The 144,179-nt window shown below is 31.9% G+C and overlaps 2 long non-coding RNA genes across 2 annotated transcripts; one reads left to right on the forward strand and one right to left on the reverse strand.

The window, feature by feature from the left end:
* Nucleotides 1–13,409: 13,409 nt before the first annotated feature.
* On the reverse strand, nt 13,410–70,361 carry LOC148276062 (uncharacterized). Its single transcript, XR_015823872.1, has 3 exons — nt 70,237–70,361; nt 63,513–63,844; nt 13,410–13,485 (listed from the first exon to the last, which is right to left on the reverse strand). It is a non-coding gene; the product is annotated as an uncharacterized LOC148276062 (long non-coding RNA).
* On the forward strand, nt 24,462–28,862 carry LOC148276063 (uncharacterized). Its single transcript, XR_015823873.1, has 2 exons — nt 24,462–25,693; nt 26,900–28,862. It is a non-coding gene; the product is annotated as an uncharacterized LOC148276063 (long non-coding RNA).
* Nucleotides 70,362–144,179: the final 73,818 nt, after the last annotated feature.

Genomic DNA, 144,179 nt, shown 5'->3' on the forward strand with positions numbered 1-144,179 from the left:
ATACAACAAGGGGTAAAAAAAGATAAGATTACCAATGAGGAAAAAAACAGAATCTCAAAACTCATTGTACAATGGATTAAAGCTGTACAATGAATTACCTGAAGAAATAAAGGAAATAGAAAAACTTGAAATATTTAAAATTAATTTGAAAAAATATGTTGTGAAATTTTTATATAAAAATTGTAATATAATTAAAAGTTTATATTTCCTTAGATGTTATGAACTAACTTAATAAAGCAAAAATAAATAAATAAATATAATATATAGGAAGTATTAACACTGAAAATATAAGTTTGTATTCCGCGTTATAGAAATTAACTTGCCAAATAAAAATGAATCGCATTTAAAACGTCATGTTAGTTGCAATAGAATTATCTGTATAACCAATTTCAAGAAAAATGCAAATACAATTTAATTTTATCATTTTTTGCTCTGTGGTGCAACTTGCTCTTACTGAAGTTTCTAAATACACTAAAAATAAATGTCAGTACATCCACGTCCCCGCACCGTTTGAAAAACAAAACGGTTCCCATTTTCTGCTTATTCATTCATTCATTACATTGGCATATTAATCGTTGTGCGACAGAATAAGGCATTCCAGAAAATGAAATACCAGGAGAATATAAATTATAAAAAGTCATAAAGGCACCATGTTATTTATATATATATATATATGTGTGTGTAAGTATACCTAACGGACAAATGGTTTAGAAAATTTATACGCGGATTCGTGTACAAATGAAATATGGCGTAACACATTAGGACCCCTACGTAAGAATGCACGGCATTTCAATTTGATGGGGTTTCAAAATACTTTAGACTTTTGATATTCCCGAATAAACTTCATCAAAAGAAATCAATGTGCCTAAAATAACTCCGGTATTTATTGACATTAAAAGGCGGGAAGATTGAAAACACGCAGGCAGAAATAATATCCAATGCGTTGCGTTTGCGTGTTTAAATATTCATATACCATATTAATTTATGTTTGATGAAAAGGAATTCATCAGATTTTCTTTTCAAAATAGTTATTTCCATGATGCTACAAAAAACTCTTTAAACCTGTGTATTTCAAACCTTTCAATAACCACATACATTTTCAAATTTCTCAAATTATAAAATTATATCGCTAGTAAAATCAATGACTTCGTGGCGTTCATAGTCCATATTCGATGACATACACGTGCTAAAAAATTTCACCTGAAAGAATGCAATGAGCGAAGAAGCAATGTCATCGTTTTCTATAGAATCCAATACAAAAAATGATGCATTATATGTATAAATACTCTAACAGTATTGCACAGAAAGACGAGAGCGTCGTTCTGTAATACATAAACACCGTTCCTACCATCGAGATATGAACAATAAAGAAACGTGGCCCATAAAGAGACCACAAGGCTCAGTTCAGTCGACCAGTCAACGTGTCAGTCCAGCCAGCTTGAAGACTCTGCTCAACGCAGTCACTCAGCTCTATCATGTAGTTCAAGTGCAGTTACTTCAACTCCTTGTCTCTATTACTTTTGCGCTCCACAACACGGTATCATATATTTATTCGGAATGTCATGAATAAACGTCAAACAACAACCTTGTGTCTCCTGTTAATCTTTTATTAGGGTTGGAGCTCCACCATCCCTTAAAAACCGCAAAATCTTTCAACCCAGTTAAGATATTTGTACCTTTATTTTATTGCAAACCTAAAAATATTTTTTTATTTATTTCAACAATATTTTGAATATGTCCAAATGCTTGTAGACTGGCTGGATTTCATCCTAGGGTTCATATTATAGTTTATTGCAACAGAGAGGGAAAACATTTTTCAGAATTTAAATTTTCAATTTTATTTAAAGCAATTAAAAAGTATTACGAAATGGAAAAAAATATTTATGAAGAAAAAAACATTTCAAAATTTAAAATAATGGTCAAGACATATGTGATAAACAATTTATAAATTAAATATATTTGCAATGTTATTATTAGAACACACATAACAATATGTATGATATGTGTGCCCTACTTTAAGATTTAAATGAAAAAAAATATAAAAAAAATAAAGAAGGGAATGTGGGAGTCTAGGCATTTACAGGGATTATGACCTGTCATTGGCTGGTTTAAGTGACCACTTTACACAATGTGCAACATTCACCATTGTGTCTATGTTTGCACATCCACATTTCCTCAACTCTTCCATCTGTTGATTTTTGTGAAGTAAAAGAGCTCTGTTGTCATAAATTTAAATATGAACAACTCCTTAGGGAGAAAATCCAGCCAGTCTACAAGCCTTTGGACATACTCAAAACATTGTTGAATTAACTACCTGGTAAAAGAAGAAGTATAAAAATTGGAAAATTGTATTCAAGCGTTGCCTAGTAGGTAAATTGGTTCAGCCTGATGAATCTCACCCACATGATAAAGGTTTCAGCTCTTTTACTTCACAAAAGTCAACAGATAGAAAAATTGAGGAAATTTGGAAGTTCAAACATAAACAGAATGGTTAATGTTACGTAGTGCGTAAAGTGGCCACTTAAACCAGCCAATGACAGGTCATAAGCCCTGTAAATGCCTAGACTCCCACATTCCCTTCTCAAAAATAGTTTCCCTCTGTGTTGCAATAAATTCAAATTTAATTTAATGATTATTTTACAATCAAATTTAGCTAATAGTCATGTTGTGTATTAAATGTTACACAAAAATTGTACGTAAATTAATTTAAAACGTGGATTTTTATATGGGTTTATTTTCAATATCTGGTCCAAGAAGACATATAAAAATTGAAAAATATTTTCAGGCGTTGCCTAGTATGTAGGTGAAATAATTCGGTCAGAATGTCATTCGCATCAATAAAGGTTTCATCTCTTTAACTTAATAAAGATCAACAGGTGGAAGAATTATGGGAATATAGATGAACAAACATAGACGGAATCGTGAATGTTACGCAGTGTGTAAAGTGGCCACTTAAACCATTCAATAAAAGGTCATTAGTCCTGTAAATGCTTAAATTTTTGTATTCCCTTCAACAACATTTTCTTCATATCTGTTCTAATATAATGGTAGGTTTATTATCATTTAATATTTGAAATGATTAATTCAAAAATTTAGATCAATAAAATTAACATTTTCAATAATTATACTATTATATAATTTTCGTTTTTCATACCCACTTCATAGGGTTAGTGAAAACATGATTTAAAATGGATTCAATGGGCATTTTCAAAAGCAAATATTTATTTCTTATTTAAGAACAAGTTTTTTTAATTATGCTGTGCTTATCAGCTTTCAGTGTTTTTAAATTATTTGGAAAATTTTCGTTCAACCTTGAGAAATATTGTTGTTGAGTTTATATAATTAAAATGAATATTTTTTACAAACTTACATCAAGAGCTCTCAGTTTCAATCCGTTTGATGATTTATTTCGTTTACTTAATTCTGAGTCACAATAACATCATAGCGTGAATGATACAGAACACTACGAAATTATCAACAGCCATATTCCCACGTTTATGGGATCACTTTAAAAACTGAATCCAGTTATAATTAAGATAATTCAAGACGTAAAATTAAAACGGACATTCGCCTTTGCAAGCGATTAATCTAAATGTTGTATTATTTTTTATCACCTAATGATGTAAGAAAAGTTTCCTATGAATCTTTTCGTGTCCGGGTGGAAGCGAGAACACAATTTTGCGTGCGAAACAGAACGAGAACCCTGGACAAGTATTTTTAACTCGACTGCTACTCTGATGTAGAATTGAGTAGAGCTTAATCCACCTTGTCATTAGTTAAAACTTTTGCTCACAATGCCTAAGGTTAATTTATTTATTTAACACTTTATTTACATATACAATACATATACATATAAGGGCGGGCATATAGCCTTAAGGCAATTTTTTCCTACCTACCCAAACCGTTCAGTTTGAAAAAATTACAAATACACGGACATATTGAATCTTACAATTTTATACAAAAATTAAAAACAAAGATTAACAAAATAAAAATATAAATAAAAATAACACTATACTATGAAGAGAAAAGAGGGGATGAAAAGGAAAGAAGAAGGATAAAGGAACTATTTAAATATTAAGATGACATTTTAACCTTGACTTCAATTTAAATAAAGAAGGGGCGTCTCTAACATTAGTGGGTAGATTATTCCACAATCGAGCGACTACTACTGTGAAAGAGAAGGCAAGAAAAAAAAGCGGTGAAAAGGTTCTCTCATTACTAGAACAAAGAGATAGTCCATGTTGTGAAAGAGGTTGGAAGAGCTCTCTCAGATAAACAGGCAAAGTGGGATTATTTAAGATATTGTGAAAAAGTGATAAAATGTGAATGTTTCTTTTATGCCTGATACTGAGCCAGTATAGTTACGTGCGATACTCGATTATGTGATCAAATTTGCGAAAATCAAAGATATAACGTATACAAACGATCGAGCGGCTACTACTGTGGAAGAGAAGGCAAAAAAATTAGAGCGATGAAAGGGTATTAAAAGGGTTCTCTCGTTACTAGAACGAAGAGATAGTCCGTGTTGTGAAAGAGGTTGGAAGAAATCTCTCAGATAAACAGGCGAAGTGGGATTATTTAAGATATTGTGAAGAAGTGATAGAATGTGAATGTTTCTTCTGATACTGCCTGATACTGAGCCAATGTAGTTGCGTGCGATACTCGATTATGTGGTCAAATTTGCAAAGATCAAAGATACAACGTATACAAATATTCTGCAATCGTTCTTACTTATCAAGTAATTCAGAGTTAGCATCTGGATAACATACATATGCATGGTCAAGGAGTGGAAGAAGTAAGCTCTGGACTAATGTTTGCTTAATATTAATTGGCAAGAAATTCTGTAATCTTTTAAGTGAGTGCAAACTGCTATAAAGTTTACGACTAACTTCGTTAACCAGATTGTGCCACCCTAAATGCTTATTAATGATTATACCTAAGTTTTTGACTGAAATCATGAATGGAATTTCTGTACCATCTATTTTGAAAAGAGGAAGTGTGTAAAAATTCAGTTTTGAAAACATTTGTTTACTACCAACAAGTACAATTCAATGTTTTTTTGTCCATGAAGAGATATACTCGAGTGCAAGTGATATTACTCTATGTGTTTCAACAATATCAACGGGTTCGAAATGAATATACAATTGCAAATTATCGGCATATAAATGGTGCTAGGTTTCAGATTCGATTATCGGCAAGGTCAAAATAAAACATATAGTTGAAACATTGATTTTTGTATAAATAATCTCATCTCTTTATTTTTTTATTTTATAACAACATAATACATACATTTATTGAGAAACAACCGAGAACAACCCATGCCTGTTAACTTGCAGTAACTTGCCAGAAAATCTGTGTAAGCATTTAAACGATTAGGTACGTTTTTTTCTTCTTGCAATTAAATGTATAATATTGAGGTTTGTAAAGAAGTAGACATTTTACACAGTCAAACGGATGACAGCTCTTCATTGAATTAATCCCCAGCAGTGATTTTTTGGAACTAATTACATCAAAATTGCCACAACTATCAAAAAAAGGTCTACTCATATACCGACAGCGATAAGTTAAATCAAATGTATTTTCATTTAGAAAATATTTGATTTATTATACACCTGGACAAATTCGAACCGTCGGCGTCGATAGCGTTAGGAAGCAAAGGGTTAAGTCGGTGCCATCCGCAAACGCACGTTTACGCAAATATACCATTTTTTTAAACTTTTGGTGACCATCTTTAAATTTTGAAAAAAAATGGACACAACTAATGTTAGCACCCAATAGTTTGTTCAAATATGGTACAAAAATGAGAGCTCCATTTAATGTACTATACATCAGTGTTCACTTTAAATATAGAAACAAAATGTGTAGTTTCATGCACTCTGAGTTCCGAGTTAAAAACACGCCAGAAATGTTGTGAAATGGCCAACATCCGAATGGAAACACATTTAGTGGCAGGAATATTAATAGAGCGCTTGACCAATAAGAAGAAATAACATTTCGCGTGGGAACTGCGAGGAACGAATGTAACAGTGTTTACTTCACACCGACTGACTGCGTTTTCACTGTGAACAGACTTCAATTTTGAACCACGCAAGATTTTTGTTAAGAGACTAAAAGCTTCATCTAAATTTTTGTGTTTTTTTTTTGTATTTATTTTTATTTAAGAAGGTAAACACAAACAGAAAAATATAAAAGGAAAAATAATGGAACACACTAAACCGCGAAACCGGCTTGTCAGCATATTTCTTATTTTTCCTTTACAAAGAAAAACGTTAGAGAAATTATATTAATTTAAAAAGTAGTATAAATATTATTAAGAACTAAAAGCATACGTAATTTATACACAAAATTTATTTACAAAAATTTAAATACATGACTGTTAACATAAAATAATAATCAATTTAAATCAATAACATAAAATTCCCAAAAACAATTTAAACACAACATTCTTTGCATAGATAGATTTATTACAATATTTTAAGTTTGTCCAAATGTAGACAAAATACTAGATTTCACCCCCTAAGCAGTCGTTTAGATTACCAAATTATTTGTTTATTTATTTATTTACGGTTCTATGAACCTTTTATATTAATTATAACAATAAAAGCAGTGAAAAAAAAATACAAAAAAAATAGCATGATATTAAAAAAAGAACAAAAACATCGAGAAAAGTATACAATGGTAAACAGTATTGAAATCTAAATAAATAAATATTACATGTGTAACAAGTAAATATATTTACCTTTTTAAAAGAACGGCAAATAAAAGAAAATAGCAGTTTTTAAAAAAGAGGAAGAGAAGAAAAAAAAGAAAGTGCTTTAAAAGGAAAGTTAAAAGTTTACTTAATGGTTTATATTAATATTAAACAATGATAAATTTAAAAAATAATTATGCACACAAGAGTAAAGAGTAAAAACAAAAGTGTTAGAATTAACAATTAATTTTTTTTAATTGTTAATTCTTTTTCAAAACACTGGACTTGATCATCAGCGGCGTGGTATAAAATAATTCTAAATCATCACTGTATTGATTTGCAAGTCGTTGCATGTGAATGCGTTGGTGAATTCAATGAATTTATTAGTACCACGATGATGACTGTAAAACAAAAAATAATGATTATAACAAATACAGAAGCTAGTCCTAGGACTATGAAGTATTCTGTTATAAAACACCTTCATAAATAAATATTTCATGTTTATCATTTTAGGAATTTAACCCGGGACCTTTTGCACGGTAGGCAAACCACGAGGTGGACAACGAATCACTGTACACTGTGTAATGTTTACTTTTTTGAATTGACAGACTATCAAACTTAACCAAAAATTTGTAATTTTTAAATTACTGTGTCCGAGACGTCGCAAGTTCTCATCGGAGAGTTCTGCTGACTGATGAGTTGGTTTTCCGAAAACCGAAAATCTATCACAATACTCTTATCATTAGTTTATTTGGAAAAACTTGTAACGTTGTTGAAAGAAGTCCATTTTTAATTTCTTTTTATACATTTTCGAGAAACTTTGCAATCCTATATATTATTGCTCTATAAATGATTGATTGCGTTTGTCATGTACGGGGCGGTTTTACACGTATTGCGCCAATCCACTCGGTCGGGTAAAGTCAGGGTAAGTGGATACTTTTTTTTGTTGTTTTTTTTTTTTTTTTTTCTATTCGTAGGTTAAATAAATGTAAAAATAAATGGAGGAGAGATTAGTCAGCCTCATGTTTTAATAATTCGTGCCTTTACTTGCCGATTGATAAAAAAATATTCAAAAATATATTTTTTAATCACAGTTTGTAAAGTGGCGACTTAAACTAGTCAATGACAGGTCATAAGCTCTGTTAATCCCTAGACTTATACATCTCTTTCTATAAAATGTTATTTGTCTCTCTTGATTTATATTTATTTATTTTAACATATTACAACAGAGATGAAGAACATTTTAGATGAGGTAGCATCTACAGGGCTTATGACTTGTCATTGGCTGGTTTGAGTGGCCACTTTACACACTGTGTAACATTTACTATTCTGCCTATATTTGAACACCTTTATTCCTTCAATCCTTTTATCTGTTATTGTTGGTGAAGTTAAAGTGCTAAAACCTTTATTTATGCGGGTGAGATTCATCTAGACTTCTATATTACCTTCTCTAAAATGTTTTTCATATTTGTTGTAATATGTTAATATAAACAACTCCCCAAAGAGTTGAATACACTCCTTAGCTACAAAAATTTGGAAAAACACAAAATATTGTTGTTTAATTCACCTGGTCTATAAGGAAGTATAGATTTTAAAAAAAGAAATATTTTCAGGTTTTGCCTAGTATGTAGGTAAAATAATTCAATTAGATGAATCTCACCCGCATGAATAAAGTTTTCAGCTCTTTTACTTCACAAACATCAATAGATAAAAGGATTGAAGGAATATAGATGTTCAAATATGGGCAGAATGGTAAATGTTCCACAGCATGTAAAGTGGCCACTTAAACCAGCCAATGACATGTCATAAGCCCTGTAGGTGCCTAGACGTCTAAATTACTATCTCTTAAATGTCCTTCATCTCTGTTGTAATATGTAAATATAAACAACACCTCAGGGAGTTGAATCCAGTCCTTGTCTACAAAAATTTGGACAAACTCAAAATATTTATTTATATTTACATATATTAATTAATCCCAAAGGCGTAACACATAGTTTGTGTCAACAAAGATTAGAACAAACTCAAAATTGTTTTATTTTTATTTCGTTTTATAGACAATAGAAGATAACTCTTTTAACTTCTCATTGTAATCGGGGCCCTGGGCCGCGATTACAAACGCTATCCTCATCGGTACATATCAGGACGGAAAAAGTAAAATCGATATTTATGTATGAAAATTTATATATCTCTTTGAAAATTGAAAGAAGATTCGTCGGTTACCTGTAGCTTAACATATTTAGAAAAAAAAATGTAAACATATATTTTTTTTTACAAAAAACTTTAAATTTGTAGATAAAAGTTAACTTCCCTTTGGAATACGGGCTCAGGTATATTTTTGAATTTAATTATGGCAGAAAAATAAAATTACCGCCATAATTTCAGCCACAAAATCATGCGTGAACACTGTTCGGTTAAAAAAATCAAATAAATTTAAAATAAAAACGTCATTGTTTGTATATAGATTTGCGTTTACTTTAGACCTTCGGAATAATTTAGTATCCACACGTGTGCACGGGTGGCTGATATGTAAACCACGTATTTTGTAGCTTTTCTACTTCTGTGGAGCGGTTTGCGGTAATTCGCCCTAGGACCGGTTTCGTTGCCGGAATTTTAATAGCACGCAACACCGCTTTACTGATTTATTTATACGTTTATTTTGTGAAAAATTTAAAAGTTCATAAATAAACTCCTATCTTAGAAACTACATTGACTCGATAAATTTATTAACAAGATATTTAATTTGTTTCACAGTCCGCTTAAAATGCCTTTAACGTTTGCGTTAGCAAAATCGATTTTATTTATTTTCTTAGGATGGTTTAAAAGCAAAAAAAAACATTTAAAAAAAAAAAAAACTCTTGAAATTGGTTTTTTAGTAATTTCGTAATGTTTATCGTAAAATTCAAAAAAGATGTGCTTTGTTGGTTTGGACATTTAAAACAAACGGATAGCAAAGAACGCCCACAAAGGTTTACGATGCAAATGTTGACAGATGCAGAAAACGATGAAGACCAAGAAAGGCACGATTTGACTTATTTCAACAAATTCTTGAAGATGGACATGTCAAAATTATCAAAATCAGCGGGTGCGCATGAAGTGAGGTATATACCAGGGCCAAACCGTGTATAGAAGTGATTATGCGCAGCTTACCATTATATTTGACTAACCATAATAGTGTTTTACTATTACTTTATTTATAGAAAAACAAATTAATAATAAACATTTATTTTAATTCATTTCCACCGTTGGTATTTTTATCCTAATATAAATATAAATATTAATAAAACGCGCCCAGCGCCAGCGGTGAGCCAAGAAACAAGTTGATTATTCCAGCTATTTTTTTCATACAAATAAGTATACTATATTTTGAACGTCTTAACCCCAGAGCGGGTTTTTTCTCCTAGATTAAACTTGAAGATCACACAAATTATTTGAAGATTCTTGATTTGGAAAACAGTATTTCAAACATTGTTTCTTAATGGTTATTTTTCTTTGAGATGGTACTTTTGACATAAGACCAGAATTACTTTTATGCGTCATATTGCAAGATATATGGGGCTCGACGCGGCCGTTTTTAGCACTATTAATTTCTAGAACAGTTCGGCCAGTTAACATTTCAATTAAATACCTTAGATATATATATAGACTGAGTTCAAACTGCTATTTTTCATTTATTTTTTAATGAGTTACGTATAAAAGTAATGGATAATACATATTTATAATATAATATATCACGAAGTTACGTCGTTTGAGTTGATTTCATGGATGAGAGTTGTTGTATTACCCAGAAACACAGAAAAAAATCAGTTTATAAAATATGTATGTTTTTTAGATGTATACCGCCAGACACAATATTTCAATATCAATTATGTATAAATCTGTAAATAAATTATCTGTTGGGCTCTACTTTGGTACAAATTAATTTGTCAGTATTCGTCGCACTTCGAGTATAAACTCAAGTTGGTACATGATTACAACACCAGGTTTACTAGTATGGAAGGGCTAGCTGTTCCTAGATATTGCAATAAATATGGCAAAAGGACACTGCAATACAGTATACCTAAATTATTAAATATGTTACCAGACAATATTAAAATTACTGAGTTAAATACAGGAGTGAGACGTTTGCTCAAATTATGGTTATTAGAAAAAAGTTTTTTATATGAGTGATAGTTTTTAATTTTTCATAATGTAATCTGTTATTGTTTTTCAAGTAAAATTATTGTTAATGTAGGTTAAGTGTAAATAATCGATGTAATTTATTAGAACCTGCTGACGAGTTGTATGTATGCAACTCAGCAGGACTTTAATTTAAGGATATTTTGTAAATATTTTTGAAAAATAAATGCAAAATATTACTTACATTTTATTATGTACCTTCTTTATAGGTACAAATATATTATATTTTTTATAGCTTACCTGTAAATAAAATCACTATTCGCCACTGGTATGTATGCACTATAACACGCTCACCAGCTGTAAATGCTACCATCTGGAATTTGGACAAGGCATAAAATATTTGGACATTTTTACTGACGCTCACCTTAACTGAAGAAAACATTTAAATTATTTAGTAGGTAGAGTGAAGGAACTTATTTTTATCTTTATAACACTGTGTAATATATTATATATTCATTGTAGATACTTAAGTACGAGTATATACCATGATTTGTGCAACTCTGTTATGGCCTACGGTTTTATTTGTTGGGGAGGAGCTGCCAAGACTATTCTTGATCCCTCGGATATGATCAAGGATAATATTGCGGCAACCGTACAATCATCTGAGTGAATGCCATTTCAAATTCCTAGAAGTCCTTGACTTAAGACAAATCTACATTTAAAAAAAATCATACTCGCTATTCACAAAAAAAGAAGCACTCGGGTGATTGTGAGTCATGCGCATTCCACCAAGAGTACAGTAAGAAACGATTTGGTGATTCCAATAGCACGTTCAGCGTTATTTCTAAAATCATTTACACACAACGAACCTAAACTATTATTACCTGATTCCATGTGTTTGGAAATCTGATAAACAATCAGTATTGAAAAACAGAATTACGATTTGGTTGACAGGCATTGGAAGTAAGGAATCAGAAAATTTGTCAAGGATAGCAACTTAAATATAACGCAATTCCATTTAATCATTTTCAAATCCATTAAGCTTTTTTTTATTCACTAACATAAACTTAACTTTTTTTTCTCTTTTCGGCTATAACTGTTTTTGAATTTCTTTAATATTATTTTTATTTATGGAAATTCCATAACCATATTTGCCGCAACAAATCGGTCTCTTAGAAAAAGCATTTGCCTATATAGGAATTCATTACAACATTAGTCATACTAATATTTCTGGCTTGCCGACCCCTGCTTACCCCCACGTGGAAAAGGTGTGATGGTTTGTTTGTTTGTTTTAAATTTAACTAATAGAATAATTTTTTAACTATTAACTCAAAGCATTCATTACGTTACTCCATATTTCTGTAAGACTTCCATCTGTTGATTTATAAGGTTAACAAGGAGAAAACTTAATTGATGCGGGTGAAATTTATGTGTCTGTATTATTTTACCTACATACTAGGCAACCATAGAATTAAGAGTAATCCAGAAGGAGCGTAGAATTATATTTGAATACATCGGACTGTGTTTGAAAATTCCTCCACTATGCCCCACTTTCTCCACGCGCATTCGTGATGTCACAGCGTAATGTTGCTCGATGGGAAAAAATATAATCATAACACAAATATAAGGTAAAAAGAAAAAAGCAATCTATAAATTTCTCTAAAATTTTATTGTGTACGCGGAAATATTGATTGACACAACAGAGTAGATAAGTAAAGGGTCATTTAATAAGAGTAATTGAATTAATGAACTTTAAACTTAAAATATATGACAAATTTTATTTACATAAAACGGATATTTTTATAAAATGTTAAATAATATTTGAAATTTTAAAGATTTGTTGGTCAAATGTCCACCACGGAGTAGTTTTATCCGAGGTCCAATTTTCATTAGTTCTCTCATTAGATGAGCAAATTAGGTTTAAAAAAATTACTGGTTTCTGAATTTTTCTTAATTCTATGTAGGCATTGCTTAAAAATATATTTTTTTAATGTACTTCTTTTTGGACATATTGGTTAAATTATTACTATTTTTAATTTGTCAAAACTTTTGTAAAAAAAGACTGAATTTCAAACCCTGGGAAGTAATTATGATATATGTATCAAAGCAGAGATAGAAAACACTTTAAGGAGAGTAATATGTTAGTAAAGGCATTTACAGAGCTCAAGACCTGTCGAATAGTAAAAGTATCATTAAACATAAATATATCATTTTTACTGAGTCTTCTCAGTAGAACTTACTGCATTTTACGTAAACGCGCAGATCACTAAACCATGTAATGGGCATCACTTGACAATTAAACTATTGTAATTTCAGATTTATTATATTGTTGGGGTTTGAACGCTGCAAAACGCCCAGTTGCATAACACAGACAACACTACGCTGGTGATTCCAACTCGTTAGCGTCCTGTCGCGAACCCTGGGCAAAGGGATCACACTTAAAACTGTGTGATCACAGCAAATAACGAGAGGATTAAAGGCGCCTCTCAACCAGAACCAACCAGCTGAAGAAGGTTACCCCGATGGAAAAAATTACCAAACTAATCTGGTCATCTTTTCTCAGGAATTACTATGGCGAGTACGTACAAGAAGGAGAGTTGTGGACCTGTTTCGAGTAGCGCAGGGCAGGGATGCTTTTGCTGCTGTGATTGCCAACGTCAGGGGGGCCTGACAAGACACTTGAAAAAGAAGAAAAATTCTGTAAATAAATACACCTGTTACAATTCAAAATTCAGTTTAAATCCCCTTGGTGTATTTTGCAGATCCAAACCAGCACAAACACGCGACACGGTTCTGGATTCATAAGAAAAGGAATTTCCAGGATTTGAAATACGTCCGGCCCATTCGTTTCTCTCGGCATCTCGTAAAGATCGCTAAACTTGAAACATGTGCACTTAATCGGCGATATTTTAGTCCCAAGTCGGACAGAACGGTCCGGAACACGACATAGAACATTTCATATTTGTGTAAGTTAAGCAAAACTTAATCAGAATATATATTTTTTAATGTATATTTTAAAGGCACTCCTAAACGCTATTAAACATTGAATTGTTTGAAAATACCTTCATAAAAATAACACGCGACCCCTTTAAGAGCACTACTGTTTTGTTGTTTACAAATTATCTATTTTCAAGGGTTAAATAGTTTTTGTACGCCTAAGTGCTTAGCCATAGTGGCGAGCGTTTGCTACGCGGCGCGGGCCAGGTGTCAGCGCGTTGGCGCCGGGCGCGATTTCCCACGCGGTTTGAGGGGAAGTAAAACCTGTTAGTATTTGCATATTGCTGTAGTAAGTGTCCTGATGAAGAGACGCGTACATTTCGAAACCGGTAGGCATAAAAATTCGGTAAGTAATTTAATACTTATATTTATCAACCTTAGTTCAAATGCTTATGTTTGTTTGTTATTTTTACATTTATATGCCATTCGTTATTTTTAATTGATGTTCTAGCTTTGTTTTGTTGTTTTATTATTACTGTCACGCTGTATTGTTTATTGATAAGAACATACATTATTCGTCCTAACTTTATATAAGACTTTAGTTTCACGGAGTTAAGACTCGTGTCATAATAAATTTTGATAAAATATTGTGAATATACGAGTAAAAATAAATAAATCAATTAAAAAATCACGCCGTTTCTTCGTGTAAGTAGGCAGTGAAGATAGAACACCATCTTGTTTGAATGCAGACCTCAAAGAAAATAGCCATACAAAAAAATACTGCCCCGAAGTATTAAATACACAGATTTAAAAAAGATAATCCATTATTCATCTACCAGTTCTATGGCTCAGTGTACTGAAGATTCATTTTTAATTTTAGGGGCATTTGTGCAGTGACTATTAGGACACTGGAAAACCACATTTTAAGACGAATTTATGCCAGACTACTCATCATAAATGGTAGTATTTTTTTTGTTACAAAGCATGTAATATTAAACACTTATGTTTTGGTAAAATAGACATCTTCGAACGGTTGAAGAAAAAAATAATTAAAAAAAAACAAAATTGAAACTGTTGGGACAGAGCTTTGTTAATAGCGGGATATGTTTGAAAAGCTTCTAAAGACAAAGGTTTATTTATTTATTTATTTAAAAAATATTATTTATTTATTTTATAGTTCGATTTCTGGCATGGTTAATATAAAATATTTATTTGAAAGGGTGTTTTCAAACCAGAATATTACATTGTCCCCGGACTGGTACCTGAAGCGTAAGACTGGTCATCTTACCTTCATGTAACAGAAATGATAAAAATACGCTGCGATTGTTGTAGCAACGCAGTGCTCTATCCACCATTAGGTGCGGAATGGGAATAGTGATGATGATAGATTAATTAAAAACAGGTTTGGCCATGTTATTATTCCATTAAAGGTAATAAATGGAAATATAAAATTTCCCACTTTACATGGAATGCCCTTTTACGCCATTTGAGAAATAAATAAATTTTAATCATGATGCAATTTTTACATTTTGGATTACTGCGTTAGTAATATTTGAGGTAACGAAATGAAAAATGTTAATATTTGTTTAATTGTGTTCTTGATTTTATTTTGCTTAAAAAAACATCAAATGTCGTGTAAACTCGTTGAACGCGTTTTATGGGTTGACCGGCTATTGCAAATTACCGGCCATATCCGCTGTTCATAAGGACCGCATTACACGAACATTTTGGTTTTACATTGAAAGTACAAAATCGTCCAGGTTTCCGATATGAGATTCTGAAATCCGCCAGAAATTTACTGTGCCCTGTGTAAACCTGACTAAAAAGTCTGACCTCGATTCTACGACTATTTTATTTTATTTTTCTAGCAAAAAATCTTCATTTAAAAAAAACGCACATATCCTAAATAATTAATTGTAAGTAGTAAATAAATAAATTTATAACGACTCAAATATAGGCAGGATGGTTAACGATAGACAATGTGTTAAGGGATCACTTATTAAGAAAACCAATCAAAAAGAAAACTGTATTTTTCTCTCAAATATTGATGGTACCAAAGCGAAATTTTCAAAAGCTCAATAATTTTTTTCTGAATGGTTGCAGAAATTATCACACCCTCTCACGTATGTTCAAATTGTACTTTAAAGCATTTTACTATACCTTCGTAAACAATTTCATCGCTTAAGTTCAAGGTTTAACTTTTTATTCTCATGTTCAAAACACCCTTTTAATTCCTACCCATACCTATTCCTCCTTTTTTTTCTTACTCTTTCTAACACTATTTCTAACTTTTTTCTAAATTTTCTATTCAGCTCTAATATGGAATCATCTTCCATCCACTTTCAAATATGTCTCCACAGTAGCTTTGTTTGAATCATATCAGGAGCGTAATTATGATGGGAAGCTAAGGACGTCATACCTTTACCATGATGGTATAGTCGAAGATAAATTATAAGCTAGCTCTCGAGCTATAACAACGATACACTACCGACCCCTCACCATCAAGTCTTGATGTGAGTACATCGGTTTGTATCGATGGGTTTAAAATTTGGTTGCACCGAGTAATTTTTTCTTTAATTACGATTGATTTCAATTTTCAATCGTTCTGAGGTTGGCACTTATTTTTAAAATGTACTAAAAATACAGAAGAGAAAAATAAGTTGGTTTTGAAGTCGATATAAATTCTGAAATAACTGTTGGTTTTGAATTCGTACGGCTAGATGGAGTGGCGAGACTGGCTAGATGCTGCCCTATTAACATATAAGAGTCTTAAAAACATTGCCACTATAAAAAATTAATTTGGTTATTATATTTTTTCTACTTTCATCCTGAGTGTACGTATCGAGACGTTAAAGAAGCTGACTAAGTAATCGCTCGGTAGATAAATACAGACAAGCTGTCTTGGTAATCGTCAAAAGTCATAAAAAAAATATTTTGCAAGCGAGCATTTTTTGCTTGAATTGGGATTTATAAGAGTTTATAATTACTTTGAGGGGGGCACTTTTTATTACAGAAGCCCATTTAAAATAAAAATGAGAACTATTTTTAATTTTGATGAAGAAAGGAACGCGGAATAAATTTTCGGGGTCATTTATTGGTTGGATTCAATTATATGCCATCAAGATGACAAGTTGGTAAAACATACCAAGGTAGATAGAGATAGTAAAGAAGTTAAGTGTACCGTCTCGATATGTAAAGAAGAAGAAAGCGTTCATAATCGCGACACTGAAGAAACGTATCCTTTACCTCCCAAAATCTCATGTCTTATATTCGCTTTTTTTTTTAAAGATGAGTATTGTTATTAATTTATTTATATACGCATACTGCTTATTATTTTTTTGAAATAAATTGAACTTTTTATTTCATTTGTTGGTTGGAAAAAAAAGCAAATTAGTAATAAGCTCCTCAATGTAATGTGGATTTGTGGAGGTTCCAAAACGCAACTCAGTACTCGCTGCGAAGTTGGCGACTCAGGAAGCGCTCAACGGTCAGGTCAACCAATCTGAGAGTCTGAACCTAAGTTCTCAGCTTCATAACGCGAGCACTTTGACAGCTCGGAGCATTTTTTACAATTCGACTCCTTCGGCTATATTGTCCGACTATATTGAGTAAAATTCGGATTCAGGAGATTATTTTTTATAAGAATAAGCAGGAATGGAGCCAGGACTTATTTTCGTGCAGACCAGTGTTATTTTGTGGTGCGTTAAGTGTATCTTCTCTTTTGAAATATGAACCCGTCACCCACATAGCAAATTTAGGTATGTAAATAAAAAAGTGTTAAAACAAAAAATAGTTTTTGTATTCAGAAGTACAATGAATAGATCTAGAGGTCCACCAGTCTCTTTCAAATTCATTGTGTATTAAATTTCCAGTGTTCCTCCGCGAAAATCGGATTTTTATTTTCATTTTTTAAACTTTTTTTTTTAAATACAATTTTTTACCAGGCAGATTTTGTTAACAATATTTTACCTCGTAAATAAAAATGTTATCATAATTACCTATAGTTTGGTATATATATTCAGAAAAACAGAATAAATATATAGGTACATAAGAATCCTGGGGTCTTAAAGCGTTCCAAAATGTCAACTTCAACGCAGAATAAATTCCATTTGAAATTCTGATACAAATATCTTTGTCAGTTGTTTTTATAGATATGAAAATCTCGTTAAGACTTTAGATTGATAATGTCGGCCAAAGCTTTGAAAGGAATAAAATCCGCGAAACTTTCGTATTAAGACCATGAAAAAAATCTATTTAAATTAATGTAATACAAAATCTCTCTCTGAGTTTTTCAGGGCAAATCAGATGAAGGTTTGAGAAAAATCCAAATCTAATACTGGACAGGTAAAAGGGACATGGATTATGTAAATCTCTTAGTAATTGAATTTGCAAAGTTTTTAACTAGATTAAACGGATATGAAATTTAATTGAATCAAAATTAAAGCACGGGCGTAAGAAGCTCTTGGCCACAGTGAATTGAAGATTTTTAAATGATTATACCTATCTTAAAAATATAAAAAGAATGACATTCACGCAACTCTTCCGTAAAAAAAAAACAAAATTGTTGATATGTACATATTTCAAATTGAGTTAATTCGTTCAAAGTCTGTTTTAAAAAAAAATATTTTAATTGGTGACATCATTAAAAAAGCATTTTTTTTATATAAACTTTTAAAAAAAAAGCTTATTATTTAAATTGTCTATAGATGCGATAGTTTTTAAGGGCATTAAAAAAAAATTCCCCTAATCAAAAGCCAAATATTTAAAAAATTTAATGTAAAATGTAAATATATGAGACTCACCCTATTTTCAACTTCATACAAAAGAAAATTATGTTCCTTTTAGAATACATTATTCCATTTTAAGGAACGTGTTTACAAAATAAGAACTCTCTCCCTAAATGCGAGTTTTTATTATATTTGGAAAGTAGTAACGTTATTATTAATTATGTATATACACATATATGTATATAAACTATACTGTGTTGTTTTAGTTTAATTTCGTAAAGTAATTTTAATTAGTAAAAAAAGATTTTTTTAAATAACATTCCAAAGTAGCAAAACATATTTAAAACACAATTAAATCAAAATCGGTTTTAGTGAGACCAATTTTTCAACCGATATAAAAAAGTTATCGGAAAAAGTAGATATAAGGGCATGTCCAGGGATATGACTTGTCTCAGGCTGGTTCGAGTTATAAATTTACGGACTTTTTAACATTTACCATCCTGTCTGTTTGTGATTTTCATATCACTAATATTTTTTGAAGTTATTATTATTATTATTATTTGACACTTTATATACATATACAATAAATATACATATAAGGGCGGGCATATTGCCTTAAGGCAATTTCTTCCTACCTACCCAAACCGTTCAGTTTGAGAAAATTATAAATACATGGACATATTGAATCTTACAATTTCATACAAAAATTAAAAGCAAAAATTAACAAAAAAAAATATATATATAAAAAAAATTAACACTATACTATGAAGAGAGGAGAGGGGATGGAAAGGAAAGAAGAAGGATAAAGGAACAATTTAAATATTTAGATAGTGACATTTCAATCTTGACTTAAATGTAAATAAAGAAGGGGAGTCTCTAACATTAGTAGGTAGATTATTCCACAATCGAGCGGCTACTACTGTGAAAGAGGAGGCAAAAAAATTAGAGCGATGACAGGGTATTAAAAGGGTTCTCTCGTTACTAGAACGAAGAGATAGTCCGTGTTGTGAAAGACGTTGGATGAGCTCTCTCAGATAAACAGGCGATATAATCATATAGATATATAGGCAGTTGTGTATAATCATATCAAATCAAAGCAGGCGTGCTTTCACATAATTTTAAACTTTCTCATTGACAACATGTGTTGATTTTTCAGAGGAAATTTTATAGCAATATACTTTATTTATGCGATGGACCATTCTTTCGAAGTTAATAGTCTATCGTGTCTATCGCCAGAAAACCTACGCACGATTTTTTTTTTAAGTACGCCTGCTTTGACTGGATATACTCGTATACGAGTATAACTTTTGAAAATCGTGGTGAGATGAAAAACTACAAACAGGCAGAATGGAGAATGTTACACAGTTTGAAAAAATATCACTCAAATCAGCCAATGACGATTCGTAAGCCCTGTTAATGTCAAAATTTTAGTTTTTTCCAATATGATTTCTCAATGTCTTCAGATTGAGATATTTATCAAACATATTTCCTTCATTTGTTAAAATATTGGTTTAATTTTTCAAAAACTCTTAAACGATTTACTTAACTGTTTGTATTGTCTAACGTTTGTCATGTATTTATATTACACTAGTTTGATCAGTACGAATACATTACGTAAAAAAATATTAAATATGTTGTTTTCATGACAATCTCGGGTATTTTTTCATTGTGTTAAACAATGCTCGTATCATTTAATAATACAAATAGAATATTTAATTTTATTTGGGAAATCAACAGTTCTACATACATATTTATAGTCGACAAACAGATATAGTGTATAAACTCAGAACTAATAACATATTTTCACATAGTTTACACAGTTAGTAAAGAAAATATATTACATATCAAATAAATACATATAATTTATACATATGAAAATTTTATTTTCATGTACTCAATAATCAAAGATTTTTTAAATATTTATTTTAAGAACATTAAGTTATTGTAAATTGGGCGGGGTTAGGACAAGAATGCTTGAAAAGAGGATAGGAGGGGAAAGGAGATGTACATATTTATTATTTTAATGTCTACTAAGTTACATAATGCATTTTTAGTGTAAATTTTAAATCTAAATTTTATATCATCAATGTACACAATTTTTTTGCTGTATTCATGGGTGTTTTACCCTCATAATTTATTATTTTCCGTATATTTGCGCAGCTGTTTCTTTGACTTATAAAATAAAAATAATACGCTTTTTTATATTTCAAGCTAGCCGCCGCACTTATTCCTGACAATTAAACAAAAATGAAAGAAACACTACAATGTTACTTTTTTAAATATTTTTTTACCGAAAATTCACTGTTACAACACGTTTATAAAAAAACATATCAAAATTTCGCAATGTGCCCAATGAAAACGAAACAGCTGTCACGCGAATAAGTCAAGCGGAATATAAAAGGGTCATATTTCCTCTATTTCTTCCCAGTCGTCCTGTTTTTATTATATTTTGATGCTGTTTTGATATCAGTTTGTTTCGAAGTTATTTTGATACCCCTTTTTTTCTCTTCATCATAAAGAAGGTCGAGTTAGTAACTACCATTATATAGCTTCTGGATATTTAAGTACATAAACGCTGATAAGAGTTGATGAATCAAGAGAATGAGGTTCTTTTAGTTTAGTTTCATCAAATCTCTAAAAATACATAAATTTACATTTTTTTTATAAAAAAATGTTTTTATAATGTAACGAAACTAATATATACTTGCTCAGTTGGCCAATAAACACTTTTAATATAAGGAATCTTCAGATGAATGCTGACTGTAGTTCATTGATACGCCTCATAATTATGGATAGTTAGAAACGAGAAATCAAAAATTAAAAATTCGGCAGCATCAAATCCTACATTGGTGACTCCCTAGACTACCAACCTTCTTATTTATAATTTAAAGAAATAAGTATGGCATTTTGAAAAAACTTAAATATTGAATGAATAACGATCATTTGTTTTCTCAAACGAAATTAAAAAATGGTACAATTTTTACTTTTCTCCGCAATAGATTAGAAGGTTTTATTATTTTTAAGGAATGGTGCTGTTTTAAAAATCAGATAAGATACCCAACAAGTTTATGAATATTTGAATTTTTATTCACTTGAATTGGATAAAGTTGAAATATTTTGTAAAATATTCAAGGGTCAAGTTTTCACGAACCAGACTCCGGCACTTTGCTCTGTATATTTTATTTTTAACTGCAATTTAAATTTTCACCTTCAAATAGTCGGCAGCTATTCATTTTTATCATAGTTTCTTTCCTAACTTAACCGCGTATAATTTGTGTCGGCACACTGATTTCAATGTTCTCTTACGAGGAAACGCTGTTCTGACATTTATTTATTATTTGCTTATTATTTATTATTATTTATTATTTATTATTCGTTATTCGTTATTCATTATTCATTATTCGTTATTCGTTATTCGTTATTCGTTATTCGTTATTCGTTATTCGTTATTCGTTATTCGTTATTCGTTATTCGTTATTCGTTATTCGTTATTCGTTATTCGTTATTCGTTATTCGTTATTCGTTATTCGTTATTCGTTATTCGTTATGTTATTCGTTATTCGTTATTCGTTATTCGTTATTCGTTATTCTTTATTCGTTATCCGTTATCCGTTATTCGTTATTCGTTATTCGTTATTCGTTACTCGTTACTCGTTACTCGTTACTCGTTACTCGTTACTCGTTACTCGTTACTCGTTACTCGTTACTCGTTACTCGTTACTCGTTACTCGTTACTCGTTACTCGTTACTCGTTACTCGTTACTCGTTACTCGTTACTCGTTACTCGTTACTCGTTACTAGTTACTCGTTACTCGTTACTCGTTACTCGTTACTCGTTACTCGTTACTCGTTACTCGTTACTCGTTATTCGTTATTCGTTATTCGTTATTCGTTATTCGTTATTCGTTATTCGTTATTCGTTATTCGTTATTCGTTATTCGTTATTCGTTATTCGTTATTTGTTATTTGTTATTTATTATTTATTATTTAATTGGAGAACGGAAATTGGAAATACGAGACTTCGATTTTGGTGGTTTTCATGATCATTCCCTTTCCGCACCTAATAGTGCATAGGGCACTGCATAGGTACACCAATCACAGTGTATCTTGATCATTGTTAGCCTTACATAATGCAGAGATCCGTGCATTATGTAAGGCTTAGACAAGCATTATCAATGAAATAAAAAAAAGAGTACAGCGCTGGTGTAGAACGAATGGATAGTGAAAGAACGGCACAGATTTACGGCAAGTTTTGATGAATGCAGAATGGCTATAAAAGTTGTGATTGCCATAAAGACATGATTATTTGGTAGTTAATAATAGGGTGATACATGTTTTTTGACCCAAATTTGTCTGAAGAATTATCGTATACGAAACACGGGCTCATGAGTTTTGTTTTAATCTTTTTTAACCTTACCCATTCTAAAATATGTTGAATTTGTCCAAATGTTTGTAGACAAAAGACTACTTCACCCCCTAGAGAGTGTTTTTGATTAACAAATAACAACAGCGATGGAGACCTTTTTTCAGATCTTTCACTTCACTAAAATTAACAGATGAAACAATATAATAAATATATTATTTATTTATTATTTAACACTTTGTTTACATTTACAATATATATACATAAAAGGGCGGGCATATTTTCTTAAGACGATTTCTTCCTACCTACCTAAACCGTTCAGTTTGAGAAAATCACAAATACATAGACATATCGAATCTTACAATTTTATACAAAAATTAAAAGCAAAGATTAACAAAAATAAATATATATATAAAAAAATTAACACTATACTATGAAGAGAGGAGAGGGGATGGAGAGGAAAGAAGAAGGATAAAGGAACAATTTAAATATTTAGATAGTGACATTTCAATCTTGACTTAAATGTAAATAAAGAAGGGGAGTCTCTAACATTAGTAGGTAGATTATTCCACAATCAAGCGGCTACTACTGCGAAAGAGGAGGCAAAAAAGTTAGGGCGATGACAGGGTATCTCGTTACTAGAACGAAGAGATAGTCCGTGTTGTGAAAAAGGTTGGAAGAGCTTTCTCAGGTAAATATAAATGTTCAAACTTAGTCAAAATGGTGATTGCTACAAAGTGTGTAAAGTGGCCACATAAACCACTCAATGACCACAAGCCTTATAAATGAATAGACTTTCATATTTCCTTTTCTCAAATGTTCTTTCTCAATATTGTTATTTGATAATCTAACTCACTATTTTTATTCTGATAAAAATCCAACAATTAATTAAATAAAACCTTTTTACAATCTAACTTTTTTGGTGCAATTGGCCCTAACTTGCATTATGTGGGACAAATTTGCCTCCCAATATTTTAATTATCTTCTCAGCACTATAAAATTCTATTCTAGTTCTAATTACTTTTCGCCATTGTTCTTGAAAGTTTTAGAATTCGCGTCTCTTTCATACACTCGGAGCCCAAGACGAAAAGTATTTAGAGAAAGAGGGATAGACTGAAAGGAATTCTCTAGAATTTTGTTCTCGCAGAATGCCGCCTGCAAGATTCTCGGTATAATTTAATATTTATAGTCGTTTAAAACATTTCCCAAATATCAAATTTTTCCACAAAATAAAAACACTACATAAACCAACGACGTTAAATTAAATAGACACTTTACTTGCGCAAAGAAAATGGGATTTCGATTCGTGGGTTCAAGCATTCATTTTCTTCATTATTGTTATGGTAGAATTACATTGCTGTATCGTTTTTGAGAATGGTATGGTGTGTTGAGTAGAAATGGACGTTTCAATTATTTATAAGAAGTAGCAGTAATAACTACCACTTTCACTTCAGTAGACCGGAGTGTTTAGGTGGCTAAGTTTGGATGAAAACCCAGTGGATTACTCCTCTATTTTGCGTTGACCTTTTCTTATATCTCAGCTGATTACTATTTTTTTATATAGTTGGACCGCTGTATTTAGTAGCCTTACGTATCATGTACAAGGCTAAGGTACTCGAAAAAATCATTTTTCTTTGTCTTGGAAATGGGATGTTCGATTACTGATTTTGGTTTAAAACCTTTATGAGTCAAATCACCATTGTTGCAAAATTCAATAACAATGGCGCGTGATAACTACTTTTAACTACAGTGTGGATATCTGTTAAGGATATTCCATCTTTCCTGCATTCTGCTTCAAGATTATGGCGTTGTTAACTGAAAAATGGGCACTGAAATAACAGATGTTCGATACTCTGTGAAGAAATGTCATCGCATGGACAATAGTCAACATTCCTTAATTTAAACCTTTATAGATAACTTCTCATAGCTCCGTGTTCGGTAAAAAATTGGGTCGTTTTGAAAGTACTTTGGTGATGATGACGGAAGTTTGCTGCATCAGCCGGCGTTGGGAAAAACATTTTAGTGATTTTACCTCTAAAAAAAGCGCGGTAATGATCCGCCCAACGCTGCTGCGTATTTTTTTTTATACAACGTTTAGCAAAGCTAAGAGAAATTCTGAGGAGAAAGGTCGTGTTTTTTTACAAGTTGCGGCTCTTGCTCGTTCATCCGCTCTCTCATTTCCTACGATACCAGCATGTCCTCTTATCCAGCATATTTGAATGATCATCTCTCTTATTTTTAGATGCTTATTACTCGCTAATTACTTATCTCCACCAATCTAGAAGCTCAGACGTCCTGATTCCTTCTGTTTTCGCAAAAATATTTTATCTTCCTTATTCTTTTGAGGGCACACGCATTTTGTGTGCGACATCAAATAAGTTATCCAAATCCATTTGGAATTTTTCCGCCCGCTATTTGTGAATTTCTTGGGATTTCGTACTATTTTTTTGAAGTTCCCGCCAAATATGATAAAGATCAACACATTTCTTAACATAATTTGAAAGTGATTTTGCAGGTATTATTGCTTTATCCTTTAAAAAAATGCACTCATAAATGACTTGACAAGCGCTTTCACTGTCAGTCAATTTAATTTCACGAATATTGAAAAATAATACCCCAAGAACTTGTCGATTTGATGGTAATTTTTCACCTGTTATTTGGTGATTTGCCTCCCGGACTAAGAGCTTTTTTTAGCACTTCGTAATTCAACGGACATTCAATTCCAATTTAATAAAATAAACCGTGACGATATCGCAAATAATTGGATTTGAATGATGACAAAGTAATTGCGTGCCGCCCGCGCGCTTGTACTCCAGCGTAACTTATATGAACATTAGGGTGGGCCTAAAAATTCTTTTTGTATTTTTTTTTTTTTTTTTTTTTTTTATTATATTGAAAACATATTATACATAATTATATACAATATTCCCAAGGAGTTTTTTTAAAAAAAACTCATTTAGGGACATACAGATAATATTTTTTTTAGAGACGTTTTTAAATTTTAAACTATAATATTATTTAACAAAAGCAGAAAAATTAAAATTATGATATACTACAAATTAAAAAGGGTATGAAAAATACTTGAAAATAACAGAATAAACAGAATACTAGGCATGGAAATAAATTCAAAATAATGTTTACATTATGCAATCTGGGAAAGAAAATTGAAAAAGTTTAAAAATTACATGGATGTATATATACATACTGAACTAGTACAAAATAAAATCATTTTTTTTAATTAACAAAAATATGCGCACACCCAATACAGGTTAATTTTTTTTATCAAAAACGTTGAAAAAATTGAAATTATGTATACAAGCCAAAAAAAGTATATAAAAAGAAAAAAACACAAATAACATTTAAATAGTATTAAAAATTACATATACAAGCAAAAACGGTGAAATATTAAAAGGTATATGTTCAAGAATGCGCATTCTCTATAAACTAACATTATTTATTCAAAGTACTTCTGGAATAAATAATTCTTCAATTCGCACGTCCTGTTTCTATATTTTGAAATAGGTACTTTAAATTTTTGTGGCAATTTATTAAATTCCTTGAAACCTATGTATTGTAAAGATCTAGTACCAAACTTCGTAGACTTCACAGATCCAATATATATATTGTTTTTTGATCGAGTACTGTACCGATGGATGTCTCCAATGAAAGCTGGCTTTATGTTACTGTGCATTGAGTCGAGAGTAGTATTAATGATAGTGTCAGTTATCTCGAAATAGGAAAGCATGCTAAAAGGCATGATTTTTGTTTCAAAATAAATGTCCCTTACATGAGTATCATACGGTAGGTGAAACACATTTCTGATCGCTCTATTCTGAATAATCTGCACCTCAGAAATTTTGCTCTTAGTTGCAAAACCCCAAACACAGCATAGGTATGATAAATGCGAATGGACCATAGAAAAATAGATTGCTCGAAGCAGCGAAACTGGAAGCATTCTCATAAATCTGTACAGTATTCCAGCTACAGGGACAATCTTTCCTTTCACGCGCTCAACATGTTCATTCCAAGTAAGCTGCGAGTCCACTAACAGTCCCAAGTACTTAGTGCTATTTTGAAATAAAAGAAGTTTTAAAAGTTGCCTTTTGGATAACTCGGAATGCAAAAAATATTTGATACTACTTTTGGCCCTCAACCAGAGCTTGAAGTTCTCGAAAAAGTTGATTTATTCCGCTAAACCGACTGTCATTTCGTATTTAAGTAAGAAAATCAGTCCAATAAAATTTTATAATGTGCATTAAGCCTTATTCAATTAGCATCTAAGGGCGTGTTTTGCACATTGTTTTGTTATTAATAGGTAGCAATTGTTAATGAGCTATTGTTTTTGTCAATATTTGCCAGGCGCTCAACGGAATCAGTTCCGCGGAGTGTAAACTTTTTGCATTTCGGTAGTTTTAAAACGTGTTCAAATTTATAATGTGATTAAGTTAGATTTTTACTAAAACAAAACAATTTTATCCATTTAGACAATTAACAAAATATTTAAACAGTTTTAAACTTCAAACCTCGGCTGAGGACTAAAAGCAGTATTGAATTTTTTTTTAAAATAATTTTTACGTTCAATGTGATCCAAAATGCAACATTTCAAATCTTTTTCACTTTGATGTCTAAAATTTTTTTTTAAATGTATACATCATCGGCCCGCTCTAATGAGCATGTTCCGATACAAGTCGGCAAGGGTAATTGTGTTCCAAATGAACTGAAACTTACTGTGCAAGTGTTTTATAGTAATACAAATGAAATGAGCTCTTTGAATTAAAAAAATATCATGTTGAAAAATAAGGAACACCCTAATATCCAGTTTTGCGGGGTGTGACGCGATCCCTTGCCCAGGGCTACGGGCGAAGACCTCAACGGCTGTGATGTCGAAGATGAAATGCATCAGTACGGTGGAAGTGGCAGAAGGGGCACAGATCTTCTCCCAGGCCACCCAGACTTACTTTGGGCTATGGGCTGTTGGGAGACAGCAACGTTAGGCAAAATGTTGTGTTGAGGTTGGCAGCGGAGGAACAAGAGTCAACGGTGGCATCCTAAGCCCCGGTTAGCAAGAGGGGTTGCTGTCTTGGCGTCAATTGACAACCTGGCAAATCTCTTAGTCCGACATGTAAATTGAAGACTAGAAGAGCTGATCCCAAATAAATGGGACATACAGTTAGGAGAAAAAGAGCAGTAACAGTTGCCGTTTTACAAATCAAAATGTTTCTAAACAACAGTTAAATGAAGCGTTAGCAAAAAAACTAGTTTTTTAACAATTTCTCAAAGATTTATTAGAATTCTCATTTCTAACGAGCTACGCAGCTCTCCACTATTATTAAAGAAACAGTTTCAGATTTTTTACATACAAACCTCGGTACTGACAAGCCTTCTTTTTGTGCTAGCCTTGTACTATGTATATACCTTTTCTGGTAGTCTCTATCAAATTGATATCAATTGATAAATACATCGGCGACTACTTTAATGTTACCACGAAAATTCTTTGTAATTTTAAAAATAGCCTCAACACATAAGAAATAAAATACATCACACATTAAAATATACAAAATAATTTAAAATTAATTTTGGATTTTGGATTGTCCATCAGGATCTCTAAAAATGTCAAAATGTCAAGTACCCTAAAACAAATATATAAAACATTCAATTAGATGTTGATAAGATCACTAAGCAAGACACGCGTGTAACTTTGAAAATATGAAAAGAGACAGTGATTATCAGGCAATCATTTCTTAACCTCAGGGTCAGTATTTTAATGGGAAGTTAAAATTTACCCTTAATTTTATCAATAATGTAAAATGAAGTTTTCTGTATGAAAAATATGCATTTTTTTATTTTTTTATTTGTCAACATGTTTAATTACCGATTAATGAAGAAAATTTTTTAAATTTCAAAAGTATCGATGTTACTTTATCCCGTGTCGATGTGTACCGGTGAAGATAGCTTTCATAATTGCCGAGCTGGTATCACACAGTAACTATCAGGATTTTTATCATACAGTATGTTAAAGCACAAACAAATTACTTTACAGTAATTAATTGTTTTTTTTTATAGTTATGAGAAAACAAAAAGCTAAGATACCAGTAAAACATAAAACGTAAGATAAAAAATAATTTCAGAGACAGAACTTTCCGGTGTTTGTCGAATCATCGCGCGATAATTGAATGAATATATCATGAGAACGGGATGGATATATTGTATAAGAGGTAATGCTCAGTGTCGCTGACAGAAGCTAAAGTCTGTCACTCATAGTGACATTCTGTCACTTTAGTTCTTACTAGCTACCTAGATGGCGTTATTAGTTGGCGGGAATTACACTTAATTAAATACTCATTTCATGTACGAGAGAAATCCTTGAATTCCATTTTCAAAGGTCTCCCAGAAGCAAATTCAAATATTTTTAAAGTTTTATAAAAAAAATATATTTTTTAAATATTTTTTTATTTGTTTATTTGTTTATTTGTCCATACATTAATTAATTACATAGAAATATAATAACAAAAATACACTTCAGAGAAATACATTTTAAAATTCTATACCATGAATTGGAAAAAATGCTCACAAAGACTTCAGCGTCTGGGCGTAGGCTTTTCCTTTTTAAATTATTAAAAAGTTTATAGCATATAAATATGGCAAGACATAATCATGAAAAGAAAAGTAAAGAAAAAGAAAAGAATCACTGAATAAACATATGCTGATATTACGAAAACATGTTTTTTTTTTAAAGAATGTGTCTCTCTGTTTCTTCCATGCTTATCCAAGACCTCAAACTTACTTTAAACTCATCCAGTGATTTAATGTTTTGTAGTTCCTTAATAAGATTGAATGATCTTGGGCCAACATGTAAGGAGTGCCTCTGTGCAAAGCGATTTTAAACATTACTATTTTTTACACCTAATGTTGTGAATTAGGTGTAAAAAATAGTTTAATTATTAATAATATAATTAATTGATTAAATTATTTCACTTCCATAATAGTATTTAGGTGAAATAATTCAATCAGATAAATCTCACCCGTATCAATAATGGTTTAAGCCCTTTAACTTCACAAACATCAAAAATAGGCCGAATGGTGAATGTTACTTAGTGCGTCATGTGGTCACATAAAAATAAAAAAATAGTATTTCTACGCCACAAAACGTAAGTTTGACTTAGAACAATTGGTAACATCTTAATTCTAAAATTAAAAACAACCTCAGCACAACGTCATTTTCAAATTTATTTCAACAGAGAGGGAAAACATTTTTGATAAAATAATATGTAAGTCTAGGCATTTACAGGGCTTACGACCTGCCATTAGCTGGTTCAAGTGGCCACTTTACACACTGTGTAATATTCACCATTCTGCCCATGTTTGGACATCTGAATATCCTCATCTCTTCCATCTGTTGACTTTTGTGAAGTAAAAGAACTGAAACCTTTATCACGTGGGTGAGATTCATCCGGCCGAACCAAATCCCCTACTAGGCAACGCTTGAAAGCAATTTTCCAATTTTTATTCTTCTTCTTTTACCAGGTAGTTTATTTAACAATGTTCTATATTTCCTTCTCAAAAATATTTTCCCTCTCTATTAAAATAAATTTTAATTTGAATAACTCCCTAGGGAGAAAATCCAGCCAGTCTGCAAGCATTTTGACATACTCAAACATTGTTCAACATCATTTTACTTACAGAAGATTATTTTCTTTAATGAAATTAACAAAGGAAATAAAAGGTGGTCAGGAGTAGAACATATTTAGGAAAGAAGTCAAAAATTATATTTATAAATCTTTTTTGTGTCGCACTGAAAATGCCTAATGTTATTTTAGATTTATATTTTATACTGAAAATATAAAACGTCGATCCCCATTTTTTACAAAAGAATTGTTTCTTTTTTACGAAATAGGAAACGTTAGTATAAATATGTGTATTAAATTTATTGTAAACGTGTATTTAATTAGAATATAACATTCTTTTTTCTGAATGAACTAAATTCTTTTTTAAAAAATTTTATTTATTTATTTATTTATTTATTCACACTCAGATACAGATAGCGCAGAATTTTTTCTGCACTCTCTCCACCATCAAAGAGTATCGAGTCTCATGTGGCGACCAAATAATGGAACTAAACTCCAAATGACTTCTTACCAAGGAATTATACAATGTCCTCATAATCTGAGTGTTAGAAAAGGTTTTGGCATTTCTAAGAACAAAACCAAGCATTTTAAGGGAGTCATCACATAGATCAACCATATGAAGATTAAAAGATAACTGAGCATCAAACAACACCCCGTGATCTCTGGACGTTGAAGCCCTTTCAAGCCTCACTCCGTCCATGAGATAACGATAGTATATTGTTTTCATTTTGTTTTATTTATTTTTGCATCACAACAGGCCAGGAGGCCCAATTACAGTGGTGAATCATGCTTTAGTGTATGCTATAACAAAACTTTTGGAAACATTGAAGAATAATTTGTTTTGTTTGCTCCATTGAATTATATTTTGAATGTCACATTGAAGTTTAATACAATCTGGAGAAGTCAGTATTTCACAAAAAAATTAAGTCGTCAGCGAATAAGAGAAAATTACAAAATTTTATGATTTTACCAATATCATTCATAAAGATTATAAATAACATTGGTCCCAAATTAGATCCTTGGGGAACTCCTGAAGAGGTATTAAATGTTTCAGATTGATACAGTCCATATGACACATATTGCTTACGATCTGTAAGATAATTTGTGAATAGCTTCAAAAGAATGTCACTAAAGCCAATCCTCTGAAGTTTCAGAAGCAAAAGTTGGTGATCTACCTTATCAAACGCTTTGGAAAAATCGTTGTTCGAACAGTCTACTTGAGATTCTTTGTCAAGTGACTTAGTGACAAAATTCGTAAACACCATAAAATTTTTATTGGTTGAACGCCCAAACCAAAATCCATGTTGCTCGTTTAATATGAATGGTTCTAATTTGGGATTGACAAAATGATATATCAACCATTCAAATGCCTTTGCAGGAGCAGATAAAATTGCCACCGGTCTAAAGTTTTCGATACATGTTTTATTCCCCTTTTTAAACACTGGAAAAATTTTGGAGATCTTCCATAACTCCGGGAAGACACCTGTTTTTAAGGACAGATTGAAAATAACAGTTAGTGGTTTTTTTTTAATGTGTATACAACCCTTCAGCACAGCGGTTGGAACGAAATCGGGACCAAGTGAACAAGTGTTCTTTAAAGAACTAATAGATTTGAAGACATCAATTTCGCTGAAATAATCTATTGAAATATTTTGCGAGCCTTGCGACGTGCTTTGTTTACTAAGATGCACCTCTTTATTCGGAGTAGAACAGTAAACAGATTTAAAATTATCAGCAAAAGCATTCACAATATCCACATTGCGAACGTCTTGACATTTCCAGGTCACGAAGTCCATGATTCCTCCATCCCAGCACTTAGAGCCAATATGTCTCCAAAAGTCACTGGGATTTCGCAAGATATTTGACTCGATATCGACAATGACGACGACGACTCGATAATGACAAGTCTTAAGTCTTGTAGATGCCTAGACTTCTATATTCCCTTCTATGAAATGTTCTTCATCTCTGTTGTAATATATTAATATTTACCGCTCCTTAGGGGATTGAATCCAGTCCATGTTTACAAAAATTTTGTTATACTCAAAACAAAGTTTATTTTCTTAGCAAAATTAAATCATTAATATTTTAAGTGTGTCCAAATGTTTGTAGTCAAAGACTGGATTCACCCCCTATAAAGAAAAAAGAAAAATTTGCGTTCTTATAATTTACGCGCATTTTCAACGAGTTGTAAATAACTCACTATTAGAAAATGGGAACCAAGTTGGGGTAGAGTGGGATTCGAACCACGGACCTATGATCCGTGAGTCTGAGACACTAGCCGCGGGACCACGACCCGATTATAATTAAAATATTATAAGCGTAATGAGCAAAAGGATATGGGAATCTAGGCATTTACATGGCTTATGACCTGTCATTGGCTGGTTTAAGAAGCCATTTAACACAGTGTGTAACATTCACCATTCGGTCAATGTTTGGACAGCCATATTTCTTCGGATATTTTACCTGTTGATTTTTGGGAAGTCAAAGAGCTGAAACTTTTGTTGATGTGACAAGTGGAAACATTTTTTTTCTTTTTTTTTACTTGAATGTAGTACAGTGTGTAAAGTGGACAATTAAATTAGCCAGTTAAAGGTCATAAGCCCAGTAAGTACCTAGACTTCCATATTTTTTCTATAATTTGTCCTTTATCTATTTTGTTATATTTTAATCAAATGCAAAGAATTTATTGCATCTTTTTCCACAATGGAATTTCATCAAAATGTATTTTTCTATTCGATTTCAAAAAGACGATAATGTCAATAATACACATTACTTTACAAAGTTAAAGAAAAAGAGTTTAAATTAGTAATCCCAGCATGTATCTGAACTATATTTCTACATATTTTATCAAAATCTTCTTAGTAAAAATATAACTTAGCTTTATCAACAATCATCCAATAAAATTGATACCAAATTTCTTAAAATTCGAATATAATATATGTACAAGTTTTTCCTCGTTTAAAGTAAGTATTTAAAATTTAATTTATTTAGAACTATTTCTCTAGTACTTGATTCTGAGTTTGCCTCCATTGAGTCATATTTCTTTCTAAAAGTTATACAACCCTTTGAGGAATTTTAATCGTTCTCACTCACCATTTCTAGTATCTAATGTAAATCGCGACAGACACCCTCGCATTTTAGTTATTTCTTAATAAATAGACATACCCTCAACGGCTCCTTCTCTCCTGGTAAGACCGAGGTGGCGGGTAGCAATATAAATTCAAATTCAATCTCACACCGAGCGGATAACTGAATCATATAAAAATTTATGGCGATAATGCGGAGGCCTTCGTTGAAATCACTTTTCATACCCACGCCGATTTCTGACGTCCCGATACTTTTTGAATGCGTTTGACTTTTTATCAAACTTTTCGTCGAATTTTTTAAAACTTAAAAAAAAATCATTAATTGTTTCAATTATATAATTGAATAAGAAAAAACTACCTTACCGCAAAAAAGCAGTGTTTCATACCGTTTGTTGAGGAAGTTCAGTGCTACTGCTAAGAAATTAAATATAAAAAATGTTTTCTTGCACGTGGTAAAAATTTTACCATTTAATTATATGGTGAAGTTTGACTGACATGTATGAAAAAAAAAAGGGATTTAATAAAAATGAACTACGTCACAAGCTCTCTCCAATCAACCAATGATGGAGGGATGTGATAGATATCCGATTTCCAAGAAACCAACTCACCAATCAGCAGAGGTATTCGACGAGAACTTGTGACGTCACGAGCGATGTAAATACATTTTTTTTTAATTTTTGCCCCAGTTTGATAGTATATTATGATATGATTATAGATAAAAATAAACAAATGTAAAAAAACCACTGGACTTCATCATGGCGAGGGTTAAGTAGATATGCGATGGCAGAGCATTTTTATAAATATGTGTTTGGAAATAGTTTTTCTGTCTCACTCTCGCATGTGCCTCCCCGATACTACGCGAAAAACACAACTGCACGTCTAACTGATTACGACTAACGAAAATGGACAAAATTGAGGTTTTGTATTTCAGATTTCCCCAAAACTGACCCGATTTTTTTTTTACAAAAGAGTGTTAGAAATATTTAATTAATCGGTACCCTTTGCGATTATTGAAAATATTCATTATATGTGAATAATGAATATCCGAAGACAGCAAATTTTTTTATGGTCCTAGCTCTCATAAGATAAAACACAATTTATCCTAAAAAAAAGTAAAAAAGACCCACCAATAGTGAATCTCTATAGTGTGTAAAAAAATATTGCTCTTGTTCCATAATCGTCAAAATAAAGGTCAGACCTTATTTTTTCTTAAAAGCGAAAACCGCCACTGTCTGTGATCACTATTTTTAGGAAATCCAATAGTGAAATGAATATTTATTCATTCAAAATTACATTTGTTTTATATATTCATGAATATATATTTTTTTTATTTATTTTATTTTCTTTTATTCAGGAAACATACAGTACAGTTACAAAGTTTAATATTTTACACAATTAGACTTAATTCTAATGGACCAGTGAAGTTCCCATATTAAAAAGCAATTATATGTAAGGTTAATCATGAAAGTATAAAAAAGAGAAGGAAAAAGAAAACATAAATGAAAGTTGTTTAAAAATGAAAATTTAAGTGAAAAAAAATATATTTTAAGGTTTGTAGTTTGTAGTGAGCATTTACAAATGGAATTAATATTAAAAATGAAGAAAATTTGTAAGAGTAATTAAAAATTAAGAATGGAAATAAAGAATGAAAAACATGCTCAGATGTAAAAATAAAATAAAATAGTAAGAACATTTTTTTTAAAAAAAGGGAAAACATAAACACATATTTATTTTAAGGGATTCAAAGAAACGATGAGAAAAATCTTTAAGTGAAATATAAGACGGTAAATTTAAATTTAGGTAAATTTAAAAAAACATCTACAAAATACATATAACATATAAAGGTTTTTAAGGCTCTGTCCGTTTCAAGTCATAATAATTAGCAATCAAAACACATAGTAAAATTCATTACATTATAATTATATGTGATGCAAAACAATAACAATCCAAAAAAAGTGTAAATAAGAAAATTCCAAAAAAGAACACATTAAAAAACTATCAGATATAAATATTAAAATATCTAGAAATTATACAAAGTAACTTACATTCATAATCAAAAATACAAAATAATTTTAAATAATGCAAAAACATAATTGAAATGACAACTGAGATAAAGTTTCTACACACTCACTCTATTATATACTAAGAAATACTAGTAATAAATAATGTCAACAATATTTTGAGTTTGTCCAAATTTTTGTAGACAAGGACTGGATTCAACTCCCTGGGGATCTGTTTATATTAATATATTACAACAGAGATAAATAACATTAAAGAGAAGGTAATATGGAGTCTTTAACTTCACAAACATCAACAGATGAAAGAATTGAAGGAATATGGATGTTCAAATATAGGCAGAGTGGTGAATGTTACACAGTGTGTAAATTGGCCACTTAAACCAGCCATTTACAGGTCATAAGCCCTGTAGATGCCTAGACTTCCATATTACCTTCTTTTAAATGTTCTTTATCTCTGTTGTAATATATTAATACATAATGTGCCTAATAACAGTGAGTACTTAATTGAAGAATACTGTATTGTATTTATTTGATATGTAATATATTTTCTTTACTAACTTTGTAAACTATGTGGAAATCTGTTATTAGTCACAACTAACTCAGAGAGTTTATACACTTTATCTGTTTGTTTACTAAAAATATGTATGTAGAACTGTTGAATTCCCAAATAAAATAAAATTAAAATAAAATACAAAAATAAATTATTAAAAGCCATGACCAAATAAAAGTCTGGAAGGAAAGCACATTAATTAATTTTTACTTGTCTTGAATATTTAAAATATTGAGAACCTCGTTCCTACTGATGTCCAGCAGCCAATTCCAAACATTTTTCTTAAATAAATTGGCTTTTGTCGAAATTTTTATGCCTGCCCGAAGATGATTAAAAAATAAGAGACAGGAAGGTAATGTTTCTGTAGCTAGCTTTGAGTGAGTGGTCGGACCAAAAAAAATTACATATTTACGTTTTTATTATTTTTATTTATATTTTATCCTGCAGATTGCATCTTTATATTTTGCTGTGTCCTGACTTTATCTACAACTATTCATTTTATGTTCAATATGTTATTGCCATCTCAACAAGTCAAATTTGAAATGCGTAAAAAAAATAATCCATTACTTATCGAAAATTAATTTGTGCAGGGGTGATTTCATATTTAACTTTCTACCATAATAAAAAAAAACAAAATCTTTTTTTTTATTTGTAGAAGGAAATACGCCCACCAGGAAAAAAAATACATCTATACTTACACTTTGTGATGTAAGTGAACGTAATCAAATTATGAAACTTTACAATATTTAAAGAGGAAAAAAACTTATTCTTAAAGGTAGTGTCAGTGCCATACAAGCTCCTGACATCACTGGGACCTGTAAAAATCTATGAGGAATCTTGTAAAGCATCTTGGTATAGTTAATTTAAATAAACCTAATTAAAAACTTATCAAATCACTCATCGCCAATCGGTTACATTTATATTTTTAACTATGCATTTGTATTGACATTTTTGAAACTGGAGTTATCTATTAAAATATTGAAATATATTTTTTTTACATTTAGAAAATGAATCCTTCAAGATCAATACAATAATTTCATTAAAAGCCAGTTGAAAAAAAAATGCGAAATATTGGAAAAAGGAAACGTTCGTCAGAATGGTAAACGTTAAAGAGCTTAAAATGATCACTTAATATAACCATCAAAGGTCATAAGTCCTAAAAATGCCTAAATTTCCACATTTTACAATATCTTGTTCGTTTCTTTTGAGATGTCAGTAAGTATTTATTTCAACGAAGAGAAAATAATAACCAGACTATACCGATATTACGAAAATGCACTAGATAAATCAATTCGTTCGAAGCTTTTCGAGAGTTTTACAAAAATATAAAGAATTTGAACTTCTATCTTTTTTCTATTTCAGTATGCAGTAGAGAAGACAGAAGACAGAAATGAATTAAATTTGTATGCAAATTTCACAGGAAACGCCTTTCCTCCATCTTTACTTCAGAAAACTTAAGAAAAATCATCGCCCAAGGGGTTTTCTTAACACCTTTGATCCCAATAATTTTAATACCGGAAATTCTAGGTATTCTTTTTTAATCATGTCAAAATGATTTTTGACAAGCTGGATTGGGCATAATTGTTGTATTTACAGCGCTGTTGAGTTGATTTTTTTAACAAAACCACAACAAACCCCCTTTTTTTAATTTTATGAAATTTTCATTGATTGTAATAGAGATAGAATGAGAAGGAAATCTGGAAGTCTTGATATTCACAACTATAAATAGGATTCAAACCTTGAACCTCTCATCAGTGAGTCCGTGACATTAGCCACTGGACTAAAACCAGAACAATGTATAGGAATGTTTTTTTTTTTTTTTTAACACTGGCTAGTGTTGCAATTCACTGATTAGAGATCCGAGGTTTGATTCCTATTCTACCCAAACCTGGGAATCGATGGTCTATTCACAGTTGTAAATGCCTAAACTTCCATATTTTCTTCTCGAAATCGTTTTTTCGACGAAAAAGTTATTTGTTTACTTATTTCAATATTTTCCCTATCTGCTGCAACAAATTTAAATATAAATAACTTCCTAGGGAGGAACTCCAGCCTGTTTACAATCATTTGGACATACTCAAAACATTGTTGATTAAACTAACTAGTATAAGAAGACGTATAAAAACGGGAAAAATGTTGTCTGGCTTTGCTAAGTAGGTGAATTGGTTCAACAGGATGAATCTCACCCACACGATAAATAGAAGAATTGGACTAATGTTTCAAAATCGGGTTGTGGTCCTGTGGCTAGTGTCCCGGACTCACGGACCAAAGGTCCGTGGTTCGAATCCCACTCTACTTCAACTCGATTCCATTTTCTAATAGTGAGTTATTGAGTAAATTATTGGGTAAATCATAAGAACGCAAATATTTATTTTTATAAAAATAAAAAAAATCATAGGTGGAATAAAAAATGTTATACATTTTGTAAAGTGGTCACATAAACTAGTCAGTAGTTCACAAGCCCTGTAAATGCCTAGACTTCCATATTCCCTTCTCCAAAATATTTTTTCTCTCCGTTGCAACAAATTTATTTCAATGTGTTTTTAAACTCCTATGAAGATGCCTTACGATCCAAAGTTTTAAAAATATATTTTAAAGGCCTATACAATGTTTGGCTTGTGGTCCAGTGGCTAGTGTCGTGGACTCACAGATCAAAGATCTGATAGTAGGACCCCACTATACCCCAACTTTTTTTTGACAACCTACAATTCATTTAAAATGGCCTTAAAAATCAAATGTTTTGGTAAATCATAAAAACGCAGATATACTTTTTTTTAAATTAATTAATACACCTTTAAAAGGTATTAAATAAAAAAATATACATTACAACACAATACCACCCCGTCCTGTCTTCCTTACTAGTCACTCTCTTTTCTTCTTCGTACCGTAACCCACTATTTTTTTTACTTTTTTTTAACACTTTATATTCAAATTGGTATTCTGATAATCAAGTGTAAATATTATAATTATTAAGTATTTAATACCGGATCTGATTATTGTAATATAAATGTTTTCCATAAATTCAGATCTGAAAGAAGACAGACTCAGACTTTGTTCATTGCCAGTATAAGCGAAATTTTTACTCAACTTAGCTATTCTTTTATCCGCTTTGCAACTACGAAGAATAATCACATTTCTGAATTCAATTGGATTTCAATGAATGTCGTTTGGATTCAAATCTCAAAATATTTTAATGCCCTTTTTCAAATTTCTTAATAAAATGCACTTTATTGTAAATAACCAAAGATAATTTAATTTTAAATAATCACAACAGTAGTTCCCACATGATTTATCAGCATTATCATCCTTCTTTTGCACGCAGTGGTGCATAGAGCACCTCATTGGTATACTTAATGCCATGCAGAGAAACCACCGCAATTAACATTTTGTCGTATGTGTGGTATTTATTGTTACGTAATAAGCATTTGCTCGGCATTAAGTGCATTCAACTCTTTTTTTGCAACGGCAACTGGAAATTTGTAAATCAAATACCTACCCACGTAGTAACATCAAGTTTTTCTCACATCAACCAGTGATTTTCAACCTTTATGATGACTATTGTCCATGCGATGATATTTCTTCACAGAGTATAGAACATCTGTTATTTCAGTGCCCATTTTTCAGTTTGCAACGCCATAATCTTTAAGCAGAATGCAGGAAAGATGGAATATCCTAAACAGATATCCACACTGTAGTAAAAAGTAGTTATCATGCGCCATTGTTCTTGAACTTTGCAACAATGGTGATTGGACTCATAAAGGTAATAAACCAAAATCAGTGATTGAACATCCCATTTCCAAGACAAACAAAAACTTTTTTTTTCCGAGTACCTTAGCATGACTAACATGACTCGTAAGGCTACTAAATACAGGGGTCCAAACATATTTTTAAAAAAATAAAAAAATAAAAAAAAACCTTTATGCTACAGCGCCTCAATAAAAAAAAATCCGCGCCTGTCTATCTTTTATTCTTGGAATAGTTATAATAATAAAGACACGTTTTATATAATAATAACTTTATTATAACAAAAAACTTTAAATTACAATCAACATTATAATAACAAGGTTACCTTTCAACAAATACTTGAATTTTTATTGTTTTATTCTATTCTTTATTTGGATAACCAACAGCTATATTTGACTTAAATATAAAAAAAATAAATTACAAATAAGCCAATTACAGGTTTTCACAAGTAATATCGCAGTGAGATAAAAAATATTCTCGAACGTAAAATGAACAGTAATCTAATGTAAATCAAAAAGAAGAGAAAAAACACTGCAAATTATTTCGAGAGCAAACGCCGCACGTCATTATGATTATTCGCAAATAAATCTATGTTTGATGATTTTGATAAAACATTAAAATTATTGAAAATTCGCCAAAGCAAGCGCAAAGAGGAAAAGCATTCATCAATGCCGTTAACAAAAAATATGTAGAGCAAAGGTCCCAGAAGAGACCCTTGAGGCACCCCGCTGGGAACCCGTACCCAACTAGAAATAAAATTATTAACCACTACCGCTTGTGATCTGTTGTCTATGTAAGATGAAAACCATCTGAAGAGGTCACCTCTAATACCAATTTTAGTTATTTTTTTTAAAAGTAATTTATGATCGATTCGGTCGAAGCATTTACTGTGATCGGTGTAAATAACGCCTACCTGATTATTTATTTTAAAGGATTGCACATAATCAAAAAAATGAATGCGAGGGATGTTGTCGTTTATTGGCACAAAGTTCATCAAATATTGTCAACAATGTGTAGAGTGACACTTATTTCTCCTTTTCGACCACTAACCTGGATCGATATTTGGTTATCATTGCAGCTGCTGAAACCGCTAACATAAATGATTCAAATACTTTATTTAATATTTAAAGCAATAATTTTGTAGAACATTGTATTCCAATATATAGCAATGAAATAACTTTGTTTTTTGTATGTACCATTTTATTTTTTAAATTTCATAATAAACTAGTTTCGGTAAAATACTAAATAAAAAACATGATGTAAAAATTCCAAAATGAGGGTAAAGTAGGTAAGGCAAAGGGTAGAAACTAGGGGTAAATGTGTGGATTCAGGGAAAGAAAACATATTCAAAATGGAATAATTACATAAATTTATTTGATTATCAATAATACTTCAATAATTTTTTACAGCCTTCCATATTAAATATAACTATTAGTTATTGAGTGTACTTCTTTTTTAGTTTATGTGTAAAATTAAAATTTCATCTTCAAAGTTAAGTGAGAAAAATGATGGTTTTTAAGACCGATAAAATGTCCACTAAAAACAAAAGGGAAGTACTCTCAATAACTTGGAAATATTAGAAATTAGGGAGGCTGTAAATAAAAATTTTAATCTTATTAATAATCAAATTAATTTAGGTAGTTGTCCTATTTCAAAAATGTTATCTCCCATGGAACCTCCCATGCATAAGTCAAGCGTCTTACCTATTACACTTCGGAATCCGCCAGTTACGCTACGATTAATGTTCCAATGCAGTACCCTATGTTCCATTAGGTGCATAAATAAAATGATGATCATGATAATATTTATATTGTAAAAGCAATGCATAATATTTTTGAGAAGTAAATACGGAACTTTATGCATTTACAAGCTTCATGGCTTCTCATTGGCTTGTTTGAGAAATCACTTTTAGACATTGTTTTTCTGCGTTTGTTTAAATATCCATATTTGTTAAATTCGTTTATCCATTGACACTTGTGGACTAAAAATTGTGCTCTATTGTAATATTCTCGTTAGAATTTTCTTTATTTTCGTTGAATTTTCAATGTATTCTTTTAGTCAAAGTAAATATTTGCGTCTTATATTTACTCAAATATTTTGGACACCATTTTCAACAAGTCATTACTCGTATAAACATGCTGGGGAAGAGTGAGGTTTGAACCCACGACCTCTCGTCTGTGAGTACGTGATTCTACTACTAATACTTCTACTTACTACCATCACGCCATTGCCCCGTAGGGGTAGGCAGAGAGAACGGACCACCACACACGTCTATCCTGGCATACATTCCTAGCTTCTTCCACATTCATACATCTTGCCATACATGCCCTTCAGTTCTGTCTGCTTTTGACATGACCAGACTTAAGATTTTGGTTTGTTTGATCATGCCACATCTTCCTTGGTCGTCCTCGTCTCACGTTGCCGTTCATTTTCGCCATATATACTTGTTTTCCCATTCTTCCGTCGTCCATTCGTTCCATGTGACCAAACCATCTCAGAGACCCTTTCTTAATCTTATCAATCATACTTGACTCAGATTTACACTCTCGCCTGGTTTCATCATTCATCTACTCTACCTACTAGTAATACCCTATTCAATATTTTTTATATCATTGTAGGTGTTCATTGTTTCATCAATCTCTTACGTTTTGTTGGAGTAATTTTTGATGATAATTTTCATCAATGCACTTTGTTAAGCAATCAATTTCCTTCAGGACCAATATTCCCTGGCAGAATTATCCAAGCCAAAATAATCTCTTAGTGTAGTTAATTAATCTTATCCCCGCACGCCGCAAGTGCACTGGGATTAGAGTGCCCGGGAAGCAAGTCCACTATATTTGTCACTTCATAATCCAGTGAAGATATTTCCGATACATTTGGCAAGTAAATCAGCTGTCGGGAGGCGACCGGCTACTGTAAACACTGTTGTGTCCCTGGTATGATATATTTCAGCACTTAGTGGAAAAATTGAGAAAATTGGGAGAAAAAATAAATAACTGGGTCAAAAATACCTAGGTCGTGATCCGATTTTGTAATTTGTGTTTGACCTTAAAAAATATATAATAAAATAACATCTTACGAACAGACCATCACGTAAATTTCCCGTACTGGTAGACAAAGAGGATAGAATATCATATTACTCTATTTTTGACACTTGCGTGGCTGTGATGCCACACTAGTCAACATAGGATACAAGACTTGACATATTTCTCTTATTTTTTTAAATGATGAACTCATATTTTTTGTTATCTTCAAATGGACTTTTTTACACCAGATTTGGATAGTAAATTTTGTATTACTATGCTGGACGTTAATACAAATAATATTTATTCTTGCTACGCGAAGAATAAATGTCCGCTAATTAAGCAACCTATCTGTTTAAGAAAACACGAAGGTAGAACTCATAACAAGAAAGACAGAGACGCTGTTCTGTGGTGGGTGTTGTGTAAAACAGATTTTTCAGTTGATGACAGTGATGGAGGACACACGCGTGAATATGAGCGGCGTATTTATGATTTAAAATTTATTTTGCTATAACAGGGCTAAATTATACGTAAATTTGCATAAGTTATGGAAAAGAAATTATTAAATAGTGTGTCTCTGTGTGTTTTTTTTTTTAATGTCTGAACTTTAGAATATTCCGTCTTTTACTAGTGGTAACACGACGTTAGATCAACATAGCCCCAATTCAAATAAGCCTTATTTGATTCAACTTTTTACTAAACATGTTTTTCCTAGGCATTTTTTTACCTAGAGCTGGCACTCGTATCTCAAACGTTAAACTGAACACCTTTTCTTCATAATAAATAGTATGTCTGTAAATTGTTGAAGCTTTTGTTGCATTCAGTGCTCGAAAATATCAAAAAGATCAATTCTCAATTTTTAAAACAGTATAGATAATTTGCACGTTACAAAAATATGTGCCTGTAAGGACACACTTCGAACAATTATTTACGTAAATAATAATTTATTACGTTAAAAAAAGATAAAATAATACCAAAGAGACTCTTGTTTTCTTTGTTTTAATTCAAGCAACCGGCAAGATTACATTTTTCATATCTTTCTATGAAAAATAAAACAATTAACTTACTTTTGAACCACATTATATTTTCAAGATTCCAAAATAATACATTGAGGTCACTATTTATTTGATTGCCTTTCTTCAATTTCTTAAAAAGAAAAAAGACGTATAAAAATTCAAATTGTATCTATTTGTCCCAAAATAAAGATTTAAACTAACTGTGACTGGAAACAGTAAAACATTTACGTTGAAACATACAACGACATTTACATCCAAGGACAATTGTATTCGTGTTTCCATATGTATATATATATTCGGTGTATAGATAGTTAAAAATGTGGAACAAACACTTGGCACCGTTGGCAAAGTAACAGGAAAGCAGGAAAGTGAAGGTTCGGTTCCGAGATGAATCCAATGACATGTATTTTTTGGGACTTGTTTCACTTAGAATACTGAAAAAACTTTCATTTAACTTAACGTTAAAAGACTGCAATGCTTTTCATAAGCGTCATTATATATTTTTCTTAAAAAAAAATTGTTTTATTAATTATATCATCTTCATCATCATACTTTTATTCACACCCAGTAGTGCATAGAGCACTGCATTGTTAAATCAAATTTATCTAATCTCGATCATCTGTTACAGGAAGGTAAGATGATCAGTATTTTGCTTTAAATGCCAGTCTAGAGACAATAAAATAGTTCACATAAAACTACCTTATTTTAAAATATTTCATGTCAGCTCTGTCAGGAATGGACGCCAAGATTATAAACATGGAATACATCAACCACGACACTATGAAGCGGACTTACCTAAACTTGATATTCCATCTCAATTGTTTTACCTCATAGTAGCCATCGAGTCAAAATCACTCGTCCTAAGTTCTGGTTCTTTTTCAGACATAACTGTATTTATCATTTACTCTTTTAGATCACCTGGTAAGTAATAAGTGCATAATATTCCATGTCAAATAAGCAAAACATGTTAAAATAATGAGTTATATTACTTCTTAAGTTTTCGTAGGAAAAACGAAATATTTTATTTTTTTTAAATATAGAAAAACTTACTTTCTAAATAAAAGCATAAAATCACATGTTAATAAACTTAGATTTTTAAAATTACGCATGTATTTATGTCTTTTTTTGTTCAATGGTATGAATCATAGCCTTGAGCGCCTGTTAAATATAATCGAACCGTGTAGGTAACTTAAATTTCGATTATGCATTTATCTCTATGCAAAAATTATTTAGTTTTATGCCATTATTGAGTCGCAGTTTCATTAAAATTAGAAAAGTTTAGTGGTCTCGTTGATTTTTTGTATTTCTGTTTTTTTTAAATAAAAAACAGTTAAATAATATTTCGGATTTTTTAATAAACAAGTATGAATTATTATGAAAATAAAACTTTGTTATCAGTGTTACACAATTAAAAAAAATAAAAATAAAAAAAAATAAAAATAACAAGTATGAAGTTTATGATCTGATATATTTCTAAAGGGGGAAAAAATTAAACCAAAGCACAAATGTGTTAACATAAATGTGTATATAATGAGTACATAAAAGTATAAATAGACGAGTATTCACAATAGTTAAAATATGTTCTTTTTTCAGGCCTTTGACTTAAGTGTGTTTATTTACGGCTGCAATGGGACATCGTAGCCTGTTGTGTAAAAAAAAAATATTTTACCAAAACTTAAAATGGCAAGTCCTTTTGTTCGACAAACTTCAGTCCATATTTCTCGGGGGTAGCGTGGTACCGTAGAGGGGTAACAAGTATTTGTTTTGTCCTAGGAACTATTGACAAGAGTGTCGGTCGCCGTTGCTTTCCAAGGAAAATAATTGACAGCTTGATTTGAGAACAAACAATTCTTTACTCAACGTTTCCTTTGTTTAATAATATAATAATTTATTTTAAAGTACCGCAGAATTTATACTCCAGCGCTTTCTTTTCATTTATTTTGAAATGATTTGTGTATAAATTTTAACATTTTTGAGCACCATTTTTTCCCAATTTTTGTACAAATATGTGGTTTTTGTTTTGAAGTTTTTTGCTTCCAAATTTATTTATTTACTGACGGCAATTCTACCATTCACATAACATATTATTGAAAAAATGTTTTTAAATAATAAAATATTATTAGATATCATAAATTTACATACATAAACAAAAACCTAGATATTTTATACTTAGTGGTTTTAGACAAAATGATCGCCAACAAAATAAAACAAATAACCAACTACGAGTACATTAAACAATTCGTAACTATTCTAACCCGACCTATTAAAGTTGATTTATTCTTTTTGCCAATAATATATTTGTAACTTTATTTTTTTAGTTAAGCAATGATAAATTTAAAACATCTAAATAGAGGCATATTCAATGCCAGTGTTTTGTATTTTTTCAATAAGTGTATTATATTGATCTACCGTTTGAGAATGTGGCATAAAGAAAAAATATTCAACACATACGTATATGTTGTCAATGAAGTAAGTCTTAGTTAAAAACATTTAAATTTTAAAATGCACTTAAATGTCATTTTATGAATGAATCCTACAACAAAATTTATTAGAACACTAAGTTCATCTTCCTTTCATTGTTTAACTTCCCTTACTAAACGTAGAAACATTTATAATCTGTCTTTTCTCTTCAAAATTTTGAAAAATTTTATCTACCGTCCTTATCTTTTAGAGCGTATTAAAAAAAAATGTCCCGTTAAGCCAACACGAAAGATTCAATTCTTTCATAATCGATTGCCCAAAAAAATATTTTCAAAACTCATTTATATATTATAGCTAATCTTAATTTTACTTACTTTGTCCCTATTTAGATATTTTTGATACGAAATTATTTGACATAAAAAACTTTTTGAAAAACTGAAACATTTGTCAGTGTGTGATTTATTTATGTACCTTTCAATATGTTTATGTTACTACCGTAAGTAAGCTTAGAATTAGTCAACTATATTATAAAAATTTCTCTCGTCCACTCTTCCACTGTTTTTTTCTAATCTCCAACCTTCTTACAGTGATTTTCTTTCTTATTTAATATTTTATGTTTTCTCTTTTATTGTGTAATTTGGATGTTCGATTACTATTGATCTATTTATTTTTTCATTAATAATTTATTTATTATTCATACAACCTTAGCCAATAACAATAGTTACATGAAGTCACATTAATACAAGAAACTGAAAAATATTTTAAATATTTGTGAAGAACTTTACCTGGATGTTTATATTTATTTTTACATTTTATTATTTTGTATTCAATTAGTTGTTTTTCAAAATAAAAATAAAAAACACGAGCATTGACATAAGGTTTTTCTTGAAAAATACTGCTTCTACTTAAATTACTATTTTTATTTATTTTAATTTATTACCTCCATGGAAAACGCAAATGTCAACAATTATCTTTTTTTCACTTAAAATTCTTATTTATTTTTTATTTTTTGTCACATTTAATGTTTATATCTTTTTAATTTATGAAAACTTAATTGGTCTTTTTATGTTAAAAAATTGTTGTTTTTAATACTGATTTTGTATGACTGTATGTTTTCTAAATAAAATAAAATAAAATAAAATAAAATAAAATAAGAGTTCGAATATATTATGTTTTTTAGTCAAAAAAAGTAAGAAAATTTTATAAATAATTGGTGATTCTCCGTTGCTTTCACAAAAAAAATCTGTAAAATCATTGTAAACAAAATATTTCCAATGAACGAATAATTTAATAATAAATTGATATCTCCGTTGCGTACTTGGTTAGAAGGCCAACGCAGCACTAGCATTACGGGTTCGGAATAAAATCTAAGAACAATTTTTTTCTCAAGGTGTGGTATGTTTTTCATATTTCAATTTGAACATATAAAATAGGAACTTCGCGGTTATTCCTAAAAAATCAATTCGTTTAGGACGTAACTAATTATAGTCACATGCAGCTAAGCTATATCAGTATCAGCTGGAGAAGGAGTCACATACCTGAGAATTACGCGAAATGCAAGACCGTCTATCAGAGGGTGCTGTAAAGTGATAATAAATGATAAAAATACACAAAAGATAGCTCCCTTTTTCCAACCCTATAGCTCCCGAACAAAAACGTGCCATTTAATCTCTAAAGCTGTTGATTAAAATAGATTCCAAATACCATTGTAATCTCAGTGAAAAGTAAATTTTATGTTAGTAATCTTTAACGCGTAGTATTTGGTAACCATGACCTGCAACCGCAATAAAATAATATCAAATAAATTAACCAATCGTATCCCAACAACGACAATATTCGCTTGTCATTATAATTTAATTGAAATATTTTTTTTAGAACAAGAATCAACAAACAAACGAACTCAGGAATTTAATATGCGTCTCAAAAAACAAACACAGGTTTGGTTTGCAGATGTTTGGGAAGAAATATTTACTGATTCAATTTGAATTTTAAATGGCAGCTTAAGCAAAACTGAAGTAGACCAGTAAATGTCATAGAAAATGATGGAGTTTTCTGTAAAAAAAAGGTCTGCATACAGATTAAAATTTAAAATATACTGCCACAACTCGCCGTGAAATAAGAGAGCGTCGTTCCATTTCGATTTTCCGACTGCATTGCGACTTGTGGAAAAGTCACAACAAATCTATAGCGCATGGGAGTTTAATTTCGATTTTTGTCAACGACGATGTGAGCAATGCCTGGCGACGGTTTCCAGAATTATAAATGTCTTCCATAGTGTTAACACTGGGAAAATGCGAACTTGGCGTGCTTAGGAGGAAACGCCGAGTCGTAAATCAAAATTATACTTTTTTAATGCTCCGTACGTGAGACCCGCTCGTATTTATGTGTCGCTACACTTAAAGTGTACCGCGAAATCTAAAGTGATATCTGGTGGTTTCGCATTCATGGCAAAACTTATTAAAATAATTTGCGTAACATATTGTGAGCGAAAATTCTTCAGGGAATGTGGAGAAATCATTTTCGCGACAGTTTTTACATGCTGAAAGCGGAAGTTAAGGACCGAGATGTTTTTTTAAGCCGTCTTTCGTCTAAAGCACATTTATTACTATTGTTAAATAACATTTGACGTCATGATTTATTTATTTATTAATTTAATTATTTTCCCACTATAAACAAATGTTAACAATAAACATAATATGACCTTATTCGTGCCGAGACCATGGCCACAAAATAAATGATCTAGCAAGTAATGTAGTACTTATAACTGTAACCTCATAAAATGTAAGTAAGTCATACGATTTAGCCATTTTAAAACGCTGATTTTTTCAAATCGCGCAACGAAAAATAAATAATAAATTCGCATTAAAAAGTAACAATTTTTTTTTAAATTAAAATTTATTTACTTTTCGACTAGCAGATAACACATCGTAAAATTAAGACCAAATTTAGTACATTTGTACATTGATTCTGATACAATGACTTGGTAGTTAAGTGAAATTTGTTTAATTGATTTAAAAATAATATTGAACAACGGAACTGTCTTGGCAAAATATAATATTTTAATTTCTAAAAAAAGGACAAACATTTTAAATTACTTAAATTTTGTAGTATTTTTCTTCAATTCTCGGTAAAATTACGTGTGTTTATTACCTTCAATGATTGTTTTGAAAAAATAAAACCGTTCAAATATTATGGTTTGTAGTTTTTACCGTTTTTATGAAAATATATACTTTTTTTTTAAGACGAAAATTTCGGTTGTAAGATTTTAATTCTTAAGGTACATTTTTAGCAAAATATAAATGCTTATGTCGGTCGTCGAATGGCGTTCAATTTTTTCTGCAAACATTTATATTATCCCCACTTTTGCATTTTTTTATAGTAATATTTTATATGTTTTTATATGACAACGACTGGTTACTTGAACCCGGAACACATTGTTATCCACATGTGTATTCTCTCTGATTCGTAAGGACATAGCTGTATTTGACTGTTCCTGAACTGGCATTTGGACATTATAATGATCATCTTTTTTTCATGTAACAGATGATCTAATCCAGTGTTTTAAACACCACTGGGTGGATATGGAGGTGTGATGATGATTAAAATTCACAGTCAGTAATTGCGTCAAGTATTGTTGGTTTCAAATGAAAAAAAATCTTTAATAATTAACTGTCAAACAAATTAACACTGTGCTTTAGTTGCGCATTTTGGCCTGTCATGGTGCAAAAAAACAATATTCATAAGTAGTCAAACATGCTCTTTAACCTTGTTTATCGGTGGTCTCGAAATTTAAATATTTATTATAAGAACCCAAATATTTATCATTTTCATTATTTAAAGATAAAAAGATTATTAGCTTTTGCAATTATTAAAATTGGGGTTCAAACTGTCAGTAGGGTCGCAGTGAGTCACATCTTGCTGAAGGATGCAATTCTATAAAATGCTGCAAACGCCCAGTTGCATTCTATCGGCCGCACTACTGACTAGTCCAACTCGTAAGCGTCCACGTTGCAAACCCTGGGCAATGGGATTACACTCATAGCGGTGTGATCACAGCAGATAACTTGAGGATGAAAGGCGAGTTTTTGGCGCCTCAAAACTAAAACCAACCAGTTAAGGGAAAGTAACCCCGACAAAAAATACATCAGAGAATGCAACGGGAAACCGCTCTGGTCATCTTTTCAAGGAATCACTATGGCGAGTACATCAATTAGCAGTCGTCCTGGATGCGAAACGTAAAATTAGCGCAAGGCACTAGAAAAAGAAGAATTTATTAAAATTAATTCATTTTCATAACGAAAACGCTTTTAATAAATCAATATTGGGTGCTATTCTGAACCGCTCGCGCGGCACAAGAAAACAGTTATTCTCGTGTAATTTTTTAACGTAAATACGAGAGATAATCCGGTGGCGAGAGCATTTGGAGTACTACCTCCAAGCTAAGCTACAATTTAAATCTTAATACTGAAATTTGTCAAATTCGTTTCCGAAGCAGAAGCTAAGTTAAATACAAACATTTCAAAGAATCAAGATAGGATATTGTGAAACTTTCGAAATTTTTTTTTTAAGCATATACCACCTTTGTACATTAAAGGTGTAATAATTTTTTTAAAAGTCAAGTACTTATGAAAAACGAACCACGGGGAGTTTTACGAACACTTTTTCGATGCACAAAATTTAATTCTTATTTGGTCCGGTTTTCAGTTTGCCAAAAGAGTTTTTCAGGTAAACTATTACACGAAAAACTGAAACGAAACATATTCGCTGGGGACGATATGCAAAATTTTTCAAATACTTTTGTTCATAGCTGAAAACGACGTCAAAGGTGAATTTTGCTTGCAAGCTTCTATAAGTTTATGGATTCCTAGTTGATAAATAAGTCCCACCTACATAATTTTTATCAGTATCATTTACTTATATTCTGCTTTTTTTAAATTGAGAACTTATTTTTAATTATAAAATAATAACGGATGAAAAAATATAGACGAAATCGTGAATATCTCGTAGTTTGAAAAGTTATCAATATAAAGTATATTATGTGCCTGGAATTTCAAATCTTTTTCTCAAAGATAATGTTTTTTATGAAATTTCTTAGAATATTATGGATGTTCATATTTATTTTATCTTACGATATACCTACTTATAGTTTTTTTTTAATTAAAAAAATTACTGCATAATATGACGTTGTAATATTTTGTGCTGTAAGCGCATGTACGTTTAGAAACCACGGAAATGGGTGAAAATGTGATGAAACTTTGTAAACATTATTATATTTTATATCTTCAAGGCGCGAGAGTGCATGATGCAAATTTCTTTTCAACTACAAAACATTGTTACAATAATAATTACAAGTATGTTCACATAATCAAATGCATAAGATAAATATTTTTCATACATCATTTATAAATAATATTAACCTACAGGCATCCCCGATTTATGGGAGCCGAAGTATGGACTTGAAAAAATAGGGATGAAAGTAGGCTGAATGCTGTCAAAATGCGATCTCTCAGGCAAATGTGTGGTAAAACTACGTACAACAGATGCACAAATGTAGAGATAAATACATTATGTTAGGCTGAGATGAGCATTATCGACAAAATCGAGAAAGGAGCTCTGCGCTGGTTTGGACATGTACAGCAAATGGACTGGCATGGGATATTTACAGTGCGGATGTTAATGGGTGCAGAAATAGAGGAAGACCGAGAAAAAAATGGCATGACCTAATCCAACAAATACTTGAAGATGGACATGTCAATAGTCAGAATAATCGGCGCGAGCATGAGAAGATGCCTGAATGTAGAGGAAGCGAGATCTGTATGCAAAGATTTATTTATTTATTTATTAATTTACACGCCCTACGGGCTTTTACATATATTAGAAATTACATTCAAGTGCAGCAGTGAAACATAAGTATGTAAATTTAGTTAAAATTAAAGATAACATAAGAAAAGCTAAAAGATACAATAATAAGTAAAAATCAGGAAATGTACCAACTTAGGTATAGGGTACATAGAAAAAGATTTAATAAATTTACATATGAAAACATACACACATACATATACACACATATAAGTTTATACATTACTAAAGAAATACATGAGAAAAAAAATAGTAAATAAAGAACAATTTTAAGAAATTTTAAACAAATTAATTTATAACCTTTTGAATACTTTACCTATATTTATATAAAGACAGACGAAATATATCAACTTCACCATACTCGTTACCTATCCGGTGTAGTCTAGGTATTGGTGAATTGTAATAATAATTGTGACTGCCAGGATATTAAAAAAATAACGTTAGCTGCCGAGTATTTCGAACTGGTACTTTTAAGCTGATAACACTAGATGATTCCGGGACGTCCAATACGCCATTTGCTATTTTAAATAAATTTAATAAATCATTTATAATTCTTATTTTACAGAGAGTTGACATATTTAGTGTACAAAATAAATTAGATGGAGTGATGTGGCGTTATATTCTCTCCGCCTACCCTTAGGGGGAAACAGCGTGATGGATTGTTTGTTTTTACAGGCTAATCACATAGTTTCAGATTCAAAATCTGTGCTGCCAAAATGGGCGTTTCTTTTAATTGAGAACCTACAACTTTACTCTTACAATAGGGAAAAAAAGCAGTTGGATAAAAAAGGTACATAATATAAATGTCAAGTATGGTTGCTAACTATTTCACTAAATATTACCTGTTGTGAGATTAATATAGCTAGCCATTATTCTTTGGAATTTTTTATACATGCATATTATTGATATTCTTTATAAATATATAATGTGTCTGCGTGTGCATATCACTGAACTCCTAAACGTTAGGACCGATATATATTTTTTTAAATGGGTGTGTTTGAGTGAGTCTCTGGATAGTTGAAGTTCATGATTAGACCTGAAAGGTGGCTGGTGATTTAGTATTCTTTTTTTTATATTGCTTTGGGCAAGAACACATCACACAGTGGCGAAATGAAAAGATTTAAATGTCAAACTCAATGTCAAATGTCACTTAGTATATAGTTTTTTTAAAATTCGAGTATGATGAAAACGTTTTCTGAACCAGCTAACAGCAGGCAAGTTAATGTTTTGGCAGGATAATGTCCGTCGGGTCCACTAGTATTTTAATAAAAGCGCAGAAAAAAAACAGAAAAAAACAATTGCAAAATAAAGTTTATTTCTCAAGAAACAGCCGACGCAATGTGTTCGAAAATGTCAGCAACAAAATATAAATAATACACAGAATAGTAACTTATAAAAGCTTAATCAACTTGCTTCTATACCTTAGAAAATATGTTCGTCGTAATAGTGAAAACTGGAGCACAATATTATAATTTTGAGAAGAATAAATTTCAAATTGACTAACTATTAAACGAAAATAATGTTAAAGTTGACTGACTAGTTAACAAAAATAAAATCAAAATTGACTGATTAGTTACACAAATCATTTAAAAGTTGAGTGACTAGTTAACAAAATAAATTTTATGTTGACTGACAAGTTAACAAAAATTAATTTAAAATTTACTAGTTAACAACAAATACATCTTTCCGAGATACTTATTCATCTTGATCAATGAAACCTTTGAGAAATGTATTACCAAATGCAACTCACTCATTTTAATTCAGTCAAAAATACCCGTCCAGGGTCCTTTTTACATTTCACTATGTTTCAATATGTAAATCAACACAAATAGCATCAACCCTGACGCTGACATTCCACCCAAAATGTCGGAATAGAGTGCCAACGATACACGGCATAATAGCCCGAAAAAACTCATTGTGGATCAGAACGGCCCTGAAAAATGAATAATATGACATTTTTATATTATATTTATTAAAAAATACATTTTCCAGTGTTTGGTCATATATATTTCTTTGCATACTGTTTACTTATTTTCTCTTTACCGTATTCGTTTATGTTCTCCTGTTCAGAATAATATTTTAATACACTCTGATATCCTTATGTCATAAGTACGTATCCTTGTAAAAGCTTACATAGAAACCACAACACTGTTTTGTACTTAGCACATTGTGATTCATATCACAATTTCACATATTGCTATATTATATTATATTTTGAACGATACCACTTTTATAGTGATCTAAGTCGCACAAAATATAACTTTTAAAATATTTGATTTTCGAGATTGCCATCGTCATTCCCTTTCCACACCTAATAGTGCATAGGGCATTGCATTAGTATGCCAATTGTAGCGAACCTCGATCATTTTTGCTACATGAAAGTTTAAAAAATATTTTATTTTTTTATTTTGAAAATTCGCTGGTCTGTAATCGCCAGACTGATCAACTTACATTCTAAGTAACAAACATATTTCGCAATACTTATATATAGGTATGTACAGGGCTTGCGACCTGTGATGGCTGAATCGAGTGCTCAATTAACATTGAAAACCGTCCTACCCACTTACACGGATTCGTTTTAAAGGGCTTGTGGCCTCTTTTCAGATCCGCACATTGCAAAAACAACATTTTTTTCCAAAGTATTTTGTTTACAAAGATTCGCATCTTTTGGTCAATTCACATAACTCAACAAAAAAATTGGTTTCCTTTAAAAAAGCGTATCATTTTCATGGGTGCAAAAACCTTTTCTTTTCTCCCATTTGTGCTGCAGTTTAGACCCAAAAAAACGCCGTTCGACTCCCTCGGTTTTAATTTCCAATTTCCCTGCTTTTGAATCATTCCGAACGCTTTTAAACGTTTGTGAAATGTTGTGTGATCAAATCGTTATCATTTTGTTAGTACGTTTTGCGTCTGAAATGGGTCTTAATCGAGTGATGTTTACAATTCTTTGTCTTTTCACACTTTTTCGGTGCGCCACGGCGTTCATTATCTTTAACTTCAAAGCAATATTTTTTAAGCGTCAAAACTATTTACTCAGTGGTCAAAACCAATCTCTGCATGTTGTTTCCGACAGGGTATGGTCGCCATAAGTCCATACAAGATTTTTTTATGCTTTAGTTGTAGATTGAAAAAACAAGTCATGAACTAAAATCCCCGAAAATACATTTTTTTTGCATGAAATTCGACATGTTTAACACAGTGGAAAAATATGATCTTTACACTTCGGCGGAATAACATAATATACGATTACGTCATTTCAAGCCTAACTGCGGAGCTTCACGATATAGTTGGCAATTGTATTGCCCGATGTAAAAAAGGTTAAACAACTCCATGTTTTGGAAAAACGCAATAACTTACTCATATAAATGTTTTAATGCTGCATTATAAAAAAATCGATACGAGCATCAATCTAACTCTGATTTCTCGTCAGCACGGAAAAAGTATTTTAATTAAAGTTAAAAGAATGATTCGTAACATAGATCACTATGGAATTTAACTATCCGAATGCTTCTCTTTGCACTTCGTATAATAAGTCAAAGGATTGTGCTAAGCAAAACACAACTAACCCACAGCGGTTAAAATACATTATAGTGGGATAGAGGGGATATAGAAGAAGTAATGAAAAATTCACCGCAGCACCCAACCAATTAAAAATTTATGTTCGTATTTTTTTAAATAAAGTACCAGTGTCTAGGAGTTTATGAGGCTTTTGACCTGTCAATAAATAAAATTTACTGTTTGTCCCAATAAAATCAACACCATTATCCTCTTATCTACACCTATTGGTGCATAAGGCACTGTATTTGTACACTTATCACAGCGTGACTTGATCTATTTTTTTTTTGTTTTTTTTATTAAATTTATGTTTTCTTTAACTTTTTTATTTGTAAAGGAATAATAAGAAACCAGCTGACAAGCTGGTTTTGTGGTTAAGTGGGTTTCATTTTTTTTCTATTTATATTTTCTGTTCTGTTCATGTTTCTTCTGAAATAATAATAAGTTCAAAATAAATTAATATTTATAGCATGTAAAAACATGGCTCAAGTGCCATTATAAAAGAGAAAATTATAAAAATGGATATTGGAGCTGGGTACAAATAAAATGGACTGTCTCATTCGCCCAAACCAATATTAAATAAACTGCTCCACAAAAGTATGGAATATGCTTTGTTTTTTGTTATTTAATTGTACTTTATATTATATAAATAGTATAGATGTACATAAATGAAATATAAACTAAAATGCGTGGTGTTTTAAAACTTTCTGAACGATTTGTTAAGTATCGCTGTATATTAAATCTTCTTTGTTTATTCTCACCTGTAAAAATCTTTGAAAAACGTATATTGTTAAGTGTCCTCGGCACGAGTAACACCCCAGTGTGGTCAGATTATTTTAATATTAATTTTTGTTGATAATGGAAAAATTTTAATAAAAAATCAATAATTCAGAAAGAAAAAAAGGGTTTATCTGAAAAAATCAGATCACGTTTCTTCTTAATAATCCGCCTTTGCATGGTAGGCGAATGCTTTTACAATTAAACATTCGACAGATAAAATTAAAAAACTTGTTATTTTCATTTAAATTATTTATTGACAATTCTTGATGGAATTCCATTGTAATGATGTAATAACTTATATTTACACATAAGTTATTAATTTAAAAAATCCTTGGTACACTTCCACTGATTTATTTTGACCAATAAGCGCTTTCACCCTCTAATGAGCATTTTCAAACTGGTGAATATTATGCAGTGTAAGGATAATTTATATAAAACTAAATATTATGAAAATTCTATCGCTATTAAATATAAATCAGCAGATAGAATTTTAAAACTCACCCTTATTAGCCTCCTTAGTTGGACCGTGCACATTGTAATAAAACAATAAATATTTTTCATATAATAGAATATTCTCTTAAAGTACAACACATGTTTCAATAATTTATCTCACTCTGTTCCATTGAAATATTGCGTATTGTATATTTTTCAACTTATTTTTAAATGTACCTACATTTAAGATAATATTTAGTTTTTTATAAATTATCCTTACCTTATAATATTCACCAGTCTGAAGATGCGCATTAGAGGGTGAAAGTGCTAATTGGTCAAAATAAATAAGTGGAAGTGTGCCAAGTATTTTTAAAATTAATAACTTATTTGTAAATATTACTTATTACACCATAAAATAACTTGTTTGCAGGAATAATGATTTGTGGGTTGACTGAGTCTTGAATAACACTATTTAGATCCAGATAGAGAACTGCTAAGACTGTTCACACTATTGAAACAGGTGTACAAATCTCCATAAAGCATGTCGGATTCAAAAATGACAAGGAACTAAAATAATGAGACATGAATTATTAATAAGTTCTATTTTACTTTGTCAAAGTCATGTTTTCCGTTTCGTCAAACAATTGTCTCAAAATTACTTCACAAGAATGAGAATCCTAATTTATGTGTACGCGAGTGTACTTTTTACGAAAAAAACTTATGTGTTGTGTCACATAACAATGTTTTACATAATTTAAATTAGCAAACTTCGAAGTTCACTGAAATTTACTTCATAATACGAAGTACTTTTTATTTGCTATTCATATATTTTTAGAAGACAAGGATTTTCTTGTGTGAGGAATAAAGATATCTTAATCAAAGAATTAAAAAAAGTCCAGAAGGAGCGTAGAATCATATTTGAATACATCGGACTGTGTCCAATAATTCCCCCACTATGCCCTACTTTCGCCGCGCGATTCGTGAGGTCGCACCGTAATGTTGCTTGATGGGAAAAAAATCATAACACAAATGTAAGGTAAAAAAAAGCAATCTGTTAATTTCTCTAAAATTTTATTGTGCTCGCGGAAATATTGATTCACACAACAGAGTAGATAAGTAAAGGGTCATTTAATAAGAGTAATTGAATTCATGAACTTTAAACTTAAAATAAAAAATAAATTTTATTTTACATAAAACAGATATTTTTATATTACGAGTATGTTAAATAATATTTGATGTTTTGAAGATAATGTCGGTCAAATGTCCATCACAGAGTTGTTAAATCCGAGATCCAATTTTTGTTGATTCTCTCATTAGATGAACAAAGTAGGGTAAAAAAAATTACTACCCTGGCAACACTAATGAAATTTCCATTTTGTTTCTTCGGCAATCTGACAGATGGAAAAATAATTCAATTTTTATGTAATGCATTTGTTATATACACATACATTTGCTAATTACACATGAAATATGATTGCATCCTGTTCCTTAAGGATCCTAGCCGTATTTCTACACTTTAAAAGAACACAACACGGCATAGTTGAATTTAAATTAGAAATTGTGTACTGAGCATCGTCTACAAAGAAACTAATGGGTCAAAACGTAAACCTACTCATATATGAGTAGTTGAGTTGCCTTCTGTTTGATGTGCGTATACGGTTTCTGGACTATTCTAAATTCAATGGTTTTTATATTTTACCTATATTTTATTTATAATACAAATAATACAAACAATTTAAAAGTATAAATAAATATGTGCAAGGGCAGATTAATAATATCAATATTATGTGAGTGCATGTACGTGTGCATGTATGTGTGTAGGTATGTATGTGTTTACATATATGTATATGTATGTGTATGTATATTATTTTTATTTTATTCAGAAACATATTTCATACACTATAAGTATGAAGAACAATGACTTTCTAAAAGACCAATTACATTTTCATAAATTAATTAAAAGACAAAATAAGTAAATTTCTAACATTAAATGTGAGAAAAGTATAATTGTTAACACCTGCGTTTTCCTTGAGGATAATTATTGGTCATAAATGAAAATGCCAAATACACACTCTGAGGCATCCATGCACACATATATGAACGCATGCATATACACAAAAGCATACGCACATCTAAATGCATCAATAAAACATACACACAAAAACATACGTAAAACACACTTATATTAGATGCGGTAAATATACATATAATAAACCAGTCGAGATGTACATTCAGCAACTATTTTAAATAATTAGTTGCATGAAGAATTTTTCTGTTTAAATGCAATGTGCAGTTAAAATATCTACATCAATAATGACTCTTATAATTTTCAATTTTTTTTAGGTACGTCTTATAAATGAATGAATATATGTTCATGTTCATATTATATGGATGATTAGGAACAGCGATAACTTAATCTAGCTAATTACAGATTAATCGAACTTTAAAAAATCAATTATTTCCATATTCTCAACAGATTCAACTGTTTAAATTTATTTCAACAGAGAGAAAAATCATTATTAAGAAGGCAATATGGAAGTTTAAGCATTTATAGGGCTTATGATCTGTCAGTGAAGGGAGGAAATCTAGCCAGTCTGCAAGCAGTTGCACATACTCAAACATTGTTGAATTCAACTGTGTAAAAAAAATTTCCAAAATGACTTTTATTTTAAACAATAAAACATAATTTATCTCTTAAACGTTTGTGTATTGTATGCGAACTATGAATATAGGTATTATTTCCTAAAATCAACTTACTTGACGTGAACAAATTGCACCTCATTTGAAAACGTTTTTTGCGGCAAAAATGTTGTGAAAAATTCAATTCTTTAAAACACAAACTGATATATTATGTTGCTATGTAACATAGTTGTCTAAGAAACACATTTTTTCTGACTAATAGTGTATAATGGAGATCTTTCATAACACAGAAGATTTAAAATGATGTTATTTTAGCAGATTTTATTTTATGTGTAAAGGGAGGGCGGCACTGCGAGGCAATGCGTCGCGGCAACACGAGGTATTGTTTTTTACTATGTTGAATGAAACAAAGATCTCTACATTGCGAATTAAAATATGAAACGATGCTGTTTTTGCCATACGAGACAATGACAAAGATAAATGAAAATCTCGCACCAAACCAAAAAAATATATTTTTTTTACTTGCAACCATTATTATAATACTTTGATTTTTATCAATGTTTTGTAAAAGTAGTAATTAATGGATGATTCGCCCCTGCTGCATGTAAAGTTACACAGTAAACATCATTTTATATTTTGGATTTGACTGAATATTTTTTAGGTATCTGTGTAATATTAATTATTTATTCTACTAATATACCTACCTACGTAAATTGATGTTTGTTATTATTGTCATGGTTCTGTTTATTCAATTAAGTTCATAGTTCAAATATATTTCATATATAATTATTATAAATGAAATTTACTGAAAATTTGAAATTAGTATATTAAGATTATATTAATTGATTTTTAAAAAATACAATTTTTCAAAGAAATATTCTACATCACATTGCATTTTTTGGAAAACCAATGTAAAATCTCACACGGCGTAAAAATAAAAAAAAACTAGCTTCTATGCTAGGAATCTGACCTTTTCGCCTTTGATAATTACGCATTCTTAATCAAAAGCGTAATAATGTCGACAATCGACAATATTCGTTTCAAGTCGATTTAATTATCATCAAAGTAGTTTATTCGATCGAAATGCTACGAAATGAGCACTTGATTCTCAATCAATGGCCGTTTACACATTAATCAAAACGCAATTAGGTTTATTTGTTAATTTGATAGCCACGTTTCCGTATGTGATCCAATTTCCTTCTTTACCTTCCCAAAGCTCTATTCTTATCCATGATCACAATAATTTGGTTCTGCGATTACATACTAAACGAATTTGTTACACAACACAAATTCATTGATGATTTTAATAGTGGCATTTTATAGTCCAAACATGATTTTTAATCATAACAGTGAGTTATAAAGTTTATTTTACGCAATTTATGAAACCAATATTGTTCTACTTCACAGTGAAAATCGTTTCATGTACTTTTAACTCTTAAAAAAAAAAAACAGTGTTTCTGACATCAAATGTCAAATCTTTATTTTTGAGTGTGTAAATTAAATTAAGTTTCTTTTATTATTTCTTATATCGTCGTATTTCCTCTTTTTTTTCTTTAAAAACAATTAAACGTTTTTATGAAGAAGGCAGCCAGCCATAAAATAAGCTGAGCACTTTTGTGAAAAGAGTGAATAATCAAATCTACAAAACAGTTGGAATGTTATTTACTTTGATAAATGATAAATAACGCATTCATTCGTTTCTTTAATTCTACAAAAAAGAATTTACCACGTAATTTAACAGTTTTAATGATTTTTAAAGTCTGGCTGACAACAAAACCTTAGATATGAATTTTGCAAAAAACAACCAGCCCTAGTAAAATTCTCATTTTCTAATTTGATATTTATATTAAGGTACTTTAATGTAAAGAATCAATTAATTATTTGTTACAATAATTTTATATAATTAAATCGTGTGTTAAAGGAATTTTGGAGATTTTGCTGCAGCCACATTCATGTTCAATTTATTATCTTAAAATTATTACGAAATTTATTTGTTTAATACTTATACCCGTATGCAGAGACAAAACTTAAGGTGAGGAAAGTACATTCTAATTTCAAATGCAGAGAATAACCCGAAGGTGAAGACAATAGAATGTACTTTCCTCACCTTAAGGTTTGTCTCTGCATACGGGTATTAGGCTTTATTGTGATCCCAGATACCAAGGTTTAGTCTAATTTTAAAATGGCGTAATCTGCTGGTTTAAAAGTAATTATATTTTAGTAACATAAAACTTTTAAGTATATTTTTTAACAGAAATACCTTTAAAAATTATTGTTTTTTATCTGATTTGTTTTTATTTTTTTATTATTGCACCATTAAAAAAAATTAAGTTTGAAAATGGCAAAATCGTATGATTTCCTTATTTTGCGTGCGTTTTACCAGACTACAGCTTTGAGAGAAAAAGCATTTTTGCTAGTTATTGCATAATTTATTACTCATGAGATTTTAGGAATTTCAATTTGAGATCTTAATCACTGTATACGTGTATATCTTAAATATTTACCTAATTATTCGTTCAAAATTAACAGTTTATCATCATTTATATACTATCTAAGTTGTTCAATTTTAATAAGTCGTAATTTTTTTTTTTTTGATCGTGATAATTAACAATTGACGCAAATTTAATCCAGATTGGTTTATTCGATGCCTAGACTACTCTCCAACGAATATCTCTTAATTTTTCTGCACAAGACTTAGAAATAATGAATTTGTTTTCTTGGTCATCATAAGACTAATTAAGGTTTCCAGGCACCTCTTAAAATAATGATCAGACTTGTTAACGGAAATCTGCATCTGAATTATTTTAGTTGTAATTTTCATTTATTTGCTAATACATGTGTAATCAACCCTGATCCCATAACGTCTGTTCATCATATTTCTATGTCTTAACTATTTTTTTAACTCTTTCGTTTTTAGTTTTATGTAACTGTATATTATCATAAGTGGCTAAGGTTGAACCACTACGGGCGACCTGCTTTGAAATTTTTGGCGGCGGTCTACTAACACTGAAAGTAGTAATTTAAAGCCAAAAATTAAAAATAAACATGGATAATATCAATTCAATATCGAGTCATTTTAATAACAGTAATTTATGATGACTTTACAAACACATGAAAATAGTACGTCAATAAAACAAGATGTTATTTATTTTAGGTTTATTAACGTAAGCAATATGCTTATTATTAGCTTTGCAATTCGTAGGTAAATATGAAATATTTATGTAATATCAGACAGCATACTGAAAACACGACATTGCATATTTTCAACAAGCTTATAATAATTTGGTTCATAGCTACTTTTAGCTATTTCTAAACATGCTGCCTAATTGTCATCTGTCAAACCAAAAAGATCAAAAAAAAGTTGTCAAATACGCCGCACATCTCCAACAACGTGTATATTTTTTTCACATAGTAAATTCTTATAAAATAAATAAAATCAATAAGTTTGACTAGGAATAGATAAGACAGTTTGGCCACCCATATCAAGTGAGGGTTATCACTAGAGCCCTCACAGGGCACTGCAGATTTCACAAACACCTTGTTAGAATGAACCTTTCCGAAACTTCTAGATGTAGGTTCTGCAGTGCAGATGAAGAAACACCTATATGGATACTATGTGAATGTGATACTTTACATCACAAAAGGAGCCTCATCCTCAGGAGACCACTGGTTAAACCTAAAGATGTAAAAGAACTCGCCCCCTACTTAAAAGCCCGATACTTTATGGATCGGAGCTAGGAGGGTGAGATTTAGCAAAATGTAAACTCTCACCTTCCAGACACTGGCCAGGCCCTTATAAATCGGTGATTGGAGGGCGAGAACTATTCACGGGGACCCATCACAATAGATCTTCACAGGTCACTGTGACGTCAGGAGCTTGCATAGCACTGACCCCCACTAAATTGATTAAAATTAAACAAATAAATTACCTGTAAATGCAGGATTCACAGTGATCAGCAAAACCAGCAATCCGAACATCCTCTGATGCCCTAGAACGGGGTCTCCTCCTCCGCCGAAGTGTTCCAGCACCCTCCGTCTGCCGAATCCAGTTCTGGAACCGCCACTTGTTCCATAAACAGCGACCGCACGCATTACACAACTTTCAACTTCCCCAGTCCACTAATTGCTACACTTACTAGAACCAACTCACTTACACCCGTATAAATAAACTTAACTTTAATCGCAGAACACACGTGGGTGCCAAACAAACTTTCTACTAGATACAAAACACAAACGTATAAATATCGTACGATTTACAATCCTAGAAACAAACCGTCGGATACTTTTAATTAATTTCGCAAAGTTTCAGGGACACTTTTCATAAGATTTATTATTTTATACTCATATACAAACACTTCGATGATTAATTACTTAAAAAGAACACGTGAGAATTTAATGTGCCTTTAAAGCTTTCTCATACACATGGGCTCTAAACAAAATTACTTACAATAAACAAAGATTCAACTTCATGTGAGATGATTAAATACGTAAATATTTATTTATTTATTTATGCTTTATTAAGTTAGTTCATAACATTTTAAGAAGTAATATAAACTTTTGATAACATTACAATTTTTTTATCAAAATTTCTCAATTACATATTTTTTCAAATTAATTTTAAATACTTAATTTTTTTCTATTTCTTTTATTTCTTCGGGTAACTCATTGTACATCTTCATTCCCTTGTACAGTGAGTTTTGGGATTCTGTTTTTTTCCTCATTGGTAATCTTATCTTTTTTTTACCCCTTGTTTCATATGTATGACATTGTTGGTTAAATTTTATTATTGTTTTTATTTTATTCATCCCCTCAATTATTTTATGTATAAAAATTGCCACATTATATTTAATTTGTTGCTTGACTGTAAGCAAGCCAATTTCTTTGTGCATTCTTTCTACATTAGAATATATATATATTTTTTGTATAATACTCATTGCCTTATTTTGACAAATTTGTATATTTTGGATTTCTCCTTTATTACATAAAAAAGAATGGAAGAACAGTAATTTATGTGTGGACATATTATTGTTTTATATATAAGAATACTACTTTTTAAATCTATTACATTTCGTTATCTTCCCATAAATAATTTTTTTTTTAAATTTTTTTGTAACATATTGAGTATGTTTTTTAAAATTTAAAAATCTATCCAAGTAGACCCCGAGATACCCCCAGAAATATGTACACATATCGTGTCCTGACGGAATAAAAAATACACTTTTGAATGGTAATAGAACTCTGGACATGTAAACAAACTAATGTAATTTATTCTCATCATTTTAATTTCATTTTCACACCTAATGGTGCATAGGGCACTGCATTGGTTCAACAATCAAAGCGTATCTTGATCATTTTTTATCACTTGAAGATAAGATTGTCAGTTTTACGTTTCAGGTACCAGTCCAGGAATTATGAAATACTCAGGTTTGAAAACACCCTTTTAAATAAATATTTCATATCAACTACGTCAGGAATCGAACAGACCAACAGACCAAACTCAGACCATCACAAGAAATTAAACTCATGTACTTGTTTCACTATTTTGAATAATGAAATAATATGAAAATAAAAAATAATAATGTAGATTAATGCTCATATAAAATTTTTGAGATGCAAGGTGAAACTTCTGTATCATGCATTGTAAATCATCTTTAAATTCTGCCACTATGGTTGCATCGTCCGCGGAGCATGTGATGTTAACGACCGTATCTCCCTTAGTCCTAGATTAACGAATCATTCCATTTTATAAGAGTTTTTTTATTTTTTTATTTGAAAAATGGAAATCGAGTTGTGGTAGAGTGGGATTTGAACATCAGATCTTTGGTCCTTGAGTCCACAATACTACATCGGGACCAAAACATGGTTTTAAGTAACTTCAACATATTTATAACTTGGTTATAAATATTTTAAACTTGCTTTTATTCTTTATTGTTCTGAATACGCGGTAAAAATGATAATGTTATTTAATTCCCAAACTGAGTAATAGTAATTTCCGCTAATGTAATTCGTTTGTATTATGATTTGTAAAATACTGTATTTGAATCATAATTTATGATTTTATAATTTGTATTAAATGATTTACAAATAAAAATATAAAATAATGGAAATGGAAATTATATATTTTAAGCTTTTAGGTAAATTTTTTTTTTTTTTAAAGACAAGATCAAATTTGCAAGTGGTAGGTTTGTTGATTAACAACAACAAGATATCTACCCACATATTCTGAAAGCTTATTTCATGGTAGTCTCTAACTGGAGTCAACAACTTGAGTAAAGAATTCACAAGAATTAATTATACCGATCCGGGGATTTAGTTCTTAACTACAGCCTGCCCACCACATACCGTACACCCCATCTGAGGACTTAAGTCTCATTGGCAGCGCCCGCATACAAGTAAAAATTTCTCGCTGCTGAACGAGAAAAGCTGCCTAAGGGAGCTTTGTATAATATGGTAGCCTTGGCATCTTTGTGCTGAAAGAAACGAATCCAGAAGTACATAATATGTACTTCATTGGATCGAGGAAAAGAGGGAAGTGAATTTTTCACTGACTGGGATTAAATTGATTGTACATGATAACTTTGCCAAAAGGCTTTAAAATTATTTTTTTTAAAAGCTTTAAAATTATTTTTGGAAGCCACCAGATCTATTTATTCGACCGAATCTATAAAAGAGCCACTGATGGTAGCAAGAAGTGCCATTCAGTAATCATAGAGAAGAGAAAAGGGACAAGACCACAGGATGTGTTTAAAAGATTGGTTAGGATATCAAAAGCAGCACGAAGGGGAATCGACAATATTAAAAACAAATAATTTCTTAACTACAAACATCAAAGTTCCCTATCTTATTTTTTTTTTACCCAAATGCTAATATTTTTTTTGCTACTTTTGTTTTGTTACTTTATACTAAGGTTCCTCCAAACACTTGTTGCATTATAAGTTAAGTTGCGACCGTTTTTTTTCGAATTTTAAAATAAGCACTAAAATTACAACTTTGTCATACACACTAAGGTATACACGTTTATATTTATGGCTCTACAAGACATTTTGAATTTTTGTACGTCATTCTTTTTCACTAGAGATATGTACATATAATTATGTCATTGAGAGACATATGGTGAGCGGTGATAGCGGGGTGGTCCGCTGTCATTCGGGTGAACATTTTGAGCGAGTGATCGTGGATCGCCTTGCCGTCGCTTCTTGCTATGTTGCCTGCTTGTGCAATACCCTACCGATACCACACCATACACATACAAATTTCAATTATTTTGGAACACGTTTACCTACATAGACAGATGCAACAAAAAATTAACATTGTAAAATGAACGTAGTTTTGAAGAAAGTAGCCAGTCCACAATTTTGAAAAAAATAGATTTTGGTATTATCGGATGCAGTAAGGTATATTCTATGTTCTGCTAAAAACTGCCAGGTCGTTTTCGTACAAACACTGTTATAATCACCTTCTGAAAATAGTATCGATCACAAAATCGGCATTTCTCAATTTGCAGAAAACACCCACCGCACTAGAATAATGTTACGGTATTTTAAAAATCATATAAACAGGTCAAATACGTAATTAGATTCTTGTTTGTAACATCAAAAAACTAATGTTTACATTGTTTGTCATTTGCCAAAAGTCGAAAACATTTCAACTGTTGTGTAGATTCGATTATTCACCCTTTTCACAAAAGTGCTATTATCTCAGTTTCACTTTTCTATGGCTGGCTGGTTTCTGTATGACTAAGTTCAAATATACATAGTACATCGTACTGTACTATTAGTGATAAAAGATAAATATATTTTTTTAATGCATGCATTGTATAAATCATATTGTTTTTTGCCATGTAAATGTGTTTTTTATAAAAATGACATTAAATATTTTATTCTAGTTATATATTGTTTCATTTGATTACAAGCCTTCAAAACGGAATTTCAAGTATTGAACATGCTCACTTTTGTCTAATGTGAGCATTTACGCCACCTACTGTACCTTTTGCTGAAGGAATAAAGCTGCCAAACCTGCTCGCAATATTTACATAGTGAAAGGGGGAAGGTATAATAAATTATTACTAATTTGCTGTCATTTTTTTTTGTTGTGTCTTCTTGTTCTCGTTTTTAAACAAATACAACTTATGCTAACACCTTATACATTTGCTCATTAAATTTATTTAATGCGACTTCTGTTTTATTTGTTACGATTTGTTTTTCGTTAGAAAACATTACTTGGTCCCTTAAAGCAGGAAGCTTTATTATTGTTTATTTAAGCAAAGTGTTGACAAGGAGTGATATAATATTGAGATAAGAAAATTGGATACTTTTGTTTACGTGTCTTCACCATCCTTTTATATTCGAATACAATAATATTTATGTGATCTCTTTTTGATTAAAAAAAAAACTCTATTTTAAGAGACTTCCTTGGAAGGTCAAAATATGCAATCGACTCAAAGAGTAAAGATCAGATAAAGCTATATCTTTGTTGATCAAAAATAACTGTAATAAAATATTTGTGTCGATACGTTTTTTATCTGTTCTGTGGGCTAATGGACAGGGCGTTTCCCTGCTATGCAAAAGATCTCCGGATTGATCCCTGACATAGTTGACGTAAAATATTTACAATGTATTTTATACTCTAGGATATTTTAAAATCCTAGGACTGGTAGCGTAATATTGGTCATCTTTACCTTCAAGTAACAAAAAAATATCAAGAAACGCTGCGATTGGTGAATCAATGCAGAGCCCTATGCACCACTGGGTGTGGATAGGGAAGATGATGATAAACTCCGTCAAATAAAAATAAAAAACTTTTCTTTTAAGAATTCTAAAAATCATCAAACACCTGTTAATGTTTTGTATCATCCGGAGTACATAAAACATGAGAAGGTATGTTCGTATGACGGACATTACAATGACCGTAATTCAAATCAATTTATACTTAATTCGTCACACAATGAACCAATAGCCAACACTTATCCAAATTAGGACGTGCCTCGTTAGGATATAAATCAGGGCCCGTGCAATCAATAAAATCCGGTACTTAATTATGAAATAAGCGTTAAATAAAATAAAATATACTTCATAAAAATAAAAAACCTTAAGATTTTTTTTAAATGTATATACCAGGTAGGTATTTCAACTTTGGGGGTATTTTTTATTATTCATAAATAACTCTGCTAGAAAATGAGTAAAGTGGAGTCTGAACCTTTGGCTTCTTACCACAAGATGACAACCCAGTTTCATATTACAGAAACAAAACCGTCCCGCCGTTTCCCCGTAAGGGTAGGAAGAGAGGATAGAACGCCACAACACTCCATCTTTGCATACAGATCTCGCTTCCTCTACATTCATACACCTTGTCATGCGCGCGCGCCAACTGTTCCGACTTTTGACATGTCCATCTTCAAGTATTTGTTGGATTTGGTCATGCCATGTCTTTCTCGGTCTTCCTCTATTTCTGCATCCATCAACATTCGCATTGGAAATATTCTTAGCCGTTCTTTCGCTGTCCATTCGTTCTACATGTCCAAACCAGCGCAGAGCTCCTTTCTTGATTTTGTCGATCATGTACGGATCTCCACATTTGTTCATATTACAGCAAAATAATAGTCGCCAAACTGTCACAAAGTTCAAAGTTTACATATATCGGAACGTATTAGGGGCATGGCCAATGCAATGACTGTTTTCGACGGAATTAAAAATTATGAAATTGAAATTTTTTTATGGTACTAATACGCAATAGGTTTTTTTACTCGATAGTATTTCATAGATTTTTGTTAATTAAAAATTTCGTCAACCTTGCCAGGAATATCTCGGGTTCTTCAATATGGCGGGTGAACACGCATCACACGACGAGACGGATCCGTCACCACTCAATTACCATATTTTTTTTACCTGAGATTAGTAATCGAGTTGAAAACACTCGTCCAGAATTCATACTTCGTTCCTGCAGAAAGTGTATTCTTTATCTGCCCAGACACAAAAAACATATTTATTTACATCACTTAATTCAGTTTAACAAATTACAGCAGGGACGGAGAAAACCTTAAAAAAGGGAATATGGAAGTCTAGGCATTTACACACTGTGTAACATTCACTATTTTGCCTTTGTTTGAACATCCATATTTCTTCAATTCTTCCATTTGTTGATTTGGACAAACTCAAATATTGTACTTAATTCAGTGTTGTAAATAACGTAAAAATTTTTTTAAAAAATAATTATATTTTTTCTTTGCACTTTACAATAGGTGAATACATAAGTTACAAATACAAAAAAAAACTATTGCATGAACACAAAAAAAACACAAAGGCAAAGCCTTTACGTGGGTATAAATTGTATTTTGAATGTAAATAAAGTATTGCAAGAATACGATGGATATCAAAAAATGAAAAATAAGTGCTAATTAAGAACACAATTTTTTGTCAATCAAAATGAGAAAACTAATAATAAAAGCTTATGCTATAAATTAACATAATTTATACCACAACGCTAAAAATATTTTTGAAATGAAATATTTTTTAAAATTATTAATCATATTTATAAAACTGAATTCATTGATGTAAACAAAGTCAATAATTTCAAAAAGCGTAATTATAGGTATGTTCCATATCACAAAGTTAACTAAACTAAAAATACAAACTAAAAGTCACTAACACAACACACCATTCCAATTTTAAAACATTCTCGTGTTCTGTTTTTGAATTAAAAACCGCGGAATTCTAAAGCTCGTAAACGACCAATCGGAACCCTTTTAACTAACACACACGTGGTCGACTTGCGCGAACGGCGTTCGGTTTAAAACTGAGTTTATAAAAAGCCTATTCTTTCTGAAGAATAACAACAAAATAGCGCTAAGTTATTTAAGTATGGACGTCGCGGGTGCAGTCCGAACGAGACTTTTAAATCAACGACTAGTACGCATAGTGCGTTCGAATGTTTATTAAGAGTAATAACACGACGATGAATAGAGTCGCCCATGCGGAAAAAAAAATAAGATTATTAACAACAAAGTTAGATACATATCATAGCAACACAACGAAGCGTAGGTATTTGAGTCGAGAAAACCACAACCATCCGTTACACGTTTGTGTTTAAAATAAAAACATACCTAAAAAAAAAAACTAAAATTTGTATCGCGTTTATTCTAATCATTAGAGCTAAAGAGTTTTTATTGTGAATTGTTACTCTTAACCTGTTGTAAGATATTAATTTGTGCGTAAATATTTGATTTAAAAACGTTCTGCCGCGCACAATTAAGTAAAAAATATTAAAGATTTGAATGGACTGTCGAAATATATGTTTATTGCCTGCCTGCGCCTGGTGAAGTAGTCTACAGGTTAGTACGTTTGCCGGTCATGCATGAAATCAAAGGTTTAATTCCTGACAAGGTTGATGTGGTATGCTGATATCAAAAAAATGATTTTGCATCGCAATATTTCATCACCTTACATTAATTTAGAACATGATCGAGATGAGCTGCATTCAGTTTTATCAATATTAGTAAATATGTGTATATATTCACTTACTGATTTGTCTATGTCTAAAGGTTTCAAGACACACCCATCTCTTCGTCAGAACACTAATTTCACTAACATGCAAATACATCTTCTCCATAGTAATTGCACAAAAATTGATAACCAAAGTTTTAATAGAACACATGGTATTAGAAGCAAACAGCAAAGTGCACTACTACTATGAAGGTGTATCGCGGGATTTGCGTGTCAGTGTAATCAGTCTTCAGGCAAAGAGACGGGTACGTCTCGAAACCGGTAGATATAGAAAATTCGATAAGTACTCGTATAAAAATATTAACTTAAATTGATTGTATTTAGCTTACTAATACAGTTCCCTATTCACCATTGGTCGCGGATAGAGGTATAATGATGATAATGAATATTATATAACATTTACCATATTTTTTTATTCGTTTATTTATTTTTATTTTTATTTTATTTAAACTAGCGAAATAATTTATAAAACATTATATTTTTTCATGTTTAATCTAGGGATGATTGAGAATTTTTTATTCATTAGCACCCAGTGGGTTTTTACATATGCAGAGGTTATAAACAATTTATATTTATAAAATACTAGGAATTCAATTAATAATTTAAGAAATAAAAAATAATTGGGTCTAAAAGTTTGATAAAGTTATGGCAAATACATAAATGGTCATTGGTGTATTTGATCCCGAGAGACTAAATTCTCAAGAACAGAGAATTAATATGCAAATAAAATTTGCAAATTGAATTACATTGGAAAAAAATTTTGAACAATTCATCAAGGTCATTTGAATAAATAAAGTTTTCAGTTTAAGATTTTCAATTATTTTTTCAGTTATGATTCACGACATTAACAACAACACCACCGCACGCATACACGTTAGAAATTTATCCACATGCAAAAGCTCATTTGTGAAGCGGCTTGTCTATACGGCTACCCCGCGGTGATGAACCATAGGTGTTACAAGAGCCCACAGACCAAGTTACTACAATAACGGAGGGAACATTCTTCTCTATAGCATCGCGAGCATGAAAATGTTCGAGATAGTCTGTGACTCACGGTTATCGAAGATCTTTCGCATTTTCTGAATTCCTGATACTTTGCACGTTTAAATGTCATTGCTTGCATTGTCAGAATTAAGAAGTTAAGAATGAAAATCAATTAATTGATGGCCAATAGATTTGCATCCTGAATCTTATTCATTGTTAATTTCCCTAAAATGATGTCTTATGCACAATTGGAAGTAAAGTACTAAAATCGTTTTTTATTTTAAGTTAGATTGTTTTGTACATAAAATCTTTGAGTTTATCGAGGATCTGCACTTTTTCTATATCTGAAGCTAGGGCTGGAAAGGACACTGCATTGTTAATCCTCTTGCAGCATGTATGGTTCAATTTCATTACTAATATAAGTTTTACGTAAGCCTAACGTTTCAAATGCCAGTTCAGAGACTTCTTTACAAGGCAAACTTCTTTACTCTATTTCCATTTTTAGGATTGTTACCTGAGAGTAGTCATCGAGTCGAAAACACTCGTCCAGGGTTCTGGTTATATTTCACACACATAACTGAAGTCATTATTCTGTGATAGCAAATTGTGACACATTCCAAAACAATTATCAATTCTGATCCTTTGATATAACACCATTGCAAGTGAAGTGAACTTAACGGTGAGGTAAACCAATTGCTTTTACTAACATTTTTGTACTCAGTATTAACCAGAAATAGTTTTTTTTTATTTATTAAAAGACTTTAAATATATATATATTTATATATTTATAAAGTAAACATAGATATGCATAAGGGCGGGCGTATTACCTTCATGCGATTTCTTCTTGCCTACCCTAACCGTTAAAGAAAATCAGTGGTTAGTGAACATATTTTTTTTAATTTATTCAATTGTTACATATTTACATTTTTATTAGAGTAATATTAATTAAATTACTTACACTATAGTTTAGTTGAGTAGTAAAAGTAAACGTAATTTTTTTTTTGTTTTTACTGGTGAATCATCACTTCTTAACTAGGGATAGTTTTCTGTCATTGTAAGTATGATTATACTGTGGGTATATTTTATTTTTTTCATTTTAAAACAAAACATTGAGACGCGTATATTATTTTTTTTTAGAAATGAAAATTGACTGAATATTTACACTATAATATGAAGGGAGGGGGTGGTAAAGAGGGAAGGAAAGAGGGAAGAGAAAGGAAAAACTCAAATGTTCAGGACATTTCGTACGTGATTTTAATGTAAATAAAGACGGGAGCGTCTCTGACATTACGTCGTTCATATTTCAAAGAGGCGTATCTCAAATTCGGCAATTTTTTAGACGACTTTTTAAGAATTTGTTTGGAAATTTTTCGCCTTTAAAAATAATCTATCTTTTTCATGGTGGGTTTTTAAAAATTATTTTAACCCCCTATGATGCCCATTTATTCCATAAATGTATTTTTTATTAAATTATTCATAAATCAATTTCGAAACTAAACGAGATACACTTTATTGAAAGATGGACGACGATTTGTGAGTAGATTATTCCATAATTGAGCAGCTACTACTGTGAAAAATGAGGTAAAAAAATTAGAGCGGTAAACAGGAATTAAAAGGGTTTTCTCGTTACTAGAACGAAAAGATAGTCTTTGCTGTGATAAAAGTTAGAAAAGTGGTCTCTTTTTTCTTTGTTCTGCATGTTAAAAATTTCCATATCAATTCAAAATATAAAAAAGTTTATGCAAAAAGCTCAAGAGTTAAAACGTTGAATATGAAAGTTTGGTTATTTTGTTAGTTGGTTCATTTCAGTTGGCTCATGTGAAGATACTAAAATAAACTTTAAAATTAACCCAGAAAAACAAAATGGAACATAAGTACGCCGGACACGTATTTCAAATTATAAAAAAACATAACTCAAAGATAATAATTATTTCACATTTTAAAATAACGTAAATATTAAAACATAACTACTGAATAATTGACGACAAGTTTCAAAGTACATTCAGTTTTTTTTTAATTATTTTTAGAAACACTATTATTCTATTTATTTATTTGTTGATTGACAAAAAATAATCTATTGCATGCTTTTAATTGCAAGTTACATTAAAATTTACGGAAATGTTAAGCAGAACGAATCAGTCATTCAAACCTGTTGCCGGAATGATTTACATTTTACGGACAGATTTTTAGGAAAATGTTTGACATTTGGTAAAACGAATATTTTTTATAATAAAATAAATAAAACAACTTTGTTTTTAACCACTATTTTTTTTTCCACCAACCGGTTTCAAAGCAAACAAGCTTCTTCGTCAAGGTTTACGTAACTGATGAATTATTTCCTATTTTATTTTATACGTGTGTTAAGGTGCATAAAATAGTTTAGAAACCACAAACTGCTCAATTATAGTGTCCTTTTCCTACATTTATTATATTTAATACATTTGTATTTTTTCAAGTGCATCTTCCAAATGTATTTATTTAAAGTATAGAAACATTTTTTTTATTGAAAACACTTCTAACACTCCTAAAATTTTTTAAAACAATTTATTCCCTTAATTTTTAAAAAATGCTTATTGTTTATTTTACTGCCATGCATATGGGCCCTCTTTGTATAAATGATCGTTTCGCCAATGGAATTTTTAATTTACTTTTATTCCTGGTGTTATAAAAAAAAATTAGGTCTTAAGGTAAATTTAAAAACAAAAAAAATTATAACTTTGTTGTTATCAATATTAAAAATCATTAATTTTTTTGTCAAACATTTAACTAAATGTTGTTACATATTTCAAGTTATAAAATTTATTTTTTCAAATTAATTTTGATTTTGTATTTTTAATTTAGTTTTAGCTGGACTGTAAGAAATTGCGAGTGGCAATAAGTCCGCCATTCAACTATGTATACCTTTGCTATTATTTTTGTATTTATTACATTGTATGTTATGGTCAATAAAGATTTATTATCATAAAACTATTATTTTTAAATGTGTGTGTATGTTTGAGACTATTCAACACTACAACTTAATGCAGCGGAGTTTAAAAAATAATGCGTTTATTATTTTATTTTGTTTATTAAGAGAAACAACAGCAATACAAAAAAATTAATACAACAGTATAAAAAAAAAATAAAGCCAAACAAGTTTTCCACATAAACACAATTATTAAAATCTGAGTTTTTGGGTGTGAGGATGCGTGGGTAAGTGAGAGGAGTGTGGTTTTGGTAAGTATGTGAATATGTGTGTGTGTGAATATGTGTGTGAGTTTATATGCGTGTGATGGTGGGTTTATGGACAGGGTAAGTGTGTGCTTGATACGAGTGAAAATAAACATCGTAACAACAAGAATCAACAGATGAAAGAATTGAAGGAATATACATGTTCGAAAATGGCAGAATGGTGAATGTTACACTGTGTGTAAAGTGGCCAATTTAACCAGCCAACGATAGTTCATTACCCCTGTAGATGCCTAGACTTCTATATTATCTTGTCTTAAATGTTAGTCATCTATTTATTATTATTTATTTTATTTTTATTTTTCTTTTATTCAGCTAACATACAGTACAGTTACAAAGTTTAATATTTTACACAATTAGACTTAATTCTAATGGACCAGTGAAGTTTCCATATTAAAAAGCAATTATATGTTAGGTTAATTATGAAAGTATAAAAAAGAGAAGGAAAAAGAAAACATAAATGAAAGTTGTTTAAAAATTAAAATTTAAGTGAAAAAAAGATATTTTAAGGTTTGTAGTTTGTAGTGAGTATGAAATGTTTGTTTGTAGTAGTATCTATGTTGTGATATGTTAAGAAATATCTTGAATTTGTAATGTTAAAACAATTTTTTTATAAACTAACCGAATTTTGTAAAAATAATTGTTTTTCAATTCTTATTTTAAATGTCGATTTACCCTCAGATGTATAGGGGTTTACCACAGTTATGTTGGTATATCTACTAGTATGCTATTAAAAAATAAATTATAATTACGCGCTAAGCGAATCAGAGGAGAGTTTATGTGGTATTACTACTTAAAAGAACGAATTTATCAACTAATTCCAATTATGTACTCGGTGATTAAGTAGAAATGAATCATAAAGTGGGATTGTTTCTAGAGCGAGCTTGTAAAATAACTATGATCTAACATGGCGCCGGCGCCAATGACTAATGACTTGTGATAACTGTGTGATTTTCTTAATTAAGTTCATGTGTAATTAACAAAATAGATACATTGAACGCAGTTATGCAAAAAGCAGGCAGTCAACAGTTTTGAAAAAAATGCGATATTGGTGTTATCAAATTCAGAAAGGTCAATTATATGTTCTGCTTAAAACAACCAGGCCGTTTTCATACAAAAATCTGTAATAATCACCTTCTGAAAATGTCACGATGTCAAAATGTCATAAAAATGAATGTCACATAATACATTTAGAGTTTGTATGAAGTTTCATTAAATATTAGAGCAACTTGTAAAAGAACGGCACCTTTCTTCTCAGAATTTCCCCTTAGTTTTGCTAAACGCCGTATAAAACAAAATACGCAGCAGCGTTGGGAGAATCATTACCGCGCTTCTTCTACAGGAAAAATCACTAAAATGTTTTTCCTAACGCTGGCTGATGCAGTAAACTTCCGTCATCATCACCAAAGTACTTTCGAAACGACCCAAATTTTAACCGGACACGGAGCTATGAGAAGTTATCTATATTGATTTAAATTAAGAAATGATGACTATTGTCCATGCGATGATATTTCTTCACAGAGTATCGAACATCTGTTATTTCAGTGCCCATTTTTCAGTTTACAACGCCATAATCTTAAAGCAGAATGCAGGAAAGATGGAATATCCTTAACAGATATCCACACTGTAGTTAAAAGTAGTTATCACGCGCCATTGTTCTTGAACTTTGCAACAATGGTGATTGGGCTCATAAAGGTAATAAACCAAAATCAGTGATCGAACATCTCATTTCCAAGACAAACAAAAACGATTTTTTCCCGAGTACCTTAGCCTTGTACATGACACGTAAGGCTACTAAATACAGGGGTCCAAACATATATCAAAAATTAAAAAAAATATATAAAAATTTGAGCTGGTTGTCATTAGAAACATTAAATCTGGTCATATACATGATTAAATTCTTTTTTTTTTTATAAAAAAACGAATGCATGCATTATTTGTCATTTGCTAAAGTAAAAACCATTCTAATTGATGAGTAAATTTGATAATTCACTACTTTCACAAAAGAGCTATTATCTTGGTTTCACTTTTCTATAGCTGGCTGCTTCGCATAACTACGTTCAATTGAAACCACAAATTATTAGAAAACAATAATTTTACATCTTAGAAATGATTCACTGCTTGGCGCTCAGTTATCACAACGAAGAAAGGGTTTTGTATTAGCTAGACGAGTATTTTCCTTTATATTTTAGTCTTTTAAGAGGTAACATAATTTTAGAGGCTTTTTTATTTGTAACAACAAGCAACTGAGTTGTGGTCCCGTGGAAGTGTGGTGAATTCGTGGATCAGTTGTACGCGGATACTACAAATTGATTTTTAAATTATGTCTAATGACATACTATATTTAAATTAATAATATAATTACACTCTGTAACAGGAGTGAAGCATGATGAATTATCAAAAAATATAAAATAAAAATGTTTTTGGAATGACATGCTTATTCTTTCAAAAGAACACAACTACAGTTTCGAGAGAGCACTTCATCCATCGACAGATGATACAAAAATTGTGTTATTTTTATAGAATACATGTGTAATACTAATATAATTTGATTAATGAAATTTCATATTCATGATTAAAACAGTTGAGATACTTAGGCATATATATCAACAACTCATTCATGAAATATGTTTATATTGTTGTTGTTATTAGAAGTTACATTCTATTCTATCTTTCTTCTTTATAAATCGTTAGTGCGAAGTAGACTCGAAAGTGGCTCGATGATTTAGGGACCGTGTGAGTTGAAATACTCTTTTATGGTGGAGAGGGTTCAGAAGAAATTTCTTCGGTTTCTCTACATGAGCGAGTGCGGATATTATCCATGGCTTTATCACACTGAGTTTCTCCTGGGTATGCTCGGTTACAGCAGTTTGAAGACCAGAAGAAATGTGTATTTAACTACGCACTTCTTTCGATTGTTGCGTGGTATTATTGACAACCCTGAAATTATGCGGAGAATTAGCTTTTATGTTCCGAATAGACAGTGTCAGCGACTGTTTCACATTCCAATATACATGACCAACCTGCCAATGTTATGCTTGTTCGAAGGGTTATCTCTATGTTGAACAATATTACTTTGGACATCGACATTTTTCACGTCTCTGAGGGAGTTTTTTCGTTACAAAATTCTCTTACTTTTTTAACATATTATTCTCTGGATATTATGTGTACTTATGTGTTCTTTTTATATATACCTAATTTTACCTTATTATTTTAATTATTTCTATATGTATGAATAAAGATATTCTATTTTGTAATGTACACACATATAAATAAATAAAATTGAGATAATAATATGTTTATGTGTGCCCTGTTTCAGGATTCAAAATAAAAAATAAATAATTAAAAGATCCATATGAATGTTGAAAGAATAAAATATCTAGGAGTTTGGATTGACTCTTAATTATCTTTTTCAAAAAATGCAGACTATATGAGTAAGAAAATCGCAAAGAAGGTATCCCTGTTAGGAAGGATAAGGAATAAATTAGACATTAAAACCTCTCTGCTGATATTTAAAAGTATTATCGTTCCCCACATTGATTTTTGCTCCAGTTTTTTAAATTTAAGTAATGAAGGAGATCTAAAGAGACTCCAAATAATACAAAGCGATGAGGATAATATTAAGATGTGGGAGACGAACAAATGTTAAGAAAATGATTCAACTTCTAGATATCATGACAATTGATCAAAGAATTCAATTCAATGTTGCCAATTGAATAAACAAAATTATTAAAGGAATAGTTCCGAGATATTTTCAAAATAAACTAAAAAATAATGAGTTCTTCATAACTATGCAACAAGAAGATCTAAAAATATAAGTCTGGAAAAGAAATCAAAAGCAATGTCCCAGAACTACCTTATGTACAGGGAATACAACTATTTGAAGAAATGCCAGAAAGCATAAAAAATGAAATTAATGTAAATATATTTAAAATTAAATGTAAAAAGTATATATGTGAAAAATATTAGGTAGTATATAGTGTAAATAGTGAATATAATTAATGAAAATGTACATATGAAACAGTTAATATTATAAATTAGGATATTAAGTGTATAATAGTGATAAATAATGTTAGAATAAGTATAGATGTAAATATTGTGTTGTAAATATATATTTGACTATGTTACATAGAACTAAATAAATAAATAAATAAATATCCCCTTCTCTAAAATGTTTTCCATCTTTGTTGTAATTTGTTTATCTTAATGACTCTCTAGGGGGTGAAATCCAGTATTTTGTCTACAAAAATTTGCATCAACTCAAAATATATTTATAAATGGTCCAAGAAAAAGGCACAAATTGGTTTTTTTCAGGCGTTGCCTAGTATGTGAAATAATTCGGACTCACGGACCAACTCCAACTTTATTTCGATTTTCTAATAGTAAGTTATTTACAACTCGTTGAAAATGGCCCTAAAAATAAAATATTTGGGTAAATCATAAAAACGCAAATATTTCTTTAAAAAAAAAAAGCTAAAATATTTCATAGTTTTTTCAAATGGCACTTGAAGCGTAAGACTGGTAACCTTACCTTCGTATAACAAAATAATCAAGTTTCACTGGCATTGGTGTATCAATACAGTGCCCTATGCACCATTAGGTATGAAAAGGGATGATATTGATGATAAAATATTCCTTTTTAACGATTAATTTAAGAAAACATATATTAAAATATTCTCTTCCATAACATAATGAGGCGAAAATGTAATTTGAGTAGTAAAATCATACTCGTTTGATTTGCAAATATGTATTTTTAAAATTCTATATTAAGTTGGTAGAAAAAAAATCGTCGAAAAGATATTAAAATTATCTAAGAAAGCGTGTTATTGGCGAAAAATCAAATTATGTTCTTGAATCATTGATCGGATGTAGATAACAATATTTAAACCTCAATTTCTTTGGGGAAAAAATTGAGAGAAAGCTTTTTTTCTATCTTTCTCTTAAGATTGATCTCCAATCAAGGTGATTTGAGCCAACTGAACCGCTGCTATCAGTTTTTGAAGTATGGAAAAATATTCCGAAATTGCTCGTTCAAGTGCTTCCTCGACAAATCACTTTGCACGACCTCGAAACGGGGTATTTTAAGAGCTAAATGTCAAAATTTCCCGTCACCCATCTTGGAAAAGAAAAACACGAATTTCCATAATAAATGTATTTGTATTTTGTAGATTCGCACGACTATTATCGAAATGTCGACCGGTCGTCAGCGTCAGCTTTCCCAAGCCTCGTTCCTTTGCCAATTATTGAAAGTGAAAAACATTGTCACGTGTCCTGTTCTTATATTTAGATGCCGTACGTTGAACTACTTTCATTGCCTCTCTCATATAATAATGTTTGTGTAATTCTCCCGACGAGGGAGCAGGGAAATAGTCGTATAATGAGATAATACGCGAAGGAATATGGCTTTTGTTACGATGGTATTAGTACCGTAAAAGCCAGCGTCGCCAAGACTGTTATGCTTGCGTAAAAATCTTCATAAAACTTTTAACACGCACAAGACAAAAAGTTTTTATATTTTTCAAAATTTTGAGTTTGTCCAAATTTTTGTAGACTAGGACCAAATTCAATTCCCTGGGGAGCTGTTTATATTAACATAAAACAACAAAGATAAAGAACATTTAAGAAAAGGTAATATAGAAGGTATGTATATATAATATTGTCGATCTGCAAAAAGCGTTTGATAAAGTTGACTGAGAAAAATTATGGAAGGTGTTTTCGGAGTACGGAGTGAGCGGAAATCTATTACGTGCTATTGCTTCTCTGTACAAAGACAACACAGCATGTGTTAGGGTAAACGGATCATACACGTGGATTGACATTCATAAAGGAGTGAAGCAGGGATGTGTGGTGTCACCATGGCTGTTCAACGTGTATATCGATAACTGCATAAAAAAACTAAAAAGCTTAAGAATGGGAGCAAAAATGGATGATTTAAATGTCAATTATCTTTTGTATGCTGACGATGCTGTACTTCTTGCTAACAACAAAGAAGAACTGCAATTCTTGGTAACAAAGGTCTACGATGTATGCAAGAGAAGGGATTTGCTGATGAATGCCGATAAATTGAATGTGAATCGAACGGCTAAGAATATTTACAATGCGAATGTTGATGTATGCAGAAATAGAGGAAGACCGAGAAAGACGTGGCATGACCAAATCCAACAAATACTTAAAGATGGACATGTCAAAAGTAGGAATAATCAGCGCGCATGCAAGAGGAGATGTATGAAAGTAGAGGAAGCGAGATCTGTATGCAAAGATAGAGTGTTGTGGCGTTCTATCCTCTCTGCCTACCGTTACGGGGAAACGGCGTGATGGTTTGTTTGTTTGTTTGTTGTTTATATATATAATATTGTTGATAAATTTATCTGGTCCATGAAGAAGTATAGATATTGAAAAAAATAACAGTTTCTTTAACTTCACAAACATCAACAGATGAAAGAATTGAAGGAGTGTAGATGTTCAAATATGGACAGAATGGTGAATGTTACACATTGTGTAAAGTGGCCACTTAAACCAGCCATTGACAGGTCGTAAGCACTGTAGATACCTAGACTTCTACATTACCTTCTCCTTAATGTACTTCATCTCTGTTGTAATATGTTCATATTTTAGTACTTTTTCTAACCCAAACAATCTACCTACTTAATTTTGAAATGTGAAATTGCACAGTCGTAAAGTATATTTTGTCATCTTGTGGCGTATGGATTAGCATAGCATTGTATATCGTCATCCAAACATGTAAAAGTCACGAATGGTCAATAATGATTTTTTCCGTTTTCTGCTAGAACTTAAAATAATATAATATCCCAGCCACGCTTCGCTGTAACTTTGTCTGATATTAATTATTAGGGGAGTAAATAAAAATAGTATGGCAACTAAAGTTACTAGCTGAACTGAAGTGACTAGCAAAAATAGTCAAGTTGAAGAAAGTGTTGACCTCGCTCTTTGATGACATTGGTCGTAGGGAGTCAGAGAGGTTGATGCATGCCGCGGATTAGAGATTTTTACTGAATGTTGAAAATAAAATATAAAAATAATGAATAATGAAAAGAATACAAAAGGCAATCATGATGTTTCCCATGTATTAATTAAATTTTGCATCTATTTGTATGTGTGTATGTGTACATATGTGTGTATGTATGTATGTATATATATATTTGAATGTATATGTATGTGTATGGATATGTATGTATATGTATCAATATGTGTATACTAGTAAGTTTATATTTTTTTATCTGTTCTATCTTTTAACTTGTAAATTATTATAATGTATTCAAATATAATTGCCTAGCTTGGAACGGAGTATGTACTCTTATTAGCTGGGCAAAGTGTATAAAAAATGTATATAATATGATTATTATTATTATGGACAACTTATATAGCGCCATTTTAGTAATAAAATATCTCAAAGGCGCTTTACATAGTGATTCTAAAATATATAAATAAATTAAATCAAAACACCATACATTTAGAGAGAAAACACATTGATCAATTGAATATATTCATTTGCGTTGCTGTTACTATGCTGTAGAATGTAAAAAAATGCAATGTTCAAAAAAAATTTGGGTCAATCCATCGATTACTTTTTGACATTTGCAGCCACAAACATACCGAACCTTAATTTTTCATATATATACATATACATATATATAAATATATATGTATATAGAGAGACGTGTTTAAAATTTGTAAATTTTTATTGTGTTCCATTATTTTTTAAAGATTTCTAAAAAAAGCTTTGTTACCATTTGCTAATGGGGAAAAAACTGTTTTTACTCTCCAATGAACAAAATTAAGTTTAGGATTTATGAGTTTAACAAGTAGGCAGACGATAAATAAAAATATGACATCTTAAAATTGGTTTTCGTCTTAGAAAACTTAAAATATACGTCTAATTATTTTTTTAATCAGAAAATTTTATCTTTAGCTATTACAAAAGTTTGTGAAGGATGGATTTAAACTAAGCGCTTTAAAAATCGGTATTTATTATAAAATGGAAAAGATAGGGAGCACTCGGTTTTTTTTCTGTTTTTAAAAGGTTAATTTTTAAAAAAAGAGTTTGATCTATATAAGTGTGATTACAAAAAAAAACAATTCTTACAGTGTATTAAATCAAAACATTTCTTTCAACAATGTGGTTTAAAAACTTGGCTATACGGGTGAGTATTGATTGCGTTAGGAAAAGTATAATTCTAACACCATTGCATTGTTAAAATAGATGTTCCTCTATTTCGTTGTTTATAATTATTTGTGGCAAGTTATTAACTTTTAACTCAGTAATCCCATTCAAAAGCCGTGCGACAACTCCTTTTCTGTGTATTTATTATGATTACCCCATTATACGTGGAAATATCTGCCTAATTATTCTACTCCGGTATCAGGGTAGCATAATTGCTAATGGATAAAATTAGTCATCACACACAGACGCGGGTAAAGCCACCCCACTTGAGACTTGTTTATCGCGCGCTAGTCAAATAAAAGAGGGAGGAGAGGCTTGAAAACACTCACATCCGCTCGTTTTTGCGTTACTACCTACAACTTTTTGTACTCCTGTTTATAACTGGATTCGAATTTCGCTTCAGGCTTTTATCGTGGAAGATAAAAAAACATAACAATTCCCCTGTACCAGCTAACGGCCTTATTACCTACAACTCACACGTGCTCGCTTATAGTTTCAGCTTTTAGACATATTTCAAACTAGCTTTACCCGCGGCTTTGCTCATGTGGTATAAGGGAGAAATTAATTAGGCGAAATAATAATATATATATTATAAATGATTTATTTTTTGGGACAGAAAGTAGCTTCTATCGATTGTCGATTTTTCAACTATCGCCATGAAAAAAATACTACCATCTCATAATCTATAGCGACGTTGGCGTCGCATCGTTATTCTGGTCACAAATCCAAAATCCTGCTAGGCACAAAACCAAAACGAATAGCAAACAAAACTAACCATAGATCATCATAAGCTCGACAGCCCCGGGTGGACTTAGGCTGAATCTAGGAATCTCATCCACTATTGCCGGTCTGCTGCCTTTCTTCTCCAGTTCTTCACTTCCAACATCGTCATATCTGCGCTGATGCAGTCCATCCATCGCATTTTGGGCCTTCCGGATCTTCGTCATCCATTCTTATCATTTGGCCAACCCATTTCAAGCGTCCTACTTTGATGGAGTTGATTACATCGGGCACTCGGTAAATATCGAATAGCTCGAAAGCTAAACGATATTTATTAACCATAGATAAAGCAAGTCAATTATAGAAATATAAAGAATTCATTTCACACTGGTTCTTTTTGTTATCCCACCACAGCCAACTCTTTTTCAAATGATGTAACTCGTTGTTGATTGTATTGTTTTTAAATTCGGGATAAGAATTAAGTATCTTTTTTTACTTCTCACCTCTCCGGCTATCTCTATGCAAAACAATGTGTCAATATGTCGCCCCATTCAGACGTGAAAGACACTCAAACAAATAATCACACTATTGCATTTACATATAATATAAAGGTATTTAAGTTATTTCGTTATTACAAAAGTATGGAAGTATGGATTTAATACAAACTTCTCTAAAATTTGACTCCGCTGTTTTGTCAATTTGAATGTATTATAATGGTCAAGCCGAATGATTCCAGTTATGCATGTATAAATAATCAAATATCGTTTCAATTTTGTCAGATTTTTTTTTTTTAAATCAACCAATTGTATTACTTTTAACCTCCTAGCCCCTGTCTTTCCCAAACCCCCATCCTCATCCATTCTCCAACATACCACTAAATATTATCAATCTAATTTTTAGTGCATATTTGGACACGGTGGTGTTTGCACTCTCTTTATCTCTACATGTAATTGATATATTTTATCGTAAAGACTATGTATGCTAAGGTGGTGGTAAAGGTGAAAGTGTATTTTAGTAGAGAAAAAGACGGCTACATCTCGAACCCGGTAGATATAAAAAGTGTTAGTGTACTAATATTTACTAATATAATTTATTATTTCAGAGGCCTGTCCGGTGTTTTTGCTTCACACGAATAATGCAAAGGATCCATTTTAGTATATTTTTCCACCGTATTAACTTCTATCTGCTAATTCGAGCGTTTGCTTGCTTCGTGTTTTGACGCCGTTAAGAATAGATGTTAATACAAAACAACGAGTAGAAAAGTTCGAAAGTCGTTAAAAAAAAATTGCGATACGTGTTGACCCTTTTAAATGATTTGTCATTTTATGTAACCGTGCAGGTGTATGAAGTTGCATAGTTTCTGTAAGTATTACTGTAACAGACGCGGCGGATCACTGCTTCGTCCGTAGCAATCGCGCCCGTCACAAGAACTGTATTTCTATAGGTGCTGGTGTCAAACGCAGAGTGGCCGGGCGTAGGCGGGCCTCGGCCGACGAACGATAAGCTCCGGGGGAGGTATCGTCGCCTAGAGATCCCTTGCGGGGTCGCTAGCGAGTAGCGCTGGCGGCCGCAATCCTGAGTCAGGCAACCGGGTTGTAAGGCCGGTATCTCTCCGTCGGTGGGAACGGCGGGGTGTGTTCCGGGGAAGTATCCAATGGTCCAAATTATCCGGGGTCCAAAATCCAATCCAAAGAGTATCCGAGTTCCAAGTCCAGGGGGGGTAGCGGTGTTCGAATCCAGGTGGCGATGAGGTCCGGTTTGAAGCGAGGTAGGGAGGTGAAGTGGAGAGTAGAAAGCCTTAGTAGTGTGGTGAGATGACTGACTTTATTTTTCCCCGGCGGGGCTATATATACAACATTTTGCCGTGCGGCGGTGGGCTAGGCCAATAGCGGGCGGTGCTAGGTTGACCAATCACGCGGCGAGAGAGATAGCGAGCACATTTGCCGGCTCTATCGGTCTCTCTCGCGCCACGTATAAGGTCCCCACCCTCCCGCTACCGGCCGCAGTTCCCCGCCGACCGCGCGGCGATCAACACTTATACAGAACAACATAAAAACACATTATGGGCATACAAATATTTTCATGAATTCTAATCTATATGTGGGCTTCAGTATGGCGATCACCACCCCCGAAAGTGACAAATACTAGTCTTTATTGAGGAGGTGGTAGATCGCTTACACATACTGAAGCCTCCTATGCTACATTAAAACCCCAGGAAGGGCCGCCAAGTTGGTGCATGTACTTTTACGTCGGCAACACTCCCCCCTGCCGAGGAGGCATCTCTGCGCCGACGTCGTCCTTGATTTGCAACACGGCGAGCTTGACGGCGGGTCGTGTGTAGGTTCCGGTGGCTGTCTGGACCCGGGCGCTCCTGACTTGTCCATCCTTCCCTGGTGTGACTGCTATGACGCGTCCCCGCGGCCATTCATTCCGCGGGAGGGCGGCGTCCGTTATTATGACCAGGTCATCGACCATGATCGGTGTGGCGGCCTGTTGCCACTTCCGTCGCTGTGCCAACGTCGGGAGATATTCCCTCATCCATCTTTTCCAAAATGCGTCGGCTAGTTTCTGCGCCACCCGCCATTGTTTTCTGAGGCACAGTTCGGGCGGCGCGTCTCTGTAATCGGCCAGATGCGGCTGGGCCCCGCTCGACCCGATGAGAAAGTGCATCGGAGTCAGCGGAGCGTCGTCTCGGCTATCAAGCGAGACGTGGGTTAGGGGCCGAGTGTTTACTGTGTACTCGGCCTCCGCTATCGCTGTCATTAGCGTTTCCTCTCGGGGGGCTTGTTCCTTTAGAATCACCATAAGCGCCCCCTTTATCGACCGGACGAGCCGTTCCCAGGCTCCCCCCATGTGTGGCGCCGATGGCGGGTTGAACACCCATTTGATCCCTCTCCTTGTCGCCTCGTTCTGTAGTTCGGGATCGTGGGCTAGTTCCTTCATGGCGGCCGCCATCTCTTTGTCTGCGCCTCTGAAGTTCGTCCCGTTGTCCGAGTAGAGCGTTGTCGGATGTCCTCTGCGGGCCGCCATCCTTCTGAGGGCCTGCACCGTCGAGTCAGTACTCAACGACGGTGTAATTTCAATATGCACGGCCCTCGTAACCATGCACGTAAACAGGGCCCCGTATCGTTTCTCCCGGCGTCTTCCGATAGTTACGTATACGGGCCCGAACATGTCCACCCCACAGTGGGTAAAAGGCCTTACGTGATGATCGAGTCGGCCGGCAGGCAGCTGTCCCATGAGCGGAGGCTGCGGGCGGGCCTTCTGTATTCGACAGTAGCGGCACTCGTATATAATTTTCCTTATATTTGTCCGTAATCGTGTTATAAAGAACTGTTGTCTGAGTTCGCTGAGTGTCCGCTCTGTACTTGCGTGTTGCCGCGACTCGTGATAATGCCTTATCAATAGACGCGTATAGGCGTGCGCTCCGTCCAGTATGACGGGCGCCTTTAGTTGCTCGCTCACCGCGGGGGCTTCCATAATTCGCGTCCCCATTCTGAGGACGCTATCTTTATCGAGGTAGGGAGTGAGGCCCAGCAGGCGGCTGTTCCGCGGGAGGCACTCCCCCCGTCTAATTGCGGCTATCTCGGCGTGGTAACTGTCTGTCTGGCTTATGAGTATCCACGCCCTCTCTGATGCCTTGAGTTCCGGGGCGATGAGTGTCGCGCTTCCTGTATTCTTTTTCCTGCAGCGGTTTATGAAGCGCAACACCCACGCTGTAGTCCTGATCAGTCTCCGCCAGGAGGAAAATCTTCTTTCGTCCGGGAGGGCTGTCATCACGATGGCACTGTTCGCACACTTTATTTCACTGCTTGTATCCGGGGTCGCCGTTATTACCTTGAGCGGCGGCCATTGACTTTTATTTTTCTTTATGAAACTCGGCCCACTGAACCACATGCCGGCCGGGGAGATGTCTGGTATCTCGCCGTCCCGCGTCCCGAGATCAGCGGGGTTCTTCTTTCCTGGTACCCACCGCCACTCTTGAGCGTTCGTTAGCTCATCTATTTCCCCTAGGCGGTGGGCTACAAATGGCGTGAAGATGCGCGAATCACTCTGGACCCAGCACAGCACCGTAGTAGAATCTGTCCAGTAGTAGGTTTCGCGTATATTACTTCCGCATTCTTTCTTAATTGTGGCCGCCAGTCGCGCGGCCATGAGCGCGGCTTGTAATTCCAGGCGTGGAATTGATAGCGCTCGTAGCGGGCTAACTCGGCACTTGCTAGCCATGAACGTCGCATTCCTTCCGGCGGCGTTCTCCTCCACGATGTAGGCTACGGCGCAGCTCGCTTGCTCCGAGGCATCGGAAAATACGTGCAGCTCTACTGGCTGGCCCTTGGCGCTCGATACGCGCCGCGGTATAGCGCACTCGGTATTGCGTAATATGTCCACCCAAGTGCGCCATTTCTCTGCGTGTTCTTCATTCACTTGTTCGTCCCACTCTATGTGGGAGCGCCACACATCTTGTAGCAGTATTCGCGGGCGTATTGTCAAACACCCTACGAAACCGAGTGGATCGAAAATGCTCATAACTTCACTTAGCATCTGCCGTTTTGTAGGCCTCTCTGTTGGAACCTCCCGTGACACTTTAAATTTAAATTGAAACTCGTCTGTCACCGGGTCCCATTTGATGCCGAGGACCCTCTCTGTTACGGAGGTTCCGCTAATTATTTCGCGTGCGCTTTTCCCTCTCAGACTTGAAGGAATCGCTTCCATTACGGAGGGATCATTACTCGCCCAATTCGCGAGGATGAATCCGCCCCGCCGTAGTAGTTCGCTGACATCGTGGCGCAGTTGTATCGCCTCTGTTGCACTGTCTACGGCATCCATATAGTCGTCCATGTAGAATTTATTTCGCACAGCATCCCTGGCGGCGGCCATCTCTTGCCCGTGATCTTCTGCGACTTGATTTCTCACGTACTGTGTGCTGCTCGGTGAACACGCCGCGCCGAACGTCATCGACGTCATAATCATTTCCCGAATTTCTTCTTCGGGACTATCGCGCCAGAGGAACAGCTGCGCCCTCTGGTCTTCTTTTCTTATTTTAATTTGGAGAAACATCTCCCTTATATCTGCTGCCAGCGCGATCTTTCCCTCGCGAAATCGCATTATATTTCCCATAAGCGATGAGAGAAGGTCCGGGCCGTTGGCCAACATGTCGTTCAATGACTTCCCGTTGCAGCGGCTGGCGGCGTCAAATACTATCCGTATTTTATCCGGTTTATTCACGTTCGTCACTGCGAAATGCGGCAAAAACCAAAGCCCACTCGCAGTGTCTTGTCTTTCAGCCAGCGTCAGTTCCCGGGCATACCCCTTGTCTAGATATTCTTTAATCTTTAACTTGTAAGCCGCGGCGAATTCACTGTTTTTACTGAACTTTTTCTCTATGCTTAAAAATCGATTCAGCGCTGTACGGCGATTATCCGGTAAACACATTCGATTGTCTTTCCACAGTAGCCCTGTCTCGTACTGTCCTTGCGGTAGGAAACGTGTCGTGGCTCTCATGGTTTCTGTGGCTCGCGCCTCCTGACGCGATATCTTGGCTGTCGAACTTATACCTAACGCGTCGACGGCGTAATTCTGTTTAACTAGATTTTCTAGTCTCTGTTCTGTACTAAGCGCCATTAGTATGCTGGCGTTAGTCTGGCGTGTCCGCCCACCGTGTATCACCTTTCCTAAGGCTGTCACTGAGGCGATGTATTCCCCGCATCTCCGTGCCTCTCTCGTCACTATGAGAGAGGCGTTATCTTGGCCGATGAGTAACTGCGGGCACACTTGTCGCATCCTGCCTTCCCCTTCAATCACGGGCTGTAGCGGCAGCCTCAGCTTCTGTATTGTGTTTGCGCGGAGAGTGAATAAATCTTCCGTAACTCCGCGCACTTTAATTGTGACTTTTCTTGATGCACTATCTGTTACGCACATTCCGCCGGCACCGTGGATTTTTAATCCTCGAGTCTCTCCCGGCGCGCCGATGTCGTTTGCTATTTTTGCGTCAATCAATGTCACGGTTGATCCCTCATCTAGTAACGCGTACGCGTTCACTCGTCCTCGCGGACCACTTAACATGACGGGAATCACTTTTAGGAGGACCGGTTCCTCCCGAGCGTAGGTGCTCGTCACTATATTATTCGTCCGCGAACCGTGGCCGTAATCGTAGTTTCTTTCATTTGAACTCGCGGCGCGGGTTTCGTTCGCGGTCGGTCTGTTTCCCCCGGCGCCCGCCGCTGCAGGCGTGTCGCGGCGGGCATTATTATCTGGCGCTCGTATATCGGCGCTAGACCGAGCTTCACTGATATTGGCACTATTTCTGTCGTGTAATGTCTTGTGATGTGTTCGGCGACATCCATCGAGGCCGCACTTTTTTACATTTCTACACTTTATCGCCCGATGAGTGTTCGATAAACACGAAAAACACAAATTCTTTTGCTTCACTATGTCCCATCTTTCCGAAATACTACACTCTATGTATTCCTGGCACGTTTGTAGTAAATGTCCTCGTCCGCACAAAACACATGACGCTACACTTTTCCCGTTTCCCTCTGTTGAAATCACTGTATGCACTTGTTCTCGCTTCTGTGGCTTCTCGCGTTGTTTTCCGCTGTACACTTGCGGCTCTATTCCGCCGCCTATCATTGAAGATTCCGTTAAATCTTCCAAAAAGAGCGCGAAATCCTTCGCGGAGGGCCTCACCCGGTTTCCTCTTCTGCTGTACCACCAGAGAGACTTCATGCACAGCGGTAACTTGCTCACTAGTTCACTTAGTAGTTGTGGCGTAGACATGTAATCGCCACCGAAGCCTTCTAAGGTCGCTATCGCGTTCCGAACTGCGCTAGACAGATCTACTAATGCTTGCGTAGATCCGTCGTTCTGTATGCAGCGGAGCCTTCTCACTTTTTCCAACAAGGAAGACGCTACAATGTCCGGCTGGCCGTAGTGTAGCTCCAACGTCTTCATTATCACCCTCACTTGGCTTGGATCCACTAGTAATGACGACACAGATTCTCTTGCCCGTCCTTTTAATGCACGCTGTAGACGCAGGAGGTTTTCTGGATCCGAAAGGCAGCACATCTCCGTCGACTGAGTGTACTGCGATTTGAAAGTAGCCCATTCCTGCGGCTCTCCGGCGAAGGCGGGTAGGTCCTTGGCAGTAGATTGGCGCGCTATCATGGCGCCGACTCTGCTAACGTCCTCTGGGGCTGAAGTCGGGCTTCTTCCTTGCGAAGCCTCTAGTAGAATCGCCATTTTTGACAGCACCGTCATGATGCCGTCCATATCCGTAGTACGCGGCGCGGGCTCGGGATTCGTCTCCAAGGGCACGCGTCGGTCTTGATCGTGTAGTGAAGCACGGAGCGTTCGAACCTGCGTCCTCAGCCGCTGGACTGTATCTTCGGATGTGTCCGACTCGGCTGAGTCCTGATCTGTAGCAGGGTCTTCTCTCGGTTCCGTGCCTCCTCGACCCGAGCGGAGTGAAGGGGTTCTCGAAGTCATCTCTAGGCGCTCTGCGATGAATATCCGGTTCTTCTCGAAGGACCAACTTGTAACAGACGCGGCGGATCACTGCTTCGTCCGTAGCAATCGCGCCCGTCACAAGAACTGTATTTCTATAGGTGCTGGTGTCAAACGCAGAGTGGCCGGGCGTAGGCGGGCCTCGGCCGACGAACGATAAGCTCCGGGGGAGGTATCGTCGCCTAGAGATCCCTTGCGGGGTCGCTAGCGAGTAGCGCTGGCGGCCGCAATCCTGAGTCAGGCAACCGGGTTGTAAGGCCGGTATCTCTCCGTCGGTGGGAACGGCGGGGTGTGTTCCGGGGAAGTATCCAAGGGTCCAAATTATCCGGGGTCCAAAATCCAATCCAAAGAGTATCCGAGTTCCAAGTCCAGGGGGGTAGCGGTGTTCGAATCCAGGTGGCGATGAGGTCCGGTTTGAAGCGAGGTAGGGAGGTGAAGTGGAGAGTAGAAAGCCTTAGTAGTGTGGTGAGATGACTGACTTTATTTTTCCCCGGCGGGGCTATATATACAACATTTTGCCGTGCGGCGGTGGGCTAGGCCAATAGCGGGCGGTGCTAGGTTGACCAATCACGCGGCGAGAGAGATAGCGAGCACATTTGCCGGCTCTATCGGTCTCTCTCGCGCCACGTATAAGGTCCCCACCCTCCCGCTACCGGCCGCAGTTCCCCGCCGACCGCGCGGCGATCAACACTTATACAGAACAACATAAAAACACATTATGGGCATACAAATATTTTCATGAATTCTAATCTATATGTGGGCTTCAGTATGGCGATCACCACCCCCGAAAGTGACAAATACTAGTCTTTATTGAGGAGGTGGTAGATCGCTTACACATACTGAAGCCTCCTATGCTACATTAAAACCCCAGGAAGGGCCGCCAAGTTGGTGCATGTACTTTTACGTCGGCAACAATTACATTAATATGTGTTAAGTCGAATTTCAACAATTTCACATTATTTTATTGATTTAGTCGGCATTAACATCGTTTTTTATTATTCTTCAGAATCATTATAAAAAAAACAACATGGTTTAATGTTAGAATGACGCTAACAGCATTGTTTTTATATTATAATAATTAAATTTGATATCACGTCATCGCTTACAAATGTTAAATTTAAATTGATAGAAATAACAAAGTACTTACAAAAATATCGTGAATATCGTAATAACATAATATCGAGCGGAAAAAAACTAAATGTACTGCACTATTGACCCTTCAAGTCTTCAATATAACTAAAGTTTACATATTCATTTTTAAACTTTTACTCTGTAATAATATTACTATGCATGTGAGATCCTCTTTGAAATTGCGGAAGACGAATAAGGGCAGGTTAAATGTTGCTGAAAGTAGGTCAAAATAAAACAAATTATCTCGTACACACAGAAATGATAGACATCTTTGTTCAAATGTATGTTCAAATACCAAAGAAAGTTTTTAACTACATTTATGTCTTTGCTGAAATAAACTCGACGTGAACATAAACCCTTATTTAAAGCAACCTTGACGTTATGTTATTATTCAACACTTTATACCCGTCTCCGTGATACAACATTATGTTGAAATAAACATACGCGAGAATTAGGAAAATGTTTTTTTGCAACGTTTTACGACCTTGTATTGTATTGTATACAAATAGTTTGTTAAACAGGCTTTGTTAATATACTCTAGAGATGGGCATTCCGGTTATAGATAAAATGTAGCAGTGTGAGTAACCGTTTCAAATATGAAACTGTCCCTAAATAACATCTTAGAGCAGCGGAGGGAAAAAATCTAGTACCAGCAACTGCTGGAACAGTTTCATAAAGAAGGGGTTGGCTATGGTTTTGCCGCATAGCCGCATGGAAAAAAAAAACAATTCCATACATACGGAATACTTGTAAGTTTTTATGGGGTGAGAGGGGCTACGATTTTGCCTCCGCACATTTGTCCAGGGTCTATGAAATATTCTACTGTAAAAACACCTTTTCGAATAAGTATTTTATGTCAACCATATCGGGAATCAAACCCGAGACTACAACACCACAAGACCGACATTCAAATATATATTTGTGTAATAATTTTTATTTTTGGTCATGTTAAAAAATATGTTTGCTTCAACTTGTCATTATGTCGTATCCCATTTTTCATTTTGTAAGTTAATTGTTTACCTATTATTTAATGGTAAATGAGAAAATTGAGTTGGAAAAGATACTTTTAAATCATTTAGTCATCTATTTAATCTACAGACTGTTACTACAAAAAATAAGTTTATTTATAAATAGTTAAAAGTTTAAAAATTAAGATTTCCTTCAAATGGTAAAAATGAGTTGCTTAATCATTATTGAAATTTCAATGAAAACAAAACAATTTCTTAATGCTTAACCTTTTGTAAGACACAATATTTTTTTTATATTCATGTAAAGATACATATTACAAAAAAAATAATAACGTATCCTGAACTCTCCGAGGCCAAGAGCCCTGTGTAAAATACATCATAATTGAAAGTGGAAGCATGCATATTATTAAATAATAAATAAATAAAAATCATTTTGGAAATGTCCATTAATGGAATTGTAGACGTAATCTCTCCATAATCTATTTACTATGCACTGGGTATCGATATGATCGGTCTGACACACGTTTTGTATATCCGAATTATGTTTCCAATAACCATGTGTTCATTGTGCTTTACGACATTTCTTAGGCATCTAGATGTTTACTAACTGAGATGGATATATTTTCATCATCACTATGGCAGCATCATCTGCATGGCATGTGATGTTAATGACCTTATCTCCCATAGTAGATTAAAAAAAATAAAAAAAATCTGAAAAGCGTTTTTTTTTATATATTTTTTCTGAATGTACAAGAAAAGGTTTTTAGCGTATATATTGTTGTGCTATATTTAGTTATAAAGGTGCAAACTTGCTTTCTTTCTTTGTTCTTCTCAATATGCGTTATTTTCTAAATGTTAATATTATTTATGTCCCGAATTGAGTTGTAACACTGGAAAAGAAATTCAACATATTATACCTGTAAAATACTTTGTGTTATATGATTGATAAATAAAATCGGGTTGTGGTCCCGTGGCTAGTGTTGCGGACTCACGGACTAGAGGTCCGAGGTTCAAACCCTACTCTAACCCAAGTTGATTTCTATTTTCTAATGGTGAGTTATTTACAGCTTGTTGAAAATGGCCACTAAAATTGAAATATTTGTGTAAATTATAAGAACGCTAATATTTCTTATTTAAAAAAATAAAAAATAAACAAATAAATTAAACAAATACACATTTTAATAAACATTTGGACAATATGCTTAACAGTACTAGATGTGAATAAATCTAATATTTGCAATGTCTTGCAGCAGTCTCCTGCAATGGTTTTTTTCCTTAGACAAAATCTTTTATAAATACATATGTGCATTCAGCCTCTGTATTTATTGTAGTGGTTAATTCAAGCACTGCCATTAGGTCGCAGATCTTGTTATAGAACGTTTAAATTTGTTTCAATCCAAAATACATTAATCATTTTATCCTGACCGCAGGAAATGTGACACTGTGCCAAGTCGACGCTTGTTTTCAAGATAATAAATGTATGTAATGCGTAGAATATATTCAATATGATTCTTAATAAACCTAATTGTGATCTAGATTCTTAATAATATACATGTAAATCCAGTAAAACGTCTCACATCCTATGTTCTCCTGTTAAACATTTTAAGAGTTTTATGATAAAAAATAATCTTTTAAAGTTTTCAATTAAATAATTTATTTATTTATTTATTTATTAACGGACATTGTCCATGTACACAATTTATAAGATTTAAATATTACAATAAAAAAATAGTTTAAAACATTTAAAAAAAAGAAAGAAGCATTGACAAACATAAGGGACATCGAGACAAGATCTGGACTATTTATTTAGTGCTCGTTTAAATCCTTGTAAACTTAAACCAAAAATGTCCAGATCTTGTCTTGAGTTAACAATACGACAAAGGCGGGTCATTGGATAATTTAGGCCATAGTTTGTTCTATGCTGATCGATGAACAGTACTTCATTGTTTCTCAATCTACGAGTCGGAATATTGAATTTTACTTGTCCCAGTAATGATGGAACATCGATTATACCATTTAGTATGCCGAACATATATATGGAGTCAATATTAGTTCTACGTTTTTGTAGACTGGAAATATTTAACATAATAATAACCTTTAAACGTAGATATGTTTAGTACCATTTGTATTAAAATGAGACTATTAAAAAAATGTTACCACTAGTTTTAGTTTCACCATATTCAGGACAAATTGAATGTTTTTGACATTTAAAAAAAATATGTATTTGTTTAAAACATATTTCGTAAATTTTGTTCTCCTGGTATTAAACAATGAAATTGCATGGTCAACTCATTGTGGTTTCGATAGAAAATTTTGAACTAAATTTGTTAACACTCAGAAATAGAAAGATTTTACGCATTTAAAATTGAACGTAGTTATGCAGAAAGAAGCCAACCATAGAAAAGTGAAACTAAAGTAAAAATACTTTTGTAAAAATAGTGAATAATCAAATCTACACAACAGTTGGAATGTTTTTTGACATATAATAAATAATGCATTTTTTTTTATAATACAAAAACAATATGCACAAAACGAGATTTAATGGTTCTTAAATCTGGCTGACCAAATAACCTAAGATGCACGATTGCAGAAAACTGCCAAGCCTTAGGAAATCTCTGAAGTGTGCTATGTCATTATGTATTGATCGTTTTATTTTATGTTTACATTTTATTTATTAATTGTAAAGACACACTTTATTTATTTTTTTAATAACTTTAAAAATAATTAAATTATGTTTTATATTATTTCAATTTTCTAATTATTTTTTTTTTCTGTAGATATGAATTGAAATTCTCGATTTACTTTACTTTGTTTAATTTATTTTTTATCTTGTTTTGATTACATTTATGAGCACACACTATTAATACGAGCATATGTGTTTATTTTTTTTTCTTATATTTAAAATATATTCAAGTAAATTATTTTTCTTTAATTTTAATTGTTTTATTTTACTCTATTTTCTTGGTTTAAAAAAATAAATAAAAATCTTTAAACTATTTTTTGTGTTTATTATTTTATACGTATACAGTATAATATATCTGTACTCTTCTTATTTGATTATTAATTAAAACTTATGTCTGAGAACTTGATGACAAACTATTATTGAATAACAATATTTTGAGTTTGTCCAAATTTTTGTAGACAAGGACTGGATTCAACTCCCTGGGGAGCTGTTTATATTTACATATTACAACAGAGATGAAGAACATTTAAGAGAAGGTAATATAGAAGTCCAGGCATCTACATCTAGTGTGTAAAGTGGCCACTTAAACCAGCCATTGACAGGTCATAAGCCCTGTAGATACCTGGACTTCTATAGTACCTTCTCTTAAATGTTCTTCACCTCTGTTGTAATATGTTATTGAACAGTTTATCGGGACAAATTATATCTTAATACTTTGTTTTCCTTATAATGTATTAATATTGTAATAATGTAAAAAAAAAAAAAAAAATCATGTACTTGAAACGTTTTTTCATTGTATGTTATTTTATATGTTGATATGCTATGTATTTTTTAATAATGTTCTGTATAATATATGTATATGGTGATATGTATTTTGTTCAAGTGTTATGCATATATTCGTCTCAACTCAGGACAATATTTACGTGGTTATTTTATGAGGTGACAAATAGGAGTAACTATTTCATACAACAATGTGGCATTGCAATTCATATAAAATATTATTACAGCATCATTTAAAATGAGAATCAAACTAGAATCACATTTAGTTTGTCAAAGGAAAGAGATCATTGCAGGAGAATGCGGCGAGATATTGCATACTATTCAGCGTGTTGTCCAGATGTTCATTGAAATATGTCTTTGTGTAAAAAAAAAATAATTTTAATTTTTCCTATCATTTAATAATGTACATGCTTTTACTTTACATTATGTTGTGTCCCAACTAAACGCATGGCCCTTTACCTCATAGAGTTTGGAATATGTTATTTTAAATTTTTTTTATAGTAAATATGTATTTGTATGAATTAATAAATAAAAATTTAAAAAGTAAAATTTAGAATATGCCGATATTTTGTTCCCCTTCCACATACATTCTACTTCGACTCTGTACATAATTCCACTTTTTTTCTACAAATTCTTTAAATTCTTTCTGTTTTTACGATCTTTTAAATTAATATTTAACCACAAAAAAGTTTTAAAATTTAAAAATATTAAAAATAATATATGAAGTGATAAAAACATGTATAATTTTTATAATGTCTAATTAGAATCAAATTCTGAAAATCTGCTCAGTATATCTATGAAAACAGTTAAGATAATGATAATTTTCTTGTAGCTGTATTTTTTTTTTAAATTGTGAGAAAACTAATTTTCCGTGCTAGTGCGGGGCGCGAAATAGCAGGGGGTAAATCCCCAGGGCTGGACAGTATATAATTAAGAGCAGAGTGAACTGTAATTTAAACAAAATATATGTAGTAGCGATGCGGCATGCAGTGTCAATCGTCGATCACAACCTCTGATTAGGAAGGACTGTAATGGAAGCCACTGTTCCAGTATTTCTTGTTCCTGCAGCAATTGGTTGGATCTGACACTAAGGATGCGGCACCTAATACGCGTAACGCGGAAAGCCTTCTGCGGCGAGTTTCCGGCACCACACTGGAGCGATTGGATGGATAGTAAATATAAAGCGGTGGGCGCAGCGATTAACAAATAATATTCCGGATGGACACTAGTGGTCTGGTCATGGTGGATTATGAAAAAATACTGAGTTACCGAGGTAAGGTAAGCAAGGATGCAGTTAGATTGGACGTTGAAATTGTGACAATAACCGACACCGCATACCTACGTAATACATGCGCAACCAAAAGTATTATTCAATATTATGTAAAGGAGTCTTTATTAACAAAGCAATGTTTTTTATATTATTAAAAAAAAAAAAAGTAGCGTTCTTATGACTAACCCAAATATTTAAATTTTGGTGACCATTTTTAACGAATTGTAAATAACTCACTATTAGAGAATGTAAATCAAGTTGGGGTTGAGTGGAGTTTAAACCTCGGACCTCCGGCCCGTGAGTCCGCAACACTAGCCACGGGATCACAACCCGAAAGTTTAATTCTCCATGTTAACAAATTATCATAATTATTCAGATGAACATGAAATTTTTTAAAATTCACCATTATTACAGCAAAAGTTACAAATTATAAACATAACAAGGCTTCTTTACTAAAGCTTTTAATGGCGGCTCATCTTTGATATAAAGATTTTTTAGCAAAAATGCAAGTTTTTAAAAATCTTTATAATTAGTTAGAACGGTCTATTAATTTACAATTTTATCGAGAAAAAAAATATTTTAATATGATCAAACCTTTATACATAAATTTTCTAATCGAACTAAAAATAATTATTAGTTGAATAATAAAAAACGTAATTAATTTGAAATTGATCCTTGAACTTAAATATAAATTCATGTAAAAGCTAATACGACGCATTTTCAAAAATGGTAAAACAGATATATATCGTGAGAATGAACGGTAGCGTAGGACGAGAACGACCAAGAAAGACGGGGCATGATCAGATAAACCGAATTTTAAGTCTGGACATGTCAAAAGCGGACACAACCGAACGGCATGTTTGGCAGGGTAGGTGTGTATGGCGGTCCATTCCCTCTGCCTTTTCCCTACGTGGAAATGGCGTTATGGTAGTATGTACGAAAAAATCAATTATGATGACCATAAGAATAATCATCATTACTTTAATTTCTGCTCCCTAGTTGGAGCATATGGTTTCCACAATAAACTTCCAGCTCTTCCTAATGTGTGTAAGCTCCTGTGCATTCTCTGAATCCGCAGTACATAGCCCTGACAACCGCATCGCCTCCATTTCATGACAGTTGTCACCGAAAGTTTCTGCGTTTGTTCTCTTATTTTACACCACAAACCTGAGATTTTATTGGACACCTTGTATAATGTTAATACTATATTATTGCATCTAGTAAAGGTCTCGGTTTGTTAACTCAAAATTCTCTTCACCGGCCAACTGGAATATCTGGCGAGTGTCGAGTCCAAAAATATATCTCTCAACACTTCTATCGCGTGTAATCTAAATCTGTCGCGTCTCCATGTCGATTCCTGAGGATCCCGCGTTCAACATTCTTCGTATAGTTGTCGACTCGGGTCGCCAGATGGCACATGTTGTCGTATTCGATTTATTGCGTTTATTTCTGGAGTGTTGTCATCAAAGCGCGCAAAAATACCCTGGGAATTAGTAAGATTCTTCATTCGACGCTTAAAAACTTTTTATGGTCAATAGTTTTTTACGGAATGTCCCAAAGTACAAAAATAGAATTTTTTTCGAACATAAATATTATCATCGCCGTAATTCTCTATCCGCATCCAGTAAAATATTGGTTTGAAAGATGGTTTCTACAGGGGAGTATTTCAATATTCCTGGACACCTTACGTTTCAGGTAACAAAAATATTCTAGATAGGGTTTATTTGGTTTCCTAACGCAGCGCTCGGTTCACCACTGGGTGGAATGATGACAGTTATAATATAATAAATAACTTCACAAATCGAAAAACATTTTATGAGACAAACACGAAAAGAAAACAAATTAGGGGGATGAAATAATCGTAAGCATATAGATAAATTTTAATCGTAATGTTTAAATTCTTACCATAAAAGGGAAGATACAACTATCTCATCATTGTAGAAATTTCGCATCTAAAGATTCGATGCCAGGAGACCATAAAATTTCATGGATGCCTTTGGAAAACATTGGACTCGCTCGTAAAAAGCGCCTATGATCGTTCCTTAGTCAGATCGCGTTCTCGAATAAAACTAAAGTCCTATTCAGGGTCGATAGCTGAATTAAATTTAATCCCGTTCTCGATTGAACGGACAAGATGAAGTATTCTTAATCACGTGAAAAACTCGTTTCTATCGCTTCTTATTTATAGTTTCCTGATACATTCGTTTTGCACTCAGGCTATTTGTTCGCCCGGATTACACCCGTTTGGAAAATCTTCCTAGAAAATTTACAGTTTTCTAAACTAGAACAAAATTTGTTTTTCTATTTACAATGTCACCAGTTTTCCACTTTTATTTTTTCTATCCAATGACTGTTCCTAATTATTATATATTTAATAAGTCATAGCTTGTGATAACGTTAAATTATCAAACCTTAGTCTTTACAGTTAATTGATAACTACACTATTATTGATCATGTTAAATATGTATTTTTCAAAAATGTAAATAATTCACTTTAATGTTTATTTTGTAGAACTCCATTTTTAAACTTATAATATTAGAAATCAAACACTGATATGAGTCTACTGAACATTTTATTTAATATTTACAAATACAAAAACAAAAAATTCGTGACAATTGGACATTCAATTCATATAATCTTCACATTAATTTTAAAATGCCCTAACAAGGCGAAACAATTGTCACGAAATTATTGTTTTTATATTTTTTGTATTTGTGAAAATGAAATAAAGTGTTCATTAGACTCAAATCAGTGTTTGATTTCTAATATTATAAGTTTAAAACCTTGCAAACATAATTTGACTTTTGAAAATCTCGGGATAATGTGAGAATCATAAAAATCATATATTTACCTATATGCATCATGGAGATTACACAGTTTTTTCATAACTTCAAAAACTACCCTTATAAAAATTATTACAAGAATAATTTACATATTTTATTTTATATATTATGGTTCACAAACAATAAACAAAACGTGAGACATTGGTATCACAGTCACTATTTGTAATAATTTTATTATTATTCGAGTATGTTAAAATGTCTGTAGACAGGCTGGATTTCCTCCCTTGGGAGTTATTTAGATTTAAATACGTTGCAACTGAAAAAAATTGAAAAATCTACAATGTTTTAAGTATGACCAAATGTTTGTAGCCAGGAATTGCAACAAATTTAAATCTAAATAAATCTCAAGAGAGGAAATCCAGCCTACCTACAAACATTTGGACATACTCAAAACATTTTTGATTAAACTAACTGGTAAAGAGAGTATAAAAATGAAAAAAAAATTTCAAGCGTTGCGTTGCCTAGTAGGTGAAATGGTTAAGCCGGATAAATCTCACCAGCTCAGCAAATTTCAGCTCAACAGATGGAAGAGTTAGAGAAATGTGGAAGTTTGAAGATAGGCAAAATAGCAAATGTTATTCAGTATGTAAATTGGCCACTTAAACCAGCCAATGACAGGTCACAAGCCTTTTAAATGCCTAGACTTCCATAAAATGTTCTCAAACTCAATTTTATCTATGAAATTAAATTTAATTTTCTGCATGAAAAGCAGAATATAAATGAAATTTTTTAAAAATGTTCAATTGGTTACCGATGAAGATACTTTAAATGTACATGCAAATATACTCATTTTCGTACACAAATATCAATTTTTCTTCATAAACAGTGGAAGATAACTCTGTTAACTTCCCATTGTAATCGGGGCCCAGCATTACTTATGACAAGATCATATAATCTTAAAGTGCTTATTATTGAAGGTTGGAAGATAAAATGTTCTGTACGATCTTAATTATTGACTAGGAACATTTAGAGCTTAGCAAAATGTAGAGTCAATATTACAATAAATTTTATTGTAAAGATACATCAAGTCTACATTTGTCTCCTGATTCCCAGCTTGTAAATATTTACGACCGCAATATAGATAGAGGCTGACTAATCCTTTAATTTTAGTAACTGTTTGAAATATAATTACAAATGTTCCGGTTATTTAACTTCCCTACAACTAATGTACCGTTATGACAACATTTCATTAAAATAACGTTAAAATAACTGTTTGCCAAACGCGTGGAACTAACAGGAAAGCAGAAAGTTTAAATATGCGTGACCTTTCTATATCGAGAACAAACGGCAGAGCATTATGATTTTACGAAGAAGAATAGATCATTTCTCCTTGTGGGAACAAACGAGGTGCACTGTTGTTCACATACATTGCATTAGTAAATAAATTGAAAATGTTTAACGATTATAAAATTAATATTTATAGCACTAACTTTGTGATTTCCCCATGTTAAACTATATAACTTTTTTGTGTAAAAATAACTACCAACATAAATGTAATCTGCCAACTGGTTTCAGAACATTGAAAACATCCACCACATACCCAAATCCATTTTAAAGACAACATGTCTTTCTTCAGATTCCCTCATACAAGCAAGCAATTTTTTTTCATTACGAATTGATTATATTGCATCCTTTACTAACCAAATTCAGTAAGCAAAATAATTACATTTACAACTTTCAATGTCCTTTTCACTGTCACTCTAAAACCACACCTCATCGTCTACAAGGTAGGGACAAAGGAAAGTATAAATAAAATAAATAAATAAATCCTTTACCCATTTCAAGCCCCCTTATGTCGAAAGTGATAGGAAACGTTAGTTACTACTCTCTGGAGCACCAGAACACCCCCAGGTGACACTTAAGGCCAGTCACCGGCAGCGCAGCCAAAAGCAGCAGACTTACCGAAAAACTACTGGTTGCAAACCAATTTTTGCCACCACTTATGCCTTCTCAAACTGTAATTATTGAAGAATTTGGTTTCAGAACCAAAATTTTCCTTTATTTCGGCTTAAAAATAAACCAGCACAAAATAACACACTCAGTTAACCCTGAAGATGGCTCTTGCAATGGTAGACGAAACGTCGGAACAAATCCAACACCCATGGTATAACCCAAACAAGAAACATATTGACAGCACCAAATATTTTAATTCCTATCAAATTCTTATTGATAGGTCTAAACCTTTATTTGCAATGTGTCTGTACTTAATAAATATAAATGTCAGTATTGGGGACTTGAATAAGCTGTTTTTTTGCAAAAATTTACTTAAAAAAAATTACATGAACGTGTCATTTAAAGTATTGTCCATCGCTAACGACCACTTTCTTCCATCTTTCTGGCAGCATACGAATACCATCTCGAAAAAACGACTCATATTTTGAGGTTATCCATGAATCGAGCCATTTTTTGGCATCCCGTAAGCGCAATATCTGGTTATTACAGTGGATGGGGTAGGACTCCCAATGGCTGAGTGTGGTCATGCTGCAAAAATAAGCCTATCCTCGTATTGCGGCCGTTATTCCGCTTGGCTCAAACGCATCAATTGTAGGATCAAAGCACCAGCAAATGACCACCCCCCAGTAAATGACCATTGATTAATAAAACACAATATAATAAGAATTGCTACATGTGTCCAGTCAAAAAACTTTTAACACTAGAAAATATGACAAAAGCAGTAGGCGGACACATCTTTTGGAAAGAAACAAATCTATCAGTTTTGAACTGTGAGTTGTCAAAAGTTAATAATGCGTCTTCCCGTTATTGTTCTGAGATTGATAGTGTTTTTATAAGTAAAGGTGTGGTAAGTGTTTTATTTTATGCTATTTCTTATGCAACTCTTTGATTATGTCCATATTCTAATATGTTAGGATGTTTTATAATGTTATGATGTAACTAAATCCAAGTATTATTTTAACTGGGGTAAAAGTGGTCATTAACTGGTGATTCTGCTATTTCTTTAGAGTAATATTAATTATAATTGTAATATTTCAGTAAATCGTATTTCAATAAAAAAGTAAAAGTACTTAGAAAAACTCATGTGTTTTTTATTAACCATATTTTGAGTTTGTCCAAATTTTTGTAGACAAGGACTAGATTCAACTCCCTGGGGAGCTGTTAACATTAACATATTACAACAGAGACGTAGAACATTTTAAAGAAGGCAATATAGAAAAGTCTAGGCATCTACAGGGCTTATGACCTGTCATTGGCTGGTTTAAGTGGCCACTTTACAAACTGTGTAACATTCACCATTTTGCCCATATTTGAACATCTATATTACTTCAATTCTTTCATCTGTTGATGTTTGTGAAGTTAAAGAGCTGAAACCTTTATTTATGCGAGTGAGATTCATCTAATTGAATTATTTCACCTACATACTAGGCAACGCCTGAATTTTTTTTTTTTAATTTCTACACGTCTTTATGGACCAGGTGATTTATCAACAGTATTTTGATGCCACTTAAATCAGCCAATGACAGGTCATAAGCCCTGTAGATTCCTAGACTTCCATATTGCCTTCTTTAAAATGTTCTTCATCTCTGTTGTAATATGTCAGTGTTTTTTATTGTTTTCTTTTATTTTGTACGCTTAAATATTGAAATTTATACATTTTATGTGGATTTCAGTACAAGCTGAACCTTAAACGGTCATTTATTGGTGCTTTGACCCTAGTCGATAGAGATCTCCCATGATAGTTTGTTGGATTTGAGGAACTTATAATACGCTAAACCCTGCTGATCATGGTTTCGAGCAGAGATGATAATGATATTTGGTGATGTCCCGACGGAGCATGGTAAACGTAAGTCTTTAGAAGAATTTAATTGGCTTCAGCGGCAGATATTTTGATAAAAGTAATGCAGTAAAATTCTTTTGCATCAAATACACTTTTTTGACACAAAATTCAACATGTTCAACAGTATGGAAAAACATGTTTACACTTCGGCGGAATAAAATGTACATTCGTTTTAGTAGACCTTCATCATGAATTTATTTAAAATAAAACACTTTGTAAATTATGGCCTTATGACCTTATGACAAATTATGTAAATTATGACCTTCATCATCATGACTTCGACTTCATCAAATTGGCTGTGGTATTGCCCGATGCCACAAGCCTGAGATAACATCACCTCTCGCGAAAAAGCGATAATTTTTTTGAAGTCACTATTATATTATAAAATAATCGAAAATAAATTTGATATCCTACATACCACAATAAATAGACAATAGTCTGGAAATTCACTATTTCGAAAGCAAATCTACTGGTTCGAAGAAATATTATATGTATAAAACTTTTATTGTATTCACAATTGCTACAATCACACCTTTATGTTATTGTTACACCTGTTTTTAGTGCTCTATCTTTATGTACTTATTACTTATTAAATCATCTCAAGGATCCTTATAATTTATCCTTCAAAGAACTGTGTTTATTTATTCATCAACTAAACAAACACGCTGTTACTTTACTTCCACACGTGCAACTCAAATACACATGGCCGTGTAAACGGGACTACATAAATATGAGGAGATCTTTATTTACCCTTTTCTTTACACAGCAAACCGTCGCTGTCGTATGCAATCTGCTCCCATGCGATTTACGCAGACTTCTAAACACTTGTGCGCTCCGGGCTGACATTCCGACAGGATTGTTCGTCCGAATACCATTCGGGGAAGCTATTGTGAGCTAACTAATTTACTCTCTACTGATCATGTTCTCCCGATACAAACCGTACGGGGGAGCCAATTTCTGTATCCGGGGTTAGAAGGTTCAGCGCAATCCACCTACGCGATTCAATATCAAAGCAATCCAATTATTTTCAGGCAAAATTAGTTTCATTGTAGCTCATCTACTCCTGGTCTGCGGTTTTCTTTTGAACGCATCGTCAAATAAAAAAACCTTTCATTCACTTATTTTCTTTAACTACACGACTTATCTAAGAATTTTTTAAAATAGGTCTCCACTGAATTTTTTAAAAATGCGCACAATATAAACCGAGAATCAAATATGAATTAAATTGTGCCTTTTTAGCAAGGTTTAAAGGATTCAGCACATTTACATTACAAAAGTCAACTGTTGAAAAAATTGATTAAAAGTGCCAATGATAGGTCCACTAGTCTTACTAATATATAGACATGCTGTTAACGATAAGAAAACAATATAATGTCAAAACGAATATCATTCAATTTTTTTAAAAGTTGGAGTATTTCAATGATGGAAAAGGCGTACTGGATAATGAAAGTTTACCATAATTTATTTAAAGATTTATAATTACTTTTTTCATGATGACACCCGACAATACCGAAAATTCTTATGCCACGTGATGAAATGACAAAATTTAGTTTCTTTTGTTCCAAATCCAAAGAATCTTGATTTTAGGTAGGAGCCATAAATATGGGTTTAGAAAAGGTTGGGAAACAAAGGTAATTGGCCAGGAATAATAAAGATAAATACTGTTTTATACTAAACACATATGTATGATTATTAATTTACTTTTTTCAATAATTAGTATAAAATATGAAAAACAAACCAACGTCACCGCAAATTAATATTCAAAGTCCACCCAATTTTTCAAAAAGAAACCAAATATAACATGCTGCAATGTAAAATAAAAACTAAGCGTTACGAAAAAGAGAAAAAAAAAGATGTTATGCAATATTTGATTTATACTTGATATTTTCAATTTTTTATCATTGTTTACCGTATGGAATTTTTAGAGCCTTCGAAGTTTTATTTGACTCTTTCAAGGTTTCCTATTAGGAACGATTATATAAATTTTTAAATCCAACCATATAAATTTAACTCCAAATTATACTTACATATTTGTTAATTATTTATTGCCGAAATTCTAAATATGTAATTTTTTGATATTTTTTTATACTGATCAAAATTTAATAGGCCAAAGCAAAAAAAAGAACAATAAAATTAGGATTCATATAAACTATTTTTACATGAAATAATTGTACGTGGATTTTTTATTCTTTATTTCACTTATTAAATTATGATAAACGATTAAGTGTGAAAAAACTATGCTCATTTATTTTTTTTTGTCGCAACTATGAGCCAGTTGCACCAAAAAAAGTTCAGTTTAAAATGTTCAAAGTTTAATAATGATTGCGTTTGTGTCAACATTGACAAATTGGGTTGCATGAAACTGAAAAAATACGTATTTTTATTTTTTCGAATTCCACCAAAATGCAAAAAAAAAATTACGTAAAAATTATTTTATTCTAGCTTTTTATTGTGCAACTGGTTTTTATATGATTTTTATTTCGAAAGTGAAAATCAAATTGGTATTTTCTTTGAAATAGTCATGAAAAGGTTTGTTTCATAAATATAATTTAAAGTTATTTGTGAACTAGATCAAACAATTATTTGAGGGCGTATCAACAACTTTACCATTGAACATTCACCCCAATCAATTTTATACGTATCCAGGGAACTGGATATTTTCACTCTTCCAAATACTTATTTCACCGATAGCCAACCATTTGAATGCAAATTTGAAAAGTGTATTGAATGAAACTCTTTCATGTTTTTTTAACTTCAATGGCTCGTGTCAATTAGATTTTTTTATACCGACTCAAAGCGTCGTTGTGAAAGGACTGACTTTTTGATCAGTAGCGTTCAGTCGCGAAATTCTATGGAGGAATATTGATAGAAAGGGAGTTAGTACAAAAGGAGACGCTGAGATATGAAAGGCACTTTATCACGGTCGATATTCATGTACCTTCGCACTTAATATAGATGTCCTTGTTATAAAGGAAAATAAATTATCAATACCTGATTTAGGGGTATGAGCGAACACTTCCTTTGTAGCGTTGAACCGAAATTTTGCACAAACAAGGAATTCGACTAAATTCGGTAATACGACGATTCTAGTTGTATAAATTGCTTTACCCTCCAAATTACATCTGCGGGCCATAAAACAAGTCAACGTTACGAGTAATGACGACTTTACGATACCTTAGCAGGTTGTCATAAAACTGTTTAAAGGGTTAAGTTAATTTTCTAGATTCGTGAATTCTCGCATCGTGTTCACCTGCCATCAGCGTGTATTTCGTGGGCACTCGAGGTTTTATAGCAAATAAATAAAGGGACTAGAAGCACCGTAAAATATATCGCAAATGGGATCGGTAACAGGAGCGCACGCAGAGCGAAGAGATACATATTATTTTTAAACAAACTAGCCGAATCGTATTACGATTGTGAGCGGCGCCGAGGAATCCATATAATTTTCGAACACATAGCTTGACCCTTCGATATCCGCTCAGCGTAATAAACATTTGCAATTCAATTCATTATTTATAAGGTCGGACGGAATTGTCACGTCGGGTGATTTTATTTCCTCTTTATTTTACCGTGGCGCGGGAAAATCGCTCTCGGCATAATAATACCAGTCCACAAACTGCGCACTTATCCCAATCCCCAAAAGTCCAACCCACAATAACCGACATCAGTTATTACCTACATCGGGGCCGCAATAATCGTCCCGAAAGTTCTGGCGCTCACCCGATCCGTTTCTGATACTCCGATACTCCCGGCGGAGGTGCCAGACCGCCAGGACTCGCCTAGACCGAGAGTATGAATAAATAATTCACCGGGACTCCCGCTGGTCTCCTAATAACAATATGTATTTGATTGCGGGTCAGGCGACCCACCAAATATTGAAATTTGAATAAACTTATCAAAAAGCTATATGACGTCCCTACCATAGAAAAGAAACAAGGTTAAAATGTAGTGATCTAAAATACAATAGAAAATATTGACATACGGATTGGAATGGTAAAAGGATAATTTTATATTCTGGTTGAAAAATCAATACTCAATTTCTTACAGCGTTATGGTAAATATGATCTGGTCTACCTTTTATTTACTATGGGCAGGATAAATCATTTTGAATAAGTGCAATATCATCTACTTAGAAAAGTAGCATAGATGATTGGCCTCGCGAGGGAACACTACACCTACGGAGAAAAGGAGTAAATTTGAAAAATCTCAAGTCTACTAAAACGAAGAAATAACATTGACTCCACATTCATGTTTAGTTTAGTAAATGGCTTAATTGATGTACCATCGTTACTGGAACAAGTGGCATTCCATGTTCCGATCCACTGCGCCGGTTGCGAAGTAGTAATGTGCTGCCTTAATCAGCACTGCACAAACTATGGCTTGCATGCACTAATGTCCCGATTGTGTCGCATTGTACACTCGAGACAAGATCATAACTTAAAAGCCCCATGGGCGTCAACAGAAAGAAAAAAAAAATGTATATATATATGTACATATATTCCATTTTATTCATAAATAAATAAATAAACTTCTGGTCGAATAACTTTTTTGGTGGAAGTGTTTCTAGATTTTAACAATCACTAAGATAGCCCAGAAGATCTTGTCTTGAGGTAGTATTTTTTTTTTAATCCTTGCTTTAATTTTCTTTAAATTTGAACCGTTTATTTAGTTTACAAACAATGAAAAACAAAACATAATATACAAAAATTTTCAAATAAAAAAAAGACGCTGCTTATTTTTCATGAATTACGTGTAAACTCTAATAAAATACATATTTATATAATATTGACTATTCTTCTTGCGGTGCCTTGTCAGGTCCCCCGACGCGACGTTAGCGATCACTCCAGCTAAAGAATCTTTGCCCTGCGCTAATCTTGTATTCAGCAGCCAGGACAACTGCTTATTGATTGGATGTACTCGCCATAGTGATTCCTGGGAAAAGATGACCAGAAAATTTTCCCGTTGCCTTCTCTGGTGGATTTTTCTGTCGAGGTTACCTTCCCTTAGCTAGTTGGTTCTGGTTTGGAGGCGCCAGAAACTCACTTTTCATTCTCTCGTTCTGCTGTAATCACACCGTTATAAGCGTGATCCCATTGCCCAGGGTTTGCGACGTGGACGCTAACGAGTAGGACTAGTCAGTAGTGTTGCCAGTGGAATGCAACTAGGCGTTCGCAGCATTTTATAAAATCACCCCTCCAGCAAGATGTGACTCACTGCGACCCTACTGACAGTTTGATCCTCTGTATAGACTATATAAACTTTTAAAAGTTAAATTAAATTATTCCAAAAATTAATTCATTATTTTTTAAAAATCTTACATACACATGTAAACACTAATAATATACGAATTCAAATCAAATTAACAATATATATTACAACAAAAAAATAATTTAAGAATATAAAACTAATTAAAACAATAAATAAAATATGCATCGAAATGAAACGTCCAATCTAAGTTATCAAAATTAAATTTTTATAAAAATGACTATATTAATATAAACACGCATCATGAGTAAACTTCTTAAAAGTAAACAATCTAGTTTCAGAATTGTCTATCTAATTGTATTTTATTCCAACTGTACCTGTATATATTAAAAAGAAATGTACCACCAAATACTGTATACTATATGCAATTAAAATTTATTAAATCGGGTCCCGGGTTATTAAAATGGTCCCGTGGTAGTATTGTGGACTCACGGACCAAAGTTCCCAGGTTCAAATCCCACTCTAGTTTTTATGATTTTTAGGAAATGGTCTGAAAATTTAAATATTTGAGTTAAAAATAAGAACTCAAGTATTTATTCTTTCCAAAAAAAAAAGTTCAAGAAGTAATTACTGGAAACATTGTTTTTATGTTTTTTTTATCGATCTATCAGGGTTGCAATTTATGAGAATGCATTTACAAAAAAATGGAAAGATGTTGTTTTTTTGTGCATCAAACAAAGTTTGTTTTTGAATGTTTACAAACAGCATTTGTTTTTTGCGGATCTGAATCAGATTCATTCTTTATATTCTTTATTATTTCTACACATTTATTTCTTTTTAAAGACTTTTTGGTAATACTAAAATAATATTTAATTTAATACACTTTAAAAAATCGTATTCCTACATAAGTACACCCCTTCTGTTGGTGAGAAGACTGAAGTTTGAGGTTTGCAAAAAAAAGGCCATATTTGAAAAAATATTTGTTTTATGTTTTAGAATTGAACCATAAACAAGTACCTACTTTAATTTAATATTTATGTTAAAAAAAATTATTTTTGGAATTTTATCACAAACAAGTACCTAGGTACCTACTTATTAATAAAAAGAATTTTTTCAAGGCAAGCCAACGTTTGGGCAGGACAAAGTCTGTCGGGTCAACTAGTAAAAGTTAAAAAATTAAAAAAATGTTTTCAGGCGTTGCCTGATAAGTTAAATGATTTGAATGAATGACTTAATTAAAACTAATTTTTTTTGGTTATTTTTTAAAAAAATATTTTTTTTGAATAATTCTTCATTAGTATTTTACGCACAGCGGAAAGTAAACGGGAAGTAGCATTAAATAGCGAGACATCTCTAACTATTCTAAAAGTATGCAGTACCATGGAATAAACTCTCTTAAAAATCGAAGAATTATGTTAGACCAGTTGTTTACATACAAATAAATAAATAATAAGTTTGATTCTTCTAATATCCTTGAAATACTTTAATTCCGTGTGCCATCTAGACCGACAAGACAAATTCTTCTGTTTTACACAGATAACGCTTCAAAAAACTGTTTGAAACAATCTACAACACCTAGAATATATAAATGTTTATAGTTAGAAAATACATGACGAAAAATTAGCCATTAATTTTTAATTTCCAAAAATCTGTTTGGAATTATATTTTTTCTCAAGGCGTAAGCTTTAAAAAAACGTTAACAAACCTCTGATGAAGGGCATCATATTAGATACGTATTTCACCCATCAAACAAGTTAAAGAAGAATTTATCTCCACAGCACTTAGGACTCTTTTAGTGCCATTACAGAATCCGGTTCACCTAAAACTCACCCACGCGTGTGATTCTTAAAGTGTCCTTAAATTTCCATTCGAATGGAAGAAATATTATTTCCCTCGCCCTTAAGCGACATACAAGTGTTCTATTTGTGTACATGTGTTGGTGTGGAGGTGCAAGGAAGTAAAATTGAGGAATGAAAGGTGAGGAAAAAAGTTCAATTTACGCAGCAGAAAATCTAGTATTCCTCGCACAGGTGTTGACCATAAGAAACTAGAGGGATACAATGGAATTACTCAAGATTTTTCTTTTTTATTAAGTTGAACTTGATAATGTTTACACTAGGATTTTTGTCAAAGCGGGAATAAAAAAATAAACTAATTATAAGATCAATTGAACGTAGTTATGCAGAAAGCAGCCAGCCATAGAAAAGCGAAACTAAGAAAATAGCACTTTTATGAAAATAGTAAATAATCTCAAACATATTTTTTCAAATTCATATTTCAATGCTTTCTTTTTCATTTTTTTCTTCGTGTAACTGATTGTAAAGCTTCAATCCCTTGTACAATGAATTTTCCTTTAACTCTGAAAAGGCTGTGCTGAAAAAATCCTTTCGACACGATGCTGTAACGTCGTGTTATATCTAGTAAAATAAGAAATATTCTGAAGTTATAAAAAAAATAATTCGTCATAGTCAAATAAATAAAACACCACAAATACGTCAACTAACGTGCACTACCGCCCACTGCCAATAAACGACTGATTGAACGAATGAGAAAAATACTCGACTGATTTTTTCCTTGTCTTATGCACGCTAAATGTATCTATCGTGCTATTTTGATGCTGTTGTATCTGTCACACCGGCCACAGAACCGCGTCTTTGTCTTCCTTGTCATAGGTTCTATCTTCGTGCTCTCTTTATACAGTTAAACAGATTTATTGTTGTATTGACATCACTTTCATTCTTGTAATTTTTCTTTGCATAGCTTGGATAAATATGTTTTCCATAAAATCCTGCATATTTATACAAATTTTACTTTACAAATTTGGTTTGAAAATGTCCACTTGAAGATTACAAAAAATACGACTCCATCATTTTAAAATAAGAAGATATATATTTGGTCTTGTATTCTATGTAGACCAAGTTAAAAAATATAAAAAAACATGGAAAAAAATTCAGTCACACTTAATATTATAAATTTAGCATACAGAACAAAAATAAAAAGTTTTAGAGTAACATAGACAATTTTTCATAATGGTAATGCATCATTTATCGATAGTCAACGCCAGAAACAGTAAGTACTACTTAGTAGTTAATAATCTCAATTTTGAAAAGAAATTGTTGTAAAAGTGCCGATTTTAATTCTAATCAAAATATTTTTTTTAAATCTACATTATTTCCATGTTTCTGCTTTTTTTCAATGTGGATGATATGGAATAACCGCTTTACGTACGTAGGCTTTTTTTATATTGTTACTACGATTTTGTAAAAAAAAACTATAACTTGGCTAACATATAAATTTGGCTTACATATTTGTAAATGTTATATTTTTTGTACTGGATGCTGTTTCTTCAAAAATAATATAATAAATAAATCAAACAAAATAAAACGCACTAATAAACATGTGCGAAAATGCGTTTGTTTGTGTTTCCTTCTCGTCCCAACGGAGCAACTGACTGGCATAATATTCTGTGTAGGAGCTATTCCTTTATACTTTTATGCATATTAAATAAAAAAACTAAATACAGTTGTTATTTTATAAGCGTTTGTGTTTTTTCAGTAGACGCAGACGTTTCGAAAATAATCAATTGACAAAGCGTACTGTACCCTAAAAGACCACGTTATTATGTTTCCTTGTTATTTACATTTAATGACTCCCAACTCTTGACACCGGTAGGGTATAAACACGAAAAGAAAAAAGATTGAAAAGATTATGCATCTAATTTGCGGTTTTCAACCCTAGCATAAAAAGGGGAGAATCAATGCACGTGTGAATTCCTAGTGGCTCATAAAAGGACCGTAACCGGTTGTAAAGTTCACCCGGAATGACAAAGAAATGGGCTCTCGTAAAATTAGGCGAGTCACGTCTGCTTAACAAAAGGTGTTAAAAGCTTCAATGGGGGTATAAAAACTGCGAAAGCACAATACAGAGGGAAAAATCTAATCGCGGGAATATGCCACGCAAATTTTTTTACCCACAAAAAGAAATAAATAATACGGTATGCGAGAACTTGCGTGACAAAAATAGATCTATGGGGAATTACCCAAAAATAACGTAAATCATGTGCTGGGCCCTTGAATTTGACGGAAAGCTATGAGAATAATTGATTATAGTCGACACAGTTAGCACAGCTTATATTAAACTATGATAAAACTACTATAAAACACCGTTTATAATAACACATGTAAATGGAAGGATCCGTACTTTCCGAAATTAGAAGTGCTTTAAAATAAACTCAAGTGGTCTTAAAAAAAGCATAAAATTTATATTTGAACCACCAAATTTATTATTATTTATTATTTAACACTTTATTTACATTTACAGTTTAAAAACATATAAAGGCGGGCATTTATTTAACACTTTATATTCACTTTATATACACTTTATATACACTTTATATACACTTTATATACATGTACAATATATAAACATATAAGGGCGGGAATATTCATATTAAAATTTGCACATTTCAGTCTTTTTTCCGATGATATGAAAGTATACTTACCTATTAATAATGATTAAGACAGTATAAATCTTCAAGAAGACCTTAATAGATTAAACACATATTGCATTGAAAACAGTTTGTCTATTAACATTAAAAAGTGTCAGCAAATTTCTTTTTACCGCATTCGTTCTAAAAAAAAAAGTTCTTCTACGGAAGTCCGTGACATTGGTGTTGTACTTGATAGTTAACTTACATTTAACAAACATATAGAAAATACTGTAGAAAAAGCTTACAAAATGTTAGGGTTTGTCATACGATCAACCAAACCTTTTACAAGAACTGACGCATTAAGAAAACTTTTTTTTTCATATGTACGTAGTGTCCTCGAGTTTGGTTCGCCGATTTGGAATCCTCAATATAATACTTACAAAAATCGTATTGAACATATTCAAAACTATTTTCTTAGACAATTAGATTTCAAAAATAATGTTTTATTTTCAAGTAGGACCGAGTCCGCTTATTTTTACAAGATTCAAAATCTAGCAACTCGATGTACCATGTTGGATATGAGCTTTCTCTACAAAATTGTAAATAACGTAATTGATAGCCAAGAAATTGTTAGAGGAATTTCATATCGAGTCCCTGTCCGTAGAACTCGTCAATCTGTACTCTTTAATGACTAATTATTTAAAAAATAGCACTCTACGAAGAATACAGATTACCTATAGTGACAGTTTTAGTGACATCGACATACTACATTGTAAATACCATATTTTTATCAGATCTGTTAAAGACATTTTAAATTTATCTCCTCTTAACTTTTAATTTGATTTTTAATTTTATCTTTCAATTTTAACTTTTTAAAACAACTTTGTTTATTACCACTCTTTTTTTTCTTTGTATTTACCGGTTTTAAAGCTACACAAGCATCTTTATCAAGGTAAAATAAACAAATGAATTCCATCCTTTTTTATTTTACAGTAATTACTTAACATAAAATAAAATACGAGGAGTTAATAAGTCGAGTCTTTTTGTCATGTTGTTCTTTTTAAAATGTAACGATTAATAAATAACCGATATTTCCATTAGTCCACTCCATTCTAGTTTTAAATATCGTTCCTATCTCACTTTGCACTTTCCATCTTTAGGAAACCAACATGACAAAAAAACTTGACTTATTAGCTTACCATGTTTAATGTAATATTTAGTAATCACTGTTAAATTAAATACTGCAGAATTCATTAGTTGATAATTCAATGATTAATGTACCGATTTTACTAATAAAGAACATTGACTGTAGTTTTAAAACCAGTCGGTAAAAAAAATAAAAAATAATCATATAAAAATAAAGTGGTTATATATTTATTGAAATAATTTCAAAACAGGATGCGTGCAGAATACGGTTAAAATATAAAGCGCATCGGCGAATGTCCAATCAATTTAATCCCAGCCAGTGAATAATTCACTTCTTACTTTTCCTCAATCCAATGAAGTAATGATGAACTTCTGGATTACCTTCTTTCAGCACAAAGACGCTAAGGCTACAAAATTACAGAGAGCTCCTTCGAATAGCTTTTTTCGTTTTGCAGAGACCAATAAATATGTATTTATTTGTGAGCTTCACCTAGAAGGCTTAAGTGTGGTGTGCGGTATGCATTTGCCAAGCTGTATGTGCATCGGCGGTCACCAATATTCGTTTTAAAAATACGTAGATAAAATGCATATTGATAAAATAGTATCTTTAAAGTTAAATTTCAATAAGGAAAGTGAACTCACGTTTTTGTTATTTAAAATTCTATGTGAATGATCATTTGCATGTTATTTATTACTTAAAGACTGTACCCAATATACTAGGAAAACATTAATAATTTTAAATAAAAAATAACGTGGTAGCAACACGAGAGATTTGTACCTCCATCAATGGGATCAGTCGAGTATGCTGACATACTGTTTTCTGGCTCATTGGGCCTAAATGAGCAATTTAATTCATCATCAATATCTGTTAAGGGTGGCATCTTCTGGACAGAAAGGCTTATTAATGTTTCCACCTCCTCGCCTATCTGATATCCTGATACACATTATTTTTCAAAAAGTGTTAGGGAGTAAAAAATTTTTCGTTTTTGGGTTAAAACATAATATGTATTCTCTGATAACGGCAAAGATAAAGAACTTCTTTTAAAAATTAGTAACTTTAAAATATCTACTAATATAATTAATTGAAACAACTTTGTTCTTACCACTTTTTATTTCTAAGGACCGGTTTCAAAGCTATATAAGATAACAATGTTTGAGTATGTCCAAATGCTTGCAGACTGGCTAAATTTCCTATTTTAGTTATTCATATTTTAATTTATTTCTCTCCTCTCTGTTGAAATAAACCATACAAGCTTCTTCATCAAGGTATACTCAGCTAATTAATTCAAGCCTTTTTTATTTTAGCTAAATTAAATCAATATTATTCTGCGTATGGAGCTAAAATGTTTTTTATACATGTATACAAATGAAAACAGACATGTATTTTACACAAAAGTAGCAAAAAATAAAAATGAATTAAGAAGAGTAAGAAAAAAAATAAAATAATAATAATAATCATCATCACATAGTAGACAATATACAAGTTAACATAATAATACACAGATTTATTGCAGTGGAGAGAACAGAAGTGCATTTTTTGTATAAGTTATACTAAGTGAATCTTAAAACATGAAGAAATTAGAAAAATAATAATCTAGAATAAAGATATACATAATTCAATAAACGGTACACAATTGAAGTCAACATAGAATAATTTAGGTATTTCAATTAAAAGATAGTGAATTGATACCTTTTAAAATTCAAAAGTGTTATATTAAATATATCTACATCATTTGCGTATTCATGTGCGAACGCATGAATTCTCCTTATTGGTGAGTGTGCACTGTAATTTGTTGTAGATATATTTACATAGAATAGTTTATTAAATCGGGTAACCCGGCCCGGAACTCGCAAGTTAATAAGTTGCAACAGTTGGGAACAATCAAATATTGAATTTAATATTTTAAATAAAAATAACAAACCATTCAGTTATATTCAATATACAATGGTTATCTTTAATTTACCATAAACTATGTTAATCTTTCTAAGGTTGAAAATAAACGTTAAGTTATTTCAAAAGCATTAAAAATTCCTTTAGTACACATAGATTCAAGCTTGGGTTAAAACTTTATTGTTATGTCTTTATAATAATGATACATGTACGATGAACTAATTGGGTACCATTAGAATTAGCTCACAGCAATATAATATCCCGTTAAGTAATTATGTTATTTTAAAAGTAATGCGTTTCCGATTCATTTATAATGTTGCTTCTTTGTAAACGTTAAATTAGAAAAGATATTCTTTATTTTTATTTAATGTGTAAAACATAATGATGTAATCTAATAAAATTTATATGATTAGGCATTTACAAGTATATGTACTGTGACTGCAAGTCATTTTATATAGGAAAAACATCACGTATTTTTAAAACTAGAGTTAAAGAACATATGAGATGTCTTAAAAACAATAATTTTTCTGAGTTTGCTGACCATATCCTAACGAATAGTCACTCATTCAACTTTGAAGATGGCATCGAAATTTTACATACAAACAAAAAAGGATATGCACTTGATTATTTTGAAATATTGGAGATTAGAAAGGCTGTAAATAAAAAATTTAATATTATTAATAATCAAATAAATATTAGTAATAGTCCTATTTTAAATATAATCCATCTCCCGAAATTCACACACAAACTATCTCTCTTCTCTACTCGCGTAGCCACGCCCACTCTAATCTCACTGTGAAAAAATTGTATATGTTATGTTACTTTGTAATTAACCCCGAAGAAGGCATAATATTGCCGAAACTAGTTTTTGTCAAATTATAAAAAATATAAGTTGTACATAAAAACAAAGTTATTTTATTTTAATGATAATGATAAAATTTATAAATAAACTTATCAATGAAACTTCTTGGTTTAGTTTTACTTTTTATTATTTTTTGACCAACGAGCGCTTTCGCCTAAGTAGGCATCTTCAAGACTGGTGATTTGTTTACAACGTTTACAGCTTTTATACTATTCTTAACATATTTTGGAGATAAGATAGAACAATATTTTAACAGGGGACAGAAAACATAAATATTTACAATTAGTTTGCTATACAATTCATTTTTGGGAGTTTTTGGACCGAAAGGGATTAAGTTTTATTATTTAAAATGTGGGAAGAGAACACATGGCGAAATACAACAGTGTGGGGAATCTACATTTTAACAGATAAAGTTGGAAAATACTTTGGTTTTTTGACAGGGAAGTTTACATACCTATAAATGAAACATTTTAAGATTCATACTTAGTTAATACAGATAATTTCATTACATAATTTTAGTAGTAAATAATTAAATCAAACGGAGCTATATTAAATTAAAGGTTTAAGTAAAGGAGAGTTTACATAATAACATTTAGTTAATAAGTTTACATACCTAGAGATAAATGACGAAACATTTAAAATTCATAATTAGTTAAGACAGAGTTAATAAGTTTACATACCTATAGATGAATGACGAAACATTTTAAGATTCATACTTAGTTAATACAGATAATTTCATTACATAATTACATTTAATTAACAAGTTTACATACCTAAAGATGATTGACGGAATATTTTAAGATTAATACTTAGTTAATACATTAGTTTTTGAAATGAAGTTATCATTTTGATAGTTAATTTCATGTTAATTATATTATTTTAGTAGTAAATAGTTAAATCAAACGGAACTTTATTAAATTAATGGTTTAAGTAAGGGGGAGTTTGATAATTCCAATTGCTGGTTAATTATTACTGCATTAAGTTTAATTCTATTGATTTCTAATGATTCTAATTTATCTAGTTTTTTCCCTTTGTTTTCAAAATGTAGTAATTTAATATTATTTTCGCTGTCAAAAGTATGGTTAAGCGAGTTTATAGCGAGAACTAAATAACTTAAGTAATTCAATTAAATTTACGATGGAATATGGAGGAAATAAAATTAACTTTTTAGATTTAAACATACAAATAATTGACAGTAAATTTGACTTTAGCATTTATAGAAAACCCACATTTAGCGATAATATCATACATGCCAATTCACGCCACCATTTATCTCATAAATTGTCAGTTTTTCATTCAATGATACATAGATTAGTTAATATCCCAATGTCTAATGAAAATTATAAAAAAGAAATAAACATTATAAAAATAATAGCATTCAATAACGGTTATGAAAAAAATCTCATTGACAAATTATTAATTAAAAAACAAAAAAGAAACTCAGTCAAAGCAATAGGTAACGGTTTATTACCAATAGATAATAAAAATGAATCAAATTATTGGGTAAAATTAAATTATATAGGAAACACAAGTGAAAAAATTAAAAAAATATTTAATAAAAATAAAATTAATGTAGCTATGTATAATAAAAAAACAATGGGACAATGCCTTGTTAATAATAAAGATAAGATCTCAACCTTAGACAAGAATGGAGTGTATAGTTTAAAGTGCAATGATTGTGAAGGTATATATATAGGTCAAAGTGGCAGATCAATAAAAACAAGACTCAAAGAACATATTGCCTCCTATAGATTAAAAAATGACAAATCTAATTTTGCAACACATTTAAACTCGCTTAACCATACTTTTGACAGCGAAAATAATATTAAATTACTACATTTTGAAAACAAAGGGAAAAAACTAGATAAATTAGAATCATTAGAAATCAATAGAATTAAACTTAATGCAGTAATAATTAACCAGCAATTGGAATTATCAAACTCCCTCTTACTTAAACCATTAATTTAATAAAGTTCCGTTTGATTTAACTATTTACTACTAAAATAATATAATTAACATGAAATTAACTATCAAAATGATAACTTCATTTCAAAAACTAATGTATTAACTAAGTATTAATCTTAAAATATTCCGTCAATCATCTTTAGGTATGTAAACTTGTTAATTAAATGTAATTATGTAATGAAATTATCTGTATTAACTAAGTATGAATCTTAAAATGTTTCGTCATTCATCTATAGGTATGTAAACTTATTAACTCTGTCTTAACTAATTATGAATTTTAAATGTTTCGTCATTTATCTCTAGGTATGTAAACTTATTAACTAAATGTTATTATGTAAACTCTCCTTTACTTAAACCTTTAATTTAATATAGCTCCGTTTGATTTAATTATTTACTACTAAAATTATGTAATGAAATTATCTGTATTAACTAAGTATGAATCTTAAAATGTTTCATTTATAGGTATGTAAACTTCCCTGTCAAAAAACCAAAGTATTTTCCAACTTTATCTGTTAAAATGTAGATTCCCCACACTGTTGTATTTCGCCATGTGTTCTCTTCCCACATTTTAAATAATAAAACTTAATCCCTTTCGGTCCAAAAACTCCCAAAAATGAATTGTATAGCAAACTAATTGTAAATATTTATGTTTTCTGTCCCCTGTTAAAATATTGTTCTATCTTATCTCCAAAATATGTTAAGAATAGTATAAAAGCTGTAAACGTTGTAAACAAATCACCAGTCTTGAAGATGCCTACTTAGGCGAAAGCGCTCGTTGGTCAAAAAATAATAAAAAGTAAAACTAAACCAAGAAGTTTCATTGATAAGTTTATTTATAAATTTTATCATTATCATTAACTATGGAGTTTTATCAAGAAATATCAACAAAAAACATCAATATTATTTTATTTTATTTTAATATATCTCATAAATATACATATTATTTATATCATAACGATTATTACTTTCTTACATTTGATTAGCTATGCATTTATAATTAAGCAGTTTTAGTTTTTTGTGATCGTTATATTAGTGTAGAACTACTTATACTTTATAGATAAAAAATCTGCATCTTATAACAGGCTGACCCATTTTAGATTGAGACCATTCTAATCAGAGAACGCTCAGTATTAATTTTCTATTCAATAGTTCCATATAGATTCCTTGGTAGAAAATACTTATACTGATATATATGCAATAAATTAATAAAATTAATAATAAATCATATTAAAATACTCGGGTATTGTTTATATTGATTCCCTGGAAATAAAAATGTACGTATTTCAAATAAATAATATATATGACATTGTGGACAGTTTTGTGTTATCATATTTATTTACAATAAACAGTCCAACAGATTGTCAAGTATTGGATACAGTCAAATAATGTCGTGTTAAAATTTTGAGATATTTTAATTACTCGGGAACTTCTTAGTTTTTATGTTTTCTAACTTCTTAAGCACACTTCTGCATTGTTTTAATACCTACTTAAATATAATATTTTATATTAATAATTTTCCTCGAAGTATTCTCGAAACTCTTCTCAGCAGTAAGTGGCGCATTTAAGCCCAAAGAGGTCGAGAATCGCTTATTCCACTTGACTTCCTAAATAATCTTCAAAGAAAATACCTAATAGTTCGTAATAAAACGTCCTGCGGATGCCAATTTGGAGATAGTGCATATTAGAGCCAATCGATTGAGTGAGTTTACAATATTTCGAATTTTTCCATATGTTTGTAGACAAAGGACTGGATTTCACCCCCCTGAGTGTTATTAAGATTAACAAACAACAAAGGTAGAAAACATTTTAGGGAAAGAAATGTGGAAGTCTAGACATTTATAGAGCTTACGACCTGTCACTGGCAAGTTTAAGTGGCCACTTTACACACTGTGTATCATTCACCATTTTGCCTATGTTGGAACATTCTTATTTCTTCAATTTGTTGATTTTAGTACAGTCAAAGAGCTGAAACCACTATTAAAGGAATAAATCTCTTAACAATAATAACGGTTTCATCTCATTTACTTCAGTTACGATGGAAAAGTTAAAGAATTTTTCGCTATGTTTTTTTAAAATTCTATTTGATTTTTGAAACTCTTACCGCAGGAACACCAGCGAAGATTACAGTTTTGAATGCAATATCCAACATAAGCCCAACATATAATTTGCAACTCACAGTAAAACGGGCAATAAAGGCGTTGTATGTATAATTAAATGCAATTAAAATCGTGATTTATGAAAGTAAATTTTTTAAAATAAAGTTTCTCGATTTTCGACAGAATATTTTTTTTTAGTATGAGTGAAACCGATAGCAAGACAGTCAGTCTTTAAAATGGTTTCTGGGTATGTGGACGAAGTGCTATCACTGCTAAAATATTTTGATCCTGGACTGGAACGTAAAGCGTGAATCTTGTCACCTTGCTGTGCAGTATTCCATCCGCCACCTGATGCAGATAGGGAGATGATGATGATATTTTTTATTATTTAGTAATACTACTACCACTACTACTACAACCATCGCGCCATTTCTCCGTAGAGGTAGGCAGAGGATAGACCGCCATACACGTCTCTCAGGGTATACATTTCAAGCGTCTTCAATATTCATACGTCTTGTCATACATGCCTTTCGGGTCTGCCTGCTTTTGACTCGACCAAAGATTTTGGTTTATCTGATCATGCCACGTCTTCCTTTGTCATCTTTGTCCCACTTTACCGTTCATTTTCGTCATAATATGTACTTGAGTTACTGGCACAGCGTTTTGTTTTGAAAATATTTTTTTGTTGCCGATACGAAGAAAGATGTCATAATATTCCATAAACCACTAATAGACTAATTTGATCCAATATATTTTACGCTGTTTTAATTGTAATAAAATAAATAAAACAACTTTGTTTTTAACCACTATTTTTTTTTACCACTGGCCGGTTTCAAATCAAACAAGCTTCTTCGTCAAGGTTTACATAACTTATGAATTATATCCTATTTTATTTTATTCATGTTTACTAAATACTACACGTGGAGCAAATAAATCAAGTCTTTTTTTTCCCAAACGTTGTAATTATGTTCTGATCTTAAATTTTCCCATTTTTATATTTAAAGTTCTGGAGGCCGGCAGACTTGTGAATTTCAGTAATTTTTTTAATGTGTAGATTATTATATGTTTCAAGATAATTAAAATTTATGATAGTCTTATCAATAATGATCATAGGTATTGCAGAATTGTACTGAAATCAGGATTAATTCATATGTAATATTGATGATTTGATAAAACGGTTGTATGTTTTGAAAACAAAAGCGTCCAAATGCAATAACTGTAGGGGTCATTGTTTGCAGTATAAGGGAAGGTCTTAGTGAGAAAGAGAGAGTTCCTAGCGAACAGTCGCTAGAGAGAGACGTGCGTCACAAGACCGCCCGCTGGGACGCTGCATAGTTCCGGACATCACCGGCCGGGGACTCCGTTCTATTAACCGCTTTATTTTTAACGATTTTTGTTATATTAAAGCGTTCAAAGGAAAATTAATCGGTTTTTTTATTTGAGAAGTGAAGGCAATCCCCTCATCTGAAGACCATGTCCGTGCTGGCTCATTCTTTCGTCATCCATTCGTTGTACATGACCAAACCATTTCAGAGACTCTTTCTTTATCTTATCAATTATGCCTGACTCAGATTTGAGGGTATTACTAGCGAACCCGGCAAAATCCAAAATCTAAAAAAACTGAGATATAGTTTTTTATAATAATTAAAACATTGTCAGTTAAAAATACGGCTTAATTTGTAAAGTACGTCTACCTGAGTATTGCAAAATTGGAATGTATAAAATTAAATTGTTATTTCACTCCTGTTTTTTGACATTATAATGCTTATATCATCACTGTTTACGTATAAAATATTTACTGATCATAATAAAAAAATTGAAGTTTAAAAAAAAAATTAAGTGAAGTATTGTATCAGTTTTTTGTGATTTGCTCAAAATAAAGGAAGATGGATTTTGCCGGGTTTGCAAATAGCACCCACATTTATACTCTGATCTGATTTTATTATTAGCGATACAATTTTTAGATATCAATTCAGGCAGGAATGCTGTTAATAAATAAATCGATTTCATTTACGAATATTCTGTTTTCATTTCAATCAAACTTAAAAACATTAAAATATATTCACATCACATTATTCAATAATATTAAGGTACTAGCCACAGTGTTATATAAATAACGAACACAAAAAATGATATGTATCATAATAGAATCATTATAAACAAAGAACCCATATAAATTTAAATGCACAACCATTGTTACCAGGAACGCATCCTGACAGGTCCTATTATCGATTTAGCTATTATAAAATGCTGGCATCAAGCGAGACCATATTACTTTGTTTCAGATTATATTGATAGAATCATTAAATACAAGTACCAATAAAACATTTATGTATGTTGAGTTTAAAAGGACGTAAAAGTGAACACAATTTTCGTATTGGCTGCGGCCGTTAATAAATAAATAAATGATAAAAGTTAGTTTACCTTTACTTCAGCATGTCCAAATGTTTGCAAACACGCTGGATTTCTTCTCTAGTAAGATCTTAATTTGTTGCAACAGGGAGGGAAAACATTTTTTAGAAGGGAGTATGGAAGTCTAGGAATTCACAGGGCTTTTGACCTGTCATTGGCAAGAAAATAAATATTTGCGTTCTCACGATTGACCCATATATTTTATTTTGAGGGGCATTTTCAACGAGTTGTAATCAACTCAATATTAGAAAAAGGGAATCATGTTAATGTACAGCGAGATTCGAACCACGGACCTTTGAGCAGTGAGTTCGAGATACTAGCCACGGGACCACAACCCAATTCGATTTTTTCTGTCCTGCGTTTATCTGTGCTTTTTTTAATGTGATGGTGCATGGCAGAATTTTCGGTTGATGTTATGTCACTATCTTGTATGTTTGTTTCCCATAGCAATTTTGTGTACAATTTTTATCGTCCCAACTTTCGTCAAGTATCTTATGTCGAACTGGTATGTTTTTTTTTTGTGCAGTTCAGTAGTAGGAGTCAGGTAGGGTAAGCAATATATCACCACAATCATTCCCTTTTCGCACCTAATGGTGCATAGGGCACTGAATAGGCTCACCAATCGCAGTGTATCTTGAAATTGTTTAAATATATTTTTTTTACACGACGGTAAGATGATTAGTCTTGCGCTTAAGGTACCAATCCAGGTACCATAAAAAGGTGTTTTTACACTAAAATATTTCAAATAAATATTTTATGCTAATCCTGTTGGATATCGAACTAACCACTACACCACGAGGCCGACATTTATATATAATGGCAAAAGGGGGTAAAACAATATTGCAGAAAACAAAAAAAAAGAAGTTAAAACTTACATAAAAAATAATTCTTTATTAGCTTTATTAAAAAAAATAATTGAAAAACAATTTATACAACCACTTCATTTATAATAACATAACTGACTCGGCAAGTATTTACGGTATTTTATTGTTAAAATAAAAAATAAAACATTCTTCAACACGTCTTCAAACGTTAACAAGAGTATAAACAAAGGGTAATTTCCAGTATTGTTATGGGACCCCCTCCCCATTAAGTTTATGGGGTGTCAAACAGGTAATCATTTGTAAACTCAAGAATTGGGAACAACCATTTAAATTTTATGTCTATCTTGATTTATGTATGTGTTTCGAACCCCGAGATACTATTTTATTACCAAGTTGTCATGTTTCTGAAGGAACAACACATTATTTAAAATATTACAACAAACGATTGGAATTTAAATACTAATTAATTGTATTTCTTTATTATTAAAGTTACAAAATAATTATAGTGTTTAGTAAATAAAAACATTAATCTTTATTATTCCTGACCGATTGCCGTTCTTTCCCATCCTTCCCTTGACCCATCCTTATCAAGATAGAAGATAATCAAAATTAGAAGATTTAGATTTGGAATAAAACAATTCAACATTTTGACATTTAATTAGATTGCATAAAAATTCTTGGATTCGTCGCGCGTAGTTGTAAACATCGTTACATTTCATAGTGCACATCATCATCCAGTGCCCAAAATTGAAGAACATTCACACCATATTAAAGGTAGGTGCATATTCCGTGTTCCTTTCCTTTTTTCAAATACTTCCAACCTCTTAGAAAACTGAATGAAATTCGTTTTTTTGATACAGTCCGCTTTTTGTTAACTCTTTTATATTCTGCATATTAAATGGTACATCAACAATATTTTGAAAATTAAAAAGTTTTTCCCAAATTTTTCAAGACAAGGCCTGAATCAACATTGGATCAACAATCTGGTCATTGGTGGGTTTAAGTAACCACTTTCTACACTGTGTAACATTCACCGTTCAGCCCATATTAAAAAATGTTAATCTTTGTGAAGTTAAAGAGTTGAAGTCTTTATTGATGCTCGTGAGATTCATCTGACTGATTTTTTATTTGTTTTATTTTGTACGTGAAAAAATTTAGTCACACAGGTTTTAGCTCTTTTAGTTTGCAAAAATCATTTTATGTGTTTAGACGATGTGTAAAGAAATACTTTGTCCCTAGAAAGAAAATTTAAAGAGTGGACTGTATTGTTGGGGTAGGAAGGTTACGCAACTTCATTTACCTCCTGATGTTGAGGCGTGACCGCGTGACGCGATGCTGGAACAATATGGAAGAATTGAAGATATATGCATGTTTAAACAAACCCCGCAGAGAAGCTTCGGCATTGCAAAAAAAAAATAATACAAAAACATCTATGCTAGATTTATGACACTCTACTAGGGATACTCGTTTATATTTTTTTGGAAATACATAATCATAACGGTCAGTGTTAAACAGTGTGTAAAGTGGTCATTTAAACCAGCCAATAACAGGTCAAAGGTCCTGTTAATGCCCAGACTTCTATATTCCTGTCTCTAAAATGTTCTTTATCTCTATTGTAATTAAATGGTGTAATTGATGCACCATCGCTACTGGGAAAAATTAAATTCAATATTCTGACCTGCGGTGCTATTCTGAACGGCTCTAGCGGCCGTAGAAAACGCTTTTATTTACATCCAAAATACGCGAAACAAAAGTGTTTTCTACGGCCGCGAGAGCGTTAAGAATATCAACCCTGATTGAGAAATGATGAAGTGCGGTTCATCGATTAGCATAGAACAAACTAGACTTCAATGCTTCAATTCCCCATTTTTGTCGTATTGCAAACTCAATACAAGATCTGAACTTTTTGGGTTTGAATCTAGCACGAATTATACGAGCTCTTAATTAATATTTAAAATCTTGAATTGTACTTAAATAATCTTTCTAACTCAGTCATGTAATTTTTTGTCATGTTTATTATATGTGCAATTGATATTTCATTTAAATTGTTGCTGAATTGACTTTAAAAATGGACAATGGTCCGTTAATTAATAAAAAAAATATTTTAAAAACTACAAAGGAGATAAATATTTTTTTTTTTTTTTTTATTTTGTTTAATTAACAATATGCCCAAGGGACGTTTACAAAAATAAGACATGTAAGAACAAACACAGTAATAATTTTAAAAACAAACAACAACACAATATACATTCATACAAATTTTTATTTTTTTAACCTTATTTTTTTTTTTTGATGTAGCATATTGTCCACATTAACTAAAATATGAAATAAAAAATTGAAAAAAAAAACTTTTTCCCAGTAGGTGTTTGCAATACAAAATTGAAGGGTAAATCTTAAGGTTGCCTTTAAAGGCATGTAGAAACTAAAAAAGCAAGTTGCAATGCAAAATCAAAAATAAAACTAAACGTAATAAAAAATAGAAAACTATGTTTAAAATTTAACATTAATGTAGGTATAAAAATATGCATTGAAAAAAAAAATACTAGGTTTATGAAGTAAATAAAAAAAATATTAAAATCAAAAAGCAAATAGCATATTTTATTGATTTATTTATTATTCATATTTTTCTCTTACCAACTATAATTAATAATAAAAATAATGTGACCTCACTGGGGTTACCCGTGCCGAGGACACATAACAATATACTTTTTTGAAATGTGTCATTGGAGAATAAACAAAGGAGACTAACTTAATAAAAAGAGATAATTAACAAAATATTCACAGTTTTAAAAACTAGGTATACGTAAATGTATATTGTTCATATTACAAAACGCGCAATGAAAATAAAAAAAACCTAACATACTCGTAAGCTATACACTTGGGGAGCGGTTGATTCAATATTGGTTTGGGCAAATGAGACAATCCATTTTACTTCTACCTAGCTACACTAACCATTTTTTATAGACTTTTTAAACATTTTTTCGTTACTGATTGTTTGAATAGATAGTGGAAGAAGTTTATAGATTTTAATTGAATAATACTCAAAATCCCTTTGTCCTTTTGATATATTTTTCAAAAATACACCAAAATTATTATAAGATGTATATTCATTATTCATATTAAAAATAAAAAATAAATAAAAGTTAGTGTATAAGATATATGATACACATATTAAAAAGATTAAAAAATATATTTTTAGAAAAAGTTTGTAGTAAAAATAATACACATCAAAAACAAATATTTAATCCAACTATTTTTACCAAAAACCCATAGTTCAAGTAGAGTAGGCGGATGTCATAACCACTACATTACGAGGATAATAATTGTCCACTCAGTTCATTTTTTTGGGATTTTTTAAACGAGAAGCTAAGGCGAAACCACTCATCGTGGATTTTGTTTTTTATTTCACACAAAAAGATTAAAAAAATATTCTTCGCTTGGACATAGTTGCCTAGTCGGGGAAATAATTCAGTCAGATAAATCTCACCCTCGTCAATAACGGTTTCAGCTCTCTTTCTTCTCCAAAGTCAACAAGTATGAACACCCATATTTCTCCATGTCTTTCAGTTGTTTATTTTGGTAAAGCAAAATTTAACAGATCAGAATCGATTGTGAGGTGATTAAATTGTTTAAATTAGGTATCCAAATATTATACATAAAGGCTTTGATGAAGGGGTAAGTAACCTTAGCGTAAATCTATTATATGCACGACATAATACTCTAATTGGATCACAAAGGTTACAAGTCTAGACATACCCCTTGACATCTCAATCATAAAATTTAATAAATTAATGGATACATGCGATATCAAATTAAATGTGAGGATTTGCTGAGTTTGCTAAATCTTTTTTTAAAAATTGTATAAAAATTTTACATTAGAAAGTCAATCGACCGCGTGTACTTTTATGTATTTTTGAAATTACTGAAAATCATCATATTTATTGCTATGGCACTCTACATGCCAGTCCAGGAACACAGGTTTATATTTTTATGTATTACATTACTTTAAATTTGTTTTTTACTATATATTATATTATATTATATTATTTATGTTTAAGCAACATGTATTCTTGGCACATATATTTATTTTATATTTGTATAATAACGATTATTAATTTATTTCATTTGATTAGCTAGGCATTTATAATTGAGTAGTTTTAGTTTTTTTTTATTGTTACATTAGTATAGAACTACTTTTACTTTAAAATATGAAAAATCTCCATCTAAGAACAGGCTGAGCCATGTAAGATGGAGACTATCCTAAACAGAGAACACTCCGTTTTCTATTCACTGGTTTTATATAGATTCTCTGTTAAAAAATATGTGTACTTATTTTATGCAATAAATTCATAAAATAAATAAATAAATTATATATTGCAGCTTAAATGATTTTTGAAATCAATACTTGACGTCCACGCTGCTAAGAATCGAACCCAGCAATTCAATAGTTGTAGTCAAACATGCCAACCAGTATACTACGGGCAGCCTTAACTCCACTCGATTCAGAATTTTTACCTGAGTAGCCGTCGAGTCAAAATTATGTATTTGTAATTTTGTTCTCACAATCGTGCTGTCACGTAAAATGGATTAATTCAGTAGGTACAGAGGAATTGTTTTTCTTTTTTTCAATCCTATTTTTATCCAAAATGTACAGATAACCATTGTAACAAAAAGTTTCCTTTAAAATAAATATATAAAAAAATTCTTAAAAAATGCACTCCTTTAGGATTCTGTTTCTTTTTCATATACAGAACTGTATTCTTCATCAGCCCGGACACATAATTTATCCAAAATGTAATCAAATATATAAGAGCGTGCCACCTTAGAGACAACATTTAAAAAATTTGGTTAAAATTTGACAATTATTTTTACGTTTTCGTCAAAATGGGCAAAAAAAATTGGGAAAAGCAATCTGATTTGACCATTATGACAATATCTTGACATTTCACTTTTTTGTGATGCAAATGGTCGTAAGTACCATGCGAGGTCCGGGTTTTGATTCCCGGTAAGGTCGAAATAAAATATTTAAATGATTTTACATAAACTGCATGAATTGCCTTCAACAATAAAATGACATAAAAAATATATTAAATTAAATAAATTCTGTAAAAGTTTATTTTTATTTTTATTTATTCGTAAAAAGACACATAAAACCAAAAAAAAATACGTTTCTCTAATTCTATGAGGGCAAGAGCTCTGTGTTGAGTTGGGATATAACAAAATAAAAAGTGGTAGCATGCATATTATTAAAGAATACTTTAAATAAAAAATAATACGTAAATATTACGTAAATATGAATTTCAATAAACATTTGGACAACGCGCTTAATAGTACCATATATAAATGTATGCAATGTCTCGCACCAGTCTCCTCCAATGGTCTCTTCTCTTAGACAAAACCCACATTTGTACACTTTTCCTGAAAATGGCCATCGTTTTGGATAACGTAATATGTTCATCCACGACGTTGAACACTTTTACGGCCACAAAAAATACATTTCTCTGAGTGAATGTCGTACTTAACAATAATAATACTAAGCAATTTAACACTCTCAAGCAATTAAAAATATTTTTACAAAAACATTTTCAAACATATAGAAAAGTCAAATAATTATATTGCGAGTAAAAAATTAGATCAAACTTGAGTTATAACTATCAAGTCTCAAACCAAATATATTATCCTTATTAGCATAATCATTACCATATTTGTGGAGTCTGGGGATAGGCGAGTACATATCGCACCTTTAGAAAAAAAACGACTTAACTACAAAAAAGCTTAAAATGATTTCAGATCATAAAACGACTTCAAAGAACATGATTCATATTTCTGCATTTAAAAAAAAGCAACATTTGGGTGGGAAAAGGACAAACCGTTAAATCGTTCTCTTTATTACTCAGAAAATATATATTTCGTGTCAGTACGGAAGCGACGCAACTCGCGTTGTGTTTACATTGTTGTGTGAAGGATACAACGCAGACAAACATATAATGAGCGACAACCGGTTGAGTCGATTCTATTCCGATACAAATGGCATGATTACTTTTTTTCAAATATTAAAACGACCAATTTAGATTTGTGATTGTTTTGTTCCGACTTACGGATAATCTTAGTGACTAATTTAATTAATATCATTTTAGTTTTTGGATCTACGATGCAAATGTTGATGGATGCAGAAAACGAGGAAGACCGAGAAAGACATGGCACGATCAAGTCTATCAAAAAAATGAAGGTGGACATGTCAAAAGTAGGAATAATCGGCGTGCGTGCATGAGAAGATGTATGAATGTAGAGGAAGCGAGGTCTGTATGCCAAGATATAGTGTTGCGGCGTTCTATCCTCTCTGCCTACCCCTACGGAGAAACGGCGTGATGGTTTGTTTGTTTGTAGTTTTTAGATTATCAATAATCTTAGATACTCATTTACGTTTGTGTCGTGAATAAATAAAAACATGTGTTGGGTGACCTGATCTGACCTAACAAAAAATGTATCATTATCTTATTTATCAAAGTGCTTTTGTTTTTTTTTGTTTAATCTAATAATGACTCATTAAATAAATGTTATTGCGCTTTTTACTCATAGATTCATAGTTGAAAGCCTTTGGTATAATATTCTATACATAATTTGGTGCTTACTTCGTTAAATACGAAACAATCAACGAAAGAATACGAATTCACATTCTTCTTATGTAATTTCCAAAAAAGTTTATTTTATGAGTTGAGTCGTTTTCATCCTAAAGGTGCGATTTGATATTTGGTTCTAGAGCTCGCAAAATAAAAAGCAGATCTATGGCGGGTATGTCGACCAGGCACATGAATATACACTTACTCCAGTAAATCAGAACAGTCAATAAATGAGTGCTTATAAAGGAATAAAAGTTCTGTTAGAATAAGGAAATATCAAATAATATGAATACCAATAAAGATTTGTGAAATGGAATAAAGAAAAATAATTGCATTTTAAAAATCATTATGGATAGTGTGAAGAAATGTTGAATACATAATTTTAAAAATAAAATGGTTGTTCGATTTATGTGTCTTAATCAAAAGTTTTGATTGTAAAAAATGTTTATTATTATTTATTACTCATAGAATTAAGAATAGTCCAGAAACCGCATACGCACATCAAACAGAAGGCGACTCATTTACTCATAAATGAGTAGGTTTACGATTTGACCCATTAGTTTCTTTGTAGACGTCGCTCAGTACGCAACTCCTCATTTGAATTTAACCATGCCGTGTTGTGTTCTTTCAAAGTGTAAAAATACTGCTAGGATCTTAAAGAAACAGGATGCAATCACATTTCATGTGTAATTATCAAATGAATGTGTTTGTCACAAATGCATTACTTAAAAATTGCATTATTTTTCTAGCTGTCAGATTGTCAAAGAAACAAAATGGAAATTTCGTAAGTGTTGCCAGGGTAGTAAAAATGTTTACCCTACTTTGCTCATATAATAAGAGAAATATTAAAAATTGAACCTCGGATTAAACGTCCACCACGGGGACATTTGGCCGACATTATCTTTAAAACATAAAAAAATATTTAACATGATATAAAAATATCTGTTTTATGTATAACAAAATTTGTTTTTTATTTTAAGTTCAAAGTTCATTAATTCAATTACTATTATTAAATTACCCTTTACCTATTCTGTTGTGTCAATCAATGTTTCTGAGTGCACAATAAAATTTCAAAAATTTTAACAAATTGTTTTTTTTTTACCTTACATTTGTGTTATGGTTATATTCTTCGCGATCTGGCAATATTACTCTGTGACTTCAAGTATGCGCGCGGCGAAAGTGTGACTAAGTGAGGAAATTATTGGACACAGTCCGATGTCTTCAAATATGATTCTACGCTCCTTCTGGACTATTCTTAATTCTATGATATTACTAAACAAATACATTATTCTATTGGTTCCAAATGTGTTTACTTTTCTGATTCTACTTTCAAATTTTACCTCTGCATCCAATTTTTTTATGAAAGGTACTTACAAAAAAATCAATAAGCATGAAATTTGTTGTAATAAAAAAATGAAATTATTTTTTAATAATGTCTGTATGTGCGGCCCTTGTGAAATTTTTGAGCCGTCAATGCAGCCCGGGGTGCGTTTTGGGTCTGCCAGGCCCGCTCTAGGGGATAGAGAAGATTCATCATTGCACTCCCGGTATTTTTTTTTTACATTTTTTTTTTTTGCACCACAACAGGCCAGAAGGCCTAATTACAGTGGTGAATTACATCACAGAGCACCCAGGATTGAGAAAAATCACATTGTAATTTTTGTGTTCTCACCGGGAATCGAACCCGAAACCTTCCGTGCGTGAGTCAAGCGTCTTGACCACTACACCACGGAGGCCGCCTATTATATTTGTGCATGAACTGAACAAAAACGAACCATGACTGATTTAAGCTGTGAGCAACTCGATAAACTTGAACGACTTCAGAATACATGCATAAGGTACATTTTTGGTCTTAGGAAATATGACCACATTTCTGATTATCGTAGGCAACTGAAATGGGTCAAAATTAGACAGCGGAGAGACTATCACTCCCTCTCACTTCTGTTCAATGTACTTCATAGTCCTAACACTCCTATAAACCGGCGTGAAAATTTCAACGCTCTCAGTTCATGGTTTACCTCGTCGTTCTAATTCTCAATGCACTCTCTTAACACCCATCCACAATTCCTCTTTCTTCTCCAACTCATATAGTGTCCATGCGGCTCGACTGTGAAATCATCTCCCATCCACCATCAAAGATGTTACTACATTATCTCTGTTTAAATCACGTCTGAAGAAACATCTCCTTCCTCTTTTTTAATCTCTCCTCCTTTCCTTTTTCCTCATTTTTTCCTTTTTCCAATTGAGTAATAGTTTTGATATAATGAATAACTTTTATTCTATTGGTTGGTTGGAAGAAATTGCCTTTTGGCAATAAGCCCGCTAATGTACAAATAACACTATGTACAAAAAGTTAAATAAATAAAAAAAAAATTGTTTTTGTTTAGTTCAGTCATAGAGGTCATCTTAAAACGTTTTATATTTTGTTTACCAGTGCAGTGTTCTATGCACCATCGGGTATGAATAAGGGTACAAATAAAATTTAATTTAATTAAATTAAATAAAATACCTAATGATAATTATTCGTTTTCTTAACTATCTGTTTCAATGCAGGTACTGCATTTACAGAAAAAAGCCAATATTCAACATACCTCCAGCCAAAACGTTTCGTTCGAGCCTTTTTTTGTTAATTAGAGAAATGAACGTAGTTATGCAAAAAACAGCCAGCCATAGAAAAGTGAAACAAATATAATAGCACTTTTGTGAAAAGAGTGAGTAATCGAATCTACGCAACAGTTGGAATGTTTTTTACTTTGACGAATGATAAACAATGCATATATTCGTTTTTTTATAATACATGATGTAGTGGAGGCCTCCGTGGCGTAGTGGTCAAGACGCTTGACTCTTACACGAAAAGTTCCGTGTTCGATTCCCGGTGAGAACACAAAAATTAAATGTGAAATTTCTCAAACCTGGGTGTTCTGTGATATAATTTAACACTGTAATTGGGACTTCTGGCCGGTTGAGGAACATTTAAAAAAAAAAAATCTGCGTTTTACCAGTTTTAATGATTTTTAAAGTCTGGCTGATTGCACAACCTCAAATGTGCGTTTCGCAGAAAACAGCCAGCCCTAGTAAAACTCTGATTTATGTTGTGTCATTATTTATTTATCATATTATTTTACATTTAATTAGGATACATAATTGTAAAGAATCACTTAATTCATTTGCTATGACAACTTTAAAAGTAATTTTACTATGTTTTAAATGAGTTTTGGTGATTTTTTTAAGTGTGGCTCACCTTGACCACACAATCTAAAACATGCATTTTGCAGAAAACAGCCAGATCTAATTTTTAAAAATACCTTTGAATGTATGGGGTTAAAGCCCGTATTTAAACATTTATTTTGATAAATGAATTTATGAAATTGAAATACTAATCTTTTTATCCACTTTAATTTATCTAAGGGAACAAGATTTCTGGAGGCATTATTATTTCCATCAGTATCTATACCATAAGATTTTTCTTGTTTTCGTGTTTTCTGTAAATTAAAACGGCCGTATTTGTGATTAACACTATTTTCAGAAAGTTTTTTTATATGAAAGCGGCCTGACTGTGTTTAATTTAAGAAAAAGAAGAATATCGAATCAAAATTGCTCTACCCTATGAAACCAATTTTTTTTTATTGCGTACTGGCTGCTTTCTGCATAACTACGTTCAAATTATTACTCAGAAACAAATTTCAATTATAAAGTATTTAGACGCTGTACATTAATATCAACTCCCGCTCTTTCCTAACTGTAGCCTATCACGAAGCTCGTTGTGAGTGTGTTATGGTGTTTTGTCACGACATTCCATAAACACATTATTTTATAATCTACATTATATGCGTGTAACAAATTATAAAACTAACGTTACCTCGAGTCAAATTAAACGTCTCGAAAATAATTCTATGTAAAATGTTCTTTTACAAGCGCTTGAGTAATTTCCTAGACTAACTAATTGTTAATATAGTATAACAGAGATAAAGAACTTTATAAAGAAGGGAATTTAAATATTTTGATTTATTTAAATGTACTTTACAGCTCTACTGCCCCAATTACAAAGTACATATATTATTTTATTGGTTAATTATAAACACATTTATTAAAATAAAAGCACAATATATTATTGAGGTCCAGCACATAGTTCATAGAAAAAATACTAAACAAATAAGCCACTAATACACATTTTCAATTTTTTTATTTATTAATTTTTCACGCCCATAAGGCTTTTACATACATGAACGTTATATAAAATATGAATATATAAACAACATAAAATTTAAAAAATACAATATAAATCAACAAAAGATAGAGCAGTGTTTTAAAAGTAAAGTTAGTATAAAAAAAAGAAGATGTATTTAAAAAACATAAATTTATAAAAATACAATATAAACAAATAAAAGATAGAAACAGTGTTAAGAAGTATAGTTGGTATAAAAATAAAAATAAAAAGGTGAGTGTATTAACAACATAAATTTAAAAAAATACAATATAAAGTTATAAAATATAGAACTGTGTTTAGAAGTTTAGGTGGTTTTTAAAAAAATAAATAATAATTATAATATATTTTTATTTTTAATTTTTAAATAAGCTAAAGAAATGCTGTTAAAGGTTTAAAGCAGCTCGGTTCATAATGTTATAAAACACAATATTAACAGAATATTAAGTTCTTTTTGATATGGAACATATTCATTGATATTTAAAATTTACAAAAATTATGATGCATAGTTAGAGAGGAGTCTAAAACTGGTAATCCCAGCATGGAAAAGATTCACCTCTCTTGGTAGGCTGTTCAACAGACAAAACATTCTACAGATATAGAAGTCTAGGCATACAGGGCTTAAGATCTGTCGTTGGTGGGTTTATGTTGTGAAGCAGGTTATAGTCCTGTGGCTAGTGTTGCGGACTCACGGATCAAGGGTACGAGGTACGAACCCCACTCTACCCGAACTCTATTCCCATTTTGTAATGGTGAGTTATTTACAACTCGTTGAAAAAGTTCTGCCTATGTTTGCACATCTAATTTTCTTCAATTCTTTCATCTGTTAATCGTTGTCTTTTGACTTCCTGTTTCTATAGATAATTAATATTCTTGAATGTATCTATGCTGGTCGAGTTGCGCAACTCATGTCTGTGCGGTTTTTGTCCCAATCTAGACAATTTATTAATTATTTAAACACTTTTTGTACATATATTATTAGTTTACATACATATGAATAAAGGCGGGCATATTGGCTTAAGGTAATTTTTTCCTACCTGCCCGAACCGTTGCTAATCCCAAACCCAAATCAGTGGTATATGAACATATTGTTGGTATTATGTAATATTTTCCTAATAAAACAAAATATTGATAAATATATGTATATTTTTAAGAAATAAAAATTGACTTAATATCTTCACTATACTATAAATATAGAAGGAGGTAAAGGGGAAAGGAAAGAGGGAGAAGAAAGGAAAAACTAAAATATTCAGGAAGTGACATTTCATACGTAATTTGAATGTAATTGAAGAAGAGGTGTCTCCGACATAAGTGTGTAGATTATCACATAATCGAGCAGCTATTACAATGAAAGAGGATGCAAAATAAATTGAGCGGTGAATGAGTGTTAAAAGTGTTCTCTCGTTACTAGAACGAAAAAGTAGCCCATGCTGTGATAGAGGTTGAAAAAGCTCTCTGAGATAAACAGGCGAAGTGGGATTAATTAAAATGTTGTGAAGAAGTGATAGAATGTGAATGTTTCTTCTATGCCTCTATGCCTGATACTAAACCAGTGCAGTTGCGTGCGATATTCGGTTATGTGGTCGAATTTTCGAAGATCAAAGATATAACATATATGTGACAAAGTTGTATCCTGTCCTCTTTGCTTTAAAATTTGTATTCTGACTATGTTTTTAGAAAGCGCTAAAGCGTAATCAACAATATCGGGTGCGCCGACGGCACTGTTTTGCTGCCAGATACCATTACCAATCTTCAGGAGCTGTTAAATAGTGTGGATGCATTTGGCGAGCAACTGGGTTTAACAATTAATGTTAGTAAAACAAAATAGATGACATTTGGCCGACTTGATTACATTTTCTCTCAAATTAAAAGGTACTGACATTGAAAAGGTGGACAAGTTTAAGTACCTCGGCAGCATTTTAACAGAGACCCTCGACCTAGATATAGAAATTAAATGCACAGCAAGAGATGCTTTTTATAGAATGAAATCCCTCTTCTGCAATGATAACCTAAACTTGAAAAGAAGGAAAAGATTGGTAAAAAAACTCTACAAGTGCCAATGTATTTAAGGGAAATGTTTGCAATTGGTTGCTACGCATCGAAAGGGACGAGGTTGTCAATTATTTTAAAGTACGAAATTAGCAAAAATTTACAAATCTGCTTTCCTTCCATACTCTTTTACTTTTATTTGCTTTTTATATATATTGATATTTTTTATGTTTTTCTTATTATGTATTTTTGTATAATTTAATTTAGTACGTACTATTATTTGGCATATGATTTATTGCTCCTATTCCTTATATTTATTACTATAATTGAGTGAATTTCTAGAAAACATAACTCAATTATCATTTCAATTATGCTTTTATATATATATATATTCTTTTTCTGATGATTTAAATCATGCTCTTATTTTGTGTAATTTTTTTATTTTTTTTAATACTTCTATATTTTTACTATTATTTTGTTGATTTTAATGATACCACTATTTTGTATATTTGATTATGTGTGATTCTTAATTTGTATAATTTATATTTTAAAAATTATTTCTGACTATCTTTTTTGCATTGTATTCTTTGGAATTTGATCGAATTAATTTTACTTTGTATTTTTATTGTTATTTAGTGTGGCTTGTCACGGGCATAGTCTAAAAAGCCTTAATAAGTTCATAAATATTTAATTTTGTAATTTTGAAAAAAAATAATAAATATATATATGTGTGGTCTTTATTGTTGCATGGCTGTGAGACTTAGACTCTGAAAGTGAACACTATGAGCAGGCTAAAGGCTTTTGACATGTGGTTGCATCGTAGAATGCTTAAGATATCTTGGACAGACTTGCTAACAAACTCAGAAGTTTTAAGTCGAGCTAGAACGAACAAAGAACTCTTAACCACCATAAAAGTTCGTTAAATTTCGTATCTGGGGCATATAATGCTTGGAAAAAGGTACCACTTGCTTCATTTAATTTTGAAAGGCAAGATTGAGGGTCACAAAGAAGCTGGAAGAAGACAGATGTCCTGGCTGCGAAATATACAAGACTGGACTGTGGAACAGATTTTCCGGGCAGCACAGGACAGAGAGACTTTTGCCAGAGTGATTGCCAACGTTGGGGATACCTGACAGGGCTCTCTTAGAGAGAAAATATACAATCATTCTCCAAAGTTGGGATCCTATCTCAGAAACTTTTATATTGTATATAGACATAAATTAAAATTAAAAGACTATTACGTCATTCTCTCATAACAAGTTAATCGTAATTACATCAGCATAATACCTTCTTTATCAAAATTATAGATCAATATTAAAATGTAAAGAGGATGTGTGTTTTTATCGGTTTGATTTAACGCGGTAGGAAATTTAATATTTAATATGTTTACTTTAAAGGCAGATGTTTACAATCACGTGTTTATTGCCAGTTACCATATGGCGTTAAAAAATGTTGTCTAAAACTTTCGTCCCTCTACAAAGATTATTAAAATTAAACGCATTACCGTGAACTTGAATTTCATTAAGATTTTATTGAAGATAAGAAAATTGGTATTACCTAGATTAGTTTAAAAAACATAATTCATATTTTCAAAATGATAAGTAATAAAAACCTCATGTTCATACCTTTTTAGAAAATTATTTTTCATAAAAATTCCCAGAACTTAATATCAAATTCCTCCATCTTTTATTGCACTCAGGATAAATTCGATCAATAATTCACAACATATTCACCGTACACTGCGCATACATCGCGAGCAGCTTTGGCAGCTTTATTCTCTCAATTGAACGCGAACAGAAGGTGTCGAAAATGCTCACTTTCATCTACTTGACATCCCATTTGAAGGTTTTTAATAAAATTAAATAATGATAAATGTACCCTAAAAGCAATCATAATATCTTGTAGAGCAGGATTTTTTTTTGAATTTCGTATAATATTTACCATTTTGTTTAATTTTTAATGCTTATTTTTAAATTTGAAAAAAACGGACACAGCTTATATTAACATCAACACCATCATTCCCTTTCCATACCTAATGGTGCATAAGGCACTGCATTGGTACACCGATCGCAGTGTATCTGGATTTTTTGCTGCATGAAGAAAAGATGATTAGTCTTACGCTTCAGGTACCAGTCCAGGTACTATGAAATATTCTAGTGTAAAAAAACCATTTTTAAATAAATGTATTTTTTTATATTAACATCTTACAAAAAATTCATTAAACACGGTGTAGGTTATTATTATTTTCAAAATAAAAACAGAAAAATTATGAATTTCTAGTGCTGCAATTCAGAACACAAATAAGTAGTTTTTTATGTACATATATATGTATATATATATATATATATATATATATATATTTGTACGAGTATAAATAAATATATATACCTCTGAATACCTCTGAAGATGCCATTTTGTAAAGTAAATAAAACTATTTTTTTTTTAAAGAAAATAATGTTTAAATTTGTTGCAACAGAGAGGGAAAACATTTCTGAGAAGGGAATATGAGAGTCTAGGCATTTACAGGGCTTATGACCTGTCTTTGGCTGGTTTAAGTGGCCTAAGTGGTTTAAGTCTGCAAGCATTAGAACATACTCAAAACATTGTAAAAATAATGTTTATTAATACGTTAGTTAAAAATTTAAAATTTACATCCAAAAAATAAAAAAAGACTTAAATTAAACAACATTGAGGTATTTCACATTAAAAACTGATATTTCCATTTCCTTCGTAAATAATCAAACACGGCCCACTTTTTGATTTAAAAATTAACCAATCGTGTGACGTCCAATTCCTTCCTCCTCCTCTAGCTCCTCACCTTCCTACTTTCCACCACCATTATTATTAATCTTATTTTAGTGCATGTTCGGACATGGTGGTGTTTGCATCCCCTTCAACTCTGCGTGAAATTTATGTATTTTTTCGTAAATACTTACGGTTAAAATAAAGGTGCCATTTATATGTTGGTGTAGTGAGTGTCCTGACGACGGTAGACTTAAAAGTCGGTAAGTAGTCAAATAGAATATTTTTACTAACATTTAGAAAATTGTGTATTGAATTAATTGAAATATTGTTCCACATTATCTATAAAGTTTTTTTTTCATTTTAATGGTAGTTGATTGATGCCTTGTATAGGTCCTGTGGGCGGGAGTCGACGGACAGAAAAAAAGTTGTTCGTAAACAGTGTAGGCACATCAAACGTGATACAAAAATAAATTTTATAACCCCATTAATAAAACTCATATCCAATTAAATTTCGATACACCAGTTTACAACTATATCGGTTATTTTAATCCCACGACTTATAACAATGAATTCCAAATAAAACAATTAACTTTTCAACACTTGAATATTTTCTTTAGTTATTTACAGCTCTGTAATATTTTAACTTACTTTACAAGATTTACTTCTTTGTTCGTCTGAACCCTTTGGCCGGTGAGAGTTTTAGAATTATTTACAACTTTGGATCGAATAAATGTCGTAATTGGAAGCAACATAAATTAGGTAGTAACACAGAACATGGTCCAAATCAGAGCGGAAACACAGTCCAGGTTTGTAACAACTTTCAACGTAATTAGAGAGAAGTTTTGTCTTATTTCTGAATGATTAAAGCGTCTCTGTATTTTTTCATACTTAAAGGGTTTGGAGAAACGTGTGCTGGTGGTTGTAGCCAATTCAATAAATATGGCAGTAATCTTCACTAAATAAAAGATCTTGATAATAGTGGACCGTATACAATTTATTTTAAAGCGCAGTGTGCTCCGTGACGACCGAAGACTTTTAGAAAAAACAAAATAGGGAGAGATTATAGCCCTTGTGCAATCTTTATATATTATGATATTAGTACTCACCAGAGTAACAATACAATGGTGTGGCACGCACCAAAATCAGTAAGAATTTAAATTAAGAACTATTGAACAAAAAACTTTTTTTTTTCTTTATTAGGGCCTACTACCAAAACTTGATAACATCGGCCAAAAACAAGTTACATTTATAAACATAAGAAAAACATAAACAGACAGGAATAACAATATAGATACAAACAAAAGACAAGAAAAATATAAGTACAAGAATAACATCAAAATATCAATTGTAATAATAAACACATATCCAAACCAATAAAAATTTCAACATAAATTGAAATAGGCACTAACAGAAAAACCCACCAAAACCTGATAGTGCCTATTTAACAGAAAATAGAAACTTACAGTAAAATTAGAAGGAAGATAGAACTTAATAACTAGAAAAATTACAACAAAATAATCAAAATATTAACAAACTTAATCTTATATTAATGATAAATTATAACTATTAATATTAAAATTAAAAATTAAACGTCGGAAGTAATAATGACAAAATATTTAAAAAACTTAACAGGGCTAACTTTTGGGTCAAATTTAAAATACGTGCTATATTATAAACATTTTTTTTATTCAATAAATTCTAAAAAAATACCTTAGGTAGGCAGCTTACCTCACCTATAAACCCTTCTGATTTTGTATCCGGGCTTGGAACCGGCAATAACGGAGTTCAAATGAAATTTAATTCTGATATGCCACGCTGATGATGCTGTCCTAATAGCAGACTCCGAAGATGATCTCCAAAGATTATTGTTCAAATTCCACACATCCTCTCAACGATTTAATATGAAAATCTCCCAAGATAAAATTAATTAATTTGTTTCAAATGCTACATATTACTAATAATTCTACTATATTTTGAGTTTGTCCAAATTTTTGTAGACAAGAACTGGATTCAACTCCCTGGGGAGCTGTTTATATCAACATATTACAACAGAGATGAAGAACATTTAAGGGAAGGTAATATAGAAGTCTAGGCATCTACACGGCTTATGACCTGTCAATGGCTTGTTTAAGTGGCCACTTTACACACTGTGTAACATTCACCATTCTGCCTATATTTGAACATCTATATTCCTTCAATTCTTTCACCTGTTGATGTTTGTGAAGTTGAAGAGCTGAAACCTTTATTTATGCGAGTGAGATTCATCTAATTGAATTATTTCACCTGCATACTAGGCAACGCCTGAAAATGTTCAAAACGCTGACAACTGGTGATGTCCACATGCTCCACTTAGGAGCGGATGGGGAAAAAAAGAAAGAAGACCTCAGCGGGGTTACCCGTGTCGTCATTCATTCATTATCACCATTTCCTTTCGGCACCTAATGGTGTATAGAGCACTGCATTGGTACTCCTTTTAAATAAATATTTCATATGAACCATGTCGGGAATCAAACCCGAGACCTCTTGCATGGTAGGCAAACGCGCCGACAAATTTTTAATTTATAGAAAACTATAATTAGCTTATAATTTTGGTATATTTGTAAACGATGAATTTTTGCTCTAATG

This window comes from Micrasema longulum, unplaced genomic scaffold (genome assembly GCF_059751315.1).
Source record: "Micrasema longulum isolate JH-2025_06_02 unplaced genomic scaffold, ASM5975131v1 h1tg001291l, whole genome shotgun sequence".
NCBI lineage: Eukaryota > Metazoa > Arthropoda > Insecta > Trichoptera > Brachycentridae > Micrasema > Micrasema longulum.